The sequence below is a fragment of the Prosopis cineraria genome, unplaced genomic scaffold, assembly GCF_029017545.1.
Source record: "Prosopis cineraria cultivar Desert tree isolate PC_DT_omini unplaced genomic scaffold, ASM2901754v1 PC8, whole genome shotgun sequence".
Classification (NCBI taxonomy): Eukaryota; Viridiplantae; Streptophyta; class Magnoliopsida; order Fabales; family Fabaceae; genus Prosopis; species Prosopis cineraria.
In genome coordinates, this window is record NW_026555339.1 from 994360 (window position 1) to 1138538 (window position 144179).

A 144179-nucleotide genomic window follows, 5' to 3' on the forward strand; every position below is an offset into this window, starting at 1 on the left:
TCATTCACTAGACTGTTTCGTCAGTCTTTGTACAAGCTTTACTCAAAGTTACTAATTCCGGTCAAACTTGGAGGATCAATCTAAATAAACTCAATTTTAACATTGGTGGAGAGTTTATAAAAATTTTTTTACTTTAAACTTATTCGAGTTATTTGAATAAACTCAAAGAAATATAGGTTAAACTCAAACTTGAATGAGCTTAACTTAAATTCTCAAATTTTTTTATTATTAATAAAATAAAATCAAAATAACATAAACATTGAAAAAGCTTTTTTTAAGGCAAAATTTGAACTTGACTGAAAAATATAATAAAATAATATAATATTTTACAATTTGAGTATTTGGTCAATCCAGTAAGTTTGAAGTTAGAATCGAACTTGACTATAGTGACCTCTTTTATATATATATATATATGTTTAGATATTTTAAATTCAATCCAAAACCTCACCTGAATTACCTAGTTTGATGTTCCCATGCTGAAACTTGGCATGCTGCTCCCCTATTGTCATCGGTTCGTCTCATCTGATAGAGACATAGAGTCGCTAAACGTAGGTCCAAATCTTCAATAATTGTTTGTTTGATAATGATTTTTTTTTCAATCTGAAAATCTATCAAAATAATTTTTTTAATCATAACTCAATTCATTAGTTCAATATATACGGTATCGGAGGTAATTAACTATCAAGATTGCCATGTCATTATTCGAGAATGATCTGCACTAATGCTTAGTCAGAATTGTCAAACATCCAGTTCCAAACACAGTTCTGTATGTTACTGTCAATGTAAAATTGGAACCAAGTGACATTTTGGCCTGCTTGAGCGTCAACCCCGTTTGATCAAGGAAAATACTTTATTAGTATACTAACATGTAAATATATCATTTTCCCCCAAAAAATTTCAACACCTTCCTAGTTATTAACACTCAACACTCAATACACCACTTAGACTCCAGGAATTGGGTACTGTGCAGCAAGAGCTTCGACTTTTTTACGCAGATCTGAAATCTGGTCTTTCAACGGAAATTCAGGGGATGATACAAACCTCAAAGTCTTGGAGCCTTGTTCCTGAGGCCAAATGTTTAGCCTCAAGTGTAATTTGTACGCCCCCATGAATGAAGTCTGCTACCAGAACGAACTCCCCCCCCCCCCCCAGTCCTCTTCTTGTCATTGCAGGCGATCCAATGCGAATGCCTCCAGGAACCAGGGCACTTCTATCACCTGCCATGATTTGCATGAATGAGCAAGTAAAAACAGAATAAATATTTAAACGATAGAGAAGACAATTTGCCTGAGACTCACCAGGCACCGAATTTTTGTTGAGAGTTATAGAGGCCATGTCAAGAATTTTCTCCACCCGAGCACCATCAATACCCTGGGGATGCGATTCTGGTTATTAAGATATTAAATGAAGTACAAGGAAGGGGTACACAACCTTAATACATATAGACACAGCATTATGTAATGTTAAGTTCATAAAGAATTATACAATCGATATCCACAATCATGTTGACTCTTCATTAAAAGGAAGGAAATTTGACATAAAAGAACAACATGCTTACAGATGGCCTCAGATCAACAAGAGCCAGGTGATTATCACTTCCACCAGAGACCAATTTGTAGCCATGTTCAATTAATCTATTAGCTAGAGCTCGACAGTTAGAGACCACGTGCAAGATCGGATTTGCATAGTGCACTTCAAATTTGTAGCCATATCAAGATATGCATCAAAGATGAAAGGAGAAATACCTGGTTTTGACAAACCTTAAATTCTGGGGTTTGGGCATACTTCAGACAAACTGCCAGTCCTCCGATTGTGTGATTATGAGGACCACCCTGAATAAAGATCATTTTAGATTGTATTACCATACCAAACGAGGAAGGTAAAGACATTTACATCTGAGTAGCCACACAAGATACTAGACAACATCTTCCCAACAAGAATAGTAAAAAGTGACCCAAGCAGAACCAATATCTAACCTGCAGGCCTGGAAAAACAGCATTGTTAATGGCAGATTGTAGATAAACACCATGAACAGTATCTTTTTTAAAGAATATCACACCACCTCTTGGACCTCTTAGAGACTGCACAAAAGTAATTCAATAGCATCAAGTCACGGGTACAGACCCCAACTTAGAAGAGTAAATACTTAAATATAAAATGTGGGTTCGTTGTTAGAAAAAAGCAAGTAAATTTTTCTCCCTTCTCTTTTGAACCAAAAATTTAAGCACAATATTGGGAATGTCCCGAGGTAAACCTTGTGAGTTGTGGTTGTCCACTAATATGAGCCATGTCCATCAAAAGAAAAGCACCCACTTCATCAGCAATCTTCCCATGCATATCAGATATAATTAGCTTTTTGCTAAGAAAAGAAAAATCCCATATAAGAAAAAGAGAAATTCAATCACAAACAAAATATTCTAGAAAATACGTACAAATAAGACTTACTTTTCTCATCCGTGGATAGTCAATGTCTCGAGGATAAGCACTAGCACCAGCAATGATGAGCTTTGGTCGAAAGAGATTAGCGGTTTTCTCAAGCGTATCATAGTCAATGAGGCCTGTTTACAATTCAAAAGTGAGTTAATAAGCTTCCTGCAGATTATCCAATATATTTTCTACAAATTTAATTTAATAACAAAAATGTAAGCACCTGTCAATTCATCAAGTCGATAAGGCATAGATTCAAAATAGATTGATGTGCCTGATAGCAACCTTTTAGGAGTCATGAATCCATGAGATAAATGTCCCCCATGGGGCAAGTCCAAACCCTGAAAAAATTTTCATTTTGCATCAGCACTACCTCATGACAGAAACACAATTCTGGAACAGCAAAAATCACGAGCGAAAATTGTTTACCATTATTCGATCATGCGGCTTAAGAATTGCAGTGTAAACCTCAAAATTAGCAGGAGAGCCAGATAAGGGTTGAACGTTTACACCCACTTAGTCCCATCCAAGTGAAATGCAGCCAACGCCCTCTGTTGACATAGTATTTCAAGCTCATCAATGTACTCGTTTCCACCGTACTACCTTATATAAAAAGACGCCAATCATTGTAATTATAGGGGTAAAAGGGGGAGGTGGCATTTAGCGAAACATTCATCTACTAAGTAGGGGAAAAGAAAAGGAAGAAAATTTACCTTTTGCCAGGTAGTCCTTCTGAATACTTGTTCGTGAGGCATGAGCCAACTGCTTCCGTCACTGCCCTTGATGTAAAATTTTCAGAAGCAATAAGCTCTAGGCTTTTATACTGTCGGTTTTTTTCCTTGCCAATAATAGCATAAACATCAGGATCAGCTTCACTCAAGCCATAATCCAGGAAGCTGCTCCCATCACCTGGAAATACCATGTGACCCCATACACCAAAAAATCCTTTCAGCCAAAAAATTAATATTAGCATATTGGCGTTTATTGGTCTGAAGTATTCAGCAAACCAAATACCTTGAACACTAAACAAGAGGAAAGAATATACAACCACTTAAGGCATTGAAATGTCTAAGCCTTAGCGTGTTTGGTCTTTATAACTTATAAGTAAATACTAGCCAGTGCCATGAAATCCTATCAATTAAACGGTGTAGTTACCTCCAATTTTAGTCATAGAGACTGAGAGAGCAGATGGGCTCCCACCGACCAGACATCCTTTAACATTAGACGCCTTACAAGCCTTTACATTATCGAGCTTTACTTGAGGCATAAAGCCATAACTGTCACACCCATTAGTAAGAAAATTCAGCACCTTGCTCCCAGCAGATTGTTGCCACAAACCCTTCATTACAACTCTACCACAGACTTGCATCTTCGCCTACGATTCTATAATGAAGAGTCCAACCTGGATCATGATACATTGTACAACAGAGTTGAGATGGCAATGCCACACTATAGCACGTTATAACTGCAACATCTTTCTCTCTCACTAGCGAAAGATATTTTGGACAAACATATTTCCTACTCTCAAGTTATTTTAAGAATTCAGAACATTTTTTCATATGAAAATGTTCGGGGTAAATTATTTAGGGACGTCGGCATCTGAATATAGACGCAAATTTCATGAAATTCTCTAACGTTAGAGCAGTTATTTCATCGTTATTTTCATAATCTAGCTGAAAAGAATAGCAAATATCAATCTAGTAATAAACAGTTTCTCCAGAATTCATACAACGACACTAGCAACGCCGCTTTCACGAACGCTAAACAGCAATAAAACAAGTAGTTTAACTAAAATGCATCCTTGAATATTCAACAATACTTCTCCCTCCCACCAAACAAAAAATCATGAGGACAATAAAATGAAGCTCAACACACACATTGTTCGTTGAACTATCATCTAAAATCACTGGATAAAAAATAACAACCATCAACAACATTGATAAAGAATAACAACAGAGCAAACATTAATTTCTTTCATGTTACCCCTTTACCCAACATAGCGAGGTAAATAGGAGTCACCTAAAGAAAAGACAACAAGGCGAAGTGGGCAGCGAAGGGAGAAGACAACAAGAACAGTTTTGGAGACAAAAGGAGATGAGAAAAGCAGCTTGCTTTGCCCAAAAAGGCGGACCTAATAACTTACCTCCGGAAAAGCCAATGAGCAGCTAGCACGCACCTAGAATACTGCTTCAGGCAAAGAGTAAGCACAAAGCAGAGCGAGGGAGCAACTCAGCAAAGTCAGTTCAAACTCCAAAAGCAGAAAATAGAGGCAGAGCGGCGAGCGCATTTCGTAATTGTTGCATTAAAAAAGTGATTTTTTTTTTAAATTGGTATAATTCTATGGAAAATGACACTTAAGGATTAATTAATTAAGATCCTAAATTATTAAAATTTCAATAATAAATTATAGTTCTTATTTATAATTAAAAATATATATAAATTTATAAAATTAACCTCACTTGAAAAATAAAAAAAAGACATTATTAAAATTATTACAATAAAGTGGGATAATTATTAATTTTAGTTGAGAAAACTAAAAACAAAATGGGTTGTTTCTCATTGTGAAATTAAAATTCATTTTTAAATTTTTTAAAAGACACTTATGAATATGTGATAGTTTATAAAGCCAATCATTTATAAATTTTTATAACTTTTAATATATAGGTAAACTATTTAAAAAAATCAAGAAAAAAAGCTACTAAAATAAATATTATGGGTTAAAATTATTTTTAATCTTAATTAAAAAATTAAGATTCCAAATATTATGGGTTAAAACTATTTTTAATCTTATTTTCAAGTGTGGATCCTAATTTTTTTAATTAAAATTAATAATAGTCCTAACCCATAATAATAATTTTAATACACTAAGACAGTTTTGTAAACCAGTATGTTTTTAATTTCAAGTGAGATAATAATTTATTATTAAAATTTTAATAATTCAAATTTCTTAATTTTAATAAATGGTCTCATGAATCCTTAGTTGTCATTTTTACTAATTTTATGACACAGGCCACAATAGTTGCGGACGTCCATTTCACAAACGGATAAGCCCAGTACAAAGTTGAATCCGATTCTGCCCCTTTATGAAAAGTCATCACATATGAACCATTCACGATCGCATCAATTACGTCCTAAAGAAAATTGCACCCAATTCCATTTTGCCGAAAGCACACGTGCTCCCGCCGCAGGGCATTTAGAAGAAAATTAATCAAATAATTTTTAAATAAAACATCCGTTGCTAAAAGCTATAGAATGATAACAAAATGCAATTCCAAAATAAAATAACTGTGGCTATTACGAGATATTTTCCTCTGAATACAGCCCTATTCTATGAAACACCGATATGATACGAGTAGATCCAATATAGCATGATATGCAGATACAACAATTTTAAAAAATTTTAGGACAAGCATACCGTTATATAAATAATTAAATATTAAATATTTACATACACATATATAAATAATTAAATAATCAAATACGACAAAAAATAATGATCAACTTGAATTAATAAATACTGAAAAATTATAAACAATTTTTTGCACATTTTAATCTAAGGAGAGCTAATAAAATTTTGAAACAAACAAATAAGAATTACCTAAATTCAAGCTTTGCCATAATTGTAACTACAAAAATTATCCAGTATCCATCAACCAATGTACTAGCAGACAAGAAATAAAAGAAAGGAAAATTAGAGCAAAAACTACAAAATGCGTACAGCAGAAGGAAACCGAACTTTTTTTAAATAGGATTATGAAAGAGGACGAAATTAAAGTCAATGGATGAAAGGGAAAACCATACTTCTTTTTATTTGCTCTCCAATCAGTTCTGTCCACATAATAACAAAGAACAGCAACCACCCTCAAGAATATTACCTTGCTGAGTCTCGACTGAGGAGGAGAGACAGAGAGCAATGCAGTGACTAAGGAAGACACCGAAATAGTGACTAAAGCGGGCACAGAGAGTGACAAAGCAACAGTGGCTCAAGGAGACAGAACAACAGAGAACAATATTACACTGCTTGAGCTCGACAACGGAGGAGGGAAGGACGGCGGTCGACGACAATGGAGGATCACTCGGTCAGAGACAGAGCAACACGAGTTAGGCCAGAGATGTGGGAATGAAAGGGATTGGTCGACATCTCGTGAAGCAGGCCGTCTATTCTGGAGAAAAAAGGCCCAAAACGCGGTGTTCCACGTCTTACCTATATCTGCTTGTGATCGCCAGCAGCAGCCCCTCGTCCGCCACACCGCATGCGCATGTAGGACACGTGTCCATGTCGGATATACACAACACCCATTTTAGCGCATCAGTGCTTTAGAGGCGCTATTATGATAAAAATGGAAAAAAAAATTAAAAAGTCTAAGTTATAATATCCAAGCTGTTTTCCCGACGATTTCATATTCTTACTTTAATGCGAGATAGGTACTTCCCCGAATTATCATTTATGAATTAGGATAGGGCCTGGGAAACTCTTCTAAACCAGTATAGAATACGGTCAGATACTTCAATTACAACGGTGCTGATTCTGATTATCATGTCCACATGCGATTGGATGGACCGGAGCGCTGAATAGTGAACACAGAATACCTTCTGCCATTTACAAGGGCAAAAAAAGAAAAAAGATCCTTTATTGCATAGGACGGCATTATCCGGTTACTGTTCTTGGACCTTGGATGCGAGAACGAAGACAGAGATACTGGGTTGTGATGGCTATCCAGTTAGAAAATAACACAGTTCCTTTCATTCGATGTGAGAGAGACCGCCACCCCCTTCAGCTCGCGTCCTACGAAAGAAAAACATCAGATTCTGAGCCAAGAAACATTATGATATTTGACTAAGAACTGTATTCGATGAAACGCATAAGCGATCCCAAATTACTGTCTCTATCAAATCAGAATCCACTACCAGATCTTGCAACTGAATTTTTTCAGGATTAAAAACATAAATAGCAGAAGCTAATAAATACTCACTTGTGATCAGAAGGATTAGGCATGAGCTCATAAACAATAGTGGCAACAACGTCCCTTTTTAACTGCCCAACAAACAAATAAAGTTAATTTCGTGATAGAATATAAACAATCTTAAAACCTTCTAATTAGTTGCCAGATGTACCTGGGTGGCTTCGCCTTTGAAGCCAATATATTGTATTTGACTTGTGTCGCCACCAAAATTGTCAGGAAAGTGCAACGTAATATTTGCCACACTCTGGAACTTAGAATATCTACTAAAAAGAACAAATACATTATTGCGATGACACGAGAAAACTCAAAGGGCGCAAAGCACAAGTTCAGTAATTATTGATACAATAAAATGTTAGATATTGCATACATGCATCACTTTCATTTAGTATATTCTACAAGTTTTTCTGTATGGATGTTTGTAAACAAGAACAATGTAATCCACCCCCCCCCCCACAACACACCACAAGAAGAAGAAGAAGAAGAAGAAGAAGAAGGGTAACGATTACCTTGTCTGGTATTCCAATACACCCTGCGTATTCTCAACCAAATCCCATTCCTTAAAGAAACAAAAATGAAATTATCATTAGTTACTCGGTCTAATTGACAATTAATCATAAGCAACCATTAATGAGATATACCTGAACGACTTGTATGCTTTGCGCATCTGAAAAGTCGATACCCTCTCGGTTGATGAACCTATTCAAGTTGAACTGAAGCGTTCAGCCTTTGGATAAATTAATGAGAAGATATATTTAATGAAGAGTGTGAGCGTGTTTAGCGTAAATGTTGAAGGGGAAGTGGGGCAGAGAGAAATCAGAATTGAAAGTAGAAACTGAACTTCCGATGAAAAATTAAGCACAGCATTTGTATTACTTGAAATAATGTTCATTCTACATGCTGAAATTGTATTAAAGTAAACTATGAGCATTTAATAAAATATATCAAGGCTATTGCAGTAAACAAATGCAACCTAAAATTTTGAGCATGGAACGGGTTTCTGTATAGTGCATTTAGCTACTTCCTTTAAGTTGAATGTTTTGATCATTTCACTTAAATTCTTTTTTTCTTTTTTTTTTTTGGGGGGGGGGTGTTAAGGAACACAACAAATACTGGAAAATCATTTTAACGCTGAAACTTCCATTTTCAACATTGAATTGAGCTTGTGACTTTTCAGACAGGTCTTATGTGAACTCTATGTTATATTATTCCCAAAAGATGTTAAAACAGGCGGTATTGACCATTATTAGCATGGCAGCCAAAAAAGTTGAAAAGGCCATGATGGTCCAAGTACTCGATTGCATTGCCTGTCAGTAAGTAGCTGGAGGTTACTTGGTTATCTTACTCTTTGTGGGTATAATAACAAGAGAGTTCAAGTAGTTAAAAAAATTTGGGACTCTTTTCCTGCTGCTTAGCCTCTCATTCGTCTTCCAAAGGTTTAGATGCATTTGTTTTGACAATCCAATTGAAAATGCAAGGGATTCTACCATAATACAAGACGAAAATGTGCAATAAACAACACAGAACATGAAATAACAGGATGGGAGAGAAAGATAAGGGGGAGATATAAAACAAGTAGAAACCACTTGACACAATCAAATTCCAAAAAATCTAAACAAATTTCACAATCTGAACAAGAGGAATGAAGAATGTATCAAATAGAATAATCTGATTAGGATAAGCACTTACGCTCTCATCTTGGAAGGGCTTGTGCCATCAGCTCCACCAATTATGCATATACTCTTGATCTTGACATCAGAAGTAAACCTATTTCACCCAGACACACAAAAGGTTTTGTAAGAACTTATAGAACCAAAATTTTTACGTTTAAAAGATTGAAAATTGGACAACAAAGTTATTTAAACATAAAATACGCACAGCCACCACTGATTTAAGGGCCATGGTAGATGTATTCAAGAAAGGGAAAAAAAATTAACAAAAATGAATATGTCAACAAAATCATTTGATGTAGTTTTTGTTCCAACAAAGATAATTTGCTATATTCATGTTAAATGGAGTATATCAATATTAAAGTTCAGAGTTTTCATATAAAAAGAATCATTACACCATGCTGGTGTAGCTTCATGTTTAAGACTTAATATCTTAAAAAGGCTTGAGTAGGCTACACATATTGAACTTGTCAGAGACAATCAATTTACATTATATGACACTGCAAACAACCTAGCTCAATCATTTCCTTGGTCCATTCTTTATGAGAGTCAGATTCAGATGCAATAAGTATCTCAATCAATCTCTGTGCTACCAGCAATAAAGAAGAGCAGTTGGTTAGCACAAATAGAAAAGGAACACTTTCTGTATACTGGAATAGACTGTAAGTTCAAACTTCAAGATGGAAGACCACATTGTCAGGATAAAAAACTTAGAAATAACAACTTACGGAATGAAAACAAGTAACTCAGGGTCACCTTCATTGCTTTCTAAGTAATCCTGTCACATCCAGGAGGACCAGAAAAGACACATCATATAGTAAAGATTAGCATGCATGGGGAGAAATAAATGTATCATGTACAAAAAGAAATTAAGCTGTGAAAAAGGGGAATCAGGTCAGTTAACTTATTAAAACCGAATTAAGTGGAATGAAGAATTACCCCAGAAGAAACTAAACGCTGTTCCCAAGCTTTAAAAACTGACTTAACACTTCCTGGAGTTGCCTCATTTAGAGCAGATACCTGGGGGAAAAAGTTCAAGCAGGAGAAGTACGTTGAGCATTGCTGATTCTTGAGACATGTCAATTGAAGAAAGATAAATTAACAGTTTAGAATTTGTGTTTGTCAATTTATGAGAGCTGGCGTCATTATTCATTGCCAAGAAGGCAAGAATACAAAACTGTACAATATGCACTATAGTCCCAACTGCTGAGAAACAGATTACATATATGAGATGATGACAGAGATCAACAGAGAGGGAGAGGGAGGAAGAGCTTCAATTTAGCTTAGTAATTGTGAAAAGAAATCAAAAAAATCATGCTGGTAAAATATAGATTTTTATGCAAGTGGGTATACATGTAAATTTCCTTACAAGGAATTTATCATATGTTGCTGGTACCATTGAGCCAAATCCAGAAATATAGGGAAAATTGATATTTTTGACAAAAGAGAAAAAAATATGGCATTTTGCTGTAAATTGAAAGACAAGTCCAGATCTGCGAATCAATATCCAGAGGAATAAGGAATTAATAAAATAAAGGGACCAAAACTACAGGGCTATAAAGTAAAGCATTGCGCTAACGAGATGTTATACAGGCCATCCTCGAGTTTGGCATTGAACAATGGATTTATTAAGAGGATTTGTTAGGATGGCTCGCTATGATACACTACATGCAATTTCACAAGAACAGTACTGGCTGGCATGTGACTTGGAAAGGCTTGTGACAGGCTTGAGACATAAGTCACTCTTAGCCTCACAATTGAAGCCAATTTTAAAACCCTAGCCCCCAGTGAAATTTCCAAACAAGCTCCAGAGCCTCAGCAGTTGGATTAATTAAAGAAATATTAAAAATAAACTTCAACATATCACAGTAGAAGTAAGAGTCGAATCTTCTTTTAAAAGGCACTCCTTATTAAAAACCCTCCTCCTAAAACATTCAATATCATCCAAACTGCCCCTTACAAATATTACGCGAACTAGACATGTTTTCCTTGTAGCGTACGAGATGAGGCCTGAATATGATCATAACTTAATAATAGTGCATACGGTTGTAGATTTTATGGCGATTCAAAAATTGAAATTCTGCTATCTTCTCTAGATAAAGTATCAAGCAAGGGGGAAAATCCTCCATGTGACATTCGTCAATTACTTTCCATGCCACAATTTAATCAAATTTGTCAGAGGAGTATAAACACAGCGATCATAGACGGGGCCTGAAGTTTGATTGATCGAGTACCATCCCCCTGCACAAACCCACCCCCACCAAAAAAAAAAAAAAAAAAACCTACCCCACCCAGAAAGCGATGTTCGCCTGGCAGAAACATCATGCACAATGGACAAGCACTTCTGTCTAAGATAAAATGTTTATGAATTCTCAAACATCCTCTTTATATTATATATTGCGAACATTAGGACTCCAGAGCTAAAAAGGTCATAATTCCTAGCACTTAATTTATAAAAGTATTCACTGGTGATGTCTAGTTAACATTTGGAAAATCCATGGAGTATCGATTGTTTGTCCAGGATTGAATATCGAATTTGGTTGCAGCGAATTGTCACCGTAGAATCATTAGAAGACAATGGAGTGTACGGGCGAACAGAGACGGTGGAAACAAACCTTGGAAAGATCTATGTGTTTGTAGAGGGACCAATCAGAGGAACAATTATGATCTTCACAGCTGTGGTCATGTAAGCACGCCATTTTTAGCTTCACTCCGCGAATTTCAGTGAGGCGAGTGAGATGCGAAGCTGCCAGAGGGCAAATAGGCAAACGCGGTGTCTTTCCAGACTCCTCTTCTTTTGGTTGCTAGCCTACCACGCGACAACAGAGATGCAGTGCGTTTAACTTTGGACCTAAACGACAGCAGATGGCAAAGAACTTTTAAAAAAAATTAATTAATTTAAGTTAAATTTTAAGTATTAAATTTTAAAAAATTATAATTTAATTTTTTAGTTTTGTAACTGCAATAAATTTATAATTTATTTTTAAAATTTTAATATAATTGAAGAATAAAAAAATTCTATTAAAATTTAAAATATAAATTATAAATTTATTACGATAAAATTATAAAAATTAAGAGATTGAGTTGCAAATATCTAGAGTTTGATACTTAAGACCTAACTTAAATTAATTAGTCTTTTTAAAACCTTTCTATCATTCTTCCTTTGTTTAATGGTCATAAAAAAATATAAATTCAGTTAAATTTTAAAATTTATAAAATTTGTGAATATATATAATGCATAATTTTTAACAAATCTTATTATTTCTTAACCAGCTGAAATATAGCTATTTTTAAATTTTTGCATGATATGTACTGTTTTATAATAAAATTAATACTATCTTTTATGATGGTGTTGATGATGATGTAATGTATTAACAGATGAAATAACAATCATATGACTTAACCTAAAAATATTCTGGTATGTGGAAAAAAACATGCAAGAGTAACTCTCCCCAATCGAAATGTAAGTCATTTATAATCAAAACTTATTCTTAATAAAGTACTTGTTTATTTTAAATTAACACTATTTTTTATATTTATCCCTATATAATAAGGTGTTTTACTATAAAATAAATATAAATAATTATTTAATAGAGATACTTTTTTAATAATTATATTTTAAAATATTAAAAATATTTTATATTTTTTTAACATACAATCCTTCAAAACTGTGTTACATTTTTTAATGAAAATAATACATCATAATTGCTTCCCTCAGATTGGAGACAGTTTGCTTCCCTTTGATAGATAGTATGTAGAAGCTGGGAAGTGGGTTCATACTCCCTCCCTCTTGTCTCTTTTACAAATTTCTTCTAAACAATTCACCGAAATTAAGATAGGTTAGTTAGAATAATAAAATTATTTTAAAAATAAATTAATTTTCAATTTTGTCATTGAAATTTAAAAAGTGTAGTTAGACACATGGGTCGCCTTCTTAAAAATTGAGACAGAATACTTCTTTTTATAATTAATGTATTTTTGAAATTGTATATCAAAGGTTATTTAAAAAAAATAAGAGAAAGTTACTCCTATAAAGAATCAAGAAAACTTTTTAAAATGTGACCAATAAAAAAAATTGAAGGAAGTATTTTTCATTAGATTGATCCCATACTAGAGAGAGGGGTTGGCGTAAAATTTATTTCAAAATTGCAAAAGCACAAAATTGATACTCCTTTTATTTTAAAATATAAAATATTTTTAATTGAATTTCACCCTAATAAAGTAGATTTGTAACACACTAAATTTTTTTAAATAATTTAACTCAATCATAGTTGGATTACAGCCACCCAACACATTTTATATCAATAATTTTAATATAAAAATATTTTATAATTGGCTTCAATTCGCACAATACAACATTTCAGCTAAATTTTTACCTCTCACATGCCATTGGGCTAAATCACATTTGTCTATTCTTATACTCCCAACAAGTATACTAAATTACATTTGTCCATCCTTATACTCCCAACAAGTAAAATAAATAACTTAGTCAATTTTTAAAACAAGCCAATGATTTGGCCTCACAATCATGCCATTTTAACCAATTCAAAGTAAACCAAATATTAAAATTACAGTCATCCAAAGTGTACCAAAAATAGATATAGTTTGAAAGGCATGATTACATTTATATATTCATATAATTGTCAATAAACAAAAAGTCTTAATATTGGTAATATAAAATATTATAAATTATAAATCAAATACTCAAAAGAGACAGTGGATCTATGCCACTAAGCCTCTAGGACTCCTCCACGTGTCACTCGTGGCTCTTCTCCTGAAAATTGTTAATCACATAATGAGACTCAAAAGTCCTAGTAACCAAAGTCAATTTATGATAGTATATACAAACAGTTAAATGTGTGCTTATTAAGTGGGAGTCAAAAATAATATAATTCCAACAAAATATAAGAAATATTACAATACACACAAACAACCATCCTTATATCCCTCCATTAACCTCGAGCCGTAGCCCTCACTCAGTGCTAAATTACTCTGCCAAAAGTAGATTAGCTCGAGCCCTTACAAGCCACCTATTGAGCTCCAATAGGGGCGTACCACGTGGCACATAAATACAATAATAATAGCAAGTCTCCCAACACCTCCCACAATAATCAAACAAATTCATAATAATATTGCACAATTATACAATATTACAAAATTCATAATTTCTCAATAATCACCCAATTAACATGAAGTAATACTAATCACAAATTAAAAGCATGGTTACCTCGTGGCTTTTTTAATAAATTATTCCTTATAATTTCTCTCCCACCACAATCCTCACCAATAATACAATCTACAAATAACATATTATTTATAAATATTAGTTTCAATTATTGAAATTAATAAAATAATTCTAATAATATAATTAAAAATATAACATAATTTCTAATCTCAATCTTAATACAAATCTAGAATTAATACTATTAAGTAAAATTTTTAACTCCTCTTTTAGTCATCAATAAACATTAATAATCTAAAAATCAACTTCTAAATTAATTTTTATTATCAAAATTTTCTTTTTATTTCATAAATTCACACATAAAATATCCAAAAATTAAAAATTGAGTCTCTAGTTTAGAATCATAATTCTATAGCCATAATAATTCATTTCTCATCCCAAATAATCATCTAAACTTCAATAAATCAACATATATTTTTAGATTTAGTTTAGAATTTGATCCATAAGCCACAAATTCAAAGATTATCAACAGATTTATACTCTAAAACATTTATTATACTACTAATAACCTCATAAACCATATTTATTCAATATAAATTCATCCCTTTTTCAGATCCTAAATTTTCTACCACCACAAAATTAGAAACCAAAGAGAAAGGATGGCTAAGAAAATTTTTTAAAACACTCACTTAGTCTTGAAAAGCTTAAAACCACACTCTAAATATCCTATTAAAAACTCTTACCTTAAAACCCAGAACCGGCGAACTTGGCTCACAGACGCTCTCTCTGCCTCAGCTCACACACAAGAAAGAATGAAGAAACAAAGAAGTGAAGAAAGAAGGAAGGAGGTGGGTTTTTATAAAAAAAATTTAGTGGGTCCCATATTTTTTTATTATTTTTTCTTTCCCCTCTCTTCTTCTCTCTCTTTTTTTTTATTATTTTATACATAATCATGCTCTGAAAGCCACCGCTCCTCCTCCTCCTTTTCTTTTTTTCTTTTTTTTAATCTCCCTCTCTTCCTCTCTCTCGTACATTTTTATTTTCTTTTTGTTTTTTTTTGTACCTACACCTACACCGTATACACAGCCATGAAAAATTCGCTCCCCACCCTTCATATATTTATATATATATATATATATATATATTACATTTCTTAATCTCTCTTTCTATTATATTTCTCTTTCTTCTTTCCTAATAATAATAATAACAATTTTTTAAAAAAATTTTAATTTATAATTATATCCTAAGTTAGATTTAATAATCATTTCTTACTAATTTACTTACCTTTAAATATTTTTTTTTCAAATTTCTATTAATCCAAATTAACTATTAAAATTTAAATTGGGATGTTACAAGTTATTTATTTTCAAACTAACCTTATCTTTCATATTTATCCCTAAATACTCTGAATTAAATATAAAGTGATATATTTAATGGGAGCACTTAAAAAAAGGTAATTATTATACCTTAAAAGACTCAAATGCCTTACATTTTTTAATATTTAATCATTAAAAAAATGCTTCACATTTTTTAATGGAGTGAATATTTTTTATTTTATTGTATATTTATCAAAATGTTTAAGAAATCTATTTACTATCAATCTAGATGATTTAAACTTTAGATTGTCCACATTCATGTTATGTTTTTATAATTTTTATAAATTGATTAAAATTATTATATATGATATAGATTTAATTTTTTATTTTCACAAAATTTTGTTTTGATGCATACAATATTAAAAATAAAGATAATATCCTGACAAGCTCTTCTCAATTTTTTAGATTACAAGTTAAAAGTTTTGAACATGAATAGTCCAAAGTAAACATTCATAGTCAATTTTATAAAAATTATAGAAAATTTAATATTAAATTTGGACCTTTCAGATTAAATATAAACTTTCTAGATTGGTAATGAATGAGTTTATTAAAAATTTTATAAATTTAAATTTTGATAAAAAAAAAGTTTTAAATCTTAACAATTCATATTAAATTTGAGCAATTTAGATAAAATTTATATCGTCCATATCATATAAAAGGTGATGAGCAATAAATGGGCTCCTCGTACTTGTGAGTATTTAATTTTTTTTACATATTTTAAAATAAAATATTAAGCCCATGCTCTTACATGTCTATATCTATATAAATTTGGGATGTTTGGTGAACAATAAATAAAGAATAATTTACCAAAAATGCACCCAGACATCCCAAGTCTATATCTAAAGATTTGTCACCATTGGATGGATGGTATTGTGACAACTGAATTTTTTTTTTAAAAAAAATTGTTACCCATCTAGCATTTTTTATTTTTATTTTTTATTTTTTGAGTGGTACATCCAACTTTTTATTTTTCTTTTTTTAAATTTTTAATATGATATAGTAAATAAAAAAAAATAAAAGAATAATGTCGGCTATGGAGTAAAAGAGATACATGTAGGATTTATAAAAAATAAATTGTTGATATGAAACTTATACTTGAAAATGAAAAAATATTTTACTTTTTTATCTTAATTAATGATATATATTTTTTATTTTTTAAAACCTATATGGATATTTTTTAGTATAGATAGTTATAAAATGCAAATTTTTGTTATTTTTAAGATTTTATTTTCATCAACCTAACCATTAATTAACCGTTGAGTTATGTGTGTTGGACTAAAATGCCCCTATTTAAAAATAATTGTTATCCAAAAATCACTTAAATTACCAAAAAAATTATGTTTTTATTATTTAAATGTATTTATTTTATAAATTTTTTAAAAAGTAAATGTATAAATTGGCCAAAAAAGATATTCAAAGACACAGTATATGGACTCAAAAAAATAATAAAATAAAATAATTTTTAATGATTTGGGATAGCTAAACTAGTATAAAAAAACTTAAAAGCTTAGGGTGTTAAAAGTCAAGCTTCACTGTAAATTTTTTATATGTTAAAATATTTAAATTTGGTATGAATTGAGGCTCTAAGGGTAATATAGAGAATGTAATATTTTAATAAATTTAATTTTTAAAAAATTAAAGTAGTGTGGTTTAAAAAAGTGGTGTACAGGACCTACTATTAAAAAAATATGAATGTAGTCAACATTTATAAATTTTAAAAATTTAAACAAGGTATAAAGAATAATAAGATTTTTATATTTTGAGAGATCATGTAGGATTTTATACTAAAAATTGATGGTAAATGTAAGATTTCTAATAAAATAATGTTTAGATATACAACAAATTTTTTATATATTCTCTCCATTAAAAAATATAAGACATCTTTTGAAGGGTTGGGTGTTAAAAAATATAAGACACTTTTAGTCTTTTAAGATGTAATCATTGTTCTTTTTTTAAAAGAAAGTGTCATTATTAAATAAATTACTTTATATTTATTTTAAGATGAAACACCCTATTAAATAGGATAAATATAAAAAAATGAGATTAATTTGAAGACAAGTAATCACTTTATTTAGAATGAAATTTAATTAAAAATGTCTTATATTTTTAAACAGAGGGAGTATTTATTATTAACATAGGGTAACAAATCAAAATAATTTATGGGAGCATATCTATAACAAATTTTTATTTATATTCCTCAAATGCATGAGGAATAAAAATCTATTATTCTATTTATGTGTAAAATTTGATTATGATTGTAATACCTATGAAAAATATTGATGTAGTTATGTGCCTCGAGTCTAAACAATAAAAATTATTGACTACAAATTAATTTTATAATGTTAATAAATTTATCTTCCATCACACATTTAATTTTTTCTTAATAATTATTGCATTACTTGTAGTGCTTATACGTATGATTAATAGATGATAGTAAAATATGGATTATATTATTTGCTTGATTTGGAACCATTATAATTATGATTTATAAATAATATTATCACATAAAATGTTGCACGTTTCATTATAGCATATGTATTTTTTTTCTTAAGATAATACATGGGGCAACACATTTTCAAAAAGAATAAGCTAGATTATATTTTAAATTATAGGATGTGAGAAATTTAAAAACAATGATATTTTTTAATGTGTATAAGAGTAAGACATTACAAAATAGAAGCCATTTTTTATAAGTATCATCCTATTAAAATTTTAGTTTCATATTTGCTGATTGTGGGGATATTTTAGGAAATAAAGAAGAAGAATAAGAAGAAGTGTTCCTTAACTTTTAACTTACATGGGGTAATACACTATAAAATAAAATAAATTATTATTTATATTTTAAATATGTATGAACATAACAAAATTTAAAATAAAAATAGTCTTTAAATTTAAATTTGTATAAATTAATAAATTATAGAGTAAAATACGCTAGCATTCCTTTTATTTTGTTAGAATTATAAAGATTTCTTCTAAATTTTTAAAACTTACACTTTAGTCTCATCAATCAAGATTATAAAATTTAAATAAACATAAATATAAATTATATTGACTGATTTATCTCTTATTCTATTAAGTTTTTTTTTAAGTACATGTTTGAAATATTGTTTCAGTAAATTTATTTTTTTCATTAAAAAATATAAGATTTTTTATGGATTATTTTTTAGGAGTTGGATGTAAAAAAAAAAGCATTTTTAGTGTTTAAAGGTAATTATTGACTTTTTTCTTCAAAAAATGCCCTCAATAAATAAATTATTTTATATTTATTTAAAGTAAAACACTCAATTAAATAGTAAATATAAAAAAATGTGTTATTTTAAAGACAATTAACTACCTTATTGGAGATGAAATTAGGTTAAAAATATCTTATATTTTTTAAAAGATAAATTATGTATTTAATTTAAAAAGTACTAAATAAATTAGTTTGCATGACTAATAAATTTAAAATATAAATAAAAATTTAAAAGAATGTATCAAGAATAGCAAATGTCAATAAATAATTAGATGGGTGAAAGTGAAAACTTAAAAGTATAAGGCATAATTATATTTTATATCTCTTAACTATTGATTTTAAGAGGGATTCATATAAATTTTAAAAATAAAAAACATTTATAATTAAGATAAAATATATGAAAAAAATAATATATTTTACTTTAAAGATATTAAAATATTTTTTAATATTTACATTGATTTTTATTTTCAAAGACTAAAATATTTCCGTGCACAGGGCATAAATCTAGTTTGAAGTAAATGTGACACTAGCTTGCCCATCTCTCGACTATAAGATCAATCTGATGACAAGCAGGAACCTATTTCCCAGCACACTAATAGTACGCCATACGTGGAGAAGTATCTGGAGCGAGAACTAAACTCCTGTTTGGTTAGCAAAAAATTGGAGTAGAATGAATTACAAAAATAAAGATAAAAATGATATAGTCAAATTCACTAGTGAATCATATTCATAAAATAGATGAGTAATTTAGTTCACAAAGTTGAGAAACATAATTCATTAGATTTTTAAAAAGTATAATGATTATTATATTTGTAGTGTGTATTAATAAATTTTATTATGCTTACGTTAAAGTTAAAGGGTGATTTAATTTATTTTTTTGTTAATTTTTTCAATCCAGTCCTTTATAGTAATTAAATGTGGTGTATTTACTGAAACATTAAATAAATTTTGTCAACTATAAGGGGGTCTTTTGACGTCTCCGAAATTATTAGTCGACCAGAACTATATCACCAAAAAATAAAATAACATTCCTCTCAAAATAATGTAACATGTATCATGCATGGTTTTCTAATATAAATTTGATTCAATTTAATGCACGATCCAACACCCAGATAAACATCTTATAAGGGTTTTATGTCGATCGTTTGCATCAACGTGTAGATGGATCGGAACTCGCAAGTAAAGCACAGAGTCTCAGGTTTTTTTTTTTTTGTTTTCCTTTTTTTAAAGAAAGAAAGAGAGGGGGAGTGTTCGGAGAAAGAAAGAGTGAGGTAAGGGGAAAAAAAAAACAGAGTAGAGATGGCCGAGATGCTATGGTTACCTAAAAAAACTGAAAAAGAAAGATTCTTTGGGGAGAAAGCAAAGGATGACAGAGGACGTCTGATAGCTATTGAAGCAAGATTCCGTTCTCACGCTGACTGGGCTAGGCCCAGCAATATTGACGCCTGGCCGAAAGCGTTGTTCTTCGGCCAATCTTGATGTGCAAGATTGTTTGCTGGTCTCCGTGCCACTTGTCAGTGTCAAAGAGATTCCAGCACGCATCAACTTTCTCCTACTATCATGTATTTTCTGGTGTTAGTCAAAAATCACTCCTCTTGTTACACTGCCATCTACAATTTATCACCACTTCACCTGTCCACTGAATGATACGTCTACCCTGTTTCATTTTTTTAAAAGAAAAAATCCATCCTGTTGTTTTCATATTTTCTTATGGTCCAAGCCAACGTCGTTGCCAGAGACATGATTTTCCAAGTGGACAAGAGCAAGTTGCTCACGTTATCTCAAATCAACATGGGGCCTCTTAGGAAGAGACACAAAAGAAGGGTAACTCTTTCTTCTGGGCATTTCAGATCTTTCTCGAACCATATTGTGACGCAATTAATAGTGAAGCAACATTTTTCGAAAAATAGAACAATGAAGTAACATGAAAGAGCGAGAGTATGCGCGTAGTTTATTTTATCAACATTGTTAATTTTAGGTATCATGATATTTTATACGTTATAATACACGATCTATTCACCCACGGTCGGTACTTGTCGATAATAGTAACCAGAGGTAAGGCCAATATTTGATTATTTGGACGATTATTGTGAATAAAAAATATGCATAACACAAAGTTTGCTGCCAATTATCCTGGATCAACTATTGACGATGGATGATGACAATAATGTGAAAGATGACACACACCTCAAGGGAGCCAATCATGGAAAAATGGAGGGGGCAGGCCATTCTGTGAAATTACAAGGAAAGCGGGCGATGCTCCCAGTCTCACGGGCCTGTCAAGATCAACGAAAAGACATCAAAATTATTTTTATGTCATTGGCCACGGCGTGTCCATGTCGATTGCGTAAGGAAGAAATTCGTGTATCAAGTAGATTCATGTTAGTGGACAAATTTAGATTCCATTATTTTTTTTTTATTTTTCTCGGGCGCAGAAATAAAGATTCCTTCCGCAGAAAATGTATGTGGGGCGGCTGATTAGGTGGGACCAAAAACGATCCAATAATTCGGTGATTCGTTCCTGTGCCCAACTAATTTCAAAGTTCAAACGTCCAAGCATTGCAAATAGCCAACACTGAGATGAGGAGTACGCATCAGCGGTAACTTCGTCGTCAAATTACGCTGGCAGGCGAAGAAAGCGAGCCGACGTGGGCCATTCAAGTTGCGGGAAAGTCCCAAAATGTGACCAATTATAAAATACCCCAGCCTCTAAGCCCAACCTGCAACGCACTCTCGTTGTTAGATTAGAATACTATTTATTGCCTTCACCAAACCTTCTTTCCTTTGCCTTCCTCTGCCTTTCTGCCTGATTCTTTGCCATGAATTTCTTTTCATCTTCCCTCATCGTCTTCCTCGTCGCATCCCTCTCCGGTGCGGCTTTTGCTGGTCGAGACCTCGATGGAGGCATTATCCGGTTGCCTTCGGAAGTTACGACGTTCTTCCGCCGAGGTCGCACGGAGGAGGGGAACCGAAACGCCGAGACCGAGGGAACGAAGTGGGCTGTTTTGATCGCTGGTTCCAGCGGCTACTGGAATTACAGGCACCAGGTCATACGTCTTGCCCTCGATTATTCTGTTGAAACTACTCTCTGTTTTTATTTTTGGCTGAACAAAATTCATATCTAAGCTGCGGTTTATCATTTAAATCTTCCTATTGGTTATCGGCAGCAATTGTTTGATTTCAAAGCAGACTTTTACCCGAAAATCAAGATGGGCGATGAACTAATCCATACACCTTGTTCATATTTTGTTATCTGCTGAGTGTATGCAAAAACTATACGAAAAGATGTTTGCTTAAGGTTGATGGCTGTCTTGTACAGAAAACAATTGTGTTATCCTGAAATATTATTATTTCTCGGTATTTTCGACAATCGATCTGGCATTAAATTTCCAGGGAGAGAAAAATAGAAGATTTAACATGTTGTTGCCTATATAAAATCGCAAGAGTATTTAAAATTCCATTCTCTTTAGGATTGTCTAGATTATGTTTGTAGCTCTATTGTTTGATTAACACTAATTGTGTCCTAAACATTTGTTATTTGTATCAGTCGGATGTTTGTCATGCGTATCAACTTCTGAGGAAAGGTGGCCTGAAAGAAGAAAATATTATTGTGCTTATGTACGATGATATTGCTTTCAACGAAGAGAATCCAAGGCCTGGAATTATCATTAACAGTCCAGATGGGGGTGATGTTTATAAAGGAGTTCCAAAGGTCTGTTATCTCGCATTCTAGTTTTCGTTGTCTATATTAAACTCTATAATCATATATCATATTGGAGTTTATTGTTGCAGGATTACACTGGTGAAGATGTTACTGTTAATAATTTTTTCGCTGTTATACTTGGAAATAAGTCAGCTCTTACTGGTGGCAGTGGGAAGGTTGTGGATAGTGGTCCCAATGACCATATATTTATATACTACACCGATCATGGTGGCCCAGGAGTGCTTGGTTAGTATTTCCGGATCTTTTCATGGAAACTTTAATGAAAATCATGAACCATGTGTTATTTATAAGCATTTCAACATAGCACAGGCACTGTATTTCATGTTTTTTCTGACAAATTGTACCACCCATAGACCATAGTTGTCTGTCTGGTTGTTTGTTTTGTTGTTTGACTACGCCTGAGCATGATGAAAATCTTGAAACCAGGAAACCTAAGCATTTCTGATGGTTGTTTTTAACAGGAACTTGTGTTCAGTAGCTCTTGGCATCTTACAATCAAAACTGTATCAAGTTTGTTTGAATATGCCAAACCAACCAAAAACATCAACAGATAAATTATGTATCTTGAAGTATTTATATTAAGGATGAAATATATCACAATCTCATTTCAGATCTCTAAGGCATCTTATGTGCTCAATATGAATTATATTACGCTGCTATGATTCCTTAACAATAGAGGGGGAGATGAATTGAGTAACTTAGTTTTATGCGCCATAGCCGGACATCATATTCTTTTTGTGGGCAATAAATTAACTGATTTTAAGGTATCTAATGTTCTAACGTTATTTAAATAAATTCTAACCAGCTAAGAAGTTACATTCATCATATCTAATGCACCATTTCGTAATGTTTATATTGCTGAGTATTAAAATGATAATCATGCTTGGTAGTTACTTTAGGTTTTAATCTTAGTTCATTATTATATATTTATTCACCATTTTCCTGGATGCTTTTTACATCTTGATTAATTTTTTGGGGTTGGATTTCAGGGATGCCTACTAGTCCTTACTTATATGCAAATGATCTTATTGAAGTTTTGAAAAAGAAGCATGCTTCTGGAGGGTATAAAAGCCTAGTAAGTTTCTGTTAATTGGTAAACAATTATCTGCTACTATTGTACCGTAATTTATTCAAGCTAAGAACTAATGCTTTGTATTTTTATAACGGTGATGCAGGTATTTTACCTCGAGGCTTGTGAATCTGGGAGTATCTTTGAAGGTCTTCTTCCTGAAGGTTTGAATATTTATGCTACAACAGCTTCAAATGCAGATGAAAGCAGTTGGGGAACTTACTGCCCTGGGGAGTATCCTAGTCCTCCCCCAGAATATGAAACTTGCTTAGGTGACCTGTACAGTGTTGCCTGGATGGAAGACAGGTAGGATCGTAATTTCTACTATAAGTATTGTGTTTTTTTAATAAAATTGTAAGTATTATGTTAATATCACACTTGATTAGGAAAGATTTCCTATGTAGAATTATGGAGTGCTTAACTTGATCATGTCACGCCAATTTGAGGCTATATATTACACTCAGGCAATCACCATTTAATTTAAGTATGAAGTTCATGTATGCTAATTTTGGTTTTCTAAACTCCTGAGCAGTGACATTCACAATTTGCGAACGGAAACATTGCATCAACAGTATGAACTGGTAAGATTCTATTACTAACATGGAAAGTTTATATATAGTATTTTTTGAATTCCTGGTTTAATTTTGTGGATTTAAGACATGTTGAATGTGTTACTTTGCGTGATGGATGCCTTTTATATTCCACTGTGCTTGCGCAGGTTAAAAGAAGGACAATGAATGGAAATTCCGTCTACGGCTCTCACGTGATGCAATATGGGGATGTAGGGATTAGCAAGAATAATCTCGTACTGTATTTGGGAACTAACCCTGCTAATGATAATTTCACTTTCGTGGATGAAAACTCCTTGAGGCCACCTACAAAAGCAGTCAACCAACGTGATGCTGATCTCATCCATTTTTGGGATAAGGTATCCTGTTCTTGCAACATCATTTGATTAAAACTAGGAATTCCTTTCTGTATGATGCACAGGGTATGTAACAATTTAACCTGGACGGAATAATATAATTAATCTAATAAACAAGAGACAATTGTCAAGTGCTTGCATAAGTCATTAAGTGTATCTTCCTACGAACCATTACAAAAAAAATGTCAAATAAAATCCATAAGCCTCAACACCAATCAAAGCAGGTGGAAACTTCTGATTTATGAAGTGCATACCTGGTGAAGATAAACATAAGTAAAATGGAGTTGATGTTAACAATTAAATTAAAGCAGCATAAGAAGTTTAAAACAGAAGTTGCTGAAACAAAACTTGCCTAGGTAAAATTCATGTTTAGAAAATGGAGGCTCGAGACAGAAGTTATTATCCCAACGGGATAAGTTGCTAAAATATAATTAAATATCTGGTTTAGAGAACTGACTGGATGTTGATCGGTTTTGACTTTTGTGCAGGAATGCTATACAGCACATTAGCATGAGAACAGAGAATTTTATAAATAATTTCTTAATTATGTCCTTATTGAAATTTTGCTACCTAACTCATGACTTTGAGTGGCATGTAAATTGTTAGGATAAATTTCATAATTAATGATCACAAAAATCTTTTAATTGAATTGAACATTAGAAATGACTGGAGGATTAGGGATGACTGTGTCCATGAGGATATAATTAGTGGGGAAAACCTCTCAGATGCACTGAATACGAGATATGCAGATTTCAAATCATTTGGATTCAGAACATTTGTTAGCCAGATATAAGGTGATATAGAACGGAGTCAGGGTCACGTGTCGCGTGAAATGAAAGTCTTCAGAAATCAGAAAGCACTTGGATATGTCGGTAGTAGTAGAATGAGTGTTCATGCGTGTAAGTAATGTAAGCGAGTTGCCATAACGCAGGCACTGACTTAACGTAGAAAGCCAGAAACTATAAAGAAACGAGGGCTGCTTTCTGCCAGCACTCTGATTTTAATGTCTGACTCCTCCCCTTTTTCTCAAATTTTATCTTGGTGACTTCATATTCTATGTTCTGTGCCAGTACCGCAAAGCTCCTGAGGGTTCTCCTAGGAAAGTTGAAGCTCAGAAACAAGTTGTGGAAGCTATGTCTCACAGAATGCATTTAGACAACAGCGTGAAACTTATTGGAAAGCTGTTATTTGGCATTGAGAAGGGTCCAGAAGTGCTCAACACTCCTCGATCTGCTGGGCAACCACTTGTTGATGACTGGAACTGCTTGAAAATGATGGTACTATTGAATTTTTGTTTCATTTTAAATTTATTGTTCGCATGATTGACAATATTAGACCTTAGCGGGATTCCAACAGTGTTGTTTTCCCATAAATATGGTTGAGCACAGGCTTAGCTTACGGTTCTTGATTGCAGTAAATAATCTTGTTTCCACTTTGATTCAAGAGAATTTCTTAAGGAATTGCAAATCTGGTGCAGGTCAGGACATTTGAGACATATTGTGGATCCCTGTCCCAGTATGGGATGAAGCACATGAGGTCTTTTGCAAACATCTGTAACGCAGGAATACAGAATGAGCAAATGGCGGAGGCCTCGGCACAGGCATGCGTCAGTGTTCCCTCCACTCCCTGGAGTTCTCTGCACAAGGGTTTCAGTGCATAATGGTAGGAGACTGAGCTGCGCCCTGGAAGATCAATGCATAAATGCTGTTTATATGTCTCATAGCTGTATATATCTATATATGGTGCTCAGTGCTCACAAGGCCTCATGCTATCTCTGTAAATATAATTGATCAGTGGGGGTATTGCTGGTATTGTAATTGTGAACTGTCGCTATTGTATGACGATTATGATGCTAGATTTGTTTCTATCATTGCAAGAAAAGCAATTAAATTCTACGGAATCGTGTATTTTGCAGCAGAATCAAGGATAAGGTCCTTCGAAGTCGAAAGTGTGATGTGATAACAGTAAGGCCACGTGTGGTTGAACGGAAATACCAATGGGAATGGAAAGAGTCATGTATTCTTATGACCATTTGTTTGAAATGCAAGACTCTGATTCCTGCGCCAAATCTTTAGGATTTGTTTGCTTGGAGAGTGAAGGGGATAATTTTATGTTATGTTTAGATGTATTTGAATTTAAATTTGAATTTGTATCAAATTTATTATTTTGATCAATGAAAATTCATGGATTTGACCATTGTTAAATATAATTTCTTCGTAATTTAAAATTCCTTTTATATATTAGGAATTTTGAATTTTAATTTACTTTCAATCACCTTAAGCTGCTACCCATTGCTGGTCTATTGCCACTGTCGTCATTCAGTGTTGGTCCACTGTTATTATCTGGTGTTGGTTCACTGTTATCATTTGATGCCAGCCTGTCACCTATAAACCAGTGTCAGTCTACTACCGTCACCACTTGGGAATAGTTTATGATCACCAACTCACCTCCACAATCTGGCCCCCTTTATTGTTTGGTGTAAAATGCTACCGTTAATCAAGAATATTTTGTTGTTGTCATCTAGGATTAATCCACAACTCTCATATTGTTGTCATTATCCTATGCTAATTCATTGTTTATAAGTAACCGAACCTCCGTTAATAGGACTAATTGCTGATGGAAATTGATACCTGTCCCATCTATCATCTAGGACTAGATTGCTAATGCTAATTAGGACTAGATCATTGCTGATGATTAAGGTTGAACTATTAGAGTTGATCGCAATTGGACTGCAATTGTCAATAAGAATCAGACTGCTTTGCTCTAACCTGGATTGGAGTGCCGGTGCTAATTGCGATTGAATTACAGCTAATGATGGGGACTTGATTGCTTGCTCCAATTGGGATCAGATTGCTAGTGCTGACTTCTATTGGACTGCAACCAATGATAAGGATTGGGTCACCAACACCAACTAATACCAAACCAACAGCGCTGACAGGGATCGGATGAATGACTTCAACTAGGACTAATCAACAGCAGTAACAAGGATCAAATTGTCAACTTTGATGGGGATGGGACTGTCAGTGCCTACCAAGAACAGACATTCGACGTCGACCAAATGGGACCACCACCTTTAATTGAGATTGGTCCACCAATGCTTATAAGATCAGATTGCTGACTTTGATTGAGATTGAGCTGTTACTATTGATTAAGATCATACAATCAATTTTTATTAGGGCTAGATCATCAACACTAATCAAGACTAGATTGCCAACGTCGACTGGGACTAGATCACTACCAATGATTGGGATTGGTCCATCGATGTTTTTAAGATTGGACTATAGAAGTTGATCAAGACTGATCCGTTGCCACTAATCGAGACCAGACCGTTAGCTTTGACTAGGATCGATCCGCTGATGTTAATTGAGATTGAATTGTAGCTATTAGTCGAGAGTAGACCATTGATATTGTTCGAGTGCAGGCATTCAAGTTGACCAAGACTTGGCTACCACTCCTTATTAGGACTGAACCATTGACTTTGACTAAAATACGGCTAGCAACGTCATCTAAGTTGCCTTTAGATTCAAATATAAAATTTGATATTTGGAGTTTTACTTAAAATTCAAACAAAGAATTTTAATTTTACAATTCAAGATTTTTTATATCATCCAAAATAAGGATTTATAATTTATGAATTTTCAATATGAGGTTCAAAATTCAAAATCCTAACCAAAATCCATCCATCCAAATGCACCTTTAATGAATTGCCTCTCAATCATAAAAGTGAAGGAGGTGTTTCCTTTTCCTTATTTATTTAAAACAAAGTGGATGGCCGCTTCCAAACCTTTCTTTCTAAGTTGAGAGGGTTCAAAAGGATTATTTAAATCCCTCCCTCCCTCTCCTCTTTATAAATACTTCTCTTCTCACCTCTCTCTTCTCACCTCTCGTTTCTTAAAAGGGAGAATGGCAAATCTCACACCTCCTTATTGAACCAAACACTACAAAAGGAAATAAAGCCAGACAAGTAAGTTTTTCCATTGTTTCATCAATGAAGTAGACGACTTTTCAAGAAATCATCAATAAATCTTGAAAGTCCACCAAAATCAAAAACAAAAAAAATTTCTTTTTACACATTGATTCTCATGGATTTTTTTAGTTTTTTTTATAGTTTATCTATATTTATATTTACTACAAATTCTTTACTAATTTTTTTCCTCTTGGTTCACACAATTGTTTTTCTAAATTTTTATAAAATTTCCTCTTCGCTTTAGTTCCATTGATAATCTATAGTTCATAACAAATGAGGCTTTTTTTTTTGTTCAATTTCTGATTATAGGGACAAGAACACTGCAGACAAAGTAAGTTATCTTTTCAAATGTTTGATTTTAGAAATATTGATTCCTATTATCAATATATCAGAGCCATCAGAGTTGCATATCCATTATTAATTAATGTCGTTGAAATTTCCATGATGATGATTAACCAAAATAATGTATTTAGACTGATACAATACATATAAACATCTTACATGGGCCTTCTACGTATGAACTTCGGAACACCATATTACATATCTTACGTGTGCTAGTAACATTCATTTTTCTATTTTTTTTCAAGGGCAAGGGTGCAAATTTGATCACCTGTTATTTGTCTATGAGCATTTAGTAGCCTAAACTATTAGATGATGCGAAATAAATAATAAAATTTAAAAAATAGAACATCCAATAGCCTATTGTTAACTTAAGTTGAAGGACATTATGTGGGATCCACAATGACATGTGACACTCCACGTCAGCATAGTAAAGGTGCAAATTCAGTCATGAATTATTTTTTGAGAAGTATTAAGTAGCCTCTACTATAAAAAAGGGACCATCTAACATTTTCATATCAATTTTGACCAAACATCATTTATTTTCAGACTTATGAGACCCACGATGCATCACTTTCTCTAATTTTCTTGCTTTCGTTCGCAGTTTCAGCCTAAAAAGAAGTTCAAAGAGTTTTTATCTAAAAACATTCACGAAAGTGATGCCAATAAAGTAGAAAAAATAATTCATGACTAAATTAAGCTATAATCAAGTTTCTTCCATGAGCAGTAAAATCAAATTTCTACTTCATTGACATCGTTCTCGTGAATGCCTTTAGATGAAAACTTTTTGAACCTCTTCTTTTCGAATTAAGATTGAGAACGAGGACAAGAAAATTAGAGAAATTAATATGTTGTGAGTCTCGTAAATATGAAAAAATGATGTTTAGTCAAAATTGATAGAAAGATATTGGATGATCTGTTTTTTATAGTAGATGCTACCTAATACTCCTCAAAAAATAGTTTGTAGCTAAATTTACACATTTACATATACTGATGTGAAGTGTCCATGGAGTGTTATGTGTCATTGTGAATCCCTCATAATGTCCGTCCACTGAAGCTAGCAGTGGATTACTAGATGCTCTGTTTTTGAAAGCTCATGATTTATTTCACACCATCTGATAGTTTAAGCTATCAAATGTTCTTGAAAAAAACATTACATGGCCAAATTTTCTATTTTACTCATTTTTCAATGAGTACTACTGATAGCACTAATATTCTAGTGATATGTGAAATTGGCCCTTCTAGCAAATTTTTATTTGGATTGGTTCTATAGTAAACAAAAAGTCATGCTACTTACCCAAAAACAAAATCATGCACATGTTTAAAGTATTTAGTTTTTTTTTTTGATGACCTTTTTTCTTTCAAGAGTTCAGAATTTCAAATTGCATGCTTTTTTTTTTAACATATTTTTTTAAAATTTATAGTCATTTCCTTTAAACTTAAGAGAGACCTTAAATTCATATAGTCCTGTATTTATTACATGTCATGACGAATACTGGACATGTAATTGATGAATATAAAGTAATCACTTTAAATTTTACGTGAACTAAATTTATGAACTTTATTTTCTAATGAGCGCATCTTTACATATTTTTATCGATAGAAGTTACTTTGTATATTTTAAAAAAATCAAGATAATGTAATATTTTTATTGGATATCTGATATAATTTGAACAGATATTATTAATTTATTTATCTTGTCATTTATTAAAAATCGAAGTTAAAATCGCGATGGAATTACAGACAGCCATGATTTAATGATGTCGTCAATATATAGTTACTAGATTTAAGTTTAATGTTTATAACTCTTCAATTAATCAAAATGATTCACTAAACCTTACTCTACCATGATGAGCTGGGCCATGTAAAGAAATTTTGGGCTCTAAAACAAAATTATTCAAGAGGCCTAATATATTATAATTAGAATAAATTAGTTCACCAATTCAAAAAAATTGTGTCCAAGAAATATGGACGAAATTTTCAAGACTTTAAAAGTATAACAAGTTTATATTGATATATATAAAAAGTTTATTGTTGATATAAAAATAGTTTATCATTAAAAATGTAAAAATTTGTAAGGGGTTTATTATTGATATACAGTGATATATTCTTGACAAATATAATAAATCAACTATAATATAAAATATAATAAATGTTGAATTGTTTGCTTGATTTGGTCCTATAACATGAATGGTATCTATGAAAACCCCTTATAATTAATCTATTTTCATATTATTTTTTCAATTGATTAAAACTAGATTCAAATTTTTTATTTAACATTTTTGCCACCTCAAAATCCTATAAAAAAGCAAAAAAATCACAATTTCAAATAAAAAGAAAAAAAAGAAAAACAAACACACATGATACGGTGGATATTTGAAATCATAACTGGTGTTTTTTGTTTTTAAGCAAAACTCCCGTTTTCAAATAAAAGTATATAATTAATATTAATACATAATGGGAAAAATAATGACTAATTTTATAGAACATAGATAAATATTTTTGGAGGCCTAAGGTGATTGTCACATTGGCCAAACAGTTCACACGGCCTTGATGAGGAGTTTCCATTGAAAAAAAAAAAAAACGCCAGGAGAGAGACCCATTGTTGCAACCATTACTAGAGCAAACTAAGCTAGAATATATTTATATGTTTTTTTCAGCCGAAAAATACATATGTATGTAAAAATGAGAGCATGAAAATTAGTATGCCTCTCATCCCAAAAAAAAAAAAAGTTCAGCCATTGAGGATGCAACTCATACATGGCCAGGCTGTCAATTTAAATCACATTTATCAATGCAAAAGTTTCGTTGGCGGGTAATTATATATTATATAATACTTTTATAACGCCTTTTGAGCTATGAGATCTATTGCGACACTTGACCATTTAGAATCAGTTAATCTAAATATTTTATTAGAAAAATCCAATGATTTTTTTTTTTGGTAGAAGACGCAAAGAAAATTGGAAATTATACCTTTTCAAAGTTCAGTTAAGAAATCAGGGCAGTATATGTCTTTTACAGAAAAAATGATGGGATATTAAGTAAAACATTATATTCTAAAAAATAAAACAAAAAGCCATTATATTTAGGGGAATTAATATCTGAATCTCATCTCGCTAAACGGGGCTCACGATGTGAGATGTGATTTAACGGCGAAGGGGGCAACGCAGAGAACTCGTAACGGGGTTAACACGTCATGGGTGGTGACCTTTGCAAAGTTTAAGGGAGGATAAACGACTGCCGTCTGATTCTTGATGAGCGGTCATCAATTCTCGGAGGGGACGGTTGGTGTGAAGGAGAGTAGCACACCACGTATATAAAAAAGCCTCGTACAAGAAAAGCTCTGCATTTCGTTTTAGAAGAAGAAGAAGAAGAAGAAGAAGAAGAAGCTCCCTGTACTCTTCTTCCGTCTCTCTATCATCTTCGACAGATTTCTTGTTCCATTCCCCATTATCCGTCAAATCAAACGGGGATTTAGGATACAAAATTTGATAATAGAACGGTGAATGTCAAGGATCTGGGGCTTCTTCCAAGATATATGTATGTAATTGTAGAAAAAGGTTCTATATTGAGCGATAAGCTCAATTTCTATTTCTGTTTTTCTTCCCTGTCTCTCATGGAGCAGAATCTCAAATTTGTGGCCAATTCGAATTATTGACTGAAATATGTTTTTGGCTCATTTTTGTCGACAGGTGCATGCCAATAGCATTTGGAATTGGCGAATTTGCCAGAAATCGATTTTATTTATTCCTCTAGCTGTTCTGGAGATTCCATTCGTTCATTGTGATGCATAGGTGACTCTTGAGAATCGCCAATTCTGGAGGTTGGGAATTAATCAAGCCAGAGCTTCATCCTCTTTCTGTTTTTGTTATTTGACATCTAAACTTAGTTATTTCTGTGTTTTCGTCATCTACAGACGCATTTTCCAGGAAAGCTAAGGCGGACTATTCAACTAGAAACTGTCCGGCAGATTACTGGAAGGACCGTCGCTTGCTAAGTTTAACCGGAGTCGCGGATTTAAACTGAGAATGTCATCATTAGTTGGATTTTCGCAATAGCTTTGCATTAATCAAGGCCTGTGAACTGAAAGCGGCGAACTTTTTCGTGCATCCTGGGTAGCGGATTTTAGCTGAATCAGATTGATTGAGGTGAGGGGATAACATACTTTCTTAAAAATCAGAAGTCAGGAATTGATTTAATTGAAATCTGGCTGCTGATTTGCTGCTCTTCGCCTCAGTGGTTGATCCCATTCTGCTATGGTCGATAGCTTTTACGCTGCTCTGAGTTCTTTCTTCTCGATGATTTCTCGCAGGATATTGAAAAATCGGCTCCTTTCTTCTGCGTGCAATTGCCCGAGCAGAAATTGATCGCTTGCAGAGTCGAAGTTTTCTGGTAATGCATTAATTCTTTGGCTCTGTCTCGTCCTGTGATTGCTTTCCTGATCTCTCTCCTCCTATAACAATTTGGATGCTCCTTTCTTTCGCATATGCTTTCAAGGATTTGGGTACTCCCTCCAACGCCGGCTGTTTGGCGCTGCCGTTAATCTTCTGTTACTCGAGCAGGCTCATATTAATTTTCCCGATTCTTGTTCGGTGATGGGATTCGCCTTTTGTCTTTCAGTTTCTTGAATGATGGAGAGCCAGTTGAATTTTCCATCTTTCACTCTCACACGCGATTTATGTTTTCACATCGTGGTGCTACAATGGTTGATTGAGGCCTAGCCCTAAATTTATGTCCTCTTTTTTCTTTATCCTTTCTCAATGACTCTTGATTTTGGTTTCAAGTCTTTAGGGAATCTCAATCGTCACAATTCAAGGTTTCAAGCGAGCCGATGCAATGATGGACAGAGAACGGAGGGCTGATTCTGGGGTGTTTCTTGCCCGAGAGGAGCGTTGAATTCATGTCGTCTTGCATTTCTTTATACTCTACATTGTCTTTCCTGTCCAAATGTGGCCATACTCCCCCCTTAAGGAAAGATTTGGATTTTGAATTATTTTGGATGCCGAAAGATTTTCATAATCTCAGGTTCTCCGTCTCATAAATTTGATCCCCCGTCTTGTCAGCGATACAGAAGATGCTCCCAGCGCACATGATTCCCATCGTTGTTGGTTTTTTCTTTTTAAAAAAAGTTTTGGTAGGGTATCTTGACCGTACCATGCTCTATTCAGAGTTAAAGGATCGATGAATGTGATTGCTTGAAGGCCCGGGTGTGGAGGGGTTGGGGCGTTAGTGGTGGGGAGGTTACAGGATTCCAATTTGATACAAATAATAGTTTGTGTAATTCCAAAATTAACCCCCTTAACTTTACCTATTAATGACGACAGGTGCAGGAAGGAGATGGATAAAGAGACACTTAGGAGCAACAACAACGTTAACAACAATCCCAAAGACAAAGGCTGGGTTTCAGCAGCAGATGCTTCGTCGTTGTTGTTAAGGGGGAGTTCTGATACCATCAGACAGGCGGCAGCGACCACCATCACGACGACGTCGTCTGATTTTGTGCTGCAGTGGGGGAACCGGAAGCGGCTGAGGTGCATGAAGATTCAGGTGAAAGACGACTCTTCCGCCACGGTTCATCGCACGACGGTTCGGGTGGACCGCCGGGTCGTCAAGGATCCTCCAAATCACTCCACCCCTCCCATTCCTAATACCGCAACCGCTTCTACCACTCATAGTCATAGCAACCGCTATCCTAATCTCCGTCAACGGTCATCTTCGCCGCAACAGCCGCCTCCACGAATTCTCAGGTATATTCGTAATTCGTTATCTTTCTTGATCGTGGATAATGGAAAAAGAAATACACATTCATATATATATATATATATATCATTAGGGTTTGTGGGCGTGATTTGCCACCTGTATAAAAAAAGATTAGCATGTGTCAGGAGTATTTAATAGGTGGCGTGAAGAGGAAGGATTTATAAGAAATGGAGTGTTTGCAAGGGAACCGAGTCGGTCAAGGTTCGGTTTGCATTCAAGTCCATCACACGACCTGGGTTTTGCTACTGTGGTTGACTCGTCAACGATGTTGAACTCGGTTCTCTTTTGTTAGTACCATTATATATTGATTTGATGATATATATATATATATATATGTATGTATGTATGTATGTATGTATGTATGTATTTTGGTTTTAAAGAAAGAGCGAAGATTTATTGGTCGGAATGTGAGATATTAGTAAAATACGGCTAGAAATAGGTGGAAGATTCAAGTGATGGATGGAGATTTGGTTAGATCCAATTGGAATAGTTAGTTATGGTGAGATGATATAATGAAGGGGAAGAAAAAGGAAGCGTTTATGATGGAGGGATGGAGGGGAAGTGGAGGGGGTGGGGGCAGATGTGTTGAATAATGAGGGACACTGCTCGGCTGTGGCACCGCTTTTATAATGGTGCTGTCCATGTCGGCCACCATATTCCTTCCTCGCAAATCTCACATGTTAACAGCAATTTCAAATAGCGGATTTACCTATTCAAATGAAAAAGAGGTGGCAAGTGCCGGAGTTGCAGGAGCAGCAGTGAGATGAGAGGGAAATGTCTGGCAGGTGTCTGTTGAAGATAAATTTATACTACTAGGATGAGAATTGAGTATGAGTCGGATAATGTGTCATCCAAGTGGAATATGAGATATCACTTCCGGTTAGTACGTGAGATCCGTCCTTACCCCCAAAAAAAATTATTCCCTTACCTTCTCTGTCTCTCTTTCTCTCGCGTCCTAGTTCAATCTCTTCGTTAGGTAGCCTATCAACTCTGATCCAATCTGCCCTTGCCGTGTTGTTTTTTGAGGTACGATCACTATTCCTTGCCTATGTCTTTGGTGCTTGCCTGTGTTTTGGGACCATATCCTTTCAACCCTCTCATCTCACGGTTTAGGGTTAATTGGAACTTACTATGTGATGGTGAATCTTCGGCCCTTTTTTTGTCTATCAAATTTTAGACTCGGGTCGCGGTTTCCGATTGGATTGCACCGATACGTCGCCGAAATTGAAGTCCTAGGGCTGCTCTTAATGGGATGGATGAAACATATGGCCACGGGGAGGCGTGTTGCAAAGACTCTGTCACCAGTTTTATTCTCAACAGGCCGCCCATGATCAGAATCGTTGGAAACATGGAATGGAAATGTCTCCTTCCACGTGTTTCCCCCCGGAAATGTCCTTTTCTGCAAGACACCCATTTATGGCCGTCCGATGAGGTCGGCAAGCCCCTCTCATTCGACACGTAACCTTTATTTATCCAAAAGGCAACTCCATCCAACGGCCGTTATGCCTGCTGTGCCCATTGCAGGAATCCCCTTTCTGTGTCTATTGCCTGCGATATAAACAGCTCTCTATGGATCTATCTATCTATCAATTCATTATATTAAAAGAGGGAAAAAAATAGAGAGAGAGATACGAAGGGAAGGAAACGAAGGATCCCCTTGTTTAAAACGCAATTGAAATAGTAAAGTCCCCGAAGAAGCCAAAAGACCCACCCCATATTCTAACGCAAAACCCGTCGAGATTCCAGTTGCTCCAATCCAGCGATCTAGACCGTCCCGAGGTCAATTTCGTCACTTTACTACTCTCCAGTTGGTTTCCCCTGTCCTTTTACTTTTTGTTTTTTAAAAAACCAAAAAAAAAAATCTTTTTCACCTTTCTCCCCCCCCCCCCCCGGAGACTCAATGTTGAATCCAAATTTGTCGTGTGATTTTGTTATATGATTATCAAAGGTAGAGGGACATATAATATCTGCTGGTATTGGGGTGCGTGTTTTCTAATTCAGGAACTCGGAGAGTTCGAGTGCTATGAGAGGCCAGACCAACGGGGGCGTTAGGGGAATTGCGTCCCCGGACAGGGGTGCGCACGATAAGAGAGGGTCCCATCACAACAACAACCACCACCACCATGACAATAACAAGTCCGCGGCCTCCTCCGACACCGCGCACGATAGCAAGAAGGGCGGCTCGCCATCCGGCAGCGGTGATGCCGCTCCTCCGGTTTGGCCCCCGAAGTTCGTTATAGCCCTCACCAACAAGGAGAAGGAAGAAGATTTTCTGGCAATCAAGGGTTCAAAGCTCCCTCAGAGACCCAAGAAGCGGGCCAAATTCATCCAGCGCACTCTCAATGTAAGCTCCTCCACCCTTTTCCCTCTGCCCTTTCTTTTCTTTCTTCTTTCGCTCCAGTCCAATATCCTCTTGATGAAGTTTTTGTTTGTGTCATATAATATTTCAAAATTTAAATTTCATCAACCATGGATTCATTTTAAAGATGATGGATTTCATTTTAGAATTTGGATCTTGTGCTTTCTTGGTAGTTAGGGACTTGAGAATAACTAGTTTTTAAAAACCAAAAAAAAAAATCGCAGAAAGGGTACCATTATTTACCCAGCTCGAATTTTAATTATCCTGTACTGTGGGCATAAGCACTATAGTTGTTTTGGACTTTTTTGCGGCCAACAAGAAGTACAAAACAATTTTACGGCAGTAACTGGATGTTGCATTTTGCATTTACCAGTGACCAAAGGTTTGTTGCTAAGTCTCTGAAAAACTAGTGGCACAGTGCGACAGCTTTGCTTCCTTCTGGAACATTGATGTTGGAGGTCGCGCGCGCGCACACACACAGTAACACAGACACACGGAGACACACACATTTTTAGGCTTTGCAAACTGAAATTTGACGAGTTCTCCACAAGGCCTGGGAAAAAATAAAATTGGCTGTGTTACTTGTAGTGGTTTTTTGTTGTTTTTGGAGTGAAAACTGGTAGTGGTTCATTGATGGCCTTTCCAACCCTTGATTGCCCAGGAAAACCTATGGATCAGAGTGGAGATAGAGATGGAGCTTATTTATTTTAATTTTCGTGGCGTGCGTGAGTTATTAAATTCTTTCTTTTGTCGTAGGCTAGTACTGAAAAATCGTTTGCCTCTGGAAATCTGATAAAATATTACGTTCCGGAATTATTACGAAAGATAATGGATTGTAGGCAATAGTGGGGCCCCCATTGAACTCAATCGTTGCTTGGGTGGCCTTTCTGGTGTCTGTTCTGATCTGATCACTAAGCCACTTGATGTAGTTGCGGACAGACAGCTGTGTAATATACCTTGGGCGTCCTGGCAGTTTGTCTTTTTCTTCCCTTGATTTTATTGAAAACCACCCAATAAATTTTGATTATAGTGTTTCATAATAAAATTAAATCTCTCTCCTTTTTTGTTTTTTTGGCATGAAAGTTCACGTCTTAAATTAAAAGAATAAAGTGAATTCCACTGGGGGAAAAAGAAAAGGTTTGAAGATGTAGGAGAATTGTACATGACCATGGCATGGAGACAAAGCACTTGCTTGCCCTTTCTATTTATAGTTATTTTTATTAATTTTATTAATATCAATATAATAAAATATAAAAAATAAAAGTAAAAAATTTTTAAATATAATCTTTAAGTAAATGATAAAAAATAAAAAAATATTATAATATTATTTTTTATATATTTTTTTAACTTTTAAAGGATAGTTTGAGAATTTTAATTTAAAATAAAATAATTTTATTAATTATTAACTTATAAAATAGATAATATTATATTTTTTATAAAGTGTTTAATATACAAGACATGTTGGGAAAGTGAAAGTGAGCATATTGCTTTCATCCCGCGAGATGGGGGCGCGAGCTGCCGGTTGGGCCACGTGGACGGTTGTGATGAAGTCGTTATGAAAACCTAAATGTCAGATGATTGAAGTAACCGACAAAATTAAAAAAGGGGCACCGGCTGGGCCGGGGCGGCTGACCTGTCTTTTCTCTTCCACCTCCTTTGTGCGTGTTGGGGGCATATTCGACTTCTTCTCTACATGTACTTTTAAAGAAGTATTCTGTCTGTAGTTTTGGATTTATTCATATTCCCCAATGGGTTGGAATCTTTAATCAATTGCAAAACTTGGATGATGAGATATTGAGCTGTATATTTGGTCTACTTGGATCTGTGCAGTTCGTGAGTCCAGGGGCATGGCTGTGCGACCTCACCTTAGAGCGATATGAGGTTAGGGAGAAGAAGATCTCGAAAAAGGTATTTAGTTTTAGTTTCCATTTCCTGGATGCTAAATGTCTGGCTTCTTTTGCAGTTATTGCATGTCCTTTCCCCTCTGACCAATCCAGCTGTGTCAATAATTGCTGAAATTTTACCCCAACCGTCACTAAAGAAGTGCAATGTGTGTTATGTGTAGAGACCAAGAGGGCTCAAAGCAATGGGCACCATGGACTCAGATTCTGAATAGGGGGATGCAGTGAAGAGGCAGGCGGTCAGGTAGTCGGATGGGCTTGGCGCTCGGAAGAGGACTTTGTTGATGATAAAACGATAAGATGAAGTTGAACATGCGTGTGTTGGATGAGGATGTGAATAATGTTGCAATGGCTTTTTGAGCGTGCCATGAAATCAAATGCAAATTACTTTCTCTGCGCCCTTCTTCCACGCTAATTGTGCTTTGTTCACTCTTTTTCTTTTTCTTTTTCTTTTTTTTTAAGTTTTGTTAAACATGTCATTTTCAGCAGGAGCTTAACCTGGGAGATCATGTTGTGGAGGCATGAACAGTGACGTAACTCAAAAGGATGGTAATTGGGCGAGGGGTTTTTGGGGGCAGAGGGAGTGGTCACTTTAACAAGGAGCTGATGTAACAAACAATACACGAATAATTGTGGGGTACACGAATGTATTGTAAGCTAGAGGTGGAAAACGTTGCTTTTGGGCCTTCTGCGCGTGTTTCACTGTAGGGGGATTAGTTATTTTTATTTTATTCACAATTAAACATAAATTGTGGAAAGATTATATGTCCCTTGAAAAAAAAAATTGTAACTCTCCTTCTGCCCCAAACAACGATCACGGCAGCACAACTCAGCCCGCCACCCATTCTCATCGTTTTCTTCCTCTTCTTTCTTCATCACACTGCTCTTATCATTGACAGAGAAAAAGAAATGCACGGTCGGATGGGAACGAGGAAGAGAATGAATAGATTTAGATGAGCTTAGAACCTAGCAATGGTGAATTCAAACATGTAACTTATTGTGGAAATTCGACGGTGGGAGGAAGACAAAAGCTCAGATCTAGCAAACTTGAATTTAAAACCATTAATGCCAAACTTGAACCAGCATCGTCGAGGGAAGACCTCTCTACTGTCTTCAATCTTGGGCACAGCATGGCCTGCAAGGGGCAGTGCCACCGTGGATGGCAGAGGTGGAGATGCCAGCGTCACTGTCAATGGCAGAGGTAGAGGCGGGAGTGTATGGTGTGAAGGGGCAATTTGGTTTAGAAAGTTTTAATCTTGAGATTGATTTTTCAATACCAAAAGAGAGAAGGTATTAGGTATTCCCATCTAAATGAAATTGGGCTTGAGAATAAATTTATCAATCCAACCTACCAAACATACAAATTTGTTATTACCCAATTCCAAACTCAATCTCACTTGCTCAATCCTGCATGCCAAACGTACCCTTAGATGTGCTACTATATCCGGGATTCTTGTTTCGTCAGAGCAGGCTACACAATCTATCCTTCATGATCTAACTCTTTCACATCCCAGAACACCAGCAGTCTAAAACTGATTTTAACAATTTAGATTTAAAATTTTTAACAAACAATTTTTGTTTTACTATAAAAATAAGGTCATTTTTTAAAAATTTTGTACTTGTTAAAATAAAAAAATTATTAAAAAATATAAAAATGCAATTATAACAAACCTGATTGTCCGCATAGTGATGAGCACTGAAAGTGATATCAAAAATGCATGCGACATTCGACTATGTTGACAAATTAAAGGAATACAGTCTGACGAAGTATAACCTTCGATAACTCAGTCCCCACTTTTTGAACGGGAAGAGGGCAGATGCATGCTAATAGGGACCACTTGACTTGTCCAGTGACGTCATCTCAACATTTTACATAGAACTGATAATTTGAATTAAGTTTAAATAAACTGAAAAAATCTTGAAATCAAGCCGAACCCAATTTTTTTAATCATTAATCAAATAAATTTACAATTAACTAAAAAAATGAAAATTTTAATTTTCTAATATAAAAATTGAAATTAATTAAAAAAAATAAAATAATATTTAACAATGCACATATTCCAATCAACCCAAAAAGCCCAAAAAGTCTGGAGTGTTAGGACTAGACATTATTATATCTTTTAAATGTTTGGACATTATAAACCCAATCCAAATAAGTATGATTCCTTTAAATTACCAGCTCTAATTTTACATGTAATGTCCCCTGTCCAAAGTCAATCGGTAGGACGCTCTTGTCTTGTCTTGCTTATGAAGAAAATATCAAGTTCTTTCTATAAATAAGAAAATACTAGGGCCACAATAGCGTCAAGCACCTCCCCTTGAGAAGATTGCAGGTTCAACACTCTGAATGAAGGCGTATGCGAGTTTCCTTTCCTACGAGAAAGAAGGTTGTGGACATCGGTGTGGTGAGGTTTTTAATTGTTCCTTGCAACAACAAAAAAACCCACAAATTTTGTTTCTAATTATGATATGATGCAGGTCACATCTTAGAAGCTCATTCACATCAGAATAGTTTTATACACCAGGAAAACAGGCTAGTTAGAAACTACATACAGCATCCAAACTCCAAAGCAAGAACACCAGTTCAATGCCCAGTTCTCCAAATAACACATCAACTCAATGTTTTGTCCGTTCACCATGTCAATGGACGTTACCTCGTCCTTGCCCATGTTTATGGCGTCCACTCTACTTTACCACATCAAAGGTAGCACGCACATTAGATATCATGACTGGGCACTCTCCCTTCTCATCATATTCGGCAAACTCTCCACTTGACAAGTCGACATTTTCAAATTTAGTTCCCTCTAGCTACATAAGTAAAACTTGCAATAGTAAGTAAATAGGGAAAACATTAAAAGGAAGTAATAAAAATAAAGTAAGGAAATAAATCTCTGTATAATACAAGAATAAGTCATACTTCTATAAATTATAAATAGAGCAACTCACCTCAGACTCTTCAAAGTCAAATTTATATAATATACAATAGTCTAATTATATAATACACAACAAATGTAGTGAGAATCCAACACTACAAAGCAGGTGACCGGATTCAAGATACAGCTCATACTTGTTACAGAAGACATACCTTGGTTTAAAGGAGATGCAGGAAACTAACAAGATTTCAGTGCAAGAAAAAACGGGGCAAAGAAGGAAATCAGATACCCATAATTGACATATAGGAGCTTCCATTAATAAATGAACAAGCACAGATTATGGATGACTTTTGTATGGGGAAAGGACCAGGACATATTTGGCTAATCTTCTTCAACAGGATTTAAGATTATATGTAGCTCTCAACAGAACCACCAATTCAACTAATATGTGAGATTCAACAGCAAGTCAGAAGTTTTTTTTTTCCTTCAAAAAAAAAAAAAGTACCTAATGATGCGTTTGCATAATGTTTGTTGTTGCTTCATTTAAAATGGGATATGAGGAGGAACTTAAATTACAGTTAAATGCCAGCATTGAAGAATTATAGGAGACCGGCAATACAGTACAATTTTGTACTGATAAATACAGAAATTAAAACACTCACAGATTCAACTTTCCATCCACCACAAAATATGAAATCCACTGGCTCATAGCCTCTGCAGTCGAATAACATTAATGGGGCATAATTCCCTGATTGACTTGTTTCCTGGGTAAGTGGTTTACCTCGGCCTGGAATCATTGTCACTGTGCCATCCCTGCCACAAAACTTGCACTGCAGACCAAAGAAGAAGCATCAGGAATCAACCAGCTGTAGGAAAACATTCAGAAGAATCTCACGTGGATGAATTATTGTCAAAGTTGAAGTTAAGCAACAGAGATTAATCACTCCTATGTGAGAGCGAAGAGCATAAAGGTCGATCTTGCTAAATTAGTAAAATCCTAATTCTAATTAGACATACCGAAGCTCACAAAATGACAACACTAACAAGTCAGGTCAAATAGCAAGAGACTATTCATGATCTCCTTATTGGTAACTACATTCGAGAAATGATTTCAGTCTGAAAACTGCAGGAGGGTGATGGTTGCATCTCCTTTGTCATGTGTACATCCATACATAGTGGAAAAGCAATCTAACAGGTGCCTACAGTGTTGTTAAAGGCCTTTGTGCCTTAGGCGCTGAGGCAAGGCGCAGAACAGCCTCATTGCCTCTCATGTGAAGCCAGGCAATGGGTTCACTCAGGTGCTTGCCTTTGGGTGCCTTGTGTGCCTTTCTTGAGCAAAAGGTGAGCGCCTTTTCGTGCCGGCTTGCAATTATCAGAATATTTATTCATAATGTACAAAATGATTGCAACTTTTACCTATGTTTTCTTCACATGACACAATTTTCAGAGTATTTATATGAAGGTTAAGTACACATTTATCATCTTTTTTTTTTTTTTATTACAAATCGGGGCCAAAGCCCATAACAAAACAAAAACTAAGAGTCAGAGACTCTAAAACTAAGAGTCAGAGACTCTAAAACAGTAAAAACCACTCATATCCCTATATAACAATTGACGCAAGCCTCTAGGAGGCTCATCCAGGAATTGACACGTTTATCATGTTGTCTATACATTATGTATTTTCAGATGGTGGGGCCTTGCTTCACTCAGGCGCACGCCTTTCTAGTGCCTTGTACCTAAGGTGTTTTGCAAGCCTTGTACCTTTCTCGAAATCCATACACATGGTTCTTGTCAGAAATCTCAAGTGCTAATAAATTAAAATACTTCCATCCTAGTCTTAAATGCTAGAAGAAGCTAATAGTAACTAGCACTAATTTGTGAATGAGGAACTCTGAATGTCCAGGATGCTAAAGGGTCCAGGTAAATTAGCACCATAATAGCGGAAGGAAATCTCAGAATCATCACGGACCAATAGAATTGAGATAATCATTAAGTGCGCCAGACAGCTAACAAATTATTTAATTTTCCAAGTGATGTTCCCTCTATGGATACTGGTAAATGGATAGATTGAAATTACCTTCTGAATGAGATTGGTTGTCCCCTTACCAACTGGGAGAGGAACAGTTTCATTCAATTCCACGCAAGTTTCCTTTTGGCTGACCTCTCCGCATCTCCCACATTTTACCTACAAGGAAATATCACAAGGATATGCAAAGCAGCTTTCGCGATATTCTTATATTATGCAGCGAGACTTGCGCAAGACACCTTGGAAAAGAACAACTTAATATAATTACAAGCTATTATCTGTCGCCCATTAAAAAAAGAAAAGAAAAATCAAGAATGAACCCATGGCGCCCACACATATGAAGTAGAAACAAGCAGCATCCAATAAATCAAAGTAGAGCAGAATCAGTGTCAGGAAAGAGTAGGCAGATAATGGACTGAAGAATCGCGTGTCAGAATCAAAGTCATTAGAGCAATGCAATGCAATAGGGAGCGAAAGTGAATATTGAAGAATTAGAGGAAAGAATAAGGAAATGAATGATAAAGACAAAACCCTACTAGAGGGGGAAGAGAGACCTTGAAGAGGTAGGAGAAGTTGGGGTCATCGCAGCCACCTTGGGGTTGAAGATTGGTGAGGTTCTCAAGGTCAGCGGTAATCATCAGCATGTAGTTCACCATTGTTATTTGTTGGCGCTTCAACTTCAAGCGATCCTCCTCACTACTGTCCCGCGCTTCGCTCTCCTCTCCTCCCCTCGAATTCAGACGGATCTTATATGCAATCAGTAAGCGGGCATCAACTTGAATTTCCAATTTTGCCCCTGGGGACACATGTCTGAACTACCCCAACACTAGAAGTGAAAATAGGCTAGGCAGATTTAAATTTTGATCAAATGAACTTAAGTCTGAATGATAAATTAAAGGTCTTTTCTTGGCTTGAAACTTAGATAAGATTTTTTTTATACTTCAAGCTTGAAACTATATAAAGCTTGGCTTAACTTGAAAACCTATTTAAAAGCTTACTTAAAAATAAAACTTTTAAATAAATTTATATTTTAGTTATAGATCTCAATATACTTTAGAACTATTATAATATAAAATATATATAACTTAATTCATCTATTATAATATATAATAATTGAAAGAATTTATCAACTATAAATATTAAAATTAATTTATAAGTCTCAGATGATTAAAAATATAACTAAAAATAAAAAAATTAAATTGATTAAAAATTAAATGTTAAAACTAATGTATTTGTAATGTATTACATAATATATATCAATGTGGGTAAATATGTTGACCTATTGAGCTTGTAGGCTAAGCTTTGAAAAAATAGATCTAACTTATTTAACTAAATAAATATAATTAAAAGTTTGAACTTGACTTGAGCTTATTTAGTAAATAAGCTAAGTTAGGTCTGAAATAAACCAAGTTATGAGCCCATGTTAAAGACCTGATCTATTCTCACCCTAACCCATCACTTGTAAGAATAGGAGGAATATTGTTACTAGAGTCGGTAATTTAAGCAAGGCAGGCTCAATTCAAGCTGAGCTTATTTGTATTGGTTCAAATATTATATCTTTTTTAAAAAAATCATATAGTCAAATTCGATCTTAAAACCTTCTAGCTTTGGGCTTATTCAGACTGGCCTGAATACTCGAAACTTTTTAATTTTTAATTTTTTGAATTAATTTTAATTTAAAAAAAATTAAACATAAAATATTATTTTAAATTTAAAAGAATAAAATAAAAATAATAACTTATCAACTTTATACTTAAATATCTCTATTATTATTTTATTGTATTATGTGTAATTTATTCATAAATATTTCTTTTACTTATAAATTAATGTACTAACTATTTAAATATTGCTCTTATTATGGTTATATATAAATATTTTATATATTTTAATTATGATCAAATTAATCTTAATTCAATTACGGGTAAACCACTAATTTAAAATTATTGTCCCAATTAGTTCAAAGTTTTTAATAATTCTTAGATAAACTATACTTTTTATTTTTAAAAATATGAGAAAAATAACCATCATTATATTATATAAAAAAAATTATTTAATTATGAGTAAAATATTATTTATTTTTGAATCATTTTTTCTTTAACTTCTGATATTGTTTAACACCTACATACAAAAAGTATTTAATCTAGTTATTCTCAATGTTTAATCAAGGTTAGCGCGGACGATAACCAAATAATTATTCAATAATATCATTCTATTTATTATGTTGATCTAATAATAGAATTAAAAATTCGTACATACCCAAATTTTATTTTTAAAATTATTTTTACTTTTAATTAATTATCTTATTTTATAACAAAAATATAAAATATATTTTTTAGACACGCAAATGATGTATATAACTCAACTTTAAAAAAAAATTGGGTCTTAAAATATTAAAATCAATATTAAAATATATTTAAATACTATTTTGATATATTTTATTGAATAAAAATATGAAAATATAATTTTTTTTAAAAAAATAAATATAGTAATACACTCAAATGTATGGTATTTTAGTATAAAATAATATAAAATTTAAAGAATTAATATTTATTATATTTTATATTTTTAAAAATTATTTTTTATTTGGGTATTTGGGCCAAGCACGAACCCACTTAAAAAATGGTTAGAGTTGAACTTGACTATATGGGCTTTTTAAAGGAGTAGAATATTTAAAGCCCGAATTGAATTGAACCTCACCCCTATAATTTTTAACTCTTTGTGAATGTAGAGTAGGTAATTTTGACTAAACCTGACTGAAAAAAGTTAGAGTGAGAGTTAATTATATAAGTTTTTTAAGAGAGTATGATACTTTAAACCTGATTCAAATAAGTTCGACTCGAATTGAACCTAATCAAAATAAGTAGGCCCACTCGAATCACCGGTTTTACTAATTGCCACAGATTAAATATCAACTTTCCAATAAAAAAATGGGAAATTCTAATAAATCAGTTTTCGGTTTTTTACAGTTTCACGTTTCACCTTACTTTGAGTGATGAGATAGTTGTTTTTTTTTTGTTTTTTTTTTTTTGTAGTTGACTCCATTTAAGGCATCCATCCATAAAGAAGCAAAACGTTGAGCAAGGACAAGCAGAGTTATTAAAAGCGTTGATATAATATATATGTGTAAAAAAATTCTCTTTATAAATTATTTTTAACAACCTCATCAATATCAATATAAAAAAATACAAAAGATAAAAGTGTGTAGAATTTTAAACATGCTCATATAACAAATTTAAAAAATAATATTATGTTATTTTTTTTATAAAAATAATTTTAAAAATATATTTTTAATATTACTTAAAAAATCACACCATAATTTATAAATACAATCAAATGAACATTTTAAAATGTGGCTTATAAATGGAGCGGGTATATTTGAAGTGGCTAACCTAAATTGGTTGGTGACTAAACAAACATGTGGATTCATGTTGCCATGCGCATGCAGATGTAATTGGACTTCCAAATATGAAACTGGCGTTGGTCTTCGGGTTGAAGTCGGGTTATATTATTACTCCGGTGATAGGGCTACCTGGGGTTCCTTCGTCGACTTTGAGAAGAGAAGCAAGAAGCGGAGGTCTCAGTCGTGTGTGCCTGAGCAAGAACGAGGAAGGCATCGATGTCGAATAGGCATGCGGCTTCAGTTTTCTTTCTCGCATTGGGTTTTCCAGTTCGAAGTGGGAAAGTTGAGAGGCATTGGCGTTAGAGTCAGACGAAGATCCTTGTTGAAGTGGAAGATTTGACCGGAGACGGCGTTAATCTTCTGCTGGCGTTCACCTTCTTTGTCTAAAGTTTTTTTTTTTTTTTCCCCTTAAGAAAGGAATTTCGTCTGCTGTGATGTTTTTTCATTTACTTTCGAAATTTCCCAAAGAGTATGCATTACATCATTACATTGAGGTCTGGTTATTATACGTGTTGGGTGTATTGTTTCAGTCTTCAGCACTGGTTTATTTTCCAGTCACGATTCCACAACAACGCGTATTAGAGCTAAGGAGAGGAAAGAATTTGGTTTTCAAAGCATGCTGCTCTTTTATATCTTGATGTAACTTTTTTTCCCCCTTTTCCTATGAATGGGGACATATCACTTTTTTATTGACATTCTTACTGTCTTATGTATAAAAAGAATTTATAATCCTTTTTACCAAATTACTTTGTATAAAAAAGATGAATCATAATTTATTTTATTCTAATTTTACCATTCCCACTTTTTTATAAATAGAGTAAAAGATTGCATGCATGAAAAAGTGTTTTTAAAGACAGTGAATTTAATAAAAATAAACCAAGAGATTTCTTTCTTTTATCGACAGCATCAACAATGACAACAACAATAATGCAACGATCCCTCCTTTTTGGCAACAGTCAATTGCATACAAGATCAGATGGGATAAATTATAAGCGCTTGATAAAAGGGGGAAAAAAGCTCCGCGGGCTTGATTCAAAATTCAGCAAATCTATAAGAATTGGCATATTAATTTTTCCTATACATGTATATATATACTCCCTCCAAATCACAATATAAAACATAAGCAACTAATTCACTGTCATAAAAAAAAAAAATGTCAGTCGAAATCTAAATTTCTTTACAAAAAATTTACATCTTTTCAATTATACCCTTATTAAGTATCCTATCCTATATAAATGTCTTGATAATGACAGTTAACATTTTAATACATTATTTTTTTCAAAAGGGGTAATAAATAAAGCAGGGGTACACTTAAAAAAAATAAATATAAAAATTATTTAATACTCTATTTTAAACCAACTAAAGCTTCTAAAAGATGCTCTATATTGTGGTCCGGAAGAAATACATACATACATACTTGGCAATCGCAATAGCTCCTGCGAAAAAAGGCTTTACGGATTCATCCCAAGTTTCCCAACTAGACCTTACTCTTCCGGATCAACAAGTTCAGTGGCATCCATATGAAGACAAAATATGCTAATAATATTACAATTGATTAATTTTAATGTTTCAGAGATATCTTTTGCTCAAAAAAAAAAATTCAGAGATATCTACATACGAATATATTGAAGTTAGACCAAAACAAAAGGCAAAAATTAAAAGGAAATAATCCACTGTAAAATGTAATTATACTCTTTGGGCTCATTCAGTACAAAATGGAATGAAAAAGAAAATGAGAACGGGAAACTTCTCCCCCACAAACATGGGAAGTTTTTTCAAGACCGTTTTGTCATCCACCATACATAATAAAAGTAATTCTCTTCACGCTTTCCGTTTTCTCAAATCCTTTTTCATATACCAAATGGGCCTCAAGAATACAGGCACTTGATCCAGCATACCAACTCAGATGAAGGGCTTTATCCATTAAAAAGAAAAAGAAAAAGAAAAAGAAAAAGAAAACCTTAGATGAAGGGCACACTATACAGAGTCATACCTTCGTCTCTCTTCTTGAATTGACTTGAAAATTCTAGCTGCTGATTCCGTTGCAGATCTGGGGTTGTGAGGCACAACCTTGATCGCTCGAGTCCGTTGTCCGATTTCTAGGGTAGACCGGGGGGCTCTCTCCGCCTCTGCCTCAGGAAAAACTGGAGAAGCCATTGGAAAAAGAGGAAGCGCATCCTTTCCTTCAACAATTTGACCCGTGCTGCTGATTTCTTGTGCCATTTTACCAGGACTACTTGCTGTGCTTCCTTGTAACTCACAAGCCTTAGATGCCTGAAATTTCTTGACCAGTGACTGTGCTATAGTTCCACTCTTCTGAACTGGCGGCAAATTACAAGAGCTTTGATTGTAAGCATTGCTGTTGCTGTTGCAGTTATCTCCTTTACCAGACAAACGACCATTTTTACCATGAGAACCTGGTCCCGCGAACTGGTTTTTCTGTTCAACAGCTGACCCAGATATCGCTGGAGTCATAACTGGCATATCATAACCAGGAAAGTAAGCATGACTGCTTGGCGGTGTATCTGTCGGGACCCCAAAGCCTTGATGAGAAGCTGGGACTCCATAGGCATGATTCATAAAAGCACCACCCAGAAAACCTGGCCCAAAATGCCCATATCCCCCACAAGCTGTTCCCGTAAATCCAGGCCCAGGACATGGCTTGTAGACAAGCCCCTCAGAAGGAGACAACACAGGAATTAACCACTGATGACCAGCTGACTGATGTAAATACCAGGGATTGCTTACCTGGTGGCAGTTTCCAAAAATGGGGGCGTAATTTGAAAGGTGGCTGCCATTTTTCACAGATGAAAGAGATGTTTTACCAACTGCATTCTCTGCAGAACATTCCATTTTATGGTTATGCTTTTTAGAGTCATCTTTGCATTTGAGATTTTGTTGCCGAGGTTTTACAACACATTCCAATGAGTGTTTATTGGGCGCAGATCCCTTCAAAGTAGATTTTCCCAGAAAAGCACCATCCTCAAGCAAAATATCTGGTGATCCAGCAATTAGCTGTTGGACCTGCTTAATGTTAAAAATAATACTCTACATAAATTCCAGACGAACATTTATATATGACAAAAGCTAGCATGTTTCTCAATTTAGACTACCACAAGACACTTAGCGCTAGACATCATTTTACCTTTATCAGTCTGTGCAACTCAAACACTTGGACTGCAAACGCTCTCTGTTGACTGCAAAGAGGAACAGAAGTTAGATCAAGAAAAATCACAGTGAAGCTTTGAAGCACGTAGAATCAAAATCAATTGGACAGAAGGTTTGGAATTAGATACGATCAAGCAGGAAGGACTATTATATAAATTAATAACAATCCCAATTACAGGATCTGGACAGAAGGTTTGGAACTAGATACGATCAAGCAGGAAGGACTATTATATAAATTAATAACACTCACAATTACAGGATCTTCAATCATACTTGATATCGTCAATTATGCTACATATCATATCATCATAGAATACAGGCCTCTGTCAGTAGGAGCATATTACTGAGCATAAATATACTCCTGTAACTCATCATAACACATGTTTGATAAGACACAAATCCCTTGGACGTGGATCAATACAATTCCAACAAGATCTCGTAGTTTAAAACAAAAACTTATAAGACCCAAAAAAAAAACATTTCAAGGCAGAAAATCACATTATATAATTCGAAGGAAATATTCAAGGAATATCGTTTTCTCTTATTTATTGTTAGATCAAACTCTACAAGGGGAACTTTAAGACGTACATTGAATTCTAAATACACTCAGCACTCTCAACAGGGTCAATTAACAAGGAAAGTTTGTAGAACAGTTAAAAGTTGCACTTTCTAGGGTAAAATTATGAACTAAAGATATATTTATATAACATGAAATCTATGAACTAAAGATAACAGAGTGCTTTAAACAAAATTTTTGTCAGAGCAAAACTTGGCAGTGAGTCTGTTAAATATGTACAGAAATTTTGCTTCAAGGAAAGAGAATGAAGGCTTGGAACATGGGGGAGTCTGCATGGATGCACTTGGAAAAAAACCAAAAAGGGGAAGGATGAAGGTGAACATGGATGAGTCAGTGAGGGAAATGGTAGTATTTCTGGCTGTGGAGGTATTATCAAGGATGAAGGAGGACAATGGCAAGGAGGGTTTTATAAGTTCCTGAAATTATGTAGCATGGATGAGGCAGAAGCTTGGGGAATTAAGGAAGGTCTACAACTAGCCTAAGATCTTGGTTTCAGGCAAAATTAGAAGAGCAATCTGACTCACTGTACCAAATTCAAACCATCAATGGCAATGCTGAACAACTCAAGCCATCCAGCTCCAAAGTGTTGTTTACTAACGAGTTAATACAGAGGCAATGGACAGTTTCTTAAATCACATTAGGAGAGAAGATACTACGCCAGCGGATTGATTAACCCAATATGCAGTCAAATGTAAACAGGGTATGACCTCCCAACTTTTAGGGAGCTCTTGTTCCTAAGGATCTTTTGGGAACTCAAAGCCCCTGCTGATGTAGAATCTTGATTGGAACTGGCCCATAGTTTATTTGCCAAAGAAAAAACAGAGAGAAAAGACAATGTGACACCTAAACTGCGCTTCAAAATTCAATTGTATGACAAAATGAGTATTAAAAAAATCCTGGCACTAAGTAATTGTTTCATAAAACTCACCATTTCTGGTCCTCCGGTCTTCTCTAATGTTTCTCATTTTCTCAAACAAGGCCTCAAAAACTAACCAAACATAAAAAAAATAAAAATAAATAATAGTTTAAAAAATGAGAAAAAATCTTACCAATACATCAAAATAAATAAGGTCATGTTCCTTTCACTCTAAAATTATAATCATTACAGCTCTCAACAATTACATATACCGTCAACAAAAGCATGCCATAGAGTACAGTTATCATATATGCCAAAAATGATTAACAAGGAAAGATTCAGGTTTAGTAGGACTGCCCAGTAACAGGTGCTATGTACAGGCAATAAGACTTACTTGACAATAGCTCTTCTTGCTTTCCAGAAATGTTTTTGACCTATTATCTCCACAGCATCGTCGGGAGAAATTTTTTGGCTTAACAAATTATCTACCATTGAGATCTTGGAAACAATGTCACTTTTGTCCCAATTTTTCTGTGTTGGACCAGTACCCCTGGTATTGTGACAGTCAGTGTCATCAATAGCCTCAACTGGACTATTCTGATCAGCAGTAGAATGGAAGCAGCCTCTTGGTAAGGGGACATCTCCCCTGTCTATATCACTTGAAGGATTGACAAGACCATCCACGTTCCTGGTGTCATTAGATAGTGGCCCAGCTTCATGATCCTGTTGTAAGCAAGCATCAGCCTGATGTAATCTTCCAAGCCTTGATCCAGGATAATGTGGATGCTCTGGATTTGGAGTCAGGTTGTCTTGCCTTGCTACACAGTCAATATTTTCTCCATTTAAAGTGTTTCTGGCGGATTTTACTGGCTGGTCCCTACTCGGGCTTTCATTTGCAAGAACATTACTCTCAAATCTCATGTGTTTTCTTATATTAACATATGGCAAGCCTAACAGTTTGGGATCCGCGTCACAATCATTTTGCACTTCCACCCCTATGGAAGTGAACTTTTTTCCATCAAAAGTCTTCTGAGTTTTATCACTAGATTGACCAACTCTTGAATTAATGTATATAGGAACCCTAAAGTCATCTTCATCTCCCTTATTTCTTTGCTCAGGTTTTACCATTGAACAGTTCGGATTCGCTGTGTCAGATTGGTGAGAAATACTATTGACAACTTGATAAGTAGGTGTTTGTGGGGGTAAAGGAACTGGGAGGATATAGTTTCTCTCAGGTGCAGTCTCCTGCAAACATGTAAATCCAGCAATTCAGAAAGAAACACATCTATTTCTCGCTATACATGGTAAAGGTACACGCACACATACAAGTCCCATAATATGACAAACTCCCAGGTAGAACCTAGAAAATAAGAATCGATAGTTCATGAAATGCATACACTCTTATGCTCAATGAACAAAACGTGCACAAGTAAGTCAAGCTTATAAATCAATGAAGCAGAAACACCTTAAAAAAAGTCAAGTCTGTGTCCAGCACACATTGAACACATAACGCTCAAATTACTTACGAACACTTCAGCTATGTCATGTCATCTGTCACTTTCTAATCTTCCTAGTTATGAACTAGAAAAGAAACATGCCCCATCGTTAAGTGTTTCTTCAAATATAGCTAGCATAAAAAGTACAAACTGCCTTCTAGGTCCGGCTATACAAGTATCGGACATGACTGGAGCAGTCCTCCAACACCGCCTGACTTGCATCTGAAGCCAGTGCGCCAGAAGATGAATTTGCAGAAACAAGGTCATGAATGGCAGGAATGTTTATGGAACAGGAAGAGAAAGCAAATAAGAATACAAGCAATGCAATAAAATCAAAATACTTACCTGGCTTGAGGATGCCAGGGAGATTGTGTTACTAGAACCAACTGGGTTAAGTGGCTGAACGCCAGGGTTGGACCTTTGAGATGGAATACTAAACTGTTCATAGAGGGCCATCTTATTCCTCGGCGGTGCTCTTGGACCGCCCTTTTCCGTATCATTGACATGCAACCGAGGGAACATCGGCCTCACTAGCTTCTCATCATCTTTCCCTCGCTTCATGTTTACTCTTTCTGATTGAATGTTCAGATACAAACGACCAAAAAATGCATGATCTCCGATCCAAATATCCAGATGCAAAAAGCCAAATGATTCAAACCCAGACAATAAAATCAGCTCTCAACAAAATATCATGCTGCATGCTGAGAAATTATCGAAACCTAGATTATTAAATCAACTCGACTTCTCGAGAAGACAACAATGTTTCGCCAACGGCGCACCGAGCGGACCAATGAAATTCAATCTTGCTGGCGAGAACTCAAAGCTATGAAATCCCAAATACAGATAGCAAGTGTCTCCTGGGTATATAAGCGATTCCTTAAAAACTCAGAGACTAACCCCAGCTCCGGAATCCGAAGAGAATTCTCTCAGGCTCAGATGCCAAATATATACTCCGTTCCACGGAAATGGAGAAATCGCGCAATATCTGGAAAACCCAGAGGGAAAGATGCTGGTACCCGGCGGAAATTAACGGAAAAGGGGGAATTTCGGGAAACCGGTAGGAATATATGAGGGGATGATTATGAAGATAGAGGCCACAGAAGAAGGAAATAATGAGTCGAACTCATTCGAGAAGTGAAAGTAAAGAAGTGGAGGCGGGCCAGTTTAGGGATTCCCGAGAGGATCACCACACCATCATCTTCAAAAAGAGTAAGAGAAAAGTGCGGCGACGTGGGCCATGTTTGGACAGCGCAAGAAAATCCCTTACCTTCTTCCCGGTTTCATAACCATTAAACTAATTTAACTGGATTTTGTTATCCAAATACCATGCTTGAGTTTTATGTATTTCTTTTCCGGATTCTGGATAAATACACAAAAAAAATACTTAAAACTTACTTTACGCTTTCACATCAAATATACCTTTTTTAATATATTTTTTTATATACAAAAACGAAACCAATCAAAACTTAACCATCCTTAGCAGTGTCCTGGCTACTACGATCATGCTGCAACAAAGGTTCCAGACCTTGAGGAGCAGCATCAAGAAGATAGAATAGTTTTTTTTTTTTTTTGTCTTAAGCTTTTCTTAAAAGGTTAAGTGGCAAATTCGGCATGCAAACATTACTTGACAATCTATTTGTCGGATGTCCGACAAAAGTTTGCAGCGACGGTCACTATCCAATGTCTTTACCTGTACAGTCGAAATAACTATCCGTGCATTAGGTAAACTCATTTGGTTAAAAAAAAAAACATAATAAATTTAATTATTATAAGATTTAATAAATTTTACAGTAATTAATTTTTTTATATAAAATTTTAATATAATCTTCTAAAAAATGTCATCCATGATCTGGGTACTTCTTCTTATTGGTTCGGAAATCTTTTTTTTTTTTGAATGGAAATTGAATTTCATTTGACAATCATTAGGGAGGACAGTACAACAAAGTAAAAACAAGACCCGAGAAAGTCGACTCAATCATCATACGCCTCCTAAAGTAATATTAGGTGGGGGATGATCAAAGAAACAAAAAGAATTCTCTATAAAATGAGCTTCACTAGCAAGAAAATGGGCATAGCTAATAACGTCCCTAGAAACAAAATTAATAGAAATAGACCAATCTCTATGGATGAGATTACAAGCATTTTGAATGATGTCCTTATAAGGGTGCTCCTTATGATATCCTCTCGTGAGGAGATTGATTGCTTCCACACTATCTAAGTATACTTCAACGTTTCTCAACCCCTTAGTCCAACAGAGATTAAGGCCTTTAGAAATTGCTAGAACTTCAACAATGGTGGATGGATAATTCGCAAGCTTAGAATTGAAGCCCATAACCCAAACTCCATTGTCATCTGAAATACATCCTTCACAAGTTGCTACTTCATTTTGACTATAACCATCAACGTCAAGCCTTATAGCTCATTGTGAAGGTGGATGCCAGGACTCCATGCCACTAGACGAAGAACGATCTATTTTGAATTTTCTTAGCCATCGAGAATCAGTGGAGGCTTTCATCAAACATTTCTTTGGGTCAGGTTGGAAAACTTGTCTCTGATCATCAAAGACATTTTTGCAACGTGTAACCCAAAGTTCCCAACACATGTAGGCGAATACTACTGGCCATGGGAGCTGCAAATTAGAGTAAGAACTCGCATTGTTTGTAAATTTCCATCTGATCCATTCTAAGCTTTCAAGATTCACCTTTTAATAGTCTAATCCTTTAAAAAAAATTTGATTATTTTTTAATTCAAATAAATAGTTTTTGTATTTATATGGCAAGTATATATATAATTCAAAATTATCGACAGGAAACTGGCAGATATTTCCTATTTCTCTAGTTGAAATGTTTAGTTTTTTTAAAAAAACAAAATAACTAGCTCTTGTTCCAGATTTCTCATCATGAATAATTTTTTCAGGCTGAGATGGTCGACCATAGCCTGTAGGCTTCTTCCTAAAAGAAGCGACAATGATGTCAAAAGCTCCTCAAACACTTGATTATGTCAACAATAGTAGGTTTTGATTCAGAGTATACACCTGTTGTTATTCAACTTTATGATAAAGAAAAATTGTCATGGCTTGTCACAGTAGCTAACATATGAGTTCCCTGATTAATGCACGCTTCACTCTGTCATGAATGGGCTCATTGATAGAATGAGCCTAAAGCTTAAGTAAATGGGCCAAACTGAGGTGGAAATCAGGGCACAAGAATTGACAATAAAAGTAAAAGAAGAGCCAAAGAGAGTAGGGTACAATTTTATCGATTGTATTCCTCCTTAAGTTTTGTGCCATCTCTTTAACCCTTCTACTTTTGTTATCTACTTCTTATGAACTCCATTATTAAACTTTTTATTTGGTTGTAATTAGCTTTAGCTGAATATATCTATGTCTTAAGTGTTGTTGATTTATGAACATTCCCAGTTGAATATCAATGCTCTCCTATTATTTTCTATAATTTTTGCCCATAAGAGTTGTTGATCATGACAAAGGTGCTTTCATCGAGAGATCTAATGGTGGAAAACACCCAAATAGAAGAGATGGCGATGAATCTTAAGATATTCAAGGAACTAAGTAATTGTCAAAATCTAAAGTACACTACTCACTTAGATCGATTTGAACAAGCCATGGCTGGGATATGCAAATCTATTTCAAAGATTTCTCGCAACCTTGAGTTCTTGATTCAAGGTTTTTCCATTGGGTCTTCAAACTCTAAGATGATTGCCATTAATAAATTGCAATCTTTGTTGCCAATGTTACCTCTGAGTTCTGACTCCTTTAGGGTGCCACAATCAGTTTCTAAGCCAAGTGACATAGACAGAGCACTAAAAGTAGTGCACTATTCTCATATACTGATTGAACCAGAAATGAAATTAATCAATTCTTCACTCGCCATCGAAAGAGAGGTAGACACCAATGGCTACACAGCTCTTGTGCCAATAAAATCTAGTACTTCCCTAACTTTAACCTAAGAATTCGATCCTTTTTTAATTAGTGAAGTCCATGACATTGATATGGCACCAACTAGTGAAGTCCCATTGTTGAATCCCATTGAAGAATAGTATGATGATTTGAAATTGAATAAATTTTCAATCTATGCCCTCAATCGCATAAGGTAGAAGATTCCATCCATAGAGTACATGGTTCTTGATACATCACTACCCTTACCTCTTTACCCTTCCTTTGACTTTACAAATTAGGTCTTGCTTTAGTAGGTCTTGTTGACTTGGTAGTAACATACTCCAATAATTTATGTCGGTACAGGTCAAGCAATGAGATCATTTTTCATGGTTGTACCAACTAGTTTATGATCCTAGTATATCACTCACTGTACTTAATTCCCTCTTGATTCGGAGAATATCAGAGGCCATTGATTAAGTTCATAATAGCTTTTTTACACCCTTTCTTTACACTAGAGATTACAATCTAAAGCTCCCTGTTACAGAGTTTTACTTATAGATGTACTATGTTTCCAATCTTCTTGAACTTGAATTTTACTGCTTCTCTAATGATTTTGTAAGGATTACAATTAATTTTCACAATATAATTGCCATTAAATAACTTAAAGGATTTGATAAAGTATTATTTCAACTATTGGTTTTTATTGGCTTAAGTGCTAGACTTAATTTTAATCTAGGAGTGGTTCAAAGGAATATGAGTTGGCTTTTTGTTGTTAAAAATTTGGAATCGCCAGCTACTATAATTGTTGTCATATAGGTGCTCTTAGTCTTAGTTGATAATCCCCAAGCACTAACTATAAGGTTGTATGCTAGACTAATAATTGATCTTAGAAATTCTCTCATTTTTCCTTGTCCATTTTATAATTGGGCTCTCTTGGAAATTACAATTTGCTACCCTGGTGCTTGAATTTTAATGTTGAGGTCTCTAAATCGGTTGATATGTCTAAACTTATTGCATTGGACCTATTTTTTCCACTTTTGGATTTGATTATAGAGATGCACAAAAAAAAATCAATGCTATATTTGTCATTCTATGCATGTTATGTTATTGCTTGATTGTTGCATTACAACTGCTACTACAACTATTGATGTTTCACCCTGGGTTTCATTCTTTAACTTGGTTATTGATTTGGGAAATAACAAGGAAGATTGGTGTTTACATTATGGTGATGACATATGTTGCATCCAAACTTCTAATTCAGGTGATAATCTTACTTTTATAGTAAGTACATATGTCAGTCCTACTAATCTAACCCCATTTCACATTATGATGTTTGAACTTAGAGCTACTCATAAGGCTGGGCACTTGAAATTAGTTACTAACTTTAACAATTGAATTCTAATTGCTACCTTCGATGATGCTTAGGTGAAGCACTACTCCAAATATTATCTCTATCAATTCATCATGAATTTTGGAGACTCAAGTTCAGCTAAAGTAAGCATGTATCTACTTGAAGTTAGTAGAATATGGGTGATTTTTTCATGTCTTATAGATGTACTTTTAGAAATTTGTTTAGCTAGTAGTGACCCATCTTTTCATTATGATTTGAGGGATTTTACTCAATTATCACTTTATTCAGCCCTTACATTGATGGCCCTCATATATTTCTTATCGTCCACGAAAAAATTGCAACTATGCAAAGAAAAAGATCATTATTTTAAATTTTCTAATTTCTCTTGTCCTTCCCTTCTTTCCTATTCAGATTAGAAAGAAATTCTGCAGTTGAAAATTTATTACTTTTTACAGTAGGTCTCTAATATTGATTAATATATACAAGTGTCATTTACTCCCATACATAATATTGTGGTAGATGTTATCCATGCATATGCTTATATATGGCCATTAACAAGAATCTTTTATGTTGGTTCTGTTATATATAACATCAATTGGATCAACTCTTACATTGGAAAGGAGCCTTTGAAAACTATGGGTTAGTTTTCCATAAATTTGTATCAATTATTGTTTGATTTAGAAACATAACAACTAATGGAGTTGCAAAGATATTGCTATAGTTAGGCATTTTGAATGGAAAATTTCTTTAGCTTTATTCTTGGCATATAGACAGCTTTGAGGTGATTAGATCCAAGACTAATGTTTTTATGTTAAACTCAATCAATGATGTATGAGACTAATATGTATTCAACCAATTTGAATTGTTTTTATAACAATATGGCCCTTAATCATGCAGCTTTGACTATGACTTATAGAATGGCATTTAAGATTGTGCTTGTGCCAAGTTGCTTAGTGGTTGCCATATGCCAATCTAATCCTTATAATTTTTAGCACATAAATGGCATTATCAGAGTTGCAAACCATTACCTAAAGGCTATTCTATCAATTTCTCCACTATTTGAAATGACTACGATTCATTTTGGAATTGGATCATATGTTATTGAATCATATTTTACCATGTGTTTTTATTAAGGCTACCACCTCTTAATCTTTTGCTATGGTTTTGATCCACCTAAATATACAACTTTCGATGATTTACATGTAGTCTTTTAAAGCTTGGGCCTTGAGGACAAGGTTCATTTTATAAGGAATGGTATGTCATGAATGGGCATAAGTGATAGAATGAGCCCAAAGCTTAAGTAAATGGGCTAGACTGAAGTGGAATCAAGGCATAAAATTGACAATAAAATTGAAAGAAGAGCCAGAAAGAGTAATTGCTGACTTATGAACTCCTTGAGTTTTCTTCTTGTCTCCCTGACCCTTCTACTTTAGTTATCTACTTCTTATGAACTCTATTATCAATCCTTTTATTTAGTTGTAATTAGCTTTAGTTAAATATATTTGTCTCAAGTGTTGTTGACTTATGAATATTTTCAGTTGAATATCAATGCTCTCCTATTATTTTCTATAATTTTTGCTCACAAGAGTTAGTGATCGTGACATAATCATGATCATGTTTTGGTTAGTCGAGTTGTTGTTTGTTACATTCCATCCTCTAATCAGCTTGCTAGCTATTTAACTTAGCATCTTGGCTCTTCTCAATTTATCTCTCTTCATAAAAAACTCGACCTTGTCGTGCCACCCTCTCATGTTTAAGGGGGATGATAATATAGCTAAAAAGTCCAGCTCCAAGCCCAAAGTAAAGCCCATGATTAAGCTCAATAAGATGAAGACTACTAAAGTGAAGGCGTCCAGTTTAATTGTAACTAATTTCATGTGATTAGCTTATATATCATAATGAAGCTAGAACTTATTATGTTATTTCTTGTATTATTATTATTTCTGTTTATATGTGATGGCAATCATTCATCGACTTCTGTATATATTAGGATGTTTTGTGTGTGTGTGCGTGTGTGTGAAGCTTTACATATATGAGTAATTATTTCATAATGTCATTTTACTCTCATATTTTTTCTTTAGTTCAGTTTTTGATTAAACCAAATTAAATAACCAGCTAAAATAATAAGTTTTGAATATTTGCCCTAATAATTTTGAACCCATTTAAATAATTTTTAAAAAATTACAGTTTTAAAAACTATATAATTTATGCCGCAACTTTATATAATTTATGCTGCAACTAATCTAGGAGTCTTGTTTATATACTTGTGCTAAAAAAAACAAAGATGCCTTTCAATTCCAATTTCAAAAGATGTAAAATTCTCCTAACAACTCATCGTGAACGAGCCTACATAGTAATGGATTGCCAACGAATTATTTGCCTTCATCTTTTGAATGATGAAGAAGCATGGTTTAAACACAGTAGGTCAATCCATTTAAATTCACATAGCAAACATGATCTAATTCTAATTAGGTTTTCAAATATCTTGTTTATAAAATAGTTTACACCTTACCATTAGTTGACAATTGATTATAAAACAATAATTGAAAAGTAACATTCAAACATAATAGAATGGTGAGTATTGTTTAGGGTTAAGGTTTAATTTTATCCATATACTTATTTTCAAAGAGCACTAAGAACATTAATAAGTGGTGTAATTTTCCCCTAAAGTATTTTTTTTATGAGCAAAAATGTCCTTATGTGAGTCTTCTGCCAAGTCTCCTATTAAGTCTCCTTTGACCAATCACGTGACTTTTCCCTTCTTCCCTTGTCTCTCTTCCAGATCAAAGTAAGTATGCTTTTCATTCCTCTAGCTTCTCCAACTGGCATTCTGTAACATCTTAAAAATTAACTCCCTGATTAATTTAACTAATGGAGGGTAATTAAGTAAATTTAAGTAATATTGGGTTAAAGAATGATTAGAGAGAGGACTAATGGATCTATTAGGTTATGATTACAACTTTTAGAGAAAATTAAGTTTGTACATTTGTTCGTTAATTATTTATAGAGTTTTTAAAACTTGTTTTGTAAATATGAAAATTACTTTCCATGATCGCTATAGTATGAACCATGTTTTGAAAATGTTTAAATGTAATGTGTGGTTTGGAAAATTGGCAATGATGAGATTATTAGTGAATGTGCTTGGATGCATTATATGCCAATAAACCTTAAAGTTTAAAGTGGTATACGATAATATGTAGAACTATATGTAAGTTATTATTGATTCTTGGATATAAGATTTATGATTGTAGACTGGCAAGATGAGTATGATAATGTGATAAAAATATAATGATATGATATGGCTATGGCTATGTGAAAATGATTGAGATATGATATGATAAAGTACCTTGAGCTTGATAATATGGTGAATGGCATGCTTTATGTATGTAAGCATGATTGTTGCATGATTATAATGACGGGAATTCACCCTAAGGGAAAAAGTAGTGTAAATCCACCTGTTGTAACCACTTTTTAATAATTGAAAGCTAGCCTTTATCCTACTATTTATCAAAGGACTTAAATCTAACTTATCTCCATATATTTTTTATAAAGCTCTTACTAATCCATGTTTAACTCCAAAATGAAGATCATTATGGGATTAACCCAAGAGAATTATCAAATTTGCAAAAGATGATAAATGGATCCCAAGTTTTCAAGATTTCAAAATACTTCAATATATTTTCATAAATCAAAAATCACAGTCAAGTATGTTTTATAGAAGTATGAGATACCAATTTGTATTAAAATATTTGCAATTAAGTTGAAAAATATCATTTCTCTAGAAATACAGAGGTGCACCATGGTATGCCCTTGCTATGCCATAAACAAATCACGACAACATTAGCTCTATTAAATGATAGCTCTTGGGATGAATTTTCGGTGTGCCCCAATTCTTTATCTAACATTCGATTGATGTAATCTAGGTTTTTATAAAAAGCTCCTTTAGAGTACTAGTTAATAGCACTAATCTCTCTCACATCTCATTTCTCATTAAAAGTTAGACATTCATTTGTAAACTTACTCCTTTCAAATGTAAAAACACACATGGGATGTCTAATTTAATTACTAAGTACCAAAAGCTCACAAAAGTCCCTAAATCATACTCAATAGACTAAAAAGAATATGTGCAACACACTACAATAATTTCATAACTTAAAAATCATGTTTTCAATACTCAACCCCTTGATAATTGAAAACAGAAAGGGGAGCTTGATTCTTATAAATTAACTCGTAATTTAAATCATCCACACTTTTACACAATTTCCTACTTGTACTAGTATTTTGACTCTATTTAGACTTTACAAACATGTTATGAATAACTCAGGGCACCAAAATACACATTCAAAACTACTCCATTATTAATGTAAGTAGTCAAAAATTATATGATAACCTAGCTAGCTAATTTACAAACAATCATGCCCTACTCTTTTCATAATCATATTCGTCCATTATCTAAATTCGCAATTACATTCCATGCACCCATTTCTACATGCTTCCTCGCTCCAACATCAAGCATTATTTATATGTATCATTTTCATCAATTCAAACACATTCTTACACACTTCACATAACTTTATCAAACTACCACAACTTGCATCAAAAATAAGTTTACAATGATCACATGCTTTTCCCAACAAGACTTTTTGACATATAATCAACTAAATAAACAAATGCAAAAATTAAATTTTCTTTGGTTACTATAAACTTTTGAGAGCTCAAAAATTTATCCCTTAGTAACCAATACTTCGAAAGCTTTGATTAGTTCAATTGATGCCAAGAATGGTTAATTGATAATTTAACCATACTAACAATCATTAATATCCTCATTAGAATAATTTCCAACATTTACTCAACACTTTCAAAATTTCAATCTCTCACATTCAAGCGTACTTGTATAAATTTAATTAGCTTCATTTGACTCACATTAATTCGATTAGACCATTAAACCATCATTAATGGCTATCCAACACCTCCAACTACCCCAATAAATATAATTTTTGGGTATTTATTACTCTATAACTATCAAAACTCATATGATCATTCATACTAGATTTAAATAACCTAAACAACACTCATTAAATCCATTTAGGTCAATAGGTTTAGCCCGTAGCTATTATGGGCAAAAAATCATCATCTTAAACTAACCCTAGCTTCTATAACTAGAGAAAATGGAAGAGGACAAGAGGGAAGGAGCTTATGGATCGTACTTTTGGTGTTTAATGGCTTCAAATGCTCCCAAACCTTCAATTTAACAAGAGCAAATCTCTAACTCCTCGTTTAATCTTTATCTATCTCTCCCTTTGAATTCTGATGCAGTCTTATGATTGCAAAATTTTAAGGCCCTTCTTTCACAAATGGCCACACATGTACTACAGGGCGTACAGACCCATATTCCTATGATTTTCTCCCTTTTTAGGATTCGAGCAACCTAACTTTGCTTTGGACTCAAATCTAAGGCTAAAACCATAACTCAAAACATTTGTCAGACCCTTCTGGCCACACACCAATTTACTAAGTTGTTCTCATTTAGTCTAATTAACTCGAGTTAAATTTTTTGGAATATTACATTCTCTGAGGAGACTAGCTTAAAGATAATGACACCACAAGAATTCAACAATGGGAGACATCATGGTTTGAAAGTGAGTATAGTGGTTTTTGGGTGGGTTGTTTCTCACAATTGATGAACTTGGATAGTCCATTCACATAAATAGAGCCTTATTTAATTTAATAGCTAATGATATCAATCAAAAGTATCAAGAGGTTATAAGGAAGGTGTTAATTATGTATATCATTGTTATTTGTCACTTGTTGCAGCATTGCCCCAATTACCGCTGCCAACGATAATGACTTTGGATTTGAAACAAAGAAAGAAAGAAAAAAAAAGAAAGGGAGAGAGAAAGAGGAAGAAAGGAGACCCACAAGAATGATCAAGGAAAACCCAACTGTAGACACATAGAAGGACATCTTTGCTCATCAAACAAATACTTTAAGAGAAAAATTGCCTTAATTATTAGTTCAGAGCGTCTAATACTCTCAAAAAATAAACATGATAAAATTAAACATCAACCCTATTATTTAATAAATACTTATTTTATCTTTCTTTTTGTTGGCACTGAATTTTTTTTTGTTTATCATCTCAATCATATTCAAGGCTTTTTATATGCTGATTAATACGAAGGATTATTTATCTTCACATCAAACAACCATGTGACAGATCAAATTTCATCAAATCCACTGCCATAGAGGCTTGTGTTCTTTCATTTTTCTAGCGCTTTTGACCAACTTTTGTTTGTTCCCAATGTCTAATCTCATGTTTGTCCAGAAAAAATAGCAGTAATAAGAAAATAAAATAGTGAAAACTTCTTTACTGCATTCCTAATAAATTGGAGCACCAACATTTTTTTAACAAAAAACAATATTCCTTTTATTTTTATAAAAATATCGACATCCTCACAGCTACAGCAGGCGCAGTCCCAGCCCCAGCAGAAACTGTTTTCAATAGAATACTGGGAAACGAGAGAAATGAGGCCTTAACAGGGTATTTTTATTTTCAGTATTCAATGGCTTTTGCAAACAGCAACGTCAAGAGCACGGATATTCTACAACTCGGAGCAGTGTCACAACTTTGGCCACTGCACAGGACTTTGGAATCAACGGCATAGACAATGCAGACACAAACTGCGACTAATCTTTATATAAACGAAATCCAGCATGCTAAAGAGCTCAACAGCTTCCGTAATGCCAACACACATAACATGAAATAAAGATGTGATGGAATGGCAAGAGATAAATATCTGAAAAGTTCACTTTTGAAACCCACTAAACTGATATTGCTGGCCGCTCAAACTAGCGAACATGTCGTCCCCACCAGCCGGCTGTGAAGGAGTGAATCCAGACATACCAAGACCGGATCCAGATCCCATAGCTCTTCCCATATAATATGATTGTGGAGGACCTTTTTCCTTTTCATCTGATCCATCACTCAATCCGCCCACAATCCCAACATCAGTTAGGGATACTTTCTTGGCTGCAAAACAACACAAAATTTACGTCATTGACATGCGAGGAAAAAGGAGTGGATTGAACGTGATAAGCAGGGGATTTAATTTCCTCCTTGGTTGTGCATGTTCTATTTTCATTCCAAAAAAATTAAAGGAAAAGGGGGGAAAGAAAGTGCAAAGGAAGACAGAAAAAAGGCTTTTAGATAGCACATCATTCGTGAAAGCACAAATAAACAAGTCCACACAAACAGAATGGGGCAAGGGGGGAGTGGATGAACGCACAAGTAGTCCACCAAATATCTTACCCACAAAATGTACTCTCACAAAAATATACGAGAATCTAATACCTTAATCATTCACTGAGACACGTGCTATCGTGACCTAAAAGGCTGAAGCCCTGACACACACAGGTTCGATCTTTACCCAACCCCTTAGTTCACTCAGTCCATCCCAAGGCCTTGCATCTCCGTTGTAACAAAAAGTAGATAAAGAAGCTGAAACCATGAGAACTAGATACACGAGCTCAATTCCTATCCTGCCTCTTTCTCCACTCTCTATTCCAATCTCTAGTCTTGTCTGATTGTCTCCTTTGCTACAGCAAAGAAGGCCGAAACCCTTTGGAATAGATACTACTCCATTAAAAACTTATTAAGGAGGTCAAGATAACAAACTTACAAGCAGATATATTGAGATCAATCAACCCACGGCTCAGCGAATCAGCCCAGATACCAGACTTCACCTGGAAAGCATCCTTTTTAGGTGGAATTTTAGACTCTGCAAAGGGTTTACCATTCATTTTATCTTGGCTGCCGCCGCTGATAGGAACTTTGGAGGACTGTTCAGATACTGAATCAGAACGAGAAGTAAATTCACCAAAAAGATCAGATCCATCAAAATTATTAAGAGGAACGGCAGCAAAAGGATCAACAGTGCTATTATTTTTAAAAGCAGGGCTTTGTAACTTGCTGTCCGGTTGAACAACTGGGTCAGAAACACAAAGCAAGTCAACTGTTGCAGTAACTGAGGGTGCACCAGCCGGTTGGGAAGCAAACAGATCAACCTCGTTCTGTACAAACAATCACCAGCAAATAAAAAGGAAGGAAAATTCCTTGACACTGATAGGAAGAACTTAACACTGAAGGAACAAACATGAAGAAAGAAAGCAATCACAGGGGAAAAATTCACAATTTTAAAACTTAAAAGACTACTAATTGCAATAATCAATATTAACTTGTACTCCTCTCATAATAAATTGCACATCACTCTATCAACTGTGAGCAGTGTCACTCACTCCAACAGTTAGGCCCCCTTCCAGACCATTTTAGCATACTTTTGCATGTTTCCACCAGAATGATACCCTTCAGTATGTAATGATATGTAAAATGAAACTGACATCGTTATTCATATCAAGAAACTGACATGACAGACATGCAATGAAATTAGGCAATCTGTCTAGTTGAGTGATATGCTAGAGTAAATGGCAACACTTTCCCCTTTTGGTCCATCAATGATTATGGAGGGGAAGGGTTTAGAGCTCAGGGTCCATCCCTGCTATTAGTAGATATTTGTGCCCCTGAAACAGTAGGCCATTGGACAAAGATACTGAACTGCAACATTAAAATTAGAGGTATAACATCTAACCTGTGATTGAGAACTAGCGCCTTGGTCCACATGAGGCTCTGCTGATACAAATGCTGCATCAGCAAAGAGATCAATTTCTGACACACTGCTTGCTGCAGGCTTTCCAGCGGGGACAGAAGTTGGAGGAGCATCCAGGAGGTCACCAATCAGATCTTGTCCAAAAAGATCCACCTGATTAGAGCTTCCAGCTGAAACCTCTGTTGGGGAAAAATGAAACAAAATAATACATAAATAAACCACCTCAGGATGAGGTAAATGAATCCTGCAAACAGATATACAAACACTGCAAAATTATAGCACATGCAGCCATGCCCGCCTGGATAAAATGTTGGAAGAAATGTGTTCAAGATGCACCAGAAAGAATAACAAAAATGTGAGCTGCAGTGAATTCAACCAAAATTTGAATCACAAGAAACATTTGTCTATGAAGTGATCTAAGGAAATCAGCAACCATACTTACTAGCAGATGTTCCTCTTGGATCAAAATCATCAAAATCGTCATCATCGTTGTTCACCTTTGAACTTGAACTTTGAGAGTGAGCTGAACTTATATTACTAGATGACTTGGGTACTCTTGATGGCACACTATCCTTATTTTGGCTGCAAGGCAAATTTCTCAAAGAATAAGTTTTAAGAAAGTAAAATGCAGCTGCTCATTGATTAAGGAAAAGAACTAAAGAAGTGAAATGTTCAAAGGCTTTAAAGTGGTGGACGTAAATCCTGTCAGTATGAGGTTTGTTATACTATGCATTAGCAACATCTCTTTATAGGCTACTAAAGAACGCTAGCAAGTAGCAATCAAAGGTAAAAGGCGCCCAAAGGCATCAGACCTGGAAAACACCTTTGGTAAGAGGCGCTAAAAGACAAAATAAAATTTATAGTAAAAAACATACACGCATATATATATAAATGTAGTTTGAAATAACCATTCACGTAAATTCTCATGTCGCTCATCAGCTATTAACAAAAGATAAATTGCACTACTCAAGTTCAAAAAATTCTTTGAAGACTCAAAAGAACAATTTAAACACCACTCGCTCAGAAACTAAAATTACCTAGATGACAGGACACAAGGTCTAGCAAGGGTTAAACACCAAATGCATAATTTTCTACAAAGCACAACACATGCAGGTCATGCCCCACCTGATAGTGCGTGTACCCTTCTTGTAGGAGCTTTCTTGTTTGTCACTTGAGTGCCCATGGCTTGATTTTGCAGGGTTGTAATTCTCAGTTTTTTCTTCTTCATAGTAAGCCTTGTCTCTATAACTATCCCTATGCCTGTCACTGTCACTTGAACCAAAACCTCCATATTTATCACTGCTATGGCTTTGATAGCTACCAGTGCTAAATGAGGCTGACCCAGACTTGTATGTAATTCCGGTAGAAGAAAGTCCGAAGTACCTAACCAAGCAACAAAAACAATTTACTTTACTGATAATCAAACTAACAATAGCATGCTGATATAGATAACCTTGTATCAACAGGATTAAAGTACTGGAAAATTTCATTAACTTGTCACGGTTTGCAGCAGCCTTATTTCTGACCTCTTGTATCTTCTCTCTATTATTCAGAAGGACTACAACGTTTTCTGCTTTCTTCCTGACATTGAGTCCCACATCTTTTCCACTGGGCTCAACATATTCAAAACTAGAAAGTGCCTTCAGCAATACAAAGTTATGTGAGATAGTGACATATAATCAACCTTTACCAATACAAAGTCATGTGAGATAGTGACATATAATCAATGTCGCTGAAAATTACTGGGAAAATTAGCTGATGTCTAGATAATAGTCCTTACAGAGATTTGAAAAGTATGTTCCACAATGTCATCGACAGCACGTTCAGATCCATGTGCCACCAAATACTCTATAACAGCTAGTGCCTAAAAAAGAAGTAGCTTCAGGCATTGAAACATAGAGAAGTAGCATGTGATATGAACAGACTTAGTAAATAAAGGGTTCCCCCAGTACTTTATAATTTTAAGCAATGGTACAATTATGTGGCAAATGTTACCTTATATACATAACGCCAATCCTTTCCAGTCTCACCCAATCTTGTCCAAAGGACATTCATGACCATTTGACATTCAGTACTGAAAAGTATAGCAAAATAAATCAACTAAAATAGCAAGCAACTTTCACCAAAGAAGAAACACTCCTTCTTGAAAAAGAAATATAAGTAGAAAAAAATCAAAAGCGTACAATTTTTTGGTAGCCTGTGCAATCTCAGCGAGAGCAGAACCATGAGGACCCCAGGGCTCATTATCAGTAGCATCCAAAACCTAGATTATGAGTGGTGAACAAAAAATCAATCAATAATACAAATAAAACTGAAATAATAACGGCCGATTTGTAATTCATATACTTGGACAATTCTGGGCATAGCCTCAGTTGAGTCTGGTGACAGAAATTGAGGGCCAAAAGCCACCATTTATCCTATAATAAATCTACTTGCGATACGAAATCTAATCATCATACTATTACATCTCCATCAAAGAATAACGATTACTCAATCTGGGCATGGCCTATAGGTATACATAATATGGGAAGGGAATATACATTAGAGGGCTTTCGTTTTCGAGGTAATAACATTGCGGTAAACTGTGGGACTTAGACGACATTTGAAATTCACCACTAACTTAAGAACAAACATTTTCCAATTCCATGATGAAGATCGATACTACCAGCAACTCGCGAAAGTTCTTCAATCTTCCCACTTTCCCCAACGGAGGGAGGGGAGGAGAAGAAAATTTCACAAGCATTCCATCCTAAAACCGGCATTAATAAAATTGAGGAAGCATATCGTAAAAGTAGAATGTGATTTTAAAAATTGAAAAGGTGGGGAAACAATCCACCAGCGCTCTATGGGCTGGGACATGCAAAATTTACAATTAAAAGTTAGATTTAAATACTTGCCAGTTTTTTTTTTTTTTACCTTCTGTTCGATTTCGGGAACTTTGAGTACCTTCAGATTCACCTCTCTCTTTCTGTTGCAAATTGAAATAGCGATTAGAAATCGCAGCAGACCAGAAAGGGAGAATAAAAATCAGCCAACCAAGGAAAACAGGAGCTCACATTTCTCGAACAGTTTGATCGAAGACCTTCATGAAATCCATGGTGGATCCGGAAAGATTATTTCGAAAAGACGCAGATCAAAGAGAACAGGATGTCGTGGATCTGATATGCTTCAGAAGGGTGGACGTATGATTGTAAGAAATTCGATGCCTTTTGAGTCAGAACAATAGAGGTCTTCGCTGGATTAGATCGGAAAGAAAGCGTTTGCAGAGGAAAACGGAGAAGGAAGGCGAGGTTGTATTTCGCGTTCGGGCTTGGAGGCATTGGCCACTCATCCAAGTCCTGCCCTTCGTTTTTCCCCCTTCCCTTCTTTACTTTGAAATTTTTTATGAACGTTTTTAACTTAATTTTTACTGTTTGCCCTCGTTGTCGTCCCTTGCGTGGTAGGAGTAGTAATGTACGATAAACAATTAAAAAAATATCAAAATATTAAAAGATATTTATCTAAATATTATATTAAAAATCATCCAGACCAAAAATGATTTTGTAGTGGGAAGTTTTTTTTTATTCAATAAAAAATAAAACCACTAGGTAAACCATTTTAGCTTTTTTATTAATATTCATTATTAATTGTAAGAATATTTATTTTTTTATTTTCTTTACTTTTCTTATACAATTCATTCAAATATAGGATAGATAACCATATATTATTGTCAATGCTCCTCTGGCACTCGATGAGTTTGATAAAATCTTTGAGTACATGCAATGATGTTGAAGACATACTCAACAGTGAATTCATCATATTAATAATAATACTAGGTATGCATTAAGTTTCCACCTTCTTCCAGTAGTACCATCCTGTTTCTTTATAAAAAAGTGTTACGATATGATTTCTTATTGTTTATTTTAGACTAACATAACAGAGGAGTTATACGGACTAATGATTAATTCTTGTTTATAATACTCTTATTGCATCGATTATAGAGGTAGGGTTGCTCAAGGCCAACGCATGTAATGAGAAGGGTTGTATTGAGTAAAAATTGATGAGTTTAAAAAGGATGATGATGAGTGTGGCATATAATAAAACTCAAATTGAGTAGGATGGGAAAGGCGAAGGGGATGATGATGACAATAAGGCTGGCATATAATGAGATTGATTAAAATTTTGAGGCTCTTATTCCCTTATATTTTCATTTTCAATTGGTGATTAAGTAAATAAGTAGTTATCACATCATTTGCTTAGCCTATCTCAAGGAATTTATGGGCAAGGCAACTCAACTCTTAATGGAATAAGAGAAAGCTGAGGTCCCTATTAAATCATTATTCTCTTATTAAAAATAAGATGTTGCATTAGTCTTGAGCAACCTTATCTCGATAATCAATGCAGTGATAGCATTTTAAAAGAGAACTAATCATTAGCCTGTATAACTTATTTGCTTTATAGGCCTAAAATAAACAATAAGATACTAGATTATAACACTTTTTTATAAAGAACAAAAACGGTACTAGTAGAAGAAGGTGAGAACTTACCACACACACACCTAATGTCATTACCAATACAATGGATCCATTGTTGAGTATGTCTCTAATATCATTACACGTACTTAAACGTTCTATCAAACTCATTGAGTGTTGAAGGGTCATTAACAATAGTAAGCAACCATCTATCCCATGTTTGAATGAATCATGTGGGAAAAGCAAGGCAAGCTCTTGTAGTTGACAATGAATAAAATGTCACGTCAATCAAAAAAGCTAAAATTGTTCACCTAGTGAATGACTTCACTTTTTAGGGAACAGAAAAATAATTTTTAATTTTTGGTGTAGTATTTGGGTAAATATTTTTCACGGTTGTAGCATTTTGATAATTTCTTTTATTGTTTATCATGTATTGGTAAACAAAACTAATGCTATATTATAATAATGTCTAATCTTCAATTAATAAAATACTGAGTAGTTTTTTTTATAAATATATGTATTCAAAATAAATTCTAAATAAAAACTAGGTTTATTGTCATATCTAACATGAAAAATGTTAAACCATATGTTTTGATATTTACAAAATTAAGAGAAGAGGTATTTATTTGTTGCATGGATATCAAGATTCATTAAAGTGACAAAGCCTCCAAAAACATAAAGAATCAAGAGAAGAATAAGTTATGCTTGTTTAATTATTTATTTCTTTTAGATTCAATGTGAAAGTTATGAGAACTTAATCATATGTCATTGATTTAATGTGAATGCATTATTTTAAAATTAACTTTAGGCTCACAGGTCTCTTAGTCTTAAACATCATTCATTTAGAGTACACTTGTGTTTATTTTCCATTTCAAGCTTGATTCAAGATGATCCATGCTTTAGATGATCATTTTTGTGCATATTAGGACTTATCTTATTTGATTCAAGCTTGAAGGTAAAGTGAATCACACTTAAATTGGACCATAAAAGTTAAGCATTATACTGCATTACGTTTTAAGCTCGAATTAGAATTGATTCACGCTTGATTTGTTATATTGGGCATACCACATGATGTTTCAAGCCTGAATCAAAAATGATCCACACTTGATTTGTCATCTATGCATGTGAGACGCCTTGGTGAAGCTTTTATGTGCTAATCCACACTTAAGTTGTCATATAGTATTAGGTTGCATTAAGGAGTGATGATTCACGCCTGAAATGAAAATTTTCATGCTTGATTTGCCACCTTTATATGTGAGATGTCTTAGTGAAGCTTTTGTGCTCCAATCCATGCTTAAATTGTCATGTAGCATCAAATTGCATTTAGAGGGAGTGATGATCCATGCTTGGAAGGAAATTTCTATGCTTGATTTGTCACATGATCACTTGAACTCGAGTCTGATATAAAAAAGCCTAAAACCAATCAAGCCAATTAAAGCTTGATTTGTAATGTACTCAATCATGATTTGCCATCTGAAGAAGCTAAATGTTTCTATCATTCAATTCACACTTGAATGCACTAAGGCTTTACGCACGATTTATCACATAACTGAAGAGTAAGAACATCTTATGACAATCCACCCTTGAAGGGCTTGAGGTTTTAAGCATGGTTTGTCATCTAGAATGTCTTTGCTTTTTGCCAGCCATTTCATGTGTAAGAAGAAGAGGAATCCATGCTTAATTTGTCATGAAAAATAGTTTGAACTTTACTCTATATAAATCATGCATAAATCATCATATATCCAAGCCTGAATTGTCATGTGTGCAATATTAAAACCTAGCCATACTCCATTTCATGCATGAATCATCTTGGTTCCACGCTTAAGATGTCACTAACAGTTATTTTCATTGTTCCAATTATCTGAACTTTACCAAGCTATATATATGACTCCATTTAAGTTTAGAATGCAAATTTTGATCTATCCAGTGAGCTATTATAAGTCTAAACATTTTTGAAAACATTCTTCTGTGTGTTAAAGATGTTGCATTCATTCTTATAATAACTCTTTTAACAAATTTGTGAAAAAAACTCTCATTAATTCTTAAGCTTTCATTGTATTTCATCTACTCCTTGTAGAGAGTTATTTCTTAAGATATTTTTACATCATAACTAAGTTAAAATATTAGAAAGAGATTTTTCAAGGAAGTTGTGATAACTTATTAATTGTAGTAAGTATTGTTATTGAAACAAAACTAATCAAGTCTTAAAAGTTATATTGAAGTTGCAAGCACCGATTAAAGCTTATAATTATAGTTAAAGAAAATCTAAGGGTGTTTTTTGATGTCCGAATGTAGACCAAGTTGTTGCATTGACCCAGGATGAATCTATTGTGTCAAAGCTTTTCTTTCATGAATCTTTTGTTATTCACTTCCATCTTTCTTAGTTGCATTTGCTTGGGTATATAAATCTAAAAAAAATTAATATTACCCAATTCACCTCCTCTTAAGTGCCAACTATATCCAACAAAAAATATTGTGAATACTAACAAAAATAATGTGTATAGATTGACTGGTTAGGTTAAAGGAAGACTTCTACAATCAATCTAAGAGATAGTAGATCTTGTAGCTTAAATGAATGATTAGAAATTTAAATGTTAACCCCGTGCAACTTAGTTGAATTCATGATATCTTAAAAAAGATAACATATACTTTTTACTAATGATGCTTTTTAGGGTGGGCAAATAATCCTTATGAACTTAAGGAAAATTTATCAATAGGTATAATAAGGTTAGAAATTGTAAAAAAATTTTAACAAATGATTTACGTGGGTTAAAAATTATAGAGGTGGTGAGGGCAAATATTTAGAATTTGTTATACTAATCTTGTCTTTAACTCGATGTTAGTGGAGCTCTTGGAGCCGTTGTCTCTTCTTTCAGGAAGCCTAAGAGCAAAGGCAAGCCATCTAAGATGGCAAATAAAATTCACAATGTCAAAAATTTAGAACAAGAGCTTACTATGTCAATTGCGAGAAATATCTGTTTGCTTCCCATCTAAGCACAAAGGCCGGTTATAAATGACTGGGCCTTCCTCTTTTGTGAACCCTCCTTGTTTAATGTCCATCCTAATATATTTAAGCCGCTATAAACAATAACGCTTGTTGCACCACCTGAGATATGCAATTTTTGACATGTTTGCTAAACATTAAAACACCATTTGCTTGAACTAAAATGGTAAGTTGTGATTGATTTTTAGAGAAATTCATTAGTGGGGCAAAGAAAGTCAGAGTTCCTACTTAATACAGGGAAGTTTCACAAACTTGAAACTAAAGCTTGGAAACAAATAAAAAAATAACATGCACTTAGCAAGCTACCCTTATAAGACTTGAAATTTCAACAAATTAATGGACTAGATTCATTTGCATAATAAGAAGGTAGCAACATCTGCTTGCTTGATCAAGCAAAAATTAAACTCAGAAGATGATAAAAATGAAGCTTTGTATAGAACACTAGAAACTTATTGAAGGCTATAATTGAAAAAACATGTCAGGTCGATCTTAAATGATCCTAAGCAATGCCATTGATGGGCTTGCACCTAAAAGAGCTGGTCTTGAAAGGCCTATTGGCACTCCAAGATTTTAATTTGCAATACTCGACCTTAGAGTTTATAGGTTCAAAGCAACCCTGCAATTTTTGAGCCCTTTTATTTTTTTATTTTTTCTTTAAAACAAAGGTATAGAAATAAAACAAATTAAACAAAAAATAATTAAATATTAATATATTAAATATCACATCATTGGTCCTATTTACAAAATCAAACCAAACAAAGCTAAATAAATATTAGTAAAATAATAATACCAAAATATTAGAAGCATCATCATTATTATCATTATCGTCTTAAGCAACCTTATCATCTTTGATATTAATGATATTTTATTGTACTTTATTCTTTGAATTGTCTTTACAATGACAAGAGCATCAAGATTTTTTTTTCCATGAGGTTTTCTTTTTTATTTTTGAAATTTCAACCTTCTCATTTATTAAGTATTAATAATTATATATATATAAGCAGGCTTGCCCACAACCCTAAAGGGTATCTCATTTATTCAAGCCCACTAGTCTAGCTAGATTAAGTCCAAATAAATATTATAAAATGATAGAGCTAGTAATATGAGTCAACTCGCAACCTATGAGCTAGCCCGCAGCAAATTGTGGGCTTGGTAGGATGGGTTGATATAACCTATATCTCGTGCGGGTTGTATTTCTACCAACTTATAGTGAGTTGGCAGGTTAACCTGTCAATAAAAAAATATAGATTGTTTTAATTTTAAAAATTATAAATTCAGCATAACGTTTGAAGTTTTATGTATCATTAATTACTAGCATTACACAATTAAACATATAAACATAATTAACATGTAGAGGTATAGAAAGTAAAATTAAATTTGATATTAACTTGAGTAAAAGTTAGCAAGCTAACATTTTTTTTTTTACGTTAGCTAAGAAATTCTAAATTCATTAAAGTAAAATGTAATGATTAAAGTAAAATGTAATGACTAAGATAATATAAGGAAAAATAAAATTAGAATTTATCCACAGCTTGACAACATAGTAATTCATAATTCAAAAGCTGTTGAATAGAATTTGAAGGTTGATATATAGATCATTTTAAATGACTCTGAAAATAATTCATATAGTACCCAGGGCGGCACTACTTCAAATGAAAGCATAATGATAAAGAGTTTGAACCCCACATAACCTTAAAAAAAAGGTGGTTGTATTGCTTGTGCCAAATTAAAATATTTTACTCAAATTAAATTGTGAAAAAGTCTTTGGCTTGATGCATGCTACATTGATGCATTTGAATGGTTATGGATTTATGACTATCTCAGCTAATCAAATATGATGTGTAACAATAGCAATTGATAATAAGCATGTAATTTAAATTATTTTAATAATTTGAATAATGATGGTTTGAACATGGAGAGAATGATCATGCAATTTTTGTCTTTTTTTTTCTAAATAAGTAGGCCAACTCATTACGAGCTTAGGTTATATGAGGTGGACCAAAATTATCCCGCATAGAAATAAACTTATTTTTCTCAACCCAACACACATTGTGGGTTAGTGGGTTGAGCTTGTAAGCTCAACCTATATTATTAGCTTTATAAAATACAAGCCTGATCCGCTATTTAAATGAGTTTAAACAAGACAGCTGGGCTCGTCTCCCCTGGCCCTGTTGAAGACCATGCAAGTGATCATCATTTCATTCCCTCTGACTGCAGGCCGTGGCCCCAATTTCCCGTGAAGAACCCATGCATTCTATGAACCCTTAAGGCTCGATTCGTATTGAAAAGGCATGGATGAAACATGGGCTCAAGGCCCCTCCTTCACATGGCCCAGAAGAAGGGACTTGGCTGGACTGCCCGTTTGCGATCGAATAAGCCATCTGACTTAATTTTGATGCGTCCCCCAGCACGTGGCGGCCTCAGGGTGCTGTTGCATAAATGAATTTATTGTGTCTTCGTTATCACGTTTTGGTAGAGAGGGGGTGATCCCAGACGTGTCTTTAGATTATCAACTAGATCATTGTTTTATCTATATTTTTTATATCCACAAATTTTAGGAGAAGCCAAATAATTTTAGAAACAGTGCTCATTTATCTTTTAAAATGTTTATTTCTCATTTTTATTATCGTCTTTAGATCACAGTCAAAAAAAAAAAAACACAGCACAAAGAAAAACTACACCTGATAATTCAGATATTAAAAATTAAAGAAATAAACATTGCGCTTTAATTATTATAATTAAGTAGTTGAAAAAAATAGAAATTTTAAATTCTAGATATATATTTTGTAAACATCATATATTTGTAAAAATCATGCAAATTTGTCAACAGTGCGACCCCCTCCACTGGGTTGCATGCGAATGCCACATCTATATTTTTTTGTAACTAGATACATTTTATTACCTATTACAATACTTATAAGGCTTGCGATAAGTTATATTATTTAATAGTGCAATTTGCTTTGTAATCCCCGATGGGATGCTTCAATTTCATGGTAAAAGCTCATTAAAAAAGAATCATGAAAATAATTCTACCTTGTAAATTTTAAACAAGGCATTCATAGATTTTTTCGGCCAGAAACGGCATTCACACTTCATATCATGGTTCTCCAAAAGTCTATAATTTATATATTCGAAAATGAGATCGGGGACACGAATTAAAATATTCAAACCTTAAAGTCGTTGAATAATTTGACCCACAGCAATGCCAGAGTCCACGAGGCAGTTGCAGTTAACTGTGAATCCGGGGACAAGTGTCGGGCTTGTAGTTGTCCCATGCTTTCTTTAAGAGGATACTTATCCTTACCACCAATTAATGCCCTGACTTTACTTTTACTTTTGTCATGCATTCCATGATATTAGGCATTTGCTTTCTTTCAAAGGACCCCACCAAAGATGTCGCTGCATCCTCCACCACAAGCTATCCCTTTCATCTTTGCCCGATCTCTCCAGGATACTATCCCCTCCTATCTCTGTCTCTTGTGAATCTTGACGATGCACTCCCGCCCCACGCGGCAACTCATCAGTCAAGTTCCCAGATAATCACCCCCTACTCCTTCTCTTCACCTGCCACGTTTCGGATAGCTCCATTTATTTAAACCAACCTTTAATCATTTCCATTGTTATTCACCCGTACTTCATTATTATTTTTTTGGTCGGGTAAATGCTTTTCCGGTTATTTCTGCTCAGCGTTTCTGCTTCCTTTTTCATCGTGTACAAAGAAAACGGAAAGAATATTTGTGGTTTACGAATTGCCAATGGTTGTTTACGTACTTTGACGTACCTAAATAAATAATTTTCATGGGCTTTAACATATACCTCAAACAATGCTTCATACAGTAATAATTTTGCTTAAGAGGGAGGAGGAGAAGAGTGGCCCGACATCCTAACGAGTGGACAACCTAACTTAAAGAAATGGATAAGGCGTTCACAGCATTAAAAAAAAAAAAAAAGGATCCACATGAAGTCCCGAACGAGGCTAAGATCAGAGCTCCAAGACAAAGCCTCACTTTTCAGTTTTCCCTCAGCAGATAACGATTAATCAAACACTCATTCGATCGCGGGTAAAACAAAAATGGCTTTCTTCTTCCCTTGGGCTTTTTGTTACACTTATAACTAGCGGGTAGCACTGATTTGCATGTAAAAGCAGAGAGAAAATCACATAAATTTAGACAGAAAATGCAAATTACATAAAGAGCAACTGTGCAACCGATAAAGGTGCGCAATGAAATGCCAACTAAGAAATCCAGAGCTAGAGGTCAATCCTATATACATATCAATCATGAAATTACAGATATATATCAACAACCTCTTCCATCTCGACAACGTACGGGGAGAATTTTATTATACTTGAAACTTAGCTATTCACAGACAAGAAAACTCCATCGTCGCCGACTTCGAATGCTCGTTGGGAATGGAAGAAAAATTTCAGGGCACATATATAATAATTAACAAGTATTTCCAAGATTGAACTTCACTTCACCAGTTCGGAGACCCATCCGAAATCAGGAACCGGAAGAGGCGCGTCGCTTCGCCCATATGAGTTTTCATTGCTGAGTTTGGCATAAATTTTGGCCCTGAGGTCTCTTCCAGATTCCACCCTCTCCACGGGAGCGTAGTCTTCGGCACTGTTAGCCCAGAGGTGCGCTGAACCGGGTCCGGACTTATCAGCTCTTGCCCACGTTCGGGTGGACTGAAGGCTGAAAAACCCAGGTCGCAGAATTGACCCACGGGGAGAGCAAAAACCAGAAACCATCCCGTTTGAATCAAGTTGAACATTACGCATTGAAGTTACCACTTCACTCATCGCGTTGGATGTTTTACCGCCATATTGGGAATTGCCCGGCGACGAGGGTGAGGTGTCAGGTAGCGATAAGGTAACTGGGACTGAAGGTGGCGACGAGATAAACGAAGTGCTGCTGGAGGAGGGATCCAGAGAGCGACGAATCGGCGACAGCGCCGATGCTTCGCCCAAGCCCCGAGTGAGGATGCGCAATTGATCGGGAGTGTGGGCAAAGAAACAGACTCGACGGCGACAATTGGTTGCATCTTTGCAGAGTTGAGTTCTATAGCGAGAAGGATGAAGCCAGCATTCGAAGACTCCGTGAGCGAAATCACAGGAATCACCTTTCTTGCAATTTGCAAGGCGGAAGTCAGGGCAAGGAGTGGCGGAGTATTGGAATTTGCGAGGGTCCCTGCGGCGAGCCTTCTCGCCGGGGTGGGCAAAGGGACAGCGGGTCCAGTCGTGTGACCTACCGCCACGTGGACACTTGCGGATCTTGAACTCGAACATGCGAAACTGATCGGTGGAGAAAGCATCGAAGGGTATGCCGAAGTCTTCAGCGAGCGAGTGCAGTTCTGTGAGGGTAGAATCATTGGAAAGAAGGGGGTGGTGATGGAGGAGGACGGAGGAGTCGACGGCGCCGGCATCGGTGTTGATTGGGACGGGGAATGAAGTGGGAAGAGATGGGGCTACCAGCGAATTATCGGATAGCCAGGGAGGAACTTTAAGATCAGGTAGCAGGAAGGGTGTCTGCTCTCGGATCATGATCGTTGTTTTTGAATTCGGAGAAGTAGAGTGCGCTGGTATTGGAAATGGCACGAGAAGCGTTGGGGGTGTGTGTGTCTATATATATGAACTCTGGAGGTCGAATATACTGTATATGTGTAGCTGAGATAATTAGTGCTGGTGCAGTTGGGCGATCAGCGTCGTGAGATAAAAATATCTAGAGCTCCGATCCTAGCCACGTGTCGCGGACAGTCGTTGTATCAGCCTCCGAACCCGGGACAGCATGCATGGGCATTGTGCTTGTGCGAATTCTTCTTCTTCTCCTCGTTATTTTATAACAGTCTAGAACTCAAATCTTTACTTACACTCCATTCCGACCAACCCTTCGTCATTTGAGGTTCCATCATGCAGCTTTTTTTTTTTTATTTCTTTTTTTGAATAGGAATCTTACAAATAATTTTGTAAAAACGTAAAACAATAAAAACGTGACCTTGCCATGAGGACACTGTTGATAATAACGGTTTCGCATGGCAACAATTCGGATTGCTAGACAGGTAATTATAACGCTCTCAATTTTTTCAAAATATCGAGTACTGGAATAAAAAAAAAAAGCCTTATTCTCTTCGCACACACATGCTTAGGTTCTATCTGGACGAGTCCTTTAATATTATAAATGGAATCGTTGTTATGATTGGAAGCAGACTAACTGGTTGAATATGTTGTCCTAGTTTATAAACACAATTGTCAACGTCAAAGAATCTCAAATGGATCAAATACTGAATTGAACGATACTCGTGGCTCTCGCAGGAGAAATCCTGTTTCACAGATGTTCATGCAATTTTTTTTTCCTTAAAAAAAGGAATACAAGTGAAGGTGGGGGTGGGGCATGTATTGTGAGAATGCATGGTAAAGTTCGCGGCTGGGCCCCAAAAAAAAAAAGAAAAAAGAAACAAAGAATGGATGAACAAGTAAGGGATAGAAAGGGAGTGGGAGAAAGGTAAGACTTCAGAGCAGTCCACCAAACGATAATGATCGGATAATAGTTAGCAAATCAAGCTGAAGATGGCGTCCGCACTCACTCTGAAATTATCTCTACTCCGATGATTTAAATTAAATTTTTAACATTATATTTATTAACATAGAACTTATTTAAAAAATTTAATATGTTCAGAAATGAGCACCAGAGTATTCATTATCTCTGATGAAATTTAGATCATTTAAATTTAAAATTTTTATGTTAAATTTTATTTATGAAAATAAAAAATTTTAAACGATATAAAAAATTTTAATCAATTTTTATTATCAATCCAGTCAATATGGATTTAATTTCAACAATTCAATTTAATATTATATTTTTTTATAATTTTTATAATTAGATTACCAGATGTACTTTAAATAATTCAAACATAATCTGAATAACTCAATTTAATATTAAAATAGTTTATAATTTTTATAAATTGAATGTCTATATGTACTTTAAATAGTCCAAATTTAACATCAATTTTTTTTATAATTTTTATACTAACATATACAATATTAAAATATTTTAAAATTAATTTAAAATAAAATAAAAGGCTAAAATTTGACCACTAAGCGCAGAATGCGAACGCATGAGGTGGGGTTGTCTGGGGTTTTCGAAGAGGCAACGCGCAGGGATGGATCCAAATCAAACTTCCAAACCGTATGATGTTTGGTTGGATCACGGAGTCTACAATTGGGCCGGGTCTAATGCTCCCACCTTATCCTGTTTCGGTGAGGATTATAGCAGCGCTGATGGGTTGGGGATTCAAATTTTGAGGCCGGTTGTTGCGGGGGACCATTCTTGCTGGTCCTCCATTTACGGGTCACATGCCCGGACAGAAATCAAACGAGTGTCATTTCCCATTCCCAACGTGAAAGCTTGGGCGTACTCCCTCTTTTCCCAATCTATAAATCACTAGATTAATGATAATGTTTGGTTTTAAATAAAATATTTAAATTATCTCTAAGAAAACAAGAGAGATGTAAAATAATAATACATAACTTATTTATCTTACGAAAAATATGTTTAAAATTTTATGAATTCGTATTCATTATATTTTTATTATATTAATATTAATGAGATTTATAAAAAAAAATTTATAAATAAAATTGGGAGCATAAAAAGTATTATGCGGAATCATGGAAGTGACAGTTCGACTTCCAGTGAAGAAAGAATACTGCCATCCCTGTTTATGCGCGTCGGAGTTCAACACTTCAAGTCTTCAACCATGCCATGTAGAGTTTTGTATTCCCGGAGTATCAGATCATATTTCTGCAGAGATGCAGATCACAGGACCAGCCAACATCAATTCACTGACAGTCTCCACCATGAGCCAATAGTGTAAAACAGTGCGACAACGTGGCATGTATTTATGGGGAATGATGGCGGGGCCCACGGGCAGTCGCGTCCAAGTGTAGCGCGGAGCCTGCAGGGGCTCAGGGACTGGGGGAAAGTTTCAGAGAAGACTGATTACTCGAAAGTCGCCTTCTACAGTTCTACACATCCAGACTCTCAATTCACCGGTTCAGACTCGCAGTCTTCATTTCCAGTAGTGGTCTGCCTTTCCCTGTTCCTCCTTCCTTTTAACCCGGGTCACCCTTAATGAAACTCAAACTTGTCACTGAGGAACCATGAGCACCAGGTGCTAGCACTTCTCCTCACTGCTGCTACAGTATCATCGTCGGTGCTTCTACACTTTGTTACTAAGTTTAATGTTTATGGACAACCATGATTCTCTCTAGGGCTGTGCAAAAGTCTCCCAGTCCTGTCTGGTCTAGTCCAACTCGAGATGGTCTCAGTCTTGTTCGGTCTGTATAGTCACTGGTCCTTCAGGACCAAAAGGACTAAAAAGACCAGACTATTTTTTCGGGTTGGACTGGACAAGAGACCAGGCATCCGGACCACTTGGTCCAGTCCAGTCCTATTAATTTTTTTTATTATAATTATAATTAATTTATTTTTGACAAATGTTTAAAGTGTAATTGATGCTAAGGACATGATTGCATAAAGATTTATTAAGTTTGTTTCTAAATTGTTATTGTAATATAGTGTTGTTGAATTTTTTGAGTACTGTTTTTATTAAAGTTTATAAATTTAAATAATTTAGACTATAACAAAAATATTTTTTTTCTTATTGTTAGAAATTATTATGGATTTATTATTATTATAAGTATTTTTACTATCTTAATTGAGTTTATTATGTTGGAATGGATTATTGCCTCTCATAGAATAAAAAGAAGGAAAAAAAGCTAAGTGAGTACTGGACTGACAGGACCAGTCTCCCAGTCCTATGGACCAAGTCCGGTCCTGTTAAATTAGGGTGAAGTCCGGTGCCGTCCAGTCCTTTGTGCAGCCCTAATTCCCTCTAGTCCTGCATATGCATAGATTACCTTTCATAATAAATTGATTATTTTTTAATTATTGTATGAGAGATGAATTATTAATCATTGTTGCAATTTTCTATGAACGAGGTAAAAGTTTGTGTGTGAAAGGGAGATTGATTTACTATTAACTTGTACGCATTTAATAGGTGTTAATTAAAAAAGTATTTATCAGCGGTATCAATAAATTAACCTTCTCTCCCTAATTTTGGTGAAATACTTATAATTATATTATCTATACAGTGCCGAAGTAGTATAACGCTTTGTGAGAATTATATTCTACCACGGTCATTGTAATTTCAAACTCAATTGAATCCAAATGATAAGTATAGCTAAAAATCGAGTGAAACAAGCAAGCCACAGAGAAATACAGTGAAATATCGAAAGAACCGATTAATTGAAGTTAAATTTAAAGTATTAAATTTTAAGAATTTATAATTTAATATTTTAATTTTATAATTTTATTGTGAAAAATTTATAGCTTATACTCTAAATTTAAGTAGGAAAAATAATTTCTTTATTTTTCAACCATATTAAAATTTAAAAAATAAATTATAAATTTATTATAACATTATTGTGAAATTGAGAGATGGACTTATAAATTTTTAAAATTTAATGTTGTAAATTTAACTTAAACTTAATTAATTTTTTTTAAAACCTATTTGTCATTTTCCCTACACTCAATCTTGTCAAATCACTGAAACCTCATCGAATAATAATTGCCACGGTCAATCTCCTTTGTTTAGTGTGGATTACTTCATCTACGCAAGCTTTGATTCCTATACTACTTCATCTCCTTTGCTTAATGTATAATTTACGTTCTTTTATTTGCCAATTAATGTACCTGATAGAAATTTGGATAAAATATATCGCTTGGTGATTTTTGGGCATTTTTAGGAAAAAGAAGAGAAAATAACATGTAAAAGGCCAAAAATTTGAAATACCATGTCAAATTCCAAGAAAAAGAGCCTAAAAAGAGTTGGTTGCTTGTGAACAAGCAAAGAAGCGAGTCTCTTCGCTCATGCATGTATTAAAGATGGAAGAAAAGGCATCGCTGGAAGCACAGCCGCTTGTGGATATTGCATGAAGAAAATTCCACCGCGCACCAATATATTAAGCCACCATGTTTACCCCTGCATGGAGGTGGTCGCTAACATGCCACCTATGAGATTTGATCTCACGCAGACATGAGAGGGACACAAGGCAGCATGTTATTTAAAATTTAAATGCAAAATTAAACAAAATCTTACCAAATCGAAATCAAGTAAAATAAGACAAAAATTAAAGGCAAGATGAGCGTCAAAAAGTTATAAAAAAAGCCCCAATAAACTTTTAAAATCATCCATGTTTATATCTAAAGGTTAGAATGCAATTTTGGAGTAACAACTAGGGACTTGAAGGTTAGATTAAAGATTTCATGTGGAGCTTGTTGAGGAAATTTTTCTAGATTTTGTTTTTCTTCTACTCTATGCTTTTGTTTCTTTATGTTGTTTGTGCACTTTTATGCATATTTAGAGCCATACCTGGCTAATATTCTTTTATTCTTAGAATTTATGTGAACCCGTAATACTTTATAGGTAGATTTTTTTTTTTTTCAGTGATTGATTTTGATAGGTGCTTTAATCTATAGTATGTTTTATTTTATTCTTGTGCTTTTTGATAGTCAACTCTAGTATTTGCATGGATTAATGGAATTGGCATTTGGCGAAAGGACATCTTAATTAAATTGTTTATTATGCAACCTATGATTGAAATTAATCTAGTTTCACTTAAAATAGATGTATACTCAAGAGGCCTGTGTAATATTTTAAAACTCGTTTATAATTAGATTAGTACTTGCTTAAAACATCACAATATAATTAGATCACGAATTTCGCAATTGACAGATATATAATCTAAATTAGAGCCTTGTTTTAAAAGTTAAATTGAAACGTGATAATTAAAAGAAATTGAATTACAAACTATGGAAGGTGATTAGAATTCTTTGGGCACTATTTAATTGCTAACCTTACCTCAAATTTATTACTTGACTTTATTTTATCTGCATCTTTTAATTTAATAAAAACTTACATCTTTGATTGGATAACTTAATTGAGATCAAAACAACTCTCACCCGTATCTAATTCCTTTCACTTTAGTTCTTTGTGGGTTGACATTGATTTGCTATACCACGTCAGATCCGTACACATGCGATATGTTTAAATTTGGTGCGCGTGAAGCACCCGTTGCATTAACACATCAGTAATACAATCAAGGTATATACGCCACTTAACGAGCACGTAATATCTTGTTCTCACTTGGCAGTTCAGGGAAATCGTGATAAAAGACTCAGGGAATCCGCATGATTGTCTAATCCAATTCACATTTTTGAAAACGCGCTCCTCTGCCATACCTCGGATGGGCACGACGTTCCCATTCCCCAAAATCCAAACCAACAACATGTATCATCAATTTACTTTTGATCCATAATTTATTCGGCCAATCTTAACTCTAACGGGGTTAATAACGGGCAGAATAGCAATAAGTTTCCAATAATTAGAAATGTCCTGAAAACCATACGTAATGCTGGAGAACTCATTTTTTCAACAATGATATACTCCACCGGATGAGAATATACTTCCTGTTAGAGTATTATATTATAATACCATGATATGCGCCCTCAGCTTCATTATATTTGCTGTTTTAAATTATTATTTACAGATTAAAAAAATATAATAAGTACATAAAAATATAACAGAATTTATCAAATTTATCTTTGCTTATTTTAATATCCCTATAAGCATAGGATGAGTAGCAGAATATTATTGTAAAGGTAAAACAAAAAAAAAACATTAAAGGTTATTTTAGAAGTTTAAAATAATGTGTAATATAATATGATATCAATTTTTTTCTTAGAACAATGGATCTAATGAGAAGAAAAAAGAAAAAAGATGATGGCCGGTTTACACTTACAGCTCTTAATCAAAAACAGGTAGATACCCTGTTGTTAAAAAAAAAAGCAGTAGATAGTTGCAATCGCTGAGAAAAGGCAGCTACTGTTACTGAGGGCAGTCAATTTGCATGCAAATTATCGACCCTGCAGCCATGCGATGGATTAATTTTCTAAATTAGTAGTGCCGATTGACATCCACGGATTATTAATAAAAAGACGCATGTCGCCCCATAGAGTGGACTGATCAGCTGACAATATTTTTGTTTTGGTAATAGAATTCACGTTAGTAGCAGCACGTGGCCTCTCTCACAATTTAATCTTTTTTAAAAATATGATTTTTAATAAATGCGTTTCATGTTAATATTAATGCGCTTGCCACGTGTCATATTTCCGCACCGATAAATTCCGTTCGATTATTTTATAGTTAAAATAAAAGGTTTGATTAGTCGATGTTAAATTCACGAGACCGAGACCTGTTGGCTCTCGTCGAACGGAAAATATCAATAGTATTTTTCAATAATTTCTTCCGAATCCAATAGGCACTGCTTGCTACTGTTCCTGTCACTTCAACTTCTGCGACTCACCCTTCTAGCCTTCTTTCCTTTCGGCAAGTTCATTTAATAATATTAATTCAAACTCTTCAATTTGCCAGCGATAAGTTGCTGAGGTCGCTTTGATTCCCCTCTTTGTTAATTCTTCAATAAGAAACTACTTACTTTTTTCGTTTTGATTTATAAATCACATTTTAAAAAATTTATTTAATTTTATTTATAAATTATGATATATCTTTTTAAATAATATTTAAAAATATTTTTAAAATTATCTTTTATAAAAAAATATAAAATATTATTTTTTAAATTTATTATATAGAAACATGTTTAAAATTTTATTTATTTTTATTCTTTATATTTTTATTATATTAATATTAATGAGATTGATAAAAATAATTTATAAATAAAATCAAAAAAAATATATCTTAACTGACGAAGCAAGCATCGCTTTTTTCCCCCATTTTGGCTGCAATAATCACAATTCATCTGACAGGCTTCCATAATAAATAATAGTATATTTAAAAGCAAACCTAAAAAGAAACATGGAGGATATTGTTCCCCCCCATTTTGCGAATCAAAAGTTCAACATTGTCTCCTCGGATTCTCGCTATATGAACTCTGATTGGCTGCTGCACAAAGCAGCTGTGTGTATATGTATATATTAATCACATCTCCTCCCACTCATTAGATTCAGACTGCTGCTCTTGAGCCAGGTTTATCTTTTTCATCTCAAATTACAAAATATTTTTTAAAAAAATTTACCATTCAAAATATAAAATATTTTTAAAATATTAAAATTTTGTTAAATAAATTTATTTTATTCTCTCTCTATTTAATACTAATTAAATATAAATTTAAAATTATTAAATAAATGATATTTTTAAAAATTTATATTTTTATTTTAAAAAAATAAAATAATTAAATATATTTAATATTATTTATTAATATGTAAGATTTTATTTCAAAATTTTTTATCATTTAGGATTGGAGAGTATAATATAATAAAAGATTTTGTGTATTTCACCAAAGACCCTTGGGTTTGCTTGGTATGCAAGATTATTGAATTTGGAATAAGGCAATGCCAAGCTTTTTTGTTTGGTGCGTGATAATGATAAATTTATTGTGGAACCCAATCCTAATTCAGCGAAAATAACCAGTGTCATCTCTCTCTGGTATTTGCAATTTCAATTTTGAGATTAAAAATTTTATGATTAAAATGCTCTCATCACGTTGTGTTTTTTTAACTTATGATTGTAGGTTTTATCCCGTGACTATATGGATGTTATGTTTGCCTTTCAAATTCAAAAAAGTTTGTGTATAATGTCCTCCCCAACATTATATCAAACGCACAAAATATAAAACACAAAATAAGAATGATAATTAAAATTAATTAAATCTTTTATGTATGGTTATCATAACACGAGTTTGAAAGAAATTTAAGAAAATGATATTTTAAGAAAAAAAAATTTTAAGATATTTGAATTTAAACTATAATTTTTAAATAATTGACAAAAGATAACGGAAACATATGAGCCCATGACAGCCTTAAAAAACACAATTGTAACAGTATGAAAATTTTCAAATTTTGCTCAATGTGCTGCGACGCAAGCCTCACTTGTTGCAGTGGATAGCATAGAAAGACTACATCCCTTGCTATGCATTGTACGCGTCTGCTACCATGATAGTACTTCATAACTAATTTTCAAAGAGCGTTATTTTACCATCCAATGTTTGATTTGAGGGATTCAAGTGTTTACATTAGGGCTGTGCAAAAGTCTCCCAGTCCTGTCTGGTCCAGTCCAACCCGAGATGGTCTCAGTCTTGTTCGGTCTGTATAGTCACTGGTCCTTCAGGACCAAAAGGACTAAAAAGACCAGACTATTTTTTCGGGTTGGACTGGACAAGAGACCAGGCATCCGGACCACTTGGTCCAGTCCAGTCCTATTAATTTTTTTTATTATAATTATAATTAATTTATTTTTGACAAATGTTTAAAGTGTAATTGATGCTAAGGAGATGATTGCATAAAGATTTATTAAGTTTGTTTCTAAATTGTTATTGTAATATAGTGTTGTTGAATTTTTTGAGTACTGTTTTTATTAAAGTTTATAAATTTAAATAATTTAGACTATAACAAAAATATTTTTTTTCTTATTGTTAGAAATTATTATGGATTTATTATTATTATAAGTATTTTTACTATCTTAATTGAGTTTATTATGTTGGAATGGATTATTGCCTCTCATAGAATAAAAAGAGGGAAAAAAAGCTAAGTGAGTACTGGACTGACAGGACCAGTCTCCCAGTCCTATGGACCAAGTCCGGTCCTGTTAATCTTCGGGTTATCACTGGACAAGACTGGACTACGGGTTGCCTAACCCAGTCTTTTTCATGAAAGAGACCGGACTTCGGGTTAGGGTGAAGTCCAGTGCCGTCCAGTCCTTTGTGCAGCCCTAGTTTACATATAACTTTTATAACCACTTAGCTATTGGCGTTAACCTCACACCCAAGCTCTGAACCCATTATAAGTTAGACATTTGGACACAAATTGATTTTGCTTTCAAAACAACAATTAAAGTGTTTGAACTCACATGCCAAAGTGCCAAGAACCATGAAACCACTTGAGCTAACTCAAATGAATCACAAACAATCTGATTCTATGGTTTAATTACAACAATAACATTTCATACAATATTTAACCATCAAAATCCCAAATTCAACATAATCTCAAAGGACAATAACAATTCACTATAAGCATTCTCTTGGCAATTCCAAACACAAAATCAATGTAGAAACAACATTTGTATTGGTATATCATCCTTTCACAGCATTACATCACAATTATAATATTTTAGATTGAGATACCTCCAGTTTATAACAGAATTCATGCAAGTAGTCTCAAAATAATATATGTTCCTAAGTTGGCATATGCATAATTAACTCGTTACAAAACCCAAAAGAAATATAAAGGACTATATAAACGCAATTCCTCTCAATGCTTAGTAGCACTTTCCTTCCTTTTGTCCCTACCAGAATCTTCACTTGTAAAAATATAACCACGGGTAGGGCTGCACAAAGGACTGGACGGCACTGGACTTCACCCTAACCCGAAGTCCGGTCTCTTTCATGAAAAAGACTGGGTTAGGCAACCCGTAGTCCAGTCTTGTCCAGTGATAACCCGAAGATTAACAGGACCGGACTTGGTCCATAGGACTGGGAGACTGGTCCTGTCAGTCCAGTACTCACTTAGCTTTTTTTCCCTCTTTTTATTCTATGAGAGGCAATAATCCATTCCAACATAATAAACTCAATTAAGATAGTAAAAATACTTATAATAATAATAAATCCATAATAATTTCTAACAATAAGAAAAAAAATATTTTTGTTATAGTCTAAATTATTTAAATTTATAAACTTTAATAAAAACAGTACTCAAAAAATTCAACAACACTATATTACAATAACAATTTAGAAACAAACTTAATAAATCTTTATGCAATCATCTCCTTAGCATCAATTACACTTTAAACATTTGTCAAAAGTAAATTAATTATAATTATAATAAAAAAAATTAATAGGACTGGACTGGACCAAGTGGTCCGGATGCCTGGTCTCTTGTCCAGTCCAACCCGAAAAAATAATCTGGTCTTTTTAGTCCTTTTGGTCCTGAAGGACCAGTGACTATACAGACCGAACAAGACTGAGACCATCTCGGGTTGGACTGGACCAGACAGGACTGTGAGACTTTTGCACAGCCCTAACCACGGGATGAGTCGAGGGCTCAGTCATCAAATAGTCTAAACAAACTACCTGAATGTGAGAATAGTAGTGTGTATGTGAAGTGGCACTTAAAATACACATAAAAAGTTTTATATACATATATATGGCTATACAATGACATGTATAAGAACACACTACCTTATAACCTCTTTATATCTCTTAACTAAACATGTGACTGACAACTCAATAGAACTAAATTCATGTGACTGGATAGGTTAAAGCTCACCAATCATGGGAGGCAGCCTCAACCTAAAGACCTTTCTCTTACTATAGGCTATAGATTTTCACTATCCGTAAATGCTCAGGGTATCGATGTTTAATCTATTTCACATAGTATTGAGACTTTCAAGTAAATATATAATTGTGCATGGAACCTCCACAATGCTAGTATACTATATGGATTTTCAAACAATGTCCCCAACACCATACTAGGGTAAGCTTTCACACTTTTACAATAATTATGCCAAACACATGTTCAACAATTTCACACTTAATCATAACTAGAGTTTCTACTTTAATAGTCATTTTCACCGTAAACTATAAAATTTCACAAATACTTATATTTGAATATAAAATTTAGTCCTTAAAACCTCAATATTCAAAATATGGTATTCAACTCCACTTCACATAAGATTTTTAAATTACAATCATTTCATATTAACACTATACAAGTACAAACAAAAGCATTAACTTTGACAATTATCATGTAACCATCCAAACACACAAATAGAGAATTCAGACAATCAAATTACCTTAACACTTTTGTTACTAAAAGGATTACCATAGTCAAACAATAGCTCTACATGCATCCACTAGCGTAATAATACCCGATCAATATTTAATCTATAATATTAAATATTTAACCATCGATTCACACACTAATTAACCCCTTTTTAACATAATCTTGAATACCTAATATTCTTAAAGCCTCACTTTAATACCATCAATTCTTCTAATACATTCAATTAATTTCATTTAGCACCCAAACATTTTAATAACACCATTTTTTTTACTAACATGTGCTCCCTAACTCTCAAATTTCACTTAGAATTTGTGCAAACTCTACCCAAAAACTCCAAATCACTACACAATCTAGGAACTTAGGTTTAAAAAATTGATTTAAATCTTCAAGACATTAGCTAAGGCAATCAGTTTAGTCACAACCCCAAAAAAATAAAAATCAAACACCACATTATCTCAATCGTATAAAAATCCACATAAAGGGAAAGTGAGAGATGTGGGAAGCTTACCCAAAAATAAATATTGCTCCAAATTCTTCAAAACTCCTCCAAATGTCAAGCCGTAATATAATAAAATTCTTCCTCCATCATCCCTCTCACAATTCTTTTGCTGCCTTCCTTTGCTATTTTGTCAGTGCACGAGTTGATATGTGCAGATTTTTGCACATCTACTGCAACGGGTGGTACAGTGAAACTCAGCAAAATTGAGGCTCACTTCGTGCCTTGGTTTGCTCAAATTTTGATCTAACTCTTTTTTAAGGTTGTCCAATAATCTAATAAACACATTAATCTTCCAAAACATCTTTAATTTAAAATTAACTTACATTTACCCTTATAAACACTTGAGATTTCAAGGTTTAAAACATAGGATGCTACATTATGTGTATTCTTGCCACTTAAATTAGATACTTCCTTTGTAAAAAAAATGTTAGGTATTTTTTAGGAGATTGGATATTAAAAAATATGAGACATTTTTCACAATGTAATTATTAATTTTTTTTAAAGCACTCTAATTAAATAGATCACTTTATATTTTTTTAAAAATAAAATAACATATTGAATATGGGTAAGTAGAAAAAGATAAAATTAATTTAAAAAATAAATAATTATTTTATCAGGATAAATTTTGATTAATATTTCTTATACTTTTTTTAATAAAGGGAGTATATATTTAGGCTGACGTCTTCTGCATTTAATTTATTAAAAATCTACGCTGAACGAATAATGCGGGGAGAGAGAACAGCATATATGCAGTGTTTAATTAATTCATAGTGGTTGCAACGAATTGATTATGTTCCATATCACAAGAATTATTGAGCCAAAACTCTCATCTCCTCCGTCGATCTTGATCCCTGAAAGACAACTCTGATGTTACGGTTTCGAAGCGATGAAATGACAGGAGCAGCTCATTCAGACGATGATGTGATTGGCAAGAGGGCTCAAGCAAGGCCTTTTATGAATTACTATACCACACACACACACTGTTCATTATTTCCGTGGATTGAGGTTTGGAATTATAATCCTGCTTTCACCCTATCAAGCGACCGCAGTCCAAGTTCTACACCTGAATGAGAAAATTAATCTGCGACCTTTTGTAATTGTTTTAATTCTTAATTTATTTTACTATTTTTTTTAAAGTCCCTGTATACTTTAATATATTATACATGTTAATATCTGAAAGTTAAAATTATTAATGTATAATTAACTTTCTCAAAATAAAAACAATTTTAAAGTTTATAGAAAATTTATTTTATATTTTAACCAAAAAGAAAAAATTGATTTAACATAATGTTTATATTTTTATCAATTTTTTATTAAACTTTAATTATATAAATTGAGTCATAAAAATTATGTGATTAATTCGAAAATTACCTATTATTTTGATAAAAATATAAAAGTTGTTAATTTTATTTTTAAACAAATAAATTTAATCTTCAAGAGTTAATAAGTCTAACTTGTGAAAACATATAAATTCAATTAAAATGAAATAAATTATATATGAATTCAGTTTAAAATTTTTAAAAAATATTTTTTAAAAGATTGGATGTTCAAAAAACAAAATCATTTTTAATTTTTTAAAATATAATTATTATATTTTTTAAAAAGTATCTTTAATAAATAAATATTTTTTTTTATTTTAAAGTAACATATTCTATTAAATAAAAATAAATATAAAAATAATTTTAATTTTAGTGGGAAGAAACGTGACGAACGAGGATTGTGGAGGAAAAGGAAAAGGGAAGAGTGAGGGAGAAAGAAAAGAAGTGCCTGAAGCTAGCTGAGGCTAAGAGCGCGGCTCCTCCGAGGGAACGTCTTCATTTTTCCTCAAAAAGCTATTTTCGCTCTCTTACTTTCCGCCCAAAAGTCGCTACGCTGCTTACTGTCAATGGCCCCGTCATTATCCTCAAACTATATTCGCAGTTAGAGATAAAAATAAAGGTCGGATTTAAAAAGTTAAGTTTAAAGGTTTTATTTAAATAAAGATTTAAATTTTAAAAATATTTTTTTTAAAGTAATCAGGCTTAAGAGCTTGGTCTTGATAAGTTCTATAAAAAAAAATTTGGGTTTGGTAACCCTTCAAATCCTGTTATATTATTATTATTTTTTTTAGTGGAACATGTGTTTGAAACCAATGACCTGCTCACCTGATCCTACACATATTATATTATTATTAATTTTAATTTATTTTAAAATTAATTTAATATAATTTAATAAATATCAGTGTACAGTATAAAATTCTTGATATTTTTTATTTTTCTATAATTACTATGTTTGTGTATTTATAAAAAATAAATTATTTTTTAACCAAGATTTAAATTTTATTACTAGACTTCTAAATGTGTGTTGTTTAGTTTTTAAAAAATTATGAAAATTTTATTTTTTTAATTTCAGAATATTTTAATTAATTTATAATGTTTAATTTTATTTTTATTATTTTTATTTTTTTGAAAAAAGGGCTTACGGGCTCAATCCTGAGCCCTTCACATAAGGGCCAGGCTTGAAAAATGGGGTTCAAAATAAAAAATCATGCTTTAGGACTCAGGCCCTTAAATGCCAAGCCCGCCCGTATTTCCAGCTCTATTTACAATGACATCGGTAAATGTATATATACACTATACACGTATATAGAAATAAAAATTGTACTGCACGCCTCCAAAACTCTTATTTTTAGATTCAAGGCTGGAGAATTGCACTACAACTCCACAGCTAATATATTTATATCAAAGGTTTTACCAGAATCTAAAATAATTTTGCAAGTCCAAAAGTTTTTCTTGCAATTTTTAAGTTTTTTTGTTAAAAACACAAATTTTCTCTTGTGAAATACGCAGCAAAACATCCATAAATAACATTTAAAGTTTTTTTTATTAACAACAAAATCTTTCTTTATCTTATCTAGTTCACATTGTTTACCCTTGTTGAAGTAGAATAAATTTTAAAATTATTTAGATAAAATTTATAAAAAAAACTCTACAAATAACATTTAAAGTCCATTTGTTAACAATGAAACATTTGTTGATTCTACATAAACCAAGTGATTTATACATGTTGAAAAATAAAAATTTATAGTTACCCATATGAAATTTATAAGAGAAACTCTATAACTAAAAATTGAAGTCTATTTATTTATAACAAAGTATCCATTCATTTGATTGATTTCCACTTGTTTGAGGAAAGAAAAACTACAAGTTATCTTGATCAAAATTTATCTAAAATTTTACTTGTTATAATCGATTGATATAGGAATATAAGAGTGATTTAGCCTAACTTTAATGATTATTCATGCTTTGTTTCTAATGTGATTGATATAGAAGTAGTTAATAGATTGTGGATTAATGAAGATTTCACTTACATCATAACTTAATTTTTTATTTAATTTTTGAATGATAATTTAGAAAATATGTAATAAAACCAAAATAATAAATTTAAAAAATTAATTTATTTTTTGGATGATGAATATTAAATTTGGGTAATTGAGTTATAATTGATTGGGTTGCTTTTGTTTGGCAGTTTTTATAGCTAAACTTGCTTTGTTTATTTAATTTTAATTTGAATTTTTAAATTAATTTTTCCATAAAAAACCTCCTATTATTTAGCATTTTATAAACATAATTTAAGTAATTAATTTATTAATTATTAAAAAATGACCTAAGTTGTAATTTATTGTAAAATTTAATTTTATTAATTTAGGTATCATTCGACAATAATGTGAGGAGGATAGATTATTGATAAAGAAGAATGACATCAAAAAGTCACCGGGGACAGAATATAAGCAATGAGCCGTCGCATACGTGTAATCATGCATGGCATGAATCTTCGTTTCCCTTTCTGAACTGTATATCTCGCATATGTAAGAGCTCCGTGAGCCTTATCTATTATGTTATACATTCATGAGAATTTTCCCATTAGCGCAAAGCTAAAGAAATATTTTAGATCCTTGAGGTACTCTCAATTTACGCACTCTTATCCAAAAGCTTGTGGATCAAATCGTCCCATGGCTCTGTGATTTATCGTATGCCAATTCAACATTGAACTTACTTGTAGACGACCATCTCCATGATGGTGTATCCACCTTACTTCAACAATCTTGGGTTACATCCTATATTTTCATCCCCAGATTAAGTTAAGTTAACCAAAGGTAATTGGGGGTATTGAAAAAGCAAGAATAAATTAAGAGTAATGTGGTGCAAGGTTTGGGGTTTAAGAGTGAATTTAGGGGAGAATTTGAGATTTTGTCCATAATTATCTGCAATTATGACCTAACAAGAGAGTGTTGTCCCTGGCTGAGAATCCCCGGAAGAAGAGTATATTCTCTTTTCATAATTGTTAGCAATTGAATCATTCATTAGAGGCAATCAAACGCGGTTGTTGACAAAGGGAGCAAATTTAAATAAGTTCCTTTATTCGTAGCCAGTCATGATTATAACAGGGACAACCTTCTGCTATCAAAGCATCATAAATGCATTTTAAGTAGCAAAAAAGAGAGAGAGAAGATGATAGAAGGATTCAGAGGAGCAAAGAAGGGATCTATAAGAGCACATCTTTTTTGGCCACTAAAAGTGCTTTAATAATCACCTGAGATGAATTCCCACACCCTTCCTCTTCCCTTTTAGCTCTATTTTAAGGCCAGGGTCTATAGTTTTTCATTGAATCTGAACCTTTGATTGATTTTTGAGCTCTGAGAGGTTTATGGTTGAATTAATGAGATTAAATGAAGTATATTGAAAGTTAGTTTTTGTTCTTATATCAATGGATACTAGCTATTTGGCCATTAGACTTGAATTTATGTGATTCCAACAAACCCTAGGCCTCTAAAAGAATATTTTTGGAGTTTTGGATGTTATATTAGCTATTATTTGAGCTATTAGGAGCCAAATGAAGTTAATAAGAGTTATCAAACTAGTTATACGTTACGGCTGGAAAATTGCATTAAGGTGCGATATTTAGAAGTTGAAAGTATTTATTTTAATGATTATCAGTGATAGTAGTTGTTTCGTATAAACTAACCTGGTGAAGTATCAAAGAGCTCATGTTAGCTTGGAAGCAAGTGATAATCTGGGGTAACCTTTGAGTTTTTAAAAATTTGAAGTAATTGAGAGAAATTTATTTTATGTTATTGATTATTAAATAATTTTTGATGTTTGTGAATTTGAAACTATGCTTTATATAGTTGTAAATATATGAAATTAATTATTGTTTTTGTTTGAAAATATGTAAGTGGGGCTCTATTTACTAATGTGATAGTTGAATGTTTAAAAATGATGTGATGATTTAAACACGTACATTCTTGATAAATAAGTGTAAATATGAGCTTGGTGAAGGTGTTGTAACATGCAATGTGAATTAGCATGAGGATTGATTTATGATCATATTGTTGGCAAACTACACACCTCTTTTCTTCAGCTTCGTGGAAGTCTCGCAAGATCTATATATTAATCCAACGTCATATTTATGCTGACACATTCTTCCATCCTATGCGAGCCTCTTTTTTTTGAATAATAATTAATGTTGTTGTTGTTGGAAAAAAGGGCATGTTCAATTTGAAATTTGGTACAGCAAATATGTAGAAGGAAATGACAAAAATTGAGTGGGCTCGTTTTCAATCAGAAACCTTCTTAGACTTATTTTAGACCCGAGCTAACATATTTATCAAATAAATTTAGATCAAATTCATACATTTAATTACACCTATTTAATTAAATAAGTCAGGTTTATTTTTTTAAAACTCAATCTATAAACCTAATAGGTGGTTTATTTATACACACATATTATGTAACATATTATAGATGTATCACTTTCACCATTTAATTTTTAATAATCAATTCTTTTTTATTTTCAATAATGTTTTCCATGAGATTAGATTTATATATTAATTTTAATGTTATTATTTTATTATTATATTGTATTGAAGGTTGGCAAGTCATTTTAATTACTATATATATAATTGATAAATCATGTTATATATTGTATACTAATAGTTTTAAGGTATACTTGAAATATTCAAAATTAAAATACGAGTCTATTTAAAAGGTTTGTCTTTAAGTAGGCTTTTGTGTAAGGGGGTCATAAATTAGGACTTATCCATCAATCTAACTATAATAAATCAAGGACTAACCCAAAAGGATTATCCTATAAGAGATTAACCTAAATAAATTTTTAACATGTATTTTCACAAACGATTCAATATAAAGGAATCCTAAATCTTTAAAATATCTCAAGAACTCATATCATTCAATTAAACATATGCGAAAGCATGATAAAAGAAATACATCAACATGGAAGAAGAGCTTCCCCCTTTATTTTCTCTTTATGCCTTACTCTACAATATATATATACATATTTACGACATAACACTTGGCCACTCAAACCCTTCCATAACTGACAGCGGGAAGCCAAGGTTTCAATTACATTTATCACAATGACTCTCACCTAATTATCATACTTTATATATCATCTATTCATCAATAGCCTAGTATATACATGAATTTTCCTTTTCATTCACACATCATTAATTTCAACTGCTCACCCTTAGACATAAAAAAACACAAGGGGAGACCATAACAAAATTCAAGTTCTCAAATTAGGCAATATTAACTATTTCTACTTGCACAAATATTTTAGCTCGTTAATATAGCACAAGCATCAAACCACATTCCCCAGGGCCCAAAATACATTTCCCCCAACACAAAACCCATAATGCAAGTGGATCAAGAATATATTATCCTAGTTGGCAATATCATAAACTAAATACACATATCAAAAAAAAGAGAAAGGCCTATAGAAGTGATTACTATCACTTGGCCTAATACTCCTTTCCCCTGTTCTTCTGAGATGAGCTAGCTCCTGTAATATGTTAAAAAAGAGGGGTGAGTACAACCACTCAGTAATCAAAGTACATCTAAGTTATATAAATGCATGCTAATTAATCATGAATGCAAATGGCCAATAAATTTATCAAGGTGACCATTCAAACAATCACATTAATAACATGTTAATCACATTAACATTTAACTCATGTGAATAATTTCAAGAATAAAGTCAAGTGCAAAATTTGCACAAATAGTCACATATACATTATTCGCATAATTACTACATGTTCTCATTTCTACAATTATAATCATATTTTCAACATAGCCATCAATCACTCAAATGGCATGATAGTAATAATATGCATGATCGATCTCTTCCTTATATCCCCCTTATTTCCTCTGACATGAAATCCGTGGGACAATAATCGAAAGGGACCGTCCATGTGGTGAGACTACCCAAGGCCTTAATCATATAATGAGGGGCTACCAGGCCAGGGTTACCTTACTCACTAATGAACACGATTTCCCCAAAATCACACACTATGGAGTGTCATACTCAAAACTAGCTTTACCAAAAACTCTAGGTAGGGCAGTAGGGTCAAGTCCCTTAATAGGAACAATGTTACAGTACCTTATAAGGTAAGTAGCAGCTATAACCCCTAGGATTATTGGTTAATAGCCAAGTACCATATGGATTTTGCATAACTGCTAACTCCTTCACTAAGGTGAACTCCCACCATATGATCATGCTCATGAGAAAATGCATTTTAAAAACTCATATATATAATTCAAAATTATCCCACATGCTCATCAACTTTCTTGCTCAACAAACATCAAGAATCATCATATTTCAATCATGTCTCTTGCATCAATTTTTATATTAGCATCATATAAAACTCAACATGCTCATACAATTCATCACCGTGCATAATCCACAACTTATAACCAATAGTGTACACATAATCATCAACCATCAATCTCATTACTCACACCAAGTCATAATTAATTTGGTCACAAGTCATACAGTCTCAAGAAAGCCACATGCATTACAAACAACCACTTCAAAATTTAGACACACATATATATATATATTCTTTTATTTCACTAACATAATTAATTAAGTAACATACAAATGTATAAAATAGATTTTCCCCGATTACCTCAACCTTTGAGAGGTAAAAGGTTACCCCTCAAGTTATAGCACTTTCAAAGTTTTCCAAAGCTTGAACGGTGTCAAAAGAAAATTAATCTACAATTGATCATATCCCAATGTGTCAATAATATTATTAATACAATTTTCACTCATACTCTAATATCTAAGTATTATTTTATTTTATTTCATTTTATTTTTAAGACCTTAGTCTTAGCCTCTTGAGTTCTAAAATTTAATTTTCATATATTTGAACCTATCTATTTGGTTCAATAGTCTCCTTCACAATAATTTAATTCAAATAATTTTCTAATATCAAAATTTCCCTTTTTATTCCAAAAATTCGCACATAAAAATACCCAAAAATTGCAAACTTGATTTCAAGCTTAGAATCATTATTCTATAGTCATAATAATTTATTTTTATCTCAATAATCATCTAAATATCAACAAATCATTTATATTTTCAGATTTAACCAAAAATCTACTCATAAAGATCTAGGGATAAACTCAAATGCCTCAAATTTTAATTCTATTAACAAAATAATACTTTAGAATATTTATTATACTACTAACAACCCCAACAATCAGATTTTCTCATCAAAAATTTATCTCTCTTTCAAACCATAAATTTTTTAAAATCTTAAAATCTGTAGCTCAAGGGGAAAAACGACTAAGAAAAAAATATTTAGAATACTTACCTAATTTTAAAATACTTAAAATTTTATTTGAAGTATCCTATTACGAAGCTTAACCATTAAAATCTCTACCGGTGATCTGCGTCCTCTTGCTCTCCGTCGAAGTTTCGTGCCCTGGAAGACGAAAGAGAAGCATGGGAAAAGTGATTTGGTGAGAGTTTAAAAATGTGGCGTGGGCCCGGACGGTAAAAGCTCCTCCTTCTAGTTTTATTTTCTCTCACCTTAACCTTTCGTCTCTTCCTTTGTCTCTTTCTTTTTGTATTATTTTTTTTTTGTCTTTATATGCCATCACACACACATACTCTCTCATTTTCATTCCTCGCCTCCCCCTTTTCAGTTTTTTTAATTTACTTTCCTAATAATAATAATAACAATAATTCTATTTTCTAAAAAAAACTTAGATTTGAATTTATGCTAAATTAAATTCAATAATAATTTTTTAATTAAAATTATTTATATTTAAATATTTCTATAAAATTATTCATTTGCCCTTGATTCACTTAATTAATCTTAAGTTAATTTTTAGGATGTTATATTTTGGGTCAAACTTTATGTAGGCTTATGCTTGAGTTGTCAAAAAAGCTTTATATAGACTTCACACTAGACTCGGCCATCATGCTTTTGACTTGCCAAACTAGCTTAAGCCTGTTTGGCCAAATTTAGTTGAACTTAGTTTATTTTTACCCATAGAGCCAATCATCAGATACTCCAAAACAAAAGGACTTTTAAATCATTATAGCAAGTGAAAATTTAAAAATACCTAGATTTAGATGCAATAATAAAAATATTTTTAGGAAAATAAAAAGATTGAGGACACAAAATTATAGGAAGTAGTAGTGTTCATGGGACGAGACAACATTAGGATATTCCCGTTCCCAAAAATGACGAGGATTAAATTTTTTGTTCCCATATTTCATTTCATCTTGAAAGTGTAATGTCTTGTTAAGAATAATTAAGATAGGATCGAAACAAGATTGAGACATCCTCATAAAGTATATAACATAGGACACAAATATGAATAATAATATTCATCAAAATATTAAATCACATAACTTGTTAAGCTTGACACTAAAATAATGTGAGTACATAAATCGCAACGATTTAAAATCAATTATTAAGTTATATGATTGCAATTATAAGTGTATAATTTAAAGTTAAATATATTTGAGACAAAACACATTAGACAAAAATTACATATGACTTTCACGTATCAAGAGCAAGAGAAGTTAGACATAATATCAAATCATTATTCTTTTTATTTTCATTTAGATATTTGAATATCTCAATTAAAATTATTAAATAGATTGATATAAAAATAAATTATATTTAAATAATTAATATATTGTTGAAAAAGAGACTACACTATGCTGTTTGTCCTGTGTCATTAAAATTTCAGTATCAATAACTTTTAGTTTTAATTAGGGATTATAAGTATTAAAATTATAATAATATATTTTATTATTAATATAATTAATCTCGAGAGCAATTCCACGTTTTGTCCATGCAAAAGCCCGATCTCATTTTTGCCTTAGGCCAGGAAAGGCCATCTTGATAATTTTAGGACAGAATCAGGCCGACAAGAACAAGTATGAGGCTGAACAATCCTAACTCGAAGAATGATGAAAAAGCCATGTTAAGCCTATGCTGGTCTCAAAAACCAAAAAAAAAAAAAAAAGGCCTACCTTCCATCCAAAATGAGAACGTTTCAATTTATTACTATTATTATATTTGCGTTGGAAAGCATTCTCATTTTAACCAAATGCCTTTTCTTTTCGTCCTCTAAACGTGAGAAGGTCCTGTCGACGACTCCCACCCCTCAGCACGGAGGTATTGCCGGTATTCTCCACTCCACACCGTCGCCCCTCCTCTATCGCCTTCCTCAACTCCGTACACCCACGCCATTATATCTGGTGCAACCACCTAATTTAATCATCTCTAGAGCTCACATCAACTCTTGTTTTTTTTTTTTTTTCCAAACCCTTTCGTGTTCTTGGTCCTGTGTCTATCCTCCACGGCCTATAGTCTGGACTTTCTTGATCTACCACGTTGACACGAATGGTTATGACGTAGGGTTTTTGTGCTGGCCTTCCTCTTCCCTCGTATCTTGGAGCAGTTCGAGCAAGCTCTTGTATATCTGAGTGAGCTTATAGAGTCGGACGTATCATTTAATGGACGAATATGGTAACCGGGTGAGTGAAAGCCCAGGTTCAAGGCATAATTTCCTGTACTCATTCGCTGCGGATGGAGGTTCAAGCACGGGAAACCATCACCAGTCGTACTACCTTTCATCTTCAATCAGGTGGATCGGAATGCTATCAATCTGTGAAAACCAAAGCCAACACCTCCAATCACACTCAGATTTTCCACTATCCTTTGATCAGACAAAGTCTTCAAACTCGCGGAGGAAGCCAAACCTCTGACGAAGTTGAATCTCTCAAAGCTAAAATCATTGCTCATCCTCAATATCCCAGCCTTTTGGAAGCTTACATGAACTGCCACAAGGTGAGAGTAATTAGTTTCTCAGCGTTTTTTTCTGGTTTATATCCGTAGATTGATAGTTAATGATAGGACTGTAGGTAGGAGCTCCGCCGGAAGTGGTGGCGCGTCTGACTGCGGCGAGGCAAGAGTTCGAGGAACGACAGCGATCTTCGGTCAGATCGAGGGAAACTTGCAAGGACCCAGAACTCGACCGATTCATGGTGGGGGGTTTCTTTCCCTTTTAAGGATTTGTTTGGCTCGCTTGGTAATTATTAGACGAAAAGCACTTGTTCGACGAGGTTGTGTTGGTGCCGTGATGACAGGAAGCTTACTATGACATGCTTGTGAAGTATGGGGAGGAATTAACAAGGCCAATTCAAGGGGCAATGGATTTCATACTCAAAATCGAAGCTGAGCTCAAGGTGCTTTGTAATGGACCTGTACGCGTCTTCCCCGGTACGGATCTATCTATTTTCTTGCTTTTCAACTTCTGTTCCTGAATCATCAATAATTTCCTATCGTTCAAACCAAACAAACTGATGATCTGATACGGTTTATCTTTGTATCCGTATAGTTTTAGCTGTGCAAACAGTTATAGGGCTACGGTTGTCGGCAACTTTGACCAAAATTTCCGTATCCAATGCGGGGGAATGGACTCAGAAAGAAAGATGAATTTGATTTGATGAAGCATAACCCTAATAACCATCTTCTATATGTACCAGGTTTTAGGTTTCCGAGAGTAGACCCGTTAAATATTCGCAAGATGTTTTCTCTTTTCGGGCTAAAACCCAAATTTACACGCTCCATTATTCTCTGTCTCCTCTTCGCTTTCCCGAACTTCTGAATTCTGACAAAATTATTCTTCTAGGGCTTCCTGGCTAGCTATTAAAAACCATAATATATCACTTGAATCGGTGCCTATATACCATAATGAATCTACTTTTCGACGATTTGTTTAGGGTTTTGTGATGACATTCCTGATTCATGTACACCCCTCGTCATCATTGTAGTGGCGAGGTCGAAGCTCTAATGGTCTAGGCCCTCCGGGGCCCCCAACAAATCATAATAATTATTAATTAATTCAATTCAGATTATTTTAGTCTAACGGCCGGGCATATGGGGGTGGAAACGGTAGTACCTAATGATGATAATAAAAAAAAAAATTACAGTGGTTAATTTCTTTTTGGCTGATTTGTGTGGTCAATTTCGACTGATGCATAATTTGGTTTTAGACATGTATAAACTGGAATCTGTCAAAGACCAGAATATTGGGCATTGAAATTGAAATAGGGCAAAACAATTTGACGTGACAATAATAAAATAATTTTTCCTGCATTCATTGAATGCTGTTCCAGTAATTGTTTAAGAGAGATACAATCCGCATAAATTTCCGTGAATTTGAATTTGCATATGCCCTCCAAATTCTTTGTTCTACTTGACTAGGTTGGCTCTCAGCCAGGGTCCTTGCCACTGTATAGCCATTTTTGACAGTGCCATACCATGTTGCCCCGCTCCAAATTAAACCAGCAATTAACAACACATTATTATTATTGTTACGTTGATGCTGAATGTCACTGACAGAGCTTACGGTTCATTTACGCTCAATGATGATATGCAAATAAGACACACAAGAACGAAAGCAGGCATTAAAAGTGTGCGGGTGCCTATTAAGGAGCTTAAGGAATGACACACGCACACTCTAATCCTAGGTTCGGTCTGTAACTACGGCTCTAAAATGTTCTGTATAGATATGTTGTCTTTATTTGCTTCTTTTTCTCCGTTTACAACATCATTATACGGAGGAATGAAAAAAATCGATCGAATTCAGGAAATAGTATAATGTGATCATGTTTTTCACTGCGTACTAACATTTCCACGCTTAGTTATTAAGAAAGTTGTGAATGGCCAAATTTTGGACCAATATGCAGAAGATAAGGGCGACGGCGTGGATTCATCTGAAGAGGATAGAGATAATAGTTGTGGAGAAGAAGAAATGCCCGGAATCGATCCTCGAGCTGAAGAACGTGAGCTTAAGAACCACTTGCTAAGAAAATATAGTGGGTACTTAAGTAGCCTCAAGCAAGAACTCTCCAAGAAAAGGAAGAAAGGAAAGCTGCCTAAAGATGCTAGGCAACAGCTACTGACCTGGTGGGAATTACACTATAAATGGCCCTATCCTTCGGTATGTGCATGTTATACGTAGCATTCTCTGTGAAATCTCACTAAGCTATAGCTAGCATATGTATCAGCTTGCGTAGTGATAATGAAACGCTAAGTTGCTTTGATAAGATTAGCATTAATAAATTATTTTGCTACAATGAATTGAGTAGGAGTCAGAGAAGGTGGCATTGGCAGAATCGACAGGGTTGGACCAGAAGCAAATAAATAACTGGTTCATAAATCAGAGGAAGCGGCACTGGAAGCCATCAGAGGACACGCAATTTATGGTGATGGAAGGTCTGCATCAACGGGAGCCCAGTCTTTATAGACGTTCACCACATGGCTAATGCTCACTGCCGTCTTGGACCATGACCCCCTGCAGCACTTCCTGATTATATGTGTGTGTATGTATATTTGGGAAACAAGTTCTTGTTTCTTGTGCAGTGTGGGAATAATAGAGCAGTAATGGTGAGATGTAACTTTCCCAGTGGTTGTGCCTTCTGTTTGAAGTATCGGATGAAAATACCTTGTTCGGGTGTTGTTGGAGACCCGTGGTCTTCTTATAACGTGAGGGATTGCGGGAGATTATTGTCATTTCTTTTCATATCTAATTATTGTAATTTTGCTGTTTTATTTGTTGTAAACAGAAGGCGAAATTCGCGATTTGGAGACCCTGGAAGTTCTGCTACATATGCTATAGCTAGCCTAGCTAGCCTCTGTGTGTATATATAAAGAGAACATATTCATCGTGAAACCTGAAATTCCATGATGTTAACTCTCCCTTATTTTTCGTTAAATATCTCAACCGTATAAATTGACGTTTCGGATGAAATTTTATAAATACTCATTTTCTAACATCTATATATGTAAGTAATTTACATAGGTCATACCCGTGCAACGCATGGGATTGAAGACTAGTTTTGCCTTGTACTTTGAACACCTTTATCGACACGTTTATTTGTTCGGGAACATGGTCTGAGAAATACACGTTTTCCCACAGTCCACAGATAGATTACAATTTTTTAAGATGCTGAAATATGACACAAATTCGTTCTTTATGTGTTACTGTTAAGGCCGGCTTAAGGATCATGAGATGGTAAACTCGTTGGGCCAGGCCCAGTGTTAGAACATAAATATTTGAAATGTAAAATTAAATTAGGTTTCCTGATCCGTGCGTCATGGCTCATGATGCATGATAAGTGAATGGATAAAACCGCGTGCTTATGGTGGCGTGTCCGACTTATCATTAGTGCTCATCACTCAAGTATTTATTAGGGCGATGAAATTGAACCATTAAGATCAAAAACTAAAATATCATTTAATAAAATAAAAAGTTATAAAATTATAAAAAAAGTTATCATTAATCTGGTCTAGATTTAATTTGAAGAGTTTAATTTAATATTAAAAGTTATATAATTTTACATATTGACTATCCAGATATGTTATACGCAATCCATATTAATATTAAATTCTTTTATAATTTTATTTTAATAAACATAACATTGATAACAAAATATATAAAAACCAGATTTTTTAAAAATTAAAAATTAAAAATTTTAAATATGAACTATGCAAAATACATTTTAATAGTTAATATATAAAAATTATATTAAACTGGGCCCTTCAAGGTAAATCTAGGCCAGGTTGATAATAAAAGATTTATTAAAATATTTTTATAAAAATTTATTTTAATAAATATAAAATAAAAATATGAAAATACTTTAAATCTTAGCTATTCAGGTGAAGATCCGGATTGTCTACATTTTATTACACTGATGAGCATATAATGAGCACTAAAGATGGACCTATAAGCCCTCGTGCTTATGGTGAGATTATTGCAAGGACACGTGGAGGTGAGTGGAGCAAGGTGGTTGCCGGTTACGTTATACTATCAGCAGAGAAGGCTGGATGGAGAGGTGTGAAATGTATTGTGATGTTTCTTTCCAATCCCATCCACTGGGAGTTTTACTCACTCTCTCTGACATTTCTATTTCTCTTTCCTTTCTGCACTTCCTTTCTTGTTGATATGCCTGTAATATGATATTCGAACGTTATATCAATATTCTGAGAATCAATTGTTATATTTCTATAGCAATGGCCAAAATAATAAAGCATATATAATAATTGAAAAAAAAATAAATCTATATATATCACTAACATAATAACACAAATATTTAACCTATATATTTATATTTAATCTTACATAAATATTTAAATATATATCTTTATTTTAAAATTTTGCTCATTAATTTTTTATGGCATAGAATAATTAATTATTATGTTTACTATAAAATTTTTAAAAACTTCTTTCTCATTATAAACTATCATTAAATTGGTGAAGATTTTATATTTTCCATAAGCATTGAATAATTTAAATACGTCCCTAGAATCTAAAGTTATTTCAATATAAAAAACTATATTACTTGCTTATTGAATTTACTATTTAATTTTTTGTTACAATGCTTTATAAAATTTATTAGTAATAATTCTGATAATTTCTTTCATCAAATATATTACCTGCTTATTGAATTTACTATTAATTTTTTGTTGCAGTGCTTTATAAAGTTTGTTGGTAATAATTCTCATATTTTAAGAGCAACTGTAATGTTATCTTGTTAAAAATAAGTAGATCTTATAATAACCATATTAAGCTACTATAATGATTAGACTATACATGCTTAAAAAATTATTATAAAATTAAAATAAAAATTCTATCTAGTGTCTCAAAGTTTTTATCACGTGCTAACTTATAACTCCTATATTTTATTAAAAAAATTTAAAAAGTTAGGGAAGACTATGACCCTTGCTGGTCTCTTCCTGTCTCTACCCCTGTATCCAAGCAAAAGTTCATATTTAATTTGTAAGTCTTTAAACCATTATTGACTGAGGGTACGGGATCAAATTCTCTCGCACTCTTTCAGTGTTGAGGCACTATTTAACATTAACAAGCCACTTGAGCCCAGCTAACCTAAGCTCTTTTATTTATTGAAAATGAAAAAAACTGCGTGTGTAATAGAAGGACTTGAGAAAATATTGCTCTCTCTCACAATATAAAGACAAAGAGTTTGTTACAACAGCCTGGGACTCATCATAAACGTAAGCGTGACCATCGAAAAAGACAAACAAATAAACAAATAAAATAATACAAAGAATAATAACAAAATAACAAATAGCCTTGTAACTCTAGATGCACAGCTTTTGTGTGCGTTGTTGGGCTTTTCTGCTTTATAGTTCTTGGGCTTGGTCTGTTTCTTAAGTACAGCATCATCCCCCCTTAAGCCAGAGTTGATCCAAGACAAGCCGAGTTTGTCTCGAAGAAATACAAAGTCAGAATAAGCCACAAACTCAAGAGTATCATCCTTTTGAATCAGTAACTCTACTTGATATAAACATCAATTGTCTTTATCATTTAAGTTATTAAAATTTAAATTAATAATTTAGATAAACTCACACTCATTCATTAATTGTAATGAAGTATAAATTTATAACCATAATTTAAATTTTAATGATTTAAATGATTCAAACACTTAATGTCTATGCTAAATACAATCACTTAATCCAAATCCCTTTTTACATGAAAATCAAGAGATGCTGTTCCTTGAAGATATTGTAATGAGTGCTTTACTGCTTCCCAATGGAGAAGTATGGGACAAGACGGAAATTGACTAGGTTTGCTTACCAAAAGCAGTATCAAGCCTTGTATTTGCCAAATACTGCAACGACCTTATAACGGGCTGATACACTGTGCTATCTTCAACCGACAAAGGAGAGCTATCAAACTTCGACAATGTTTGGCCAGTAGACATGGGAGTCTTACAACAGAGACGGTGCACGTGGACCAATCGGTTGCTCCATAGTAATGTTTAATAATGTTGAGTTTGGCTTAATAAAGTACGAGATATATGTGGAAAGAAAAATATGACTGTAGTTGAAATTAGGCTCTCTCTCTCTCTCTCATGATTTTAGCTGGCTGAGCACAAAAGCAAGACTCCGTTTTATGCCAGAAAATGCAAAATATTAAGTAATCATATTCTGGGTAGCGTGTAAACACAATTGTTGGGAAAGGGTTTACCTCTCCGTCTCCAAGGCTATGCTAAAATAAAGCACACTAATTTCACATAGAATTAGGAACCTCTTATGAATAGAGCGGGAGGCCTAAATGAGAGTGAAGGCATGCACTCACTAAGAGGGACCTCTTTTAAAAAGATCTTTTGATTTTACATCTCACGTTTTATGAGATATTGATTATATTTTTTAATATTATCTTTTATCTTAATTTACCAATCATTAAAGAGAATGTAACATAAATTCCAAAAAATTTCAATTAAACAATTTAAAATTGGAAATTTATTTTTTGTGAGTGGTCAATAATTTAATCACCTCTCATTAATTTAAGCAAAATAGTTGAAAGTGTACGTAGGGATGGAGTGTGTGTGTTGATTCCCTTCAGTTCTAATTATAATTCAAAGGTGAATTTTTTAAGTTTTGTTTATAAGTCATGTCTTGTATTTTTTATAACAATCTTTTTCTTATATCCTCCAATAAATACCAGCGAGAGAAGGTATCAATATGTTATTAAAGGATACATATTTAATAGAAGTAGGGTTAAAAACTTATTAAATTTTTAAATATATTTAATGAGTCTTAAAATTTACTATCTTGATTTCTATAAAATATGTTAAAAGTGACTGTAAATAACTTTATTTTTGTTTCAAATTATAATATAACTTTGGAGGTATGTATTTCTTTGTTCCAAAAATATAAAATAATTTTACAAAAATAAAGTTTTATTTTCATCCAAGAGGAGAGATAATTAAAATTATTGTAATGTAATGTGATTAATATGTAAATTTAAATTATATTAAAATAAGAATATTCTTGAAAAATTTATATTTTTCTTTTAAAAATTAAGTTTATAAAGTAATATTATTAAATTTTATTGATTGTAATTAGTGTTATATCAAATTAAATTATCTTCAAATTTAGACTGGATCAATAGAAGGAACTGTGGCTCGTGGATGATTCATATTTAAAAATTTGATATTTTTGGAATAATCGGGCTTCGCTTCGAAGCCCTGCCCTTTTAAGCCCTAAAAAGGACTCGGGCGGTCTATGAAACTCATTTTACTTTTTTTTTGGGATATTGTAGGTGATGATGATGAAGAAGCCTGTGAAGCTTTAAATTTGGTATTGTAGGTGATGATGATAAAGAAGCTGCAGAGATAGTTTGATATTGAGCTTTTGCCTTCATCTTCCACAAGTGGACCTACATCTGAGGGTTCCAATATTTTTTTGTGAATGACGATGATGGAGATATTGATTAGAATTGATGATGATGTTTTCCTTCATCTTATTTAAACTTTTAAATTTGTTATTTATTTTTTAAATTATGTGAGACTTTGGTTGGATGTATGTTGAATTTTAAAATATTTTAAGTACATTTCAATGTTAAATTTTATTTTATTTCTATCAGGGTTTATGGGTCCGGCCCTCAGTCCTTTGAATAAGGGTCGAACTTTAATTTTAAGATAAAATTAAGATAATCAAGTTTTAGAATTTAAGTCCATCCATTTATCAACTCTAACCAGCATTCATATGTGATTATGCGAGTGAGAAATTATGGCAGATACGGAGTGGTTATGCGTAAATTAGAGAGGGATGTTTTAGACTTTCGGGGGTAAGTAGAAGGTTGGTTGGGGAAAAATTTTTCACTGGAGCTAACATTATTCATAATTTATTTAATAAAAATATAATATATAAATGATATTAAATACTTTCTTAATCTTATTTATAAAATAGAAAGAAAAAAATTTGGTTTTGTTTATTCACTTCATTTGTTCTGGTCTTCTCTGAACAATGTGCTGGAGTATGGGCCTGCCCAGACCTGGGCCGCCTAAGGATGATGGCTGGTGGGGAGGCCCATTGGGAGATTGATAGCTGACGGGGGTGGTTGCGCGCTGACGTGGATGTGACTTTGGGATTGGGACGCATGCCCCATCTTTCTCACTTTCTTCCACGATCCTATCCCCTCCCCATTTGTTTACTTAACAAAGTGCTGTGTCCGATAAGATGAACTTTTTCGGCCAGCACGATAAGGTGAACTTGTATATAATTAAAATTTCATTTCTATATTCTTTCCTAATTAATATATCTTAATATTCATTTTATCTGTCCATTTGATTGATCACCCATTTGATTTAATGGCCATATATTATTTATTACCATCACTTAAATACTATTTTAATTTGAAAACATCGTAGTGTTTTTCATGATAATATATTCTGTTTAACATAATCAAAAATTGTACACTGTTAATTCAAATAATCAAATGGCGTTTAGATTTTTTGAAAGATTAGTTTTATCATTGTGGGCTGTAAAATGTATATCTTTAAAAAAAAGAAGAAAAAAAGAAAAAAGTTACCGAGAAAGTTTGGTAAGGAAAGTGACAGAATCGGACGGAATCCCAAATCGTTCACCAAAGTAATAAGAAGAACAAACTGATCTACCGGTTTCAATTAAGTCCAAAATTTGCTCTTTATAAGGAGTTGGCGTTATCCCCTTCGTCTCCCTTATCTCGTTGCTCCTCACGACTGCCTGCCTCCACCATGATTCTCAGGAACGTCCGCTGCGTCGCTCGTCTGCTTCTTCCCTCTCATCCTTCTTCTTCCCTTATCTCAGAGGTCATAATTCTTCTACTCTCTTGTTTCTTTCTTTTTTATGTTAATTTCCACACCATCATTCCCTCTCTCTTTCTGTTCCTTATTTGTCAGCAACCGTGTTGCATACATACACGTGTTTAGCCATCAATCTTCATCTTTTTCTTCTTCATCAATTCATCCAGTCATGTTACCCCGTATATGGTTTGTTAATGATCCAATGGGATGGCATAGGCTCGTGCGCACGAGTCAGAATTCCCAAATTAAAGCAAGTACTTAACGTCTTGTTTCAAAATATTATCTTCTATATTATTTATAACTCATTTTTAACATGTTTTAACGAATCAATAAAAACTTTAAATCTTACTAACTCTATTCTAAAATTAATAAATAAGATTAAAGGAATAAAATTGAAATATATATATTTGCATTATTATTAAGGGCTAGATGCGCGCTCCACAAAAATTATTGTCAAAATTGTCAAAGACACTTCTTTTTTGTTTTGTCAAAAAGTATAGAATACCTCAAACGAAACCAAATTTGGGGGACAAAGTGCTTTCTCAATCGTCCACTCTTAATTGGCTGGCTGCGACGCTTGGCCATCGAGTCTTTATCGAACGTATTTCCTTTGCCTCTAGTCATTATCGTACCTGAGCAAGGGGTAAGTTTGTCTTGGTGGTTCAAATCTCTGCAATTTCAATAATTCAAACAAATTAACGAACATGCTTGTTGTTTTGAGCTCCATTAGCATAGACTCTAACTTCCAAAATAGCGTGCGATAATCTGACCCACATGCTTCGCAAATAATGGCGGTAGATAGGACGCAACTGCCGTGGCTTTGCATCTCAAGTCTCCTCCCTCCAACGAGTGGCCGAACCATCATCTCCTTCACCCACAGGTAGTAACCAATCCCCTTATAATGCCACATTCATTTGTCCTCTCCAGTACTTAAAATTCCAACAAACCACGAGTTCATCATAGAACACTTTCAGCTTCTTTTATAACTATTCATGACTTTCATTAGCATATGCAGTTTGTTATTATTTAATATTATATATATAGGTACAAAGAATATTAAATAAAAAAATAGACATGCAGATCAAATAAAAGTGGAGGTCTATTTTTTAAATTATTTTTATGGAGTTGGCAGGGAGGATGAGAACGCTGAAGTGGAGTGGGATGGTCTAGGTTTTGGACTGATGCCGACTGATTACATGTACGTGGCCAAGTGCAGCGAGGACCCAACTTTGGACGAGGGCAACTCAGTCTTTTCGGGAACATTCAACTGAGCCCATCTGCTGGAGTTCTAAACTACGGCCAAGTGAGTAGAGTTTAACTCAGAGACAGATAGATAAATCTGCAGTTGAAGTGAAACCCGAAATCCATGCCCTTGTGTTTTCGGACCCGAAATTACTGTCTTGTCTGAACAGGGATTATTTGAAGGCACAAAAGCATACAGAAAGGAAAATGGGCACCTACTCCTGTTTCGACCAGAACAAAATGCCATGCGCATGCAGGCAGGGGCAGAAAGAATGTGCATGGCAGCACCGTCCGTGGATCAGTTTGTGAATGCTCTCAAGCAAACTGCCCTGGCTAATAGGCGCTGGGTATATTACTCTCTAGCTAGCGTGGTTATTTCCATTGTATGTAATATCAAGAGTTCAACTTTGGACTTACGTGGAAGGCCAGAGCAGGTTCCACCACCGAGGAAGGGATCATTGTACCTCAGGCCTCTGCTCATAGGAACGGGTCCTGTATTGGGTTTGGCCCCAGCACCTGAGTATACATTCCTTGTATATGCTTCCCCTGTTGGAAACTATTTCAAGGTCAGTCACCTGTCTTTTTTTTTTTGGGAAAGAAAATAATAGCTGAAGCTTCTGCGAAACGTTTAAAACACGTGGAATTCACAAGACCATCCTTTTGCAGGAGGGTTCGGCGCCGCTTAACTTGTACGTGGAGGAGGACTTTGATCGCGCTTCTCGTCGCGGAACCGGAAGCGTCAAAACCATTTCAAATTACGCTCCAGTAATTTCCCCTATTCCTTTGACAGAATATAATTGATAGACATTATCTGATAGGGTGGATATATATATTGTTTGTGGTGAAATTAATGTAGGTACTAATGGCACAAATGAGAGCAAAGAACAGGGGATTTTCAGACGTGCTGTACCTGGACTCACAGACCAAGAAACATCTGGAGGAGGTGTCCTCCTGTAACATTTTTATTGCCAAGGTCTGATTCTAGATATGCGTGCACCGTTACACATTTTTGCCTCTACGAGCAATATTGTCGCAAGTACCCCGTCTTATTTGTCTTTTGATCCCCCACCCAAAAAAAAGGGCAAAAACATCTCAACACCAGCCACCAACGGAACCATTCTCGCTGGAATCACCAGAACAAGTGTCATTGAAATTGCTCGTGATCATGGCTACCAGGTGCCACTTCTTGTATGCCTATATTTGAAAAGAAAACTTGGCATTCAAATCCGCATTTTTGGTTTTTCCTGTTGGTTTCGAAGCAGTGTCACCAGGAAGCTTTTTACTTGTTAAAGTTCACTTGATGGAATTATAATAATTAATCCCACAAAAAATGTGATCAGGTGGAGGAGCGTGCGGTTGGAGTGGATGAATTAGCGGAGGCCGATGAAGTTTTCTGCACTGGAACTGCCGTTGGTGTTGCCCCTGTAGGCACCATCACGTATAGAGACACAAGGTAAAGCAACGTAACGCCTCTCACCAATCTACTACCCACCAAAAAAAAGAAAAAAGGATCATTGATGTGTCCCATAATTGCTGAAGTGTGGAGTTGTGTGTACAGGATGGAATATAAAACTGGCAGTGGAACTATTTGTCAAGAGCTGTGTTCCACCCTCACCGGCATTCAGACAGGAAATATTGAAGATAGCAAAGGGTGGGTCCACGAGATTTACTGAGCTCCTGGGATTTTGCTCGGACGAAAGTGTTGTGAAAAATTGGAGATCGATCGTGTACCATTTCACAATAAAGAAAATTGTTAAGAGTCGTGATGTGTCTGTGCGATTACTGGGGATGGTAGAGTTTTGAAAGAAAAGTAACATCCCCCCCGGGAGGGTGTTATTTTGTACATGTTGTTTTACTGTGACAGTATAAAGAAGATTAAATACGACTGGAGAGGGGACGTATTGGGTGTTTGCCGCTAACTTAAAGGAGGCATATGAAGATCACCGGAGAATCCATTGTTAACGTGAGCGCCTGGGAGATTTCCACTTATCAAATTAGAATTGGTTGTGAGGGCTGAGGAATGTTAGTTTAGAAATTGGTTGGCTGTGCGAAAAGAAAGCTCATTAATGGTAATGACAATGATATATATTCCTCCGATCATATTTATAAATTATTTTTATTAATTTTATCAAATTAATATAATAAAAATATAAAGATTATAAGTAAGTAAAATTTTAAATAAAACCTTCAAATAAAAAGTAAAAATAAGTTAATCAATCATATAATATTATTTTTTATCTTTCTCTCTCTTACTTTTTAATAATAATTTAAAAATTTTAATTTAAAATAAAATAATTCTAACAATAAATGACTTATAAAATAAATTAAATTATATTTATAAAATAAAATAGTTATTTTTAAAAAGTGATTTATATATTAGGCTGGAGGAGTAATTGACTTCTAAACACGAATCTACTTGATAAAAACGCTGCCTGGTATGTTACATTTGGATTTTGAGTGGCGGTAAAAAGCGGACATGGCCACGGGGGTAATTGCCAATTGGTGGGCATGGGTGGGTTGGTGACTTGGCCGTGGGCGTTATCTTTGGCCGCACGGCGGGCCATAGGCACGTGTCATGTATGGATTGGATGACACTACTCGTTCCCAAATATTAAAAATATGAGTGTAATAAAGAATAATATTTAAAAATAATTAACTTTTATTAAAACAAATATTTAAAAATAAATTTAATAAAATTTATTATTATAATAAAAATTATGTTTTGATATTTTTTCAAAAGTGAGCTCAATGACTTGAAAGCTATTTAAATTACATAGACCCTCCGTTTCTATTCATAAGAAAAATTATTATTTTTTACTTTTTTTATAAATAAAATTATATATTTTAATAAACATTTATTATACATTTTTTAGATCACCTCTCATAATTTATATTAATGAGAAATAATTATTTGAAAGAAAAGTAACATCCCCCCCCGGGAGGGTGTTATTTTGTACATGTTGTTTTACTGTGACAGTCTAAAGAGATTAAATACGACTGGAGAGGGGACGTATTGGGTGTTTGCCGCTAACTTAAAGGAGGCATATGAAGATCACCGGAGAATCCATTGTTAACGTGAGCGCCTGGGAGATTTCCACTTATAAATTAGAAATTGGTTGTGAGGGCTGAGGAATGTTAGTTTAGAAATTGGTTGGCTGTGCGAAAAGAAAGCTCATAATGGTAATGACAATGATATATTCCTCCGATCATATTTATAAATTATTTTTATTAATTTATCAATATTAATTAATAAAAAATATAAAGCTTAAAGTAAGTAAAATTTAAATAAAACCTTCAAATAAAAAGTAAAAATAAGTTAATCATATAATATTATTTTTATCTTTCTCTCTCTTACTTTTATCTATAATTTAAAAATTTTAATTTAAAATAAAATAATTCTAACAATAAATGACTTATAAAATAAATTAAATTATATTTCTAAAATAAAATAAGTTATATTTTAAAAAGTGATTATATATTAGGCTGGAGGAGTAATTGACTTCTAAACCCGAATCTACTTGATAAAAACGCTGCCTGGTATGTTACTTTGGATTTTGAGTGGCGGTAAAAAGCGGACATGGCCACGGGGGTAATTGCCAATTGGTGGGCATGGGTGGGTTGGCGACTTGCCGTGGGGCGTTCTCTTGGCCGCACGGCGGGCCATAGGCACGTGTCATGTATGGATTGGATGACACTACTCGTTCCCAAATATTAAAAATGTTGTGAGTGTAATAAAGACATAATATTGAAAAATAATTAACTTTTATTAAACAAAATATTTTAAAAATAATTTAATAAAATTTAATTATTATAATAAAATTATGTTTGATATTTTTTTCAAAAGTGAGCTCAATGACTTGAAAGCTATTTAAATTACATAGACCCTCCGTTTCTATTCATAAGAAAAATTATTATTTTTACTTTTTTTATATAAATAAAATTATATATTTTAATAACATTTATTATACATTTTTTAGATCACCTCTCATAATTTATATGAATGAGAAATAATTAATATATGCTTATATTGATTAACGTATGATATTTTAGTCCAATTTTTTTATTTTAGACATAATTATTATGGTTAACTAATTTTTTTAAATTGTGTAATACAATTTTTTTTTTTTGTATATATCGAAATGGAGGGAGTATTATGAAAAGTACTTTGAATGTACTATTTACAAAAGAAATTAATTTTATAATTCATGATTTTTATTATGCAAATACAATATATTAAAATTTTTTAAAAATGTATGTGATAAAAATTTAAATAACATAAAATTTGATGTATTAAATAATAAGAATATAAAACATAAAATTTGATATATTGAAGAAAAAATTATATAAATAGTTCAATATATATTAATATCAGAATTAATATTATCATAAATAACAATTTTATAAAGCGAGAATTTAAATTAGTTTAAACGAAGGTGTGATAATACTTAAAACCTTAGTGCATTTTTAGAATTCATTTTTAAATAGCTACAATGAGTTACATTTAATCATACCTAAGATGTGGTTTCATTTTAAATTTTTTATCCAGATACGTTTTAACTTTTAGAAAGTGCCGAAAGGACTTTATAAAAACTAAAAAAGTATCTAAATAGGCTCTAGATAAGTTTTGACATGATGGAAACCAAGTCATGCTTCATTTGAAATCGTCTTTTTATACTTTTTTGTTTGGTTGATCCTGTTCAACCAGTTTCTTTGTAATCATGCGAGTTGCCTTGTCTTAATCATCATATCATTCTGCTTCAAGGATCAATAATTTTTCTCAAAGCCCTTACAATAAGCGGTGATGAGATTCTTTTTTTAATATGGTTATAATGGTAATTGCCCAAAAATTTTCTGTAAAAACAGAATTTAGAAATTTCAAAATAATTAGTTAATTATTTGGTGTTTTGGGGGGGGGGGGGGAGCAGCAGGCAAATAACATGCGGAAATTGTGGTTGTGTGGAACCCCACAAGAAGGAAAAAAGGAATTGTCGTTGTATTGAAATAAAAGGATTATTTTTAATGCTACCACGCGAGAAAAAATTGATCTGTTGCATCATACAGCAAATTGTGGTTGTATTGGAACCTTGGAAGAAAAGCATGCCTCAAACGTCTGGCACACGTCGTTCATCCAATTTTACAATTCCAATTATTAAACTTTTAATTTACATAATAGACTATAATATAATTTATAATAATTCCATTACTATCGAGCTTGATACTTTTTTAGGTAAAATAAGTTTAATACAATTTACCCTATTATTAGGATTTGACACAGCCACATGATATATTTTAAAAGTTAAAAAAAAAAATGAACATCAACCGAAAGCACCCTCTTCAAGCGTATCAACGAAGCCCAGAAACTCAGAAACTCAGTAACATAGAGATCTAAACTAGAACGAAACGTTGCAAGACTAAACCCAGCAAAGAGATCTAAACGCAAAACAACCGAAGGCTAAGGAAGAAACAGGGGAAGAATCTTGTGGACTTTGGATTTAATAACATCAAACTCGAACATCAGGACATCAACGTCGATCAAACTTTAACACGAATAAAATGATGCTATGTATCCGATTGCAAATATCAAAAAAGAAAATCAGGACATCAAAAATGAAAATCTAGAACATGTTAGATCACCATTCACAAAAAAAGTACCAAAAGAAGAAAAAACAAGAATCTGGATCAAACAAGAAAAAATAAAAAACCATATCAAACAAGCAAGCCAGGTTGAGAACACAACTTCAGGGCATATTCCTCTCACTCTTCTTCGAAATCGAATCCCCATTTACAGATTGAGAACATGACCCAAGTCTGAGAACACAACCTATATTTGAAATCGAAATCTCCACTTCGCCCTGCCCTTCATCCTCTTCAGAATCAAATGTCCATCCTCTTCGAACCATATTCACCACGAAACCAAATTGAACCTAAGAATCAGATTGATGCTTGTCCCGCACACACCCTTCCACCTGAAAAACCCAGAAGAACCCATATTAAAACCTAAATTTCAAGTGGAATCATAGCCTGGGAAAGGGTAAAAAATCTACATCCTTTACGTTCGCGGATGATCACAAGGCAAAGGATTTCTCATGGCGTAGATTCCAATGCAAAGGACCACGATATGGGTTGAGAGCATGATGGGTTTATCGTTTTTGTGCTCAATCTCTCACGGCCTGCATCGTCACCGACTTTGTTCATTTTTTATCTTTGCTGACTCTGGGTTCTAGTCCTGAACAATGCTCTCGATAAGACATTGGTGACGATTTAGCCAGTAGAGTATTGGGTCTGAACTTTTTATTCTCAATTTCTTTAGCCATCCCACAGCGTCCTAGAAGATAGTAGCCATCAAGAGGGTGAGGCATTTGAAAGATCCCATAGAAGCCTTGTATTTTTAGTCTCTAGATTCAGAGATTGCTTCGATTGGTATTGAGCCATAAATTTTGCCACGTGTTTAGCCCAAAAACAGATGAATTTTTCTATGTGGAACATGAGGTGGCAATTCAAATGACACAAAATCGTCAAATTTTAAACAGTCAAAATAATCAAACTCTAATGATGAGGTGAATTTGTATCTTAATATAAAAAATATTAGAATAAAATTGCCCTAAAAAATGAGGTGTGTCTTAGGGCAGATTTATATCTAAACTCATTGTAGTTTCATATTTTTTTCCCAATTAAAACCTTTTATTATCCAAGAGAAGCCATCAGGCCCAACGTAAGCCAAGTGTATTTTTGTCTTGAAAACCAATAATTTACTATAGATCGGGTCATTTTATTTCCTTTGACAAATTTGAGAACACAAACGGGGGGTATTTGAAGGAACAAAGGTATAGAGGAAGGAAAATGGGAATCTGCTTGTGTTACCGCCTAGTGCAAAATGGCATACGGAAGCAGATTGGCGCGGAAAGAATGTGCATGCCGTCGCCTTCCGTGGATCACTTTGTGGGATGCTCTGAAGCGAACTGCTCTGGCTAACAGGCGTTGGGTAACTAATATTCATCTTGTACTGCTCTGGCTAGCAGGCGTTGGGTAACTAATAAAGTAGGTGACGAGATTTAAAGCTTGAAGGCCACCATTTCTATGGAGTTCTGCAAGTCTAGGTCAAGCTCTTGGTAACATCTTGAGTTGTGAACTTTGAAGTTTGAGTGTTTAATAAGGGTAAATTGGTCAAAATAAATGATTTATGAATTAATGATGTTTTAGATTGTTGGATAGCACAGTACGCGTGTATTTACATTACAACATGCAGTGAGAATAGAGAATACTGATCGATCGCTCCTAATTTATTGTCTAACCAATCTGATTGCTAATATAGGTAGTACATTAAACTACATGACCCAAAATCAGTAGACGTCGAGTTTTAGCACTGTGCAAGTTGGTGTTATGGATCATTTGCAGGAGGGTACGGCCCCACTTCACTTGTACGTGGAGGAGGAATTTGATCGTGCTTCTCGTCGCGGAACTGGAAGCGTCAAGACCATATCCAACTACGCTCCTGTAACCACAATTCTCGCCGCTTAACCATATGCTTTGATGTTGTTTATTAATTCTTCGGCCGCGTCTGAAACCCTGAATTAGCGAGAAATCTTTGATTGATATATGCATGACATGACGCCTATTTGATTTTGATAAGCTTGAGAGTGTTTGAAACGCAGGTCATGGAGGCACAAGTGAAAGCCAAGAGTATGGGATTTTCAGAGATGTGCTATACCTGGACGCGGTCACTAGGAAAAATCTAGTGGAGGTTTCTTCTAGCAACATTTTCATAGCAAAGGTATTTATTCATCCTTCCAATTATTTAACCATTCTCCCACTTTGATTCCAAATTTTGCCTCTCCATATATGCTTGCAAGCGCGGCCCATCTAATTTGTTTTTGGAATTCCCAGGGCAAAAACATCTCGACGCCTACTACCAACGGATCCATTCTTCCTGGAATAGAAAAAGTGTCGTCGAAATTGCTCGTGATCATGGCTACCAGGTACTGTTATAATCTATCTATCTATCAGAAATGAAACTCGGTATTCTATCCGCATTTCTTTTTGGTTATATTGCTTCTTGGTTTGTTTTATGCTCAACCAGTCTCACTGTAATCTTAACTTGCAGTCGCTACTGAATACTGATCCCCGTAGTTCTGAGTTTGAAGATAATAACAGCAGGAACTTTCCTGAAAGCAGAGCCATCAAGAATAAACTAATTAAAGAGATGGATACAATGAAATGAAAAATGAAATTAATGGTGGAATTATAACGATGACTCCCGAAAATGCGATCAGATGGAGGAGCGTGCTGTGGAAGTGGATGAATTAGCGGAGGCTGATGAAGTTTTCTGCACTGGAAATGCTGTAATTGGTGTTGCTCCTGTAGGTTCCATCGCTTACAGGGATACAAGGTAAAATTACTAATCATTTTGAAAATGAGAATCATACTTATTTTCACTCCAAATACTTTAACCAGGCGGGAAAAAAATTCCTTCACGTGTCCCAAAATTGCTAAAATGTGGGGATATATATGTACAGGATGGAATACAAAACAGGCGGTGGAACTATTTGTCAAAGCTGTGCTCCGCTCTCACACGTATTCAAACTGGTAAAATTGAAGATACCAGAGGGTGGGTCCTTGAGATTCACTGAAGTCCTAGCATTTTCATACAACAATGCTATGTGGTTGAAAAATCTGCACACGTTTTCAAAACTTGCCGTTTAATATATGCAAGGCTGCAAAGTGGGGATCCGTCTTCGGTGCAGAGCACCGAGGTGCTGATCACCAAGTTGAATTTCAATTTCAATTTTATTTATTATAAAAAAAATTATAAATTTTTTGATAAATATATTCGTCATCAATTTAATAGTGCTGATTGAATCTAAATAGTTTATTTTAATATTATAATTTTTATAAATTAGCTATTTAAATGTATTTTGAATTGAACTAGTTTCCTTATTTATTCTAAGGATAAGTACATGGTGGTTATTCTTGGGATGAGATCTGGACTCTCCAGATTTTAATTTAAATGATCCAAATTAAAAGTATTGTTATATAATTTTATATTATATTTTAATATTTTTTATTTTTAATTTTGTTTACATTAAATTTAAAGAGTCCAATTTAATATTAAACTCTGCACAGTCTATATCTGTTTTTAATAAATTTTTAATATGATCTGAACTCTGTAGATTGTAAAGCATATTTGAATAATTAATATACACCAATTATAAAATTTTAAAAATAGATCATATTTAAAATAAAAAATTTCTTTAAATTATTTTATAATTTTTATAAATTTTTATTTTAACAAATATAATATAAAATAATACTTGAAATTTGAACCATCCAAATTAAAATTTAGATGGTCAAGATTTTCTCCCAAGGATGAGCGCATGGTGCTCATCCCAAGGAAACTAAATTTTACTCTCAATCTATATTTAATATTAAATTTTTATATGCAAGGTCTAGATTTAAAATTTTTGTTTTTTATTTTAATTTATATTTATTAAAATAAAAGATTATTAAAAAATTTAATATTAAATTTATATTGTCTATAGTGCATCTAGATAGTTAATTTCTAAAAATTATAAGTATTATTCAAATTGATGTGAATATATTTATAAAAAAATTTATAAATTATTTTTTATAAAGATTAAAATAAAATTAGAAAAATCTGTGCCATCCAGATTTAATCTCTAAATGGCCCAAACTTATTTTGGGTGATGAGCATCGAAAAACCCTACTGAGTGGATATGTTTAATTTGCAGACGCTCCTTATGGATGACAAGAGTTAGTATGGATACTCTGTATTCACATTTGCCAACCTGATCTATAACAAAATTAAAATTTGAAACTTCCTGCGCAGTATTTCAGTTGAGTTATATATGCTTTTGTTGGATGTCATATACCAGGTGTTAGGAAATCGCATGATGATTGAAAACATAAATTGTTAGCATCATCTTGAAAAGCTTGCAGAAGAAACCCAGTTTCTTCAACACCAGAAATATCTGTGCATGGAAGTTACATTGTCAGTGAATACTGTTCTGTGTGTGTGTGTGTGTGTGTCAGTGTGTGTCCGCTTAAACTTAAGGATATAGACGAGAAGAGAGAAGGGAGCTAGGAGCCAATCTGGCCAAGTGCAAAATTCCACTTTAATTTCCAGGAGCTGGCTGCCCTGGTCATCTCACTCAAAATAAATATCAGCAAACACTATCGAAGGAATCCGGGAGATCAAATAAATAAAAGCAGCCAGGTGCACGCATTTGATTTGATGATGAATGGCCTTCTATTGATTTTTAATTAATCTGAAATATGGTCCATCCAATAATTAGTAATTGTAAAAATAAATAAATAAATAAATACGAGGCATTAAATAAAGAGCCAGGTATATTGATTCCGCGCCGGGCGCAAATTCATTTATGTTGTGCTTGTCGATCTGATCCGTCCGTTCCGGTGAAATCTCGGCCGTCTATTTTCAAGAACATGTGGAATTTTTTTTTTTTAATACAAGTCTCCAGTAAAACCGTGCAAAAAAGATTAAGTTCTAATAACTTGTAAAAATTTGAAACCGGCCATCTACTGCACCATTCTTCTCTAGCTCCGTCACTGTTCTCTCTGCAATTTGGCGCCATTATGTAGAGTTCGCCTTCAGGATGGGCTAGACGAGTGTCAAAGAAAAGAATGGCGTCCCTTGTGGTTTCAAGTTTCGACGGAGTGTTCGGAGAGATCTTACTGGATTGGTAACGAATGGATGGGATTCAAACAAAATGGATGACTCAGATCGACACGCACCACAGGCGTGGATCTGTGACGCACATGGAATATCAAGACTTCCACAGGGTGCAAGATCACAATGAGATTAATACACGAGCTTAAACAGAAACGTCATGGGGAAAGTAAATGGGACCCAGTATTAGCCCCCATAGTCACAGCTACTCCAAAGGCCACGAATAAAGGCGAATCATTGGTGTAATCCTAAAGCTTTTCCTCACTATTGGATCCATCACTATTAAACTTCCCACAAATTTTTAAGTCTCCAGTGTCCTATTCGCTAAGTTTTCCAGCCATGCAGTCACTCTCATGACAAGCAAGTTTTACCGGAAAGCATTGGTTTTCCCATTGGCCGTGGAATATAACGTACCCAGGCCATAGTCATATAAAAAAGCGTTTCTGCGGTTACTATAATCGATTCACCTTGTGCTTTTGTATCCCATTGTTCCTAATCAGTGTTTTTTATATTCCACACATATATATAGAGAATTTGGGTTACTAAGATACTCACAATGATAAACTGCCATCCAAAATAAACACGAGTCGCTACAGGCTCGCTCTGTTCTCTTTTTATCCGTTTTTACGGACGACGAACACTTTCTAGGTAATAGATAAAAGATAATAAAACCTAGAGATGAAGTTGGCTTGAGCTGTACTGAGAAATGATCGTCAACAATTATTGATTTTTCAAACATGCAGGTCCAATCATGCTTGGCAATTATATGCTTGTAATATGCTGCGCGCTGCCCTACTAATAAGACCTTGATTTGTCCTTTCCTTTATTATTTTATCACGAATTCGGGGTTGTACAGTCTGCTTGCTTCTATTCTCCGCTAAGCCTGGGAATATTGTCATGCATGTCTTTTCACTCGATCGTTTTTTCTCGCTATCATCTTCCTAGATAACATCTTTTGAGATTGCATTTCTGTTAGTTATTTTTTCAAAATATGGTTAGTGGTCAAGGAGCAGACACAAGCGCACGCCTCACATCTCAGATTATCAATCAAGATTAAGGGGAAAAAAGAAAAGGTAAATAGAGCTATAGTTTTGGCTCTTTTTCCCAGTGGATTTCTATATATTTGCCTGATTTGAATAATAGGTTGATATAGTTAACAGTCGCCTCGTTGACTTTTAATATATCGTTTTGTGACGGATTCATATGTGACATAGTAGCGTTAACATTTATATTTAGAGAACGGAAAATCTGCTACTAGTTGTCCTAATTAATCAAAGTTATTATTATTACTTGGGCCACAGGGGCGAGCATCTGATCCAAGACAATAATTAATCAGTCTTACCTTTTTCCATTTTACATGGGGCAACAGCCAAATTGAGCGAAGTATTTATTAGGATATTAAGTGTAAGTTAGCTTGGCTTGTTAAGAGGAAAAAGTTCCACGTTAAATAAAATTGTGTTGGAAAAGCTGTATGTGAAAAAGATCTAAAAACTTCAAAACTTTTGAATTTAAGTTTTGGTGTTACATTCACTGTATTCTATTTGAATTGTTAGGTGACTTAGCTGTGTTCACCTCTTTTAGATTGAGGAAGTAATTCAGGTGAAGAATTTATACTAGAAGATCATCGGAGTGAGAAAGGTAGAGCAGTGTTCGTAGTACTGCTATATGCCTAGCATACTATCAAAAATAACATGGCTGCGCTAGTACACTAGATCAGGTCTGTGAAGCACTAAGGAGTGACCAGAGGCCTTAAGGTCAAACCAGATGACGACGCTGACGAAATTTCCCCTTTTCTGGCACACCTTCTCGTGACTTTTTGATTCAACCTGTCTTTGACTTTGGAAGCTCTCCTTTAAGAAGCAATGTGAAATCTGACTACTCATTGTTCTGTAAACCTTTATATAGAGTATTATAGTGCTGGCTCACTGGTCAGTAATTATTATCTTGTTCCTCGTTTGCTCACCAACCAAAAAGGAAAATATATCCCACATATTTTCCACTGCCTTTCTTCCTTTTCTTGCTCTGCTTCTAGAAAGTCTATAACTCTTTCAACTGAAACCAAATGTTTCCAATCATAATGAGATGGATTTGACCTCATTTGATTATTAATTTCAACATCGTGGGTTTTTCTTCCACTTGGATGAGGTTTGATTGGTCGAATTATTGACCCCGCAAAATTTACCGTCAAATTATCTTTCTTTGTCTCTCAATTCTTAGACTACATGCCTTGTCTTATTCTCCTTCCTCTATTGCAATTGTAATAAACTAATAATGCGTTTCTTACATTAATTTTATTTTCGTATTATCACTCATTGTTTTTATTTGTTCTATTTCACGTCTATTATTGATCGTCGATTTGGAGTTTCAAAAAGATATGGTTTGAACATCGGAAGGAAATTAAACGGCCTACCAATTAGTGGTACCAACAATGATCATTGACAAATATTTCGATCGGGTTACAGTCCAAGCTAGAGTACTGCTAAAGAGGGTCAACTAGGGTTAGCAACATGCATCCGATCGATTATCTCTACTCGCCAAAGTGCACCGAACTAGGGTTTGTAGTTCAAATGACTGAGACTGGAAATAATGCAGATGCAAATCCTTAATATATGCACCATTAATCTAAAATTAATGATAGAATCAATCTGAGATAATAATTGATATGTATTACTCACTCTATCTCAAATTATAAGACACTTTTAGAAAAAATTTAGTGTCTCAAAATATAAGATATCATGATAAAAATAAGATTTTATTAATGATACTTTTTTAATATTACACTTTTCATATATTATCTCTCTTCAATATTCTTTTATCAATGGATTATTAAATAAAGGGTATTTTTAAAAATTTATATTTTTGTCTTAAAAAAGTAAGTTTGTAAAGTGTATTTAATGAGTTTTATTAATATGTGAGTTTTTATATAAAAGTGTCTTATAATTTAAGACGAAAGGAGTGATATGCTAACAGAATAATTGATATTGGGAAAAGCTATTTAAAACTCAGAGTGTAAACAAATTAAATCTGCTAGAGTTGAGCAATAAAATGGTACTAATTAAATTAATGCGGTTAATGGTGTCAGATGTTCAACTTGTGCTAAAGAAAAAATAAATGAATGAATAATCAAAAATAATTTTTATTATAAATTTTAATTCATATAAAAATAATTAAAAAATATTTTATGCAACTTGATTCCGGGTTTAAGAAAGACAAGAGAACAAAGCTTATTCTCCTGTTCTGGCAGTGCTAAATTTTAAGAATTTTCAGTACCATTAGCCTCCTGTGTGCCACACCTATTGAATTTAATAATAACGAGACGGTTTTGTATAAAAATCATGTTTATCTCCTCCCACTTTTATTATTAATAAATCTCTTGTCATTCTGACTCGGGGTTGTAAAGAGAGAAGAGGTACTCCGAGTCCAAACAAGCTCTGAACACTGCACATCAAGACTCAAGTCATCAACATGGGAAGAGCTCCTTGCTGCGACAAAGCCAACGTGAAGAGAGGCCCTTGGTCCCCAGAAGAAGATGCGAAGCTCAAATCCTATATTGAACAGCACGGCACCGGCGGTAACTGGATCGCTTTGCCGCAGAAGATCGGTAAAAATTGATTAAATTAATTACACACGCCAAGTGGTTTAGGTTTTATGTATTTAGCTAGCCTAGAAATGTTTGAAAGAAAATTGTAGGAAGCTTGTTTGATTTGTGAATCAGGGCTGAAGAGATGTGGGAAAAGTTGCCGTCTAAGGTGGCTGAACTACCTTCGCCCCAATATCAAGCACGGGGGTTTCTCCGAAGAAGAAGACAACATCATCTGCAGCCTCTACGTTAGCATTGGAAGCAGGTTCAGTCATATCTAACTCACCGCTGTACCTAGTATTACCTATTCTTGTCTATTCACCAGCTAATGATTTTGGTTCGGTTTGGTTGGGTGAACTGGCAGGTGGTCGGTGATTGCTGCTCAATTGCCAGGAAGAACAGATAATGATATAAAGAACTACTGGAACACCAGGTTGAAGAAGAAGCTTCTGGGAAAGCACCGTAAAGAACAAGCACGCTGTCGGGGAAAGAGCAAGCAGGGAATGAATAAGACTATTGTCGGAGATTCATCACTCCTTCCCGAAAACAGTGGTCAAGTTCAGGCTCAACGTCAGTATTGGGCTCACCCACAGATGATGATGATGCCTGTTCTACCAACCTTGCCATGCTCAGACCAAGCCCCGGGTTTCAACGACCAAGATTCCATTAGAAGACTTCTCAAACTCATCAAGCTGGGAGGAGCGTTTTCTGATCAGCCTGATGGGCTCAATTTTCAATTACCAGATGCTACTCCCTCCGAACAGTCGCCAATTTATCAAGTTTCTTCTGTTTCTGCAAGTTCTGTGAACAACAACCAACTACAATTACCTCATTTCCATTACGACTCTGGACTCGATAACTTGATGCAAGGAGGCAGCGCTCTCACCCAAGCACAGGAGGAAATGTCCGTGTCTTATCCACCTGCACTTGATGGGCTGGAATACTTATACATGATCAATCATGATGGTAAGATAGACCCTTCCAGCTCGTGTGACACCAGCACCATAGTTTGTCCTCCTTTACTTGCTTCCGATTATGACCAATGTATGCCGCCACCTCAGGAATTTGCTTTCCAGGAGTTGACTTATCCAGGCGCCCACTAGCTAGAATTGTGTACATTGTCTCACTATGCTTTAATAACTAGCCATTGGTACGTAGCAAATTAGAGGAGTCATCACCTACTGGTTTCCTTCATATAGTTATATCTTCAGCTAGCTATTTATGTACATATAGCTGGCCGTACATGTCTGCTCTCTGGCTGTTCCACGATTGTTTCTTTGCTGACACTTCAGTTTATCTGACTACCTCGTGTATTTGCCTGTAATTTTTAGTTATATCATTGAAATATTGTTCATGTTCTGAAGAGATTTGCATATGCATGAGACACGAGTTTCTAGGTACAAATTAATCAGTTCATCTTAATGAATGTGAGTCACTGATTATGTATAGATGGGAAAAGTCTAGATAAGCATTCAAGGAAGGGGGCACTAGGGGTGGCCACATTTATTCCAGACTGGATACAGCAGATTTGTGGGGATAGTTGCTTCAATTTTCGTGTAAAGTTGGTACAATAAACACAAGCGCGCGCGCACATGTACTTTCGTGCGTGTGATTTTTTCATACAAAATCTTGAAACTATATAAATTATAAAAAATATAAATTCACTTTGTTATAAAATTTAAGTTTCTCATTATCACAATACATAACCAAATTAAACTCCAAAGGATTAAAACTAATTTTCTAAAATTCAATTTGCATATATAATACAAATTCAAGCTTTAAAGGATCAAATTGAAATATTTTAAAGTCCAAATTATGAATAATACAAAACCAAAATTTAAAGGACGAAATATAAATTTTCTAGAATTCAAATTACAAATACAAAATTAAATATCCCTTAATCCTCGTCTTCGTCATCTTGAAACAAAATATTTGACCTCCCAAAAGTAAGTCCACACTTGATGGAGGTGGAGGTGCTATGAACAATCTCACTGCATCTTCATCGCTTAAGGTTAAAAAAGTTGGGGAGAATAAGGCAGTTGGAGCTGTGCATTTTGGTGTTCCGAGGAGACAAAAAGAAAACGGGTTTGCATGCATCCTTGCCAGTTGAGCTCTAGCCATAACTTTATATCTATATTCCTCTGGGAAAAGAATGAACCCATGACACTTCTTGTATAGCGCACATGAAGATTATGATCATATTTCAATTTAAGCCACATTTGAGTCATTCTTGGGCATCAAATAAGTAGAATTTATGCGTGTGACGTAATCTCTGTTCTATTCATGCGCCAGTGTCTTCAGAAGGAAACTGAAATAAGTTTGTTCTTTGATATATGTCACATTGAATTTACTAACCTGGTTGCTCTTGGTCTCCATTTAACTTGAAGTTCTTCGTCTTCATACTCACAGTTAGTTTGCAGAACTTGAAGTGTCAAGATCATAATGTTTAGCAGTAGTAGGCGAGAGTAGAGAAATTACACACGAAACAATGATTTATCAAATTTTCTTTACTATGGTACAAAATATATAAGATATTATCATAGAGAGCGTATGTTTTAATTAGGAGAGACGAGACTCACTGATTTTTAAATGATCTCATAATAAGAACTATTTTATGTTGAAGAGAGCCAATAACAGAAGAAGTCATTTCTCAAACTTTTTTTTGTTTCTTTTCTTTTCTTTTTTTGTTGGGGGGCGGGGGCGTGCATCGGATGTCAAGAGTCATTGGATCTGTTTCTGTTTTTGTTTCGTTTTCTCATCCAGACTCAATATTTATGCACAGATGGACCATATATAGATTAGATTTAAGACTGTCCTTTGTTTCAGTTTCTCTGCTATTTCTTAAATTTTCCATTACCTCCCCTTATCACTCCACAGAGATTTCCTATATTAACTATTATATATAGTTGAGTCCTATTATAGGCTTTCGTCAAACAGTAAAGATTGATGGTCCCCGGGGTCAAAAAGTATACAATCATGCATTTCACAATCTCAATCCAACATGATTAGAGGTCAGTGAACCACAATTACCTACGAGAGATCTACACCACGAGGATCACATATAGTAAATATGTCTGTTCTCTTTAAATATTTTCTAAATTAACGCGGTAATAAATATTAAATTGCTGGCTAGGTAGTTTATGTTCAAGACGAGCTCGCCTTAGCTAAAAGCTGTCTGCAAAATTGAAATGCATATGGTTACAAATGTGGCCAAATCGAGGAATTTAGAGAAGTAATCTCTTCCTTTTACCCTCTAAGAAGAGAAGTACTCTTTTATTATACGCTCTCCATCAAAGCCCTAATTAACTAATTAAGTTATATCTTCCCGCCTTTTATCCAACATGTTCAAGTTTTATTTACATGTTCAGTAATTATTTTACCGGGCAAGCAACGTAACAGAAACCAGCACTGAACTATATATAACTGCTTTAAACATATTGCACTGTTTCGCATTGGATTCCATGTCCTATTTATGCATGTTCTTCAAGTCTACGAAATTGGTTGTGCTGACTAAGAAGAGTGAGAAGAAGAAGAATTCTCTGGTCCACTTTTTCTTGAAACAATTAACAGCTGGACATGTCATGTATTGGATGTATCTGAGACTTAATAATCAACTTTGTTGTTAAGATGCATGCCTACTATATTTGACTCAGAACTGGTATCCTCTTCACTAAACAAACAATTCAACGAAAGATCCATCATTTAATGAAAATTTCTGCTTCGTGAAAGATGGAAGGATAAGTGAGTTCAGCGCATTATAAATGGTTAAAAGTCAAAGGAGTAGTAATTAATCAAACAACCATATATACCACAAACGCCTTGTTTTCGTCTGTGATATTGATTGAAAACCAACTGTTTGAAAAATGCTTGCCTCATCGTCACAGGTACCTCAACGTTGAGTGCTAGCTGATTGCTTTAGATAAGCTGTTCGGTAGAAATCAATAAGAGTGCGTGTTATTATTCGTCGAAGCATATAGTTTCTTCTCACTGGCCGTCCTATAGATGACTGACTATATATGGGGTCTGTTCTGGTCTAATGCCTAGTTAGTCTGCAAATCATAGTGTGAAAAACAAAGACAAGAAGAAAGCACTAATTAGGGATGCTATATATAGCTTTACATCATCATTCACCGCATCCGTATGTAGACCTCCCAATTCTTACTTCTTCGTTAATTTGCTCAAACGGTCAAAGAAGTGATTGATTACAGTTGTACCACTAATTTAATTAGATGAATCCTTTATTTGTTGACTATGGATTCTGCGGTGAGCCTTGGTCATAATTTGTTAAACTTGGTTGACACTTGATACAGATTGAAATTATAGTAGTTGTATATGCTTAATAACAGTAGTTTCAAACTAAGGGCCATTAGCTTATTCTTTTGCAAGTCTCTCAATTATATAGTAACTGCGCCAAATTAAAGATGTCAATATATTTATTCAAATCTCACGCTCTCTGATTTCGGGGTTTCAAACACAAGCCTGTTGCCATCTTAATCCTCAGGACGACGCTACACTGCCGTGGGTTTTTCATGAAGCTAGCGCCACTAGTAACAGCACTTTTAATTACTTAAAAATTGATTAATAAGTAGCATGCGAGATCAGAGGACATTGAAGCCTAATATCGCCCTGTAAAGTGCAAGGGAATATCCCCCACACAGAAAGAAACGCAGGAGAAGAATCCTGCAAGGTAGAACCAAGATTTTTGAAACTTAACAATTGTGAGTTAGCGAATACAATTTATATAATTCTGTCAATTGTCACATGAATGTCGATGGATAATATTTAATAATACCAACCAACGCATGTCCGTGATTGAAGGTCCTATAGCCAGGGCTCGCCTTAATCCTGACAATAGCCAAACGACGACTTGTGTTGTTTTTGTAAATATAATAATGGTATTATTATTATTATTATTATTACTAATCCCTCTCTATCCGCAGATCCTAACCAAATCCCTATGCATTAGCTAATTGGAATAGCGTTATTTGTTTATCAACTGATTATGATACTCACTAACATCAAATATTCCCTAGACATCGCCTGACTAATTTGTTTTAAATTTTAAATGCTTTACATTTGATGGCCCCACAAATATTCTTTGTAAATGATTCGGTGTTTTTTTACCTTGTAAATAATTCGCCTAACTAATAATAGTTAAAAAAAAAAATCAGCGGTGTTCAATTTTTTTTTCCCCAATGCAATGTCTCGGCTTGGGCCGAAAAACAAAGTCCGTGTTTAGCTCCATTTCTGAAAAGAACAAAGATACGAGGCCTGTTATTTTATTGGGCCGAATGGTTGCATCAAAAGAAAAGTAAGGCCCATTGTGAAAAGATAGGCCCATTTTATCAGGCCCATCACTGTGGGTCCGTTAAACCCTAGAGAAAGGAAGACATGGCAGGTGGGTGAGAGGTTGAAGATATTGCCAGTCGCAAGTCAACTATTGAAGCCTTCGTGTCAATGGCGCTTCTGCCTTCGATTCCAATTTCTTCAGCCCCAAAGTTTCGGGTATGCTTGCAGTTGCAAATTTCTACGTCGTTTTCTTTCTCCAGCAGCTTACATCGTTTAAGCTTTTATTTTCTTTGACTAATATGAAATGCACAAAGCATCGTCTTCTGGAGGCGGAAAGATAGGAATTTAGATTTAACGTCCCCGGAACTTCAATGTCATTGTTTCCCTCTCGTGAAATTCCATTAAATAACTACAAGTTTCTCCATAAAGCAAACGCGACCAATTCTCAATCAAATACTTACGTTTCGTCTGTTATTGTGATTTCCCGGCTAGAACCTGAGATTTCGACGAGTTCATGGGCTACATTGCTCTTGTTAGTTGAAGTATGTAGCCCTGTTTACCGTTGTTGCTTAAATAAGGAGTTTAGTTCTGTTTCAGCAACATGGCTTTTACTCGCTATAATTTACTGGTAATTTGGAAATTAAGATCGACTTAGAGAATCATTTTCTACTCTGGGGTTCTCTTTTTCGTTTCTTTTTTCGGTTTTTCTTAGATGTTCAGTAAGGAATGTTGCATTTGCGTTTGGATGAGAGGTAAGGAAGAGGATGGAAAGGAAATAGCTTATAGCTTCCTTCTTTGGAAGGCCCAAAGTTTTAGAAAACGGAGTTGGAACAGTTTCCCCTTCTCCCTCTTTTACTTATAGCTTGCCTTAGAGTCGGAAGTTATAAATTACCTCCTCCTTTCCTGCCTCTCTCTTTAATCGTCAGAAGTCACCAAAATGAGGCTGAATTCTTTCAGACTAATTCCATCCCTTTATCGTGCATTTCCCACTTTTTGCAGCATTAAACCATGTTAGCCACTTTTAATAATTTGCATAAATTGATCTCATACTTGATACAATGTCAAGGGAGGAAGAAAATAAGCCATTTTGTTCTGTCAATCCCTGATAAGATTCCTTTCTAAAACTACAGTGGACATCCGTGTGGCATGCCAAAGAAAAATAGGTTTGAGTTTGTATTTTTCATCTTTATTACATATTTTATTTTTTTTCTATGCACGATGCACGTGTATTGGATGCCACTTAAGCTGTAGTTTTCGTAATTATGATTTTAGACAATGTAAACCGTCAACCAAAATGAATATCTTACCGTTCATTCTTTCTTAGCAATATCTTTTTGTACTTTGAATAGATGAAGTTGTTTCTAGGCCAACCCTGTCAACTCCCAAGGTGCTCAGCAATACATCTTTCCCAGCAAACGCTTGATACCAGAGCTAGTTTCATGAAGATCTCAATGGCCGATCATAATGAACCTGATGAGGTTAAGATGCAGATTGGAAACATGAAGGAGAAGCTTAGAGAAATGTTGCCAATCTCAGTTCAAGAATTTCCTTGGAGTAAAGCCGAGCATAAACTTGTAGATAGGCTGATTTCTCTAGCAAGAGAGGCGTTGAAGTGGTCCCTTGTTTTATTTTTTGTCTTTAGCTCTATATCAGACATTGTATATACATTATTTATAAATCGTGAGCTAGTGATTCCCACAGGCCTCTTGGTTGGCTGCCTGACGGCTGACTTTTTGAAGGAGACATCGCAAGAATTGTTTCATACCTCCAAGGTATATCTTTAATCTTTTTCTTATTGTTAATTCTCGTAGTTTTTCAGTTGCTTTACTTGCTATAATTCAGTTTTTTTTTTTATTGGGTTTGGCTTGATGCTTGACAGGATAAAGGTTTGAACCAACAAGTTTTGGGGATATATTGCTTCTTTGTGCTTGTTAAGATCATCTCAGCATTTTTTGGAATACAAGCTCGAGTTTTTCTTTTGCATGTAGCAAATGGTGGGCTGATGCAGGCACTGTGGTATTGGAAAAGTTGGAGGGAAACCACAAAGGATCAAGAGGAGGGTACTTTTTCCTCCTCTGCTGCGGAGGCTTCATGAATCACACGATATCTTTCCATTATATCTTACCCATGCGTACTTGTATTTGTACAATTTTTGAGCTCGTATTTGTACAGATTGCATCATGGGTACTATCTTTCCATTATATCTTACCCATGCGATCCGTCAAGATTTGTGCCTGTTTCAGCTGCCCTGCCTACATAGCTCAGAATTTGGCCCCCTTACGATTAGCCACTTCAATAACCTCACTTGTTAATGTTGGCAAATTTTGTATCCGGCATGCGCCCAGGGAATTTAACATTATTCTTCCCTTGCCATTGAGTCAATTTTACCATACCAGTAACGTGTAGGACTGTAAGTTGAGTGGGGTAATGAAGGTTAACCATGGCAACCCATCCCCCCCCCCACCCCAAAAAAAATCCTACCCAAAAGACGTTAATGGCCATGTATGAATATTTTTTTGTCTTGATGAAATTAGCACATTCTATTTGTTAAAGTACTGTGAATTTAACATAGTAGTTAATGAAATCTAAGAAAATATCAATATAGTTATCAAGAAAAGTTAGACTTCACAACATGGGGGAGGATTACAGTGCTACTTTTGAGCTCTTTCAACACTTGAAATAATAGGCATAGCTTCCCGTTGTTTTCACTGATCTCAATGTTGGGGATTATAGTGCTGCATTTTGTTGGGCGATGACAACAGTTGAATACTTGAATTCACTGTAATTTAAGAAATAAAGAGGTTAACTTAATTTGAAATCGGATGCCGAATGCTGATTTATACACGAACTGAAAAGTACAAGTTGATTCATTATGTAATCAAATCGTTTACTTGCATCTCACATTTGATTTGGAATAATAGGTGGAAGGACTCCAGTAGCTAGTAATTTGTTAGGATATTTGAGAAAGTTGAATGTGGTTTATTAATATGGGGAAGGTTTGTGGGATGATTAACGGAGAGACCCAGGGCGCCGGGGGGGGGGGGGGTGGGGGGACAGAACGCAGCTACCATGAGGAATGGTTGGGGCTGCACGAGTACCCACGATGTCATTTGTGGAGTCCAATGCAATTGTCTCGTCCCCAACCTCCAGCCGTGACTATGCATGGGCACAGCCTTTTTTTGTTTTTTTTTCCGGCGAAAATTTGTTCATAATTCTAGTTACAGAAATTATAAGGTAAATTATTTGAAAATTACAATTAGTCAATCATCTCTAAGAATCTCTTTATTTTAATCTCGTTATATATATATATATAATAGGGGAACGATCGAAAACCGTAATAAGCAGGCACAAAGCTAAGCATCACAACCCTTAGAAGCAACGAAGCAAACTGCAAATTTGCTGGAGGGCAACGAGCTTCCCGCTTCTTCGTTTCCAGAACAACACAGTCAGAACTCAGAAATAAGTGTCAGCTTCCCAGTCACAGGATGGTGATAACTGGGAAACCCACCTGCCGAGTGACCTCTCGGAATTACTGATTCTACTACCAGAAGCAGACACTATTGAAGCAGCAAACACCTTCAATCGTCGCATTGCAACTTGTAATGTGTTCTCAGACATATCGGCAAAGCAAACCCTGAACCAGCCCGGTTCAGAGCAGTGGCACGATGAACCCGGAGATATGTTCAGGCCAACCTCCATAAGAATCCTCTTCCAAAGCTCCTTCTCTGCTTCAAAACTGTCTGACCATAACAGATGCCTCATGTCCACCCAGCAGAACAGCCCAGCGTTGCTCTTCAGACACCTAATCCCTGCTTTTGTCAACCCAGAAACCAGCATCTCCCTTCGCTTTTTCAGTCTCCTCTGAGTCTCCTTCATGTATTCCTCTGTGAAACTATCGTCGGAGAGTAAGTTCGCCAGCAGGTACTGAGTTTGCGAGGACACCAGTCCGAAGCTTGACATTTTTGTGGCTGCGGCCACCACCACGTGGCTATTTGAGTAGATCATGCCTACTCGAAATCCTGGCAGGCCAAGGTCCTTTGACAGGCTATAAACGACGTGAACGCGGCTCCACACCCCATCGTCGTCAATGGTCTTTTCATTCGCCACTTCCATGATGCTTATGAATCTGGGAGAGTCGAAGACTGTGCCCGAATAAATTTCGTCGCTTATGATATGAACCTTCTTCTCGATGGCGAAATCCAGGAGAAGGTTCAGCTCTGTTCTGCTCAAGGTTATGCCCAGAGGATTGGAGGGGTTAGTAACTAAGACCCCTTTAACGTTTAGATTCCGCGATCGGGCTTGTTCATAGGCTTGCTCCAGGGCAGTGGGAGTTATTCTGAACCCATTTGAGCTTGAGCAATGTATGGGAACTATTTCGACCCCAGTCCTCCACTTTAGATCTCTATCAAATCTGAAAAACATGCACAAGTTAATGAATTACTGATCTCTTTTCAAGTAATAATTAAATAACTGATTCATCTAAAGAAAAACATACGCAGGGTAGTAGGGAGTGGGAAGAAGAAAAGCTTCGCCTGGGTCAGCAAGGCAGAACATGAGAATCTCATTGGCGGATGTAGCACCCGCAGTGAGGACGAGTCTGCCTGAACCAAATTTTACTCTGTTCCCTCTTATTTTTGCCAAGAATTTCACCAGTGCCTGCTTATGCACACATATACTGATAATTAAAAATGGGCAAAAGCACCAAGCCAAAAAAAAATTAGTAATCAAAGATTTTTATATAAAATTTATATTAATTAATAATTAATTGTTGTTAAAACTTCAATGAATACTTATCGATTTGAATTAGTATTTTATTAACAAATATATATTCAGATTTTAATAACAACTAATTTTAAATTAATGATAATTCATTTGGGTTTATTTTCTATTTGAGTTTTAATAATGACTTATTCTTGATTGATATAAATTTTATAATGAGGTCATTGCTATTTTTTCAACCAAAAAAAAAAGGGCAAAAGCATTTTTGTATTTCGTGTCTTTGAAGCTTCTGTCCGTTTTTTCAGAATGTTTGTTTTGCTTCAATTTTTTTGTGTTTGTCAAGATTTTAAATATCAACGATTAGATAAAACTAAAACAGGGTGACGATGTGTGTTGCATGCAAGCAGGTCAAGTCTAAAGTCTACATTAAACAGGGTCTTTCTGCTTTTAGTTGTAGATAAGACTTAAGAGGATAAAGAAGCAAAACCGCGTCATGGCACTAAAATTAATTATTAGACTACGTAATGGGATGTTCGTACTCGGTATCAATTTAATTTCTTTGGGATATATACTATAATAATATTGGTTGGCATGCATGCGATAACAAGAAATTAACATATGAAACAAATATTTCAGTCAGGTCAAAGAATAAATTGATAATATTTCTGAACTTCTGACAAAACGTATTAATCAAGAAGATATTTTATAAATCATAAACTTTTAATTAAAAACTACATTGTGTTCGTAATTAAACTTTGAACATAAACTTCTTGTTAAGTTTAATATCCGTCCTGTCGTTGCCTGCGTGACACCTGTCAACGGACTTCACTACGTATAACCACCACCGTACGTTAAATACGTGTTTAGTTGTATAGTGCACAGATTCATGACGAGATATGAGTAACGCGCGCACTCTAGGACAAGCAAAAAAGCATGACAAATATAGTTGATCATAATCGTACTTACTATTAACATGCCAAAATCAGTACCTGTGTATGGACAATTTACGTTCTGTTTATACAGTATGAGTATAAGTGGGTGAGAAGTGAGAAAATAGCGTACGTCTTTGAAAGAGGGTAAGCCATGATAATCCTGGAAGAGGGCAAGTTCTCTGAAGGCCGATACTCCATCTTTCTTCAACCCAAGTGTCTCCGGATTTCTCTCCAGCCATGCCTCAACTATGTCGAACGACAACTGATCCATCATTTCAAACATGTCAGCCCGTGGGGCTACAAACAAATACCTTAAGTACGCAGGATTCATTTCATTCGCTAGGCAATAAAAGTAAGCACATGCGCGCGCGCGCGCGAGCACTTAGTGCTTGGTGATCAATTCGAACAAGAATTGTCAGGTTCCTAAGAATGTCCACAATATTCTCCCGCAACCTTTATATCTGTGCCCCCAGAAAGGGGGATTGGTTTGGATTCCTTTTCTATGTAAAGGAAAAACGGGCGATGCATTTGGGTGCACACAAAATAATAATGATAATGATAAATAATGGGAAAAAAGAACATGAGAAACAGGCTAGCTATAGGTGTTGTGCGTTGACGAATAAACGAGCAAACCTGATTCTCTGCGAGTCCCATCTGAATGATTCCGGAAGGATTTCCGATGGGGTGATAAGGATTCTTCTCGTACTCCTCCCACCCCAGAAAATAGGGTGAGTCTTGGCCGTGACAGTCTTGACTAGCTTTTATAGACGCCATTTTCATGCAACTCTCTACCTCCTTTTTCTGCTCAGGCAACATACTAAGGGAGACTAGCTAGCTTGGAAAACTATATCAGATTGACTGATAGATGCTAGAGAGAAAAGGGGGGTGTTCAAGGGCTTTTGTGAAGGGGATAGGTGGTGAAAAGCAGGGGTTGCTAGGGCTGCATATTTATAAGGAGGGATGGAATGAATGATGGAGTTCCCAGGAAGATAATATTGCAAGAGGGACAGAGGCCCGACAATATGAATATCCTCACTGAATTCTGTTGACCAATAACCTTAAGTTTTTTCCACTTCGCCTTTTTCTTTCATTTTCTCTAAGCATGATATGATTTATGCTCATTTTATCTCAAATTATAAAATATTTTTAAAAAAAATTAACTTAATGAAATATAAGATTTTTTGAGATATTGAAATTTCATTAAATAAATTTATTTCAATATTACCTTTTTTTTCTTTATTTAGTTTCGATCTTAATACATTAAATGAAGAATATTTTTAAAAGTATATATTTTTATTAAAAAAATATGTTTATTAATTATATTTAATGAGATTTATTTATTTATAAAATTTTGTCTAAAAATATTTTATAATTTAAGATGAAGGAAGTAGTTATATATGCATATGTGTGTATTTCATCTCCTCCAAAATGTAGTAATACTCCCTCCAAATCACAATATTTATCATTGTTAATTAATTCATAATTTATAAAAAATATTGGTTGAAACCTTATTTTTAAAAAAATATCTACATCTTTCTATTTATGCCATTGAATTTTTTTAGTAATACATCCATAATACATAAATATGAAGCAAGGAGTAAAAAAAAAAGAGAGATATGTTAAATTTATTAAATACCTTATATTTTAGACCAATAGGGTATTTTTAGAATATATTATCTATGGTCAGAGTATTAATTACCCTCCTTCCCGCGTGCCTTGGTTTATATAAATACAACCAACGCCACTGGCTCGCATTTCTTCGCTTCCTTGCTTTTGTTATTTCCAGAAACGGATTCTTACAAACCTCATATATCAACATTTCTATGTAGCATTTGATTGATTGATACGGAGCATACATGCCATTTATATTTTATACCACGGTATCGTTTCCGTTGACCACTTCACATGTATATTATCCGCGCTTTGTAAACCTTTTTATATTTTTTTGCTTTTACAAAAATCCATATTTCCTCCTCCAAACTATAATATAGGGCATATTTTAAAAATATTATGTGGTTTAAAATATAGGATATTTGATAGGTTTTATAATTTTTTTATTATATCTGTTTCATTTATTGCTCTTTTTGAAAAGATAATACATTAAAATTTTAATTATTATTATTACACTATTCATGTAAGGTGTTTAATGATGATATATATAATTGAAAAGATATATAACTTTTTTAAGAGATTGAGATTTCAACTAATTTTTTTAAGAAGTGCGAAATAATTAACAATGCCTTGTTTAAACAGACAAATGTCGAAAGCAGGTTTACTTGTGTGCGTGGGAAAACAAATTCTCTCAAGTTGGAATCTATGAATTTTTATGAAATCTTTTTTTTAGCATTTTTTTCACTTTATTATTTTCTTACAAAATATAAAATTCTATTTCTCTTTTTAATTAGACATACTTTATAAAATTTACGGGTTATAAATTTCAAAATTATCCACCCCGTATGTGCGCTGTGTGAGAGAGAGGATACTTATAATTCCAAAATTTAATTTGGAAACAATGAAGATAGCAGGATGGGGAAACTTTTTGGGGAAAGGCGGCATCTAAAATGCTTCAATGTCTTCCGGTCTCCACTCAATCTCAAAGATTACGTTCCTCCTTCCCTCAACCACCCCACCCCCTCCCAAAAACAACACAAAACAGAAAGAGCCAATTTCAAAGGCTAGGTTTGAAGTTGCGCTCAGAGCTCATTTATTTTCGGATAAAGTAACAAATTTAATAATATATTATTTTTTAAAGAGCATTTAATGGTATAAATTATTAGATGGTGCAAATTAAATTACGAACTTTTAAAAATAAAACATCAGTAGCCTGCCGTTAACTTCGACTAACGAATATTATGTGGGCCCACAATGACATGTGGCACGACACATCAACGTGATAAATGTACAAATTTAGTCATGTACTATTTTCTAAAAAGTACCGGGCAGTCTCTATTATAAAAAAAAAATCACCCAACACTTTTCCCTCAAATTTGATCAAATATCATTTATTTTTATACTTATAAGACTCACAAAATATTAATCTCTCCAATCTTCTTGTTTTCATTCGCAATGTCAGTTTTAGAAGAAGAGGTTTAATGAGTTCTTATTTAAATACATTCACAATAATAATGTCAATGAAATAGAAGTTTGATTTTATTACACATGAAAAAAGCTTGATTCTAACTTAATTTAGTTACGAATTATTTCTTTTAATTTGTTAATGTTGTCTTCGTAAATGTCTTCAAATAAAAACTCTTTGAACCCATCCTTCTCAAGTTGAAATTAAGAACAAAGGCAAGAAGAATGAAGAGATTAATACTTTATGAGTCTCATAAATATAAAACTAAACGACTTTTGGTCAAAATTGAGGGGAATGTGTTGGAAGATCCTTTTTTTTTTAATAGTAGAGGTTACCTAGTACTCATTAAACAAATAATTCGTAGCTAAATTTATATATTTACCATGTTAATGTGTCGTGCTACATGTCATTATGGAACTCACATAGCGTCCATTGGTAAAAGTTAATGGCAAGCTACTAAATACTCTATTTTTTAGAGTTCGTGATTTATTTTACACTATTTAATAGTTTAAACTATCAAATGTTTCTAAAAAAATAGTCTATGATTAAATTTGTGTTTTTGCCTTTTATTTTTTAAACAAAAAGCAGTTATGATCGCCGTGCCCCTTCCTGTGAGACTCTATGTTTAATGTCTACCGCTATTTTTGAGATCCGAGGTTGATACTTGATATTATTATTTATCAGAGATGTGGATGTTTAATTATATATTGTTATGTTCATAAACTAATCCGGGCGACGGTAATATTAATTTCTGGAAGAGACATCAGATAATATGAAATCATGGAATTTGATTTAGAGTATTCTCTCCAATCCTGTTTATAAATCATTCCTAACTAATTCACAAAAATCAAAATGAGTTAATTAAAGTAATAAAATTATCTTAAAAATAAATCACTTTTTAATCTTGCCCTGGAATTATTTGAAAGAATTTTTAAAAAAATTAAAATAGTACAATTTTTTTTAATTCTTAAAGGATAGTTTTGAAATTGTACATTAAATGTTACAAAAGACAAGGCAAAGTAATTTATATAAGACATCAAAAAAAATCTTTTAAAACATGACTAATAAAAAAGACGGGAAAAAGTAGAGAACATGAATGTGCGTATGCGCTTACTTAAGCAAAATTTAAACACGCAGGAGGGGACGCCTCCTCAAGAAACATGTGTGGGAGTGGGACAGTAAAAACACAAAATTAAAAAAAAAAATTACAGAGGAAGAGTTGTGTTGAATTTAATTAACACTCCTTTAATCTTCTCGTTTACTTCGGCGATGTCTTCACGCCGACAATTACTCGCTTCTTGGTCATCCGTTGCTTTCTGACTTTCTTCTCCTCACCACAAGCCCCTTCTTTATTCCTTTATTTTTACACGAAACTGTTTGAACTCCATAATCAAATTCATATACGTACCAAGTACTCCCTCACTTTAAAAATATAAATTATTTTTAATCAAATTTCATCTCTCAATAAAGTAGTTACTTGCTTTTAAACTAATCCTATCTTTTCATATTTATCCTTATTAAACACTCTATAATAAATAAAAAATCATTATCAATTGGAGCACGTTTAAAAAAAAGGCAATTACTACATCTCAAAAGACCAAAAATGCCTTACATTTTTAACATCCAACTTCTCAAAAAATGTCTTATATTTTTTAACAGAAGTATTAAATTAAATTAAACATAATACTAATAGCCTGTAACCCAAAACAATATGCTTCCTCCCTCTTTCGTCCAAAAAATTAAGACATTTTTAATCTTTTATATAATTAATGTGTTTTTCTAAAAGTGTCTACAATATATAAATCATTTTATATTTACTTTAAAAAAATATCACATTAAATAAGGATAAATATAAAAAATGATGTTAATTTAAAAATAAATTAACTACTTTATTAAAAAATAAGATTTGATTAAAAATGTATTATTTTTTAAGAGAATATATTATAGTTGCACCGTTTTGTGATTATGTATAAACCTGGGATTGTTTTGTCCAAAATTGTCCTCCCTGTTTCTCTTTGCTATATACATTTTTCTAAAATTTTGTGTGTGTGAAAAAAAATTAAAAGCCTCTTATAATCTTGTTGCAGTTATAGATATGGTTCAAATTTGTTTACATGTAAAAAATTTTAGTTTTTTCCTCAATCTCTCACAAAATTTATGATATCACTGACTAATGACAAGTTGTCTCAGTGACCATGCAGACATGAAATCCAATATTTAAACTCAATATATATTAGTATATGGAATACTTAAAAAAACAAAAAAGAAATGAATTACCCTCGTGATTTTATTTAGGCTTTGGCATCTTAATTATACGGAGGTGTGTAGGGTTGCAACTGCTTTTACATCTGCAATGTGTATTCCCATTTAGTTAAGATTTTTTTGTTTTAATTTGGGTATGAATTTAATAACAAACTTTATTATGATTACACAGCATGTGAGTTAGCCGCAAGCTTTTATTCCACCTCAAAGTCAGTACTAGAAAAAATAAAAAGTCTATCACTAATGAGTAAAATTTATTATTAACTTCTATTACAAATATAACGTCACTAATTTAGTAATAGACATGAGTCTGTTACTAATTTAATGATAAAAAATATTTGTCATTAA

General features: G+C 33.9%; 12 protein-coding genes, 1 long non-coding RNA gene and 2 pseudogenes across 18 annotated transcripts; 7 read left to right on the forward strand and 8 right to left on the reverse strand.

Moving 5' to 3' along the window:
• Window positions 1–831: 831 nt before the first annotated feature.
• Window positions 832–6646, reverse strand: LOC129318143 (serine hydroxymethyltransferase 3, chloroplastic-like; annotated as a pseudogene).
• Window positions 6647–6837: 191 nt separating this feature from the next.
• Window positions 6838–11882, reverse strand: LOC129318142 (uncharacterized). Its single transcript, XM_054962745.1, has 9 exons — window positions 11674–11882; window positions 9998–10078; window positions 9787–9836; window positions 9078–9155; window positions 8030–8087; window positions 7898–7947; window positions 7543–7651; window positions 7401–7462; window positions 6838–7213 (listed from the first exon to the last, which is right to left on the reverse strand). Exons 1-9 carry the CDS (start codon window positions 11755–11757, stop codon window positions 7171–7173), a joined length of 615 nt encoding a protein of 204 aa, XP_054818720.1. The 5' UTR covers window positions 11758–11882; the 3' UTR covers window positions 6838–7170.
• A 9678-nt stretch (window positions 11883–21560) lies between these two features.
• On the forward strand, window positions 21561–26775 carry LOC129318103 (vacuolar-processing enzyme-like). Of its 2 annotated transcripts, XM_054962662.1 has the most exons (10): window positions 21561–21895; window positions 22396–22560; window positions 22641–22797; window positions 23562–23647; window positions 23748–23947; window positions 24174–24222; window positions 24360–24569; window positions 25637–25843; window positions 26044–26228; window positions 26482–26775. In XM_054962662.1, the coding sequence occupies exons 1-9, from the start codon at window positions 21668–21670 to the stop codon at window positions 26224–26226; spliced, it is 1485 nt and encodes a 494-aa protein (XP_054818637.1). In that variant the 5' UTR covers window positions 21561–21667; the 3' UTR covers window positions 26227–26228; window positions 26482–26775. The 2 variants fall into 2 exon arrangements, with proteins under 2 accessions (XP_054818637.1, XP_054818636.1); XM_054962661.1 differs by lacking the exon at window positions 26482–26775 and having other exon boundaries at window positions 21562–21895; window positions 26044–26461.
• A 5446-nt stretch (window positions 26776–32221) lies between these two features.
• On the forward strand, window positions 32222–40266 carry LOC129317211 (uncharacterized). 5 transcript variants are annotated; one of them, XM_054961581.1, is made up of 9 exons: window positions 32224–32412; window positions 32565–32695; window positions 32789–33020; window positions 33185–33264; window positions 33370–34619; window positions 36634–36976; window positions 38822–38899; window positions 39057–39136; window positions 39382–40266. In XM_054961581.1, exons 5-8 carry the CDS (start codon window positions 34210–34212, stop codon window positions 39105–39107), a joined length of 882 nt encoding a protein of 293 aa, XP_054817556.1. In that variant the 5' UTR covers window positions 32224–32412; window positions 32565–32695; window positions 32789–33020; window positions 33185–33264; window positions 33370–34209; the 3' UTR covers window positions 39108–39136; window positions 39382–40266. The 5 variants fall into 5 exon arrangements, with proteins under 5 accessions (XP_054817554.1, XP_054817555.1, XP_054817552.1 ...); XM_054961579.1 differs by lacking the exons at window positions 38822–38899; window positions 39057–39136; window positions 39382–40266 and adding an exon at window positions 37653–38050 and having other exon boundaries at window positions 32222–32412; window positions 33370–34112; window positions 34197–34619; XM_054961580.1 differs by lacking the exons at window positions 38822–38899; window positions 39057–39136; window positions 39382–40266 and adding an exon at window positions 37653–38050 and having other exon boundaries at window positions 32222–32412; window positions 33370–34104; window positions 34197–34619.
• A 1029-nt stretch (window positions 40267–41295) lies between these two features.
• On the reverse strand, window positions 41296–44518 carry LOC129317172 (uncharacterized). Its single transcript, XM_054961536.1, has 4 exons — window positions 44346–44518; window positions 43843–43950; window positions 42428–42595; window positions 41296–41700 (listed from the first exon to the last, which is right to left on the reverse strand). Exons 1-4 carry the CDS (start codon window positions 44445–44447, stop codon window positions 41578–41580), a joined length of 501 nt encoding a protein of 166 aa, XP_054817511.1. The 5' UTR covers window positions 44448–44518; the 3' UTR covers window positions 41296–41577.
• Window positions 44519–48516: 3998 nt separating this feature from the next.
• LOC129318410 (protein EARLY FLOWERING 3) lies at window positions 48517–54567 on the reverse strand. The gene is made up of 4 exons (XM_054963151.1): window positions 53634–54567; window positions 52187–53037; window positions 50337–50388; window positions 48517–50215 (listed from the first exon to the last, which is right to left on the reverse strand). The coding sequence occupies exons 1-4, from the start codon at window positions 53847–53849 to the stop codon at window positions 49169–49171; spliced, it is 2166 nt and encodes a 721-aa protein (XP_054819126.1). The 5' UTR covers window positions 53850–54567; the 3' UTR covers window positions 48517–49168.
• Window positions 54568–65057: 10490 nt separating this feature from the next.
• On the reverse strand, window positions 65058–70516 carry LOC129318934 (clathrin interactor EPSIN 1-like). The gene is made up of 11 exons (XM_054963945.1): window positions 70251–70516; window positions 70111–70162; window positions 69378–69457; window positions 69190–69268; window positions 68975–69058; window positions 68689–68834; window positions 68320–68577; window positions 67637–67776; window positions 67177–67373; window positions 66211–66601; window positions 65058–65561 (listed from the first exon to the last, which is right to left on the reverse strand). Exons 1-11 carry the CDS (start codon window positions 70289–70291, stop codon window positions 65338–65340), a joined length of 1692 nt encoding a protein of 563 aa, XP_054819920.1. The 5' UTR covers window positions 70292–70516; the 3' UTR covers window positions 65058–65337.
• Window positions 70517–78813: 8297 nt separating this feature from the next.
• Window positions 78814–80469, reverse strand: LOC129318846 (zinc finger CCCH domain-containing protein 20-like). The gene has a single exon (XM_054963818.1). It carries the CDS (start codon window positions 80192–80194, stop codon window positions 79121–79123), a length of 1074 nt encoding a protein of 357 aa, XP_054819793.1. The 5' UTR covers window positions 80195–80469; the 3' UTR covers window positions 78814–79120.
• A 21989-nt stretch (window positions 80470–102458) lies between these two features.
• LOC129318624 (homeotic protein knotted-1-like) lies at window positions 102459–105813 on the forward strand. Its single transcript, XM_054963483.1, has 5 exons — window positions 102459–103216; window positions 103291–103413; window positions 103516–103648; window positions 105121–105374; window positions 105523–105813. Exons 1-5 carry the CDS (start codon window positions 102956–102958, stop codon window positions 105697–105699), a joined length of 948 nt encoding a protein of 315 aa, XP_054819458.1. The 5' UTR covers window positions 102459–102955; the 3' UTR covers window positions 105700–105813.
• Window positions 105814–113207: 7394 nt separating this feature from the next.
• LOC129318458 (branched-chain-amino-acid aminotransferase 2, chloroplastic-like) lies at window positions 113208–115365 on the forward strand. The gene is given in 9 exon segments (XM_054963222.1): window positions 113208–113247; window positions 113250–113329; window positions 113439–113615; window positions 113703–113834; window positions 113935–114033; window positions 114125–114241; window positions 114349–114444; window positions 114609–114721; window positions 114827–115365. Coding segments are annotated over 9 exon segments (969 nt in total). The 3' UTR covers window positions 114942–115365.
• Window positions 115366–118730: 3365 nt separating this feature from the next.
• Window positions 118731–119665, reverse strand: LOC129319066 (uncharacterized). Its single transcript, XR_008595405.1, has 2 exons — window positions 119322–119665; window positions 118731–119234 (listed from the first exon to the last, which is right to left on the reverse strand). It is a non-coding gene; the product is annotated as an uncharacterized LOC129319066 (long non-coding RNA).
• Window positions 119666–120521: 856 nt separating this feature from the next.
• Window positions 120522–121895, forward strand: LOC129317637 (branched-chain-amino-acid aminotransferase 2, chloroplastic-like; annotated as a pseudogene).
• A 5383-nt stretch (window positions 121896–127278) lies between these two features.
• LOC129318827 (transcription factor MYB87-like) lies at window positions 127279–128916 on the forward strand. The gene is made up of 3 exons (XM_054963793.1): window positions 127279–127574; window positions 127689–127818; window positions 127918–128916. Exons 1-3 carry the CDS (start codon window positions 127439–127441, stop codon window positions 128654–128656), a joined length of 1005 nt encoding a protein of 334 aa, XP_054819768.1. The 5' UTR covers window positions 127279–127438; the 3' UTR covers window positions 128657–128916.
• Window positions 128917–132959: 4043 nt separating this feature from the next.
• LOC129317781 (uncharacterized) lies at window positions 132960–135201 on the forward strand. The gene is made up of 3 exons (XM_054962158.1): window positions 132960–133058; window positions 134192–134614; window positions 134722–135201. Exons 1-3 carry the CDS (start codon window positions 133011–133013, stop codon window positions 134935–134937), a joined length of 687 nt encoding a protein of 228 aa, XP_054818133.1. The 5' UTR covers window positions 132960–133010; the 3' UTR covers window positions 134938–135201.
• A 966-nt stretch (window positions 135202–136167) lies between these two features.
• On the reverse strand, window positions 136168–139273 carry LOC129317780 (1-aminocyclopropane-1-carboxylate synthase CMA101-like). Its single transcript, XM_054962157.1, has 4 exons — window positions 139127–139273; window positions 138624–138755; window positions 137338–137498; window positions 136168–137253 (listed from the first exon to the last, which is right to left on the reverse strand). Exons 1-4 carry the CDS (start codon window positions 139271–139273, stop codon window positions 136296–136298), a joined length of 1398 nt encoding a protein of 465 aa, XP_054818132.1. The 3' UTR covers window positions 136168–136295.
• Between the last annotated feature and the right edge of the window lie 4906 nt (window positions 139274–144179).

Excerpts from the sequence above, each read along its gene's own strand:
- LOC129318142 (XM_054962745.1), bottom strand. The coding sequence starts at position 11,757 with ATGGCGTGCTTACATGACCACAGCTGTGAAGATCATAATTGTTCCTCT. Across the intron at positions 10,079-11,673 it reads AACACATAGATCTTTCCAAG|GTATCTGCTCTAAATGAGGC; the intron begins GTTTGTTTCCAC and ends TTTTTCCCCCAG. Across the intron at positions 9,837-9,997 it reads AGCGTTTAGTTTCTTCTGGG|GATTACTTAGAAAGCAATGA; the intron begins GTAATTCTTCAT and ends TGGATGTGACAG.
- LOC129318103 (XM_054962662.1), top strand. The coding sequence starts at position 21,668 with ATGAATTTCTTTTCATCTTCCCTCATCGTCTTCCTCGTCGCATCCCTC. Across the intron at positions 24,223-24,359 it reads TGCATCAACAGTATGAACTG|GTTAAAAGAAGGACAATGAA; the intron begins GTAAGATTCTAT and ends GTGCTTGCGCAG. Across the intron at positions 24,570-25,636 it reads TCATCCATTTTTGGGATAAG|TACCGCAAAGCTCCTGAGGG; the intron begins GTATCCTGTTCT and ends GTTCTGTGCCAG.
- LOC129317211 (XM_054961577.1), top strand. The coding sequence starts at position 34,210 with ATGGATAAAGAGACACTTAGGAGCAACAACAACGTTAACAACAATCCC. Across the intron at positions 34,620-36,633 it reads CCGCCTCCACGAATTCTCAG|GAACTCGGAGAGTTCGAGTG; the intron begins GTATATTCGTAA and ends TTTCTAATTCAG. Across the intron at positions 36,977-37,652 it reads TCATCCAGCGCACTCTCAAT|GAAAACCTATGGATCAGAGT; the intron begins GTAAGCTCCTCC and ends TTGATTGCCCAG.
- LOC129317172 (XM_054961536.1), bottom strand. The coding sequence starts at position 44,447 with ATGGTGAACTACATGCTGATGATTACCGCTGACCTTGAGAACCTCACC. Across the intron at positions 43,951-44,345 it reads ACTTCTCCTACCTCTTCAAG|GTAAAATGTGGGAGATGCGG; the intron begins GTCTCTCTTCCC and ends ATTTCCTTGTAG. Across the intron at positions 41,701-42,427 it reads GTGGATGGAAAGTTGAATCT|CTAGAGGGAACTAAATTTGA; the intron begins GTGAGTGTTTTA and ends TTACTTATGTAG.
- LOC129318410 (XM_054963151.1), bottom strand. The coding sequence starts at position 53,849 with ATGAAGCGAGGGAAAGATGATGAGAAGCTAGTGAGGCCGATGTTCCCT. Across the intron at positions 53,038-53,633 it reads CCCTGGCATCCTCAAGCCAG|GAGACTGCACCTGAGAGAAA; the intron begins GTAAGTATTTTG and ends ACATGTTTGCAG. Across the intron at positions 50,216-50,336 it reads AGTTGCACAGACTGATAAAG|GTCCAACAGCTAATTGCTGG; the intron begins GTAAAATGATGT and ends AACATTAAGCAG.
- LOC129318934 (XM_054963945.1), bottom strand. The coding sequence starts at position 70,291 with ATGGATTTCATGAAGGTCTTCGATCAAACTGTTCGAGAAAT. Across the intron at positions 69,458-70,110 it reads TTCCCGAAATCGAACAGAAG|GTTTTGGATGCTACTGATAA; the intron begins GTAAAAAAAAAA and ends CTCATAATCTAG. Across the intron at positions 68,578-68,688 it reads GCTGCTGCAAACCGTGACAA|GTACTTCGGACTTTCTTCTA; the intron begins GTTAATGAAATT and ends TTGCTTGGTTAG.
- LOC129318846 (XM_054963818.1), bottom strand. The coding sequence starts at position 80,194 with ATGATCCGAGAGCAGACACCCTTCCTGCTACCTGATCTTAAAGTTCCT.
- LOC129318624 (XM_054963483.1), top strand. The coding sequence starts at position 102,956 with ATGGAGGTTCAAGCACGGGAAACCATCACCAGTCGTACTACCTTTCAT. Across the intron at positions 103,217-103,290 it reads CTTACATGAACTGCCACAAG|GTAGGAGCTCCGCCGGAAGT; the intron begins GTGAGAGTAATT and ends ATAGGACTGTAG. Across the intron at positions 103,649-105,120 it reads ACCTGTACGCGTCTTCCCCG|AAGATAAGGGCGACGGCGTG; the intron begins GTACGGATCTAT and ends ACCAATATGCAG.
- LOC129318827 (XM_054963793.1), top strand. The coding sequence starts at position 127,439 with ATGGGAAGAGCTCCTTGCTGCGACAAAGCCAACGTGAAGAGAGGCCCT. Across the intron at positions 127,575-127,688 it reads CGCTTTGCCGCAGAAGATCG|GGCTGAAGAGATGTGGGAAA; the intron begins GTAAAAATTGAT and ends TTTGTGAATCAG. Across the intron at positions 127,819-127,917 it reads TACGTTAGCATTGGAAGCAG|GTGGTCGGTGATTGCTGCTC; the intron begins GTTCAGTCATAT and ends GTGAACTGGCAG.
- LOC129317781 (XM_054962158.1), top strand. The coding sequence starts at position 133,011 with ATGGCGCTTCTGCCTTCGATTCCAATTTCTTCAGCCCCAAAGTTTCGG. Across the intron at positions 133,059-134,191 it reads CTTCAGCCCCAAAGTTTCGG|ATGAAGTTGTTTCTAGGCCA; the intron begins GTATGCTTGCAG and ends TACTTTGAATAG. Across the intron at positions 134,615-134,721 it reads AATTGTTTCATACCTCCAAG|GATAAAGGTTTGAACCAACA; the intron begins GTATATCTTTAA and ends GATGCTTGACAG.
- LOC129317780 (XM_054962157.1), bottom strand. The coding sequence starts at position 139,273 with ATGAAAATGGCGTCTATAAAAGCTAGTCAAGACTGTCACGGCCAAGAC. Across the intron at positions 138,756-139,126 it reads TGGGACTCGCAGAGAATCAG|TTGTCGTTCGACATAGTTGA; the intron begins GTTTGCTCGTTT and ends ATGATGGATCAG. Across the intron at positions 137,499-138,623 it reads GCTTACCCTCTTTCAAAGAC|GCACTGGTGAAATTCTTGGC; the intron begins GTACGCTATTTT and ends GTGCATAAGCAG.